The sequence below is a fragment of the Chenopodium album genome, chromosome 22, assembly GCF_948465745.1.
Source record: "Chenopodium album chromosome 22, dcCheAlbu1.1, whole genome shotgun sequence".
Lineage (NCBI taxonomy): Eukaryota > Viridiplantae > Streptophyta > Magnoliopsida > Caryophyllales > Amaranthaceae > Chenopodium > Chenopodium album.
The window spans coordinates 8,863,507-8,980,649 of record NC_137855.1 but is presented as its reverse complement, the minus strand read 5'-3'; the positions used below and the strand labels follow the sequence as shown (position 1 = coordinate 8,980,649).

The 117,143-nt window shown below is 34.0% G+C and overlaps 11 protein-coding genes across 12 annotated transcripts; 8 read left to right on the top strand and 3 right to left on the bottom strand.

Moving 5' to 3' along the window:
• The first annotated feature begins 7,258 nt into the window (after positions 1-7,258).
• LOC145605715 (acyl carrier protein 2, chloroplastic-like) lies at positions 7,259-9,746 on the top strand. Its single transcript, XM_081661788.1, has 4 exons — positions 7,259-7,450; positions 8,506-8,595; positions 8,872-8,994; positions 9,366-9,746. Exons 1-4 carry the CDS (start codon positions 7,394-7,396, stop codon positions 9,483-9,485), a joined length of 390 nt encoding a protein of 129 aa, XP_081517914.1. The 5' UTR covers positions 7,259-7,393; the 3' UTR covers positions 9,486-9,746.
• Positions 9,747-10,437: 691 nt separating this feature from the next.
• Positions 10,438-15,938, bottom strand: LOC145605118 (protein CANDIDATE G-PROTEIN COUPLED RECEPTOR 2-like). The gene is made up of 6 exons (XM_081661140.1): positions 15,431-15,938; positions 12,127-12,318; positions 11,242-11,401; positions 11,040-11,136; positions 10,862-10,943; positions 10,438-10,775 (listed from the first exon to the last, which is right to left on the bottom strand). Exons 1-6 carry the CDS (start codon positions 15,731-15,733, stop codon positions 10,698-10,700), a joined length of 912 nt encoding a protein of 303 aa, XP_081517266.1. The 5' UTR covers positions 15,734-15,938; the 3' UTR covers positions 10,438-10,697.
• A 2,264-nt stretch (positions 15,939-18,202) lies between these two features.
• Positions 18,203-29,310, top strand: LOC145603464 (uncharacterized). Its single transcript, XM_081659378.1, has 17 exons — positions 18,203-18,505; positions 18,972-19,477; positions 19,632-19,716; positions 19,973-20,014; positions 20,383-20,445; positions 21,793-21,842; positions 21,927-21,954; positions 22,073-22,147; positions 22,244-22,354; positions 22,433-22,493; positions 22,602-22,715; positions 23,384-23,502; positions 23,789-23,858; positions 25,148-25,189; positions 26,608-26,648; positions 27,238-27,364; positions 28,941-29,310. The coding sequence occupies exons 1-17, from the start codon at positions 18,203-18,205 to the stop codon at positions 29,051-29,053; spliced, it is 1,950 nt and encodes a 649-aa protein (XP_081515504.1). The 3' UTR covers positions 29,054-29,310.
• A 1,636-nt stretch (positions 29,311-30,946) lies between these two features.
• LOC145603463 (superoxide dismutase [Cu-Zn]-like) lies at positions 30,947-34,600 on the top strand. Of its 2 annotated transcripts, none has more exons than XM_081659376.1 (8): positions 30,947-31,101; positions 31,684-31,774; positions 31,863-31,964; positions 32,065-32,160; positions 32,953-32,984; positions 33,076-33,151; positions 34,178-34,231; positions 34,348-34,600. In XM_081659376.1, the coding sequence occupies exons 2-8, from the start codon at positions 31,699-31,701 to the stop codon at positions 34,368-34,370; spliced, it is 459 nt and encodes a 152-aa protein (XP_081515502.1). In that variant the 5' UTR covers positions 30,947-31,101; positions 31,684-31,698; the 3' UTR covers positions 34,371-34,600. The 2 variants fall into 2 exon arrangements, with proteins under 2 accessions (XP_081515502.1, XP_081515503.1); XM_081659377.1 differs by having other exon boundaries at positions 30,987-31,101; positions 31,669-31,774.
• A 1,729-nt stretch (positions 34,601-36,329) lies between these two features.
• On the top strand, positions 36,330-39,823 carry LOC145605286 (uncharacterized). The gene is made up of 4 exons (XM_081661331.1): positions 36,330-36,576; positions 38,544-38,661; positions 38,750-38,981; positions 39,471-39,823. Exons 1-4 carry the CDS (start codon positions 36,425-36,427, stop codon positions 39,497-39,499), a joined length of 531 nt encoding a protein of 176 aa, XP_081517457.1. The 5' UTR covers positions 36,330-36,424; the 3' UTR covers positions 39,500-39,823.
• Positions 39,824-41,379: 1,556 nt separating this feature from the next.
• Positions 41,380-48,957, top strand: LOC145603894 (uncharacterized). The gene is made up of 5 exons (XM_081659866.1): positions 41,380-44,302; positions 45,523-46,113; positions 47,102-47,271; positions 47,986-48,517; positions 48,610-48,957. Exons 1-5 carry the CDS (start codon positions 41,485-41,487, stop codon positions 48,681-48,683), a joined length of 4,185 nt encoding a protein of 1,394 aa, XP_081515992.1. The 5' UTR covers positions 41,380-41,484; the 3' UTR covers positions 48,684-48,957.
• Positions 48,958-66,185: 17,228 nt separating this feature from the next.
• On the bottom strand, positions 66,186-67,115 carry LOC145603893 (F-box/kelch-repeat protein At3g23880-like). The gene has a single exon (XM_081659865.1). The coding sequence runs from the start codon at positions 67,113-67,115 to the stop codon at positions 66,186-66,188; it is 930 nt and encodes a 309-aa protein (XP_081515991.1).
• An 8,804-nt stretch (positions 67,116-75,919) lies between these two features.
• On the bottom strand, positions 75,920-77,043 carry LOC145603892 (uncharacterized). Its single transcript, XM_081659864.1, has 2 exons — positions 76,536-77,043; positions 75,920-76,395 (listed from the first exon to the last, which is right to left on the bottom strand). Exons 1-2 carry the CDS (start codon positions 77,041-77,043, stop codon positions 75,920-75,922), a joined length of 984 nt encoding a protein of 327 aa, XP_081515990.1.
• Positions 77,044-83,695: 6,652 nt separating this feature from the next.
• Positions 83,696-85,966, top strand: LOC145604794 (uncharacterized). The gene is made up of 4 exons (XM_081660748.1): positions 83,696-84,417; positions 85,115-85,227; positions 85,585-85,615; positions 85,782-85,966. Exons 1-4 carry the CDS (start codon positions 83,913-83,915, stop codon positions 85,949-85,951), a joined length of 819 nt encoding a protein of 272 aa, XP_081516874.1. The 5' UTR covers positions 83,696-83,912; the 3' UTR covers positions 85,952-85,966.
• Positions 85,951-87,797, top strand: LOC145603891 (DEK domain-containing chromatin-associated protein 3-like). The gene is made up of 5 exons (XM_081659863.1): positions 85,951-86,011; positions 86,152-86,264; positions 86,787-86,817; positions 86,985-87,122; positions 87,335-87,797. Exons 1-5 carry the CDS (start codon positions 85,951-85,953, stop codon positions 87,484-87,486), a joined length of 495 nt encoding a protein of 164 aa, XP_081515989.1. The 3' UTR covers positions 87,487-87,797.
• A 6,609-nt stretch (positions 87,798-94,406) lies between these two features.
• LOC145603890 (uncharacterized) lies at positions 94,407-101,120 on the top strand. Its single transcript, XM_081659862.1, has 8 exons — positions 94,407-95,288; positions 96,171-96,203; positions 96,666-97,212; positions 97,705-98,295; positions 98,881-99,050; positions 99,839-100,045; positions 100,220-100,304; positions 101,026-101,120. Exons 1-8 carry the CDS (start codon positions 94,407-94,409, stop codon positions 101,118-101,120), a joined length of 2,610 nt encoding a protein of 869 aa, XP_081515988.1.
• Positions 101,121-117,143: the final 16,023 nt, after the last annotated feature.

The window sequence follows — 117,143 nt, the reverse complement described above, 5'->3', positions numbered from 1 at the left end:
TGAAATGAATATTTTATGATAGAGGAAAATTAAGGGCCTGTTCACATTTACTGAACTGAGCTGAACTGAACTGAACTGATTGGAGCTGAACTGAACTGAGCTGAACTGAATTGAGCTGAAATAAATATTTTATGAGAGAGGGAAATTAAGAGCTGAACAGAACTGAACTGAACTGATTGGAGCTGAACTGAACTGAAATTAAGTAAATGTGAACAGGCCCTAAGAGCTGAACTGAACTGAACTGATTGGAGCTGAACTGAACTGAACTGAAATTAAGTAAATGTGAACAGGCCCTAAGTCATTAATTTTTAAAAGAAGAAGACAATACTTGTATTTATATGTATCCCAAAAATAGGAGACAAGTAAACAAACCTACTCAAGCAAATTAGGTGGGTCCGGTCAGGCAACGGCCCACCCGGTCAGCCACGAGTATTCCTTGGAACATTTAATCCCCCACAATTGCGGCTTGTTAGGCCTTGTAATTATCCGATTGCATTACCATTTCCAACGCACATGACTATATATTGTATTGCCTTGCTATATCATATGATTTGACGTCTATGTCCTGGGTCCTTGGAGATCACATTGGTTGTCCATTTGAATCCAATTGTGTTGCAACGTTTTACTCCTATGATGACTATCAAGGGCGCGACGTATTTTAATTTGACATGATTGAGTGAATCACAATAAATTTGCCTAATCAAATGAAGTTTAATTTCTCAAATTATTGTTGAGCAGTATGCCAATATCAATCACTGTTTTTCGTTATGTAGCCTTACTTTCATGATGTGGTATAAATGATAAATATGTGTAGCATCTTCTTGAAGGTTCGTTCTTACAGTGATGTCATGCAAGATTTCTTAATTACTCCAAAGATTATGATTAGTTAGTTTGACCAACAAGATCTTGAATTCATGATTTATTGATTATTCTCATATGATTAATGGATGGAGTAGCTTAATAAGAGGAAATACAATGCACTGTATTATTAGAAAATGCTTGGTTTATCTTCTGTTATCATAGTTGATGATTTCTTTGATGCTTTGTTTTTTATGGGTCTCAGACTCTCAGGAGCTTAGATCCTCATGTATTTTTCAGTTGACAATTTATGGAAATTTCGTTTTATTAGGAAATAAATTATAAACTATAGAGGTAAATGGTTGACTAGGGATGTAAATGAGCCGATCCGAGCCAAGTACTACCTTGTTCATGTTCAAGTTCAATTAACTTAGGCGAGTCCAAGCACGATCCCGAACTTTCAAGCGATCGAGCTCAAAAATTTGTTCAATCTCTCATTTAGTACACTATATATGTTCGCGAACGGTTCGTGAACGGCTTGTTTATTAAACAAGTTTATAAACAAGCATTTTATATGCATGATTTTAGTAATAAACGAGATTTGTACTTTGACATGTGGAAATCTCAAAAAATAGCATAATAATTAAATCCTAATTATAAACCTAAGAATCAAATCTTATTTATTAAAAACTTAAGAATTAAATTAACAATTGTGAATAAATCTATAATTCATGAATTAAATAAACGAGTAATTAGCACACATAAATATACGAGCTGTTCATGAGCTTATCTAAACGAACATATCTATGTTCGTGTTCAAGCTCATTTATTAAACAAGCTTCAAAATTTATTCAAGCTCGGCTCATTTAATTTATCAAATAAACGAACATGAACGAGCTCCAATCGAGCTTGAACCCGAGTAGTGTATTGATAGGCTTGGTTCATTTACACCCCTATGGTTGACATGAGTGTGGAATTTTCTACAAATTAAATTTCCCATAGAATGGAGGAAGTTGCTTATCTAGTTCCCTCTTAATAAAAAGAATTTCATTTCTAACTTCCTGTATACTTAAACACCATTCCGTATGAATTTCTAAGTATAAGAATGAGTGTAAATACATAGAAATTACAAATTCATGAAAGTGTAATTTCATTCCCAGTAACTAGTTTTTTTTTTTTTTTTTTTTTTTTTTTTTTTTTGGGAAAAACAACAACTTAGTAATATTATTTGCTAAAAATACTAGCTACGGAGTACTCTTCCATCCTTTTTTTGTTTTACTCACTTTCTATTTTAGGTCGTTCTTTCTTGTTCAGCTCAGTTTGCTTAATTCTATTTATGACATACTATACCCCTTCAATCATACTATTGGGTCATACAATATACCCCTTCAATCATACTCCGTACATACTACACCTTTTCATACAATCTCTCCTACTTTATTCACACTTTTCTTATACAATTCACCTTTTTACATTCACTTTGTTACTTTATCTTACACCATTAGAATATTGGGTTGTATTAGCGTCTGTTCTAATTGACTAAACTGAGCTGAAATGAATTGAACTGAATATTTTATGAGAGAAGGAAATTAAGAACTGAACTGAAAATAATCTGAAGAGAACAGGCCCTTAGTTGCTCTAGCTAGTTATTTGTAATGTTCCATGTTTTAAATCTTAATTTTTGATTTTTTTTTTCATTTGAAAATCCCAAACTATGTATCATACAGAGTATCATTTTACCTAATATTACCAAAAATACATTAACAAAAAAACTATTATTATATGGACCATAATATACCATATTTAGTTTAATTAATGAAAATGAAATCAAACCAACCATGTTTTCGAAAGGAAAAAAAAGGCTTACTTTAATTAGTGAAAAAGAAATAAAAGTATGGGTTTAGTTGAGAAATTTAGTATACCAACCCTACTAGTGTGCCAACATTAAGTTTCTTGCTTGTTGGTTCTTTCAAGTTTCTCAATTAAGATTTGGACCACGTTCCAACTCGTTGCCGAGTCACATTTATGACTTTATCTCATTATCATATTTTACGACCTACAAAAGTTGAGAGCAACACATTGTTCAATGATTTGTAGCATCCATTTCTTGATCTTGATCATCCTTAATTTTTGGATTAATTATTGTTGACTATTAATTATCTCTTTATAAACTGTTTAAATTTTTCAGGCTAATTCTAAATTTATACAAAGTAAATATCTAATGTGACCTTGAATTCTAGTTGAGAACTAAATCTACCTAATGATATCAATAGGACAATAGGTATACTTCTTACACAATTTGGTCGGACATATTCAATAATGTATAATTTTGACCATATATACTAGTATTAATAAATTATAGAATTTTGATATTAAGAAAACATATATTCTACACTTCATATCAATATTAATATGATAATAGTATATTACATTTTAACAGTTTTATTTACAGTATAGACAAATTGAAGTATTATAACTATATGAATAGTGTAAAAAAGTCAAACATTAATTAATTAAACATGTAAAATGTGATGACCTACTTCATACAATGATTAGCTGTCTTTTTCAAGGGATGCAACATCTAAAATATTATGGTATTGTATTTGAAGCAAAACTTGGATACTTGATGGCAATTTCATTTCATATTCTTTTAAAGTATTGCTTGTATTAATAATGTAATTTGAATTGAATTCTCAACTAAACCTAGTTGAAGAAAGGGGGAATTGAAAGGCATTCTATAGCAAGAACCTCAAGTAGTGCGAACAATATTGTCATTATACTTTGGATTGGTGGAGGTAAATGGAATCGAATTACTAGTATAAGATTAAACCATTAAAATTTACATATTCTATAAACTAAAGCATTAGATATCGAAAATTTAAGATTGAATTTGGTCTATTTAAGATCAAAATTGGTTATATAATTGAAAAGTTTATAATTGTAATCCGTAAAATTTTAAGATTCGGATTGGAATTATAACAAAATTATGGTTGGAAAAATAATTATAAGCAAGATAATAACATTACACACTTTCCGAGGTATAACTCAAGTGGTTAGAGCTCTCATTCAGGTTCCAGGAGATATTGAGATCGATTCCTATCACCGCCCTTGTGGCTCTCTAAATATTGCACACTTTTCAAAGCCTTCTCAACTTTAGTTTGGGCGTAGGAGTAACCGAGTAATGGAGACTATGGAATACAGATTAATGAAATCCAATCCAACGTAACACTTAACGCTTTCAATGTCGCCTAATCGGTGAACACTAAGCCCAATGAAAGTATGGAGCCCATTTCAGCTCATTATTGGAGAGGGCCCACGTTGGTCTTAATAGCCCAACTCAAAATTAAAGTGTAAATTCAGATTCTAGATATTAGTCTCATCAATTTTTTTTTATAAGAACAGTTGTCAATATGAATTTAATCTCGTATAAGTCAATTTGACCCATACTGATTGGGCGATAATTTCCTTACAACCGTTTACAAATTACAACGTACAATTGTGTGTTTATTTATACCGAAAGATCGACTTCTTTTTAATTCATTTTTACAATGAACAATCAAATTGTTAGTAGCACTGTAACTGTCATCTTATAATTCTATGAACACTTTCATCTACTACCATATGTCCCCCTCTCAAATATCCACTGATGATGTCCTGTTGAATCACCACTAACAGAAAATTACATAGAATAATATCAAAACAATTCATCAATTTTATTTTATTTATTTATTTTTTTTGGCAGGATCAATTTTATTATTTGGCAAAGCCTGTTTTTATTAATAATGACCACTCTTGATCCAAATAATAATAATAATAAAAAAAAAAGTGCAACCAAATTTTAGAAAATGCTATAATTACATGATTTGGGTTTGCTAATTTTAGAGATACCTAGCTGAAGATATAGATTGATCTAGTCTTCTAGTGAAATTAAATAAGCTGAAAAATGTAAATTAAATTGAGGAATTAATGGTAGAAGGATATGAATACAAAAAGGGAGAAAACAAGAAGCTAGGTTAAGCTCCATAAGCTTGGAAAGCGACTAAGACTAACTAACAAGTCTGATATCACCAACATTCATGATAAAAGTGACATTGAGTTATTGATGAGTATATATAGATGCATACTTGTGATGTGTGAGTAGATAGTTGGCACGGCCTTTGAATTTTTTTTTAAACATGCTTCAAGATTCAATATTTATAAATGTAGAGATGGAGTAAACAAGTATATACAGTAGAATATAACCGAGTATTGTTTTTTTTTTTTTTTTGCATATGAGCAAATTAGGCAAACAATTTGTATATAACCGAGTATATATATTTTATATATTATTACGTATCAAAAAAATTATTGAGATATAATCATTAATTGTAAATGCTAATTTTATAAAATTAATTTTGAAGAAGAACAAACCGAATATGAAAATTTAAGCACATACATAAAAGTTAGATTTTTAATATACGAATTTAATTAAACAAATAAATAATGATTTAAAACTTGTAATATATACAGGAAAATAGAAAAAATGTATACATCAAAGTATTTTGTTCGATGAAGCATAACGGAAAGATGTATTAGATACCAATAGTTGGTGATAGAAGAAAAATAAATAAATTAAAGAGTATAGATAAATTGAGAGGAGGAGAAATTAAATTTGAAATTTGAAACCAAAGAAAATATAATGACGTCAGATTTTTATTTAGGCAGAAAATTTTTTCTTATAAAGCTGCCACGTGGACAATTGTCAACTGTTGTTTCTTTAGTTTATTTATAGATAGATTGATTATATAATAAGGTTTGATCCACAACCTTGAGTGAAGGAAGGTATGTAACATAGAATTTTTTTTAGAATATTTCATTTTGGACACACTTTCTCATTTCACATCAAAATCTCCAATACAATGTCAATAACCCGATATCTACTACCGAAGGTTATAATAACATAACCATAACAAATGGACCACAAAACAACTTTTCTAAACTTAAGGGACCATTTATTATTGTTTTTCCTTTATTTTTTTAATTTTATTATTATTTTCTTATTTTGTGTAAACTAAAACCAAATACTACTTATACAAACCACAAAAATAACAAAAGCAATTTTTATTTATTTATTTATTTATTATTTTTTTTATTTTATTTTTATTTATATTTTTATTTTTGTGGTCAATTGTACATTTTCAAAATCAGCATGATTATCAACTAGTTGTTTACTTTATATATGTTTATAATACAGCCTACAACCCTACATTATATTACATTTGAATCATGAATCCGAAACCTGCTTATATTAATAGTTATGTCAAACTAACTCTAATAAATATCAAGTGTCAGGAAATTTTTAAGTAAAAAAGCTGCAAATTTGTCACATATTTAACTTAGACAATCTTTGACCCAACCTGACAATTCGATCTACACTTAAGTAAAAAAAAAAAAAAAAACAAAATCAACTTGATTTGATTATCATTTTTTGTATTCAATTTACTAATTATGGAAATAAACATGTTGATCATAACCCGAAATCAACCCATCTATATTAGAGCGAGGCATTAAAAAAACTGACCAAACTTGACTAATCGCTGGTCTAACTCGAAAGTGATCAAGTACATAATTTGACCAGTATGAACATAATAATTTAGCATGATTCAAAGTCGGATTAGACCTGACCTAACTTAGGACCTGTTCTCTTCAGCTTAATTTCAGTTCAGTTCAACTCCAATCAATTTAGTTCAGTTCAACTCAATTCAGTAAATCAGAACAGGTCCTTAATCAGGTCAAACCTAGAGCCCTATAAGTGTCAAAACTAATTGAACGGAAAGTAACCATTTCATATTTTGACTTGTATTAACACAATGATTTAGCATTACTTAAACTAGAACTAAATCTCACTTACCTGACCCGACCTAACTCAACCAAATTGACCTAGTTTCCCAAATTTATACCTTTAGTTGAATGGCTTGAACCCCTAGTGACATGAATTATTAAGGGCCTTATCACTTCAGCTTATTTTCAGTTCAATTCAGCTCCAATCAGTTCAGTTCAGCTCCTAATTTCCTTCTCTCATAAAATATTAATTTCAGCTCTATTTAATTTAGTTCCGTTCAATTTAGCTCCAATCATTTTAATTCATCTCCAATCAGCTCAATTTAGTTCAGTAAATGTGAATAGACCATGACTCTTAAAATTTTGTTCTCCTTACAATAGTCTTGGTGTTTAGTTAGCCCACAATCTCACAATAGACCAAACAAAAACATTGGAAAAGAACCCAAACCCACCCACCAAAAAAAAAAAAAAAAAAAAAAAAAAAAAAAAAAAAAATCCGTAAAAAAAGAGGGGCAACACAAAAACACAATAGACAGCAAGTAGTAGTAGTAGTAGTAGTAGTAGGCAAAGAGAAAAGATCAGGTCAGCAAAGAGAGAGTTTGGTGTATCCGTTTATATCCCATCACTACTCTCACGCTCTTCGTATTCTCCGTCCTTCCCTACTATTTTAACCCCTTCTCTTCTTCCTCTTCAACATCTCTCTTTCTTTTTCTCTCTCCTCCTCTACTCTCCACTCTCTTTCTCTCTCTTCTCTTTCTCTCTCTAACCTTCTTCAATGGCTTCCCTTACTAGTTCCTCCGTCTCCTTCAAGTGCGCCGTTCTCCCTTCTTCGGTATATTTCTCTCTGATTTACTCCGTTTTTTGCTTGGATCTGATTTTGTTTTTGTTTGTCAATTAGGTTTTCGATCTGTTGTTGATTTAATCGATTTTTGATTCAATTGATTTGTTCTTCTTGTTGTTGTTTTGCATTGAGGTTGTGATTTTTGTTCATCTGTTTAATTTGTTGGTAGTTTGGTTTAATGATATGCACCTTTCTATTATTAATTAATTAATTTCTTCTATTAGGTAGTTGTGAAAATCACTCGTTTAATATATTATTATTTGAATGTATTTATCGAGACGAATCTAACGAGATCTCTAATACGGAGTATTTTTTAGCTAATTTTTTTTATTACTTTGACTTCAATAAGTCAATTTCAGGCGGAAATTATTGTGTTATATGTTAAAAATTTATTTCGATCATTCGAAATTTCAGTGTGAAGAATTTAGTGGACTATTTGAATTTTGATTGTTTGATTTGTTTTAGAGATATATAAATTTTTGAATAATGATAATTGGAAATTCCTAGTTTACAGCATTGTTTAATCTAGAAAACTAAGTAGCCTAATTCAGGGGAGATCTGCTCGTAGTTTATTTGTTTGTAGTGTATAATTTAATATGACTGAATTAATTTGATAAGGTCACTATGATTTTATGCCGTAAGCTGCGATCTTACTTTGTTATTGTCGAGTTCTCGAGTTTCACTTCACATTTTCTTTCAATTAGCGCACTAGTCTAATGCTGTGCTATGTTGTTCATTGCCTCATCTAGTTATTGTCGAGTTCTCGAGTTTCACTTCACATTTGTTTGTAGAGCAACTTTCATGGTTTCAAGTCCATTGAAACAAGACATGCATGGATTGTATGCACCTGTGTTGGCTGTTTGATAAGTGTTTGATCAGTCTATTTGCATGACTTTTCCCAAATGCTTATTTTCCTGTATTTTTGCTGTTGTGTTTGTATGATTTTATCATTCAGAGTATGTTCTAGGAATCAGTATTATATGGTGTTTATATCGTATTGTATGTTAGTTGTGAACTTATGCTTTGTAAATTTTATTTCTTGACAGTTTAACTCGAAGAACCATGGCCTGAAGTCATCAGTGTCATTCTGGAGGGCAAATCAAGTGAAGCCACGAGGCTTGAGCATCTCATGTGCTGTATGTTCTCTCCTTTCCCTCTTTATTTCTGTTTTTCGTTTCGTTTTACTGCTTTTTGAAGTGTGAGCAGCAATGACCGGTGCTTTTCTGTGTTTTTTTTCGTAATCATTATTAATACGATGGAAAAATTTTAAAGTATGATCGCAAAAGTTAGGGTTGTCCCAAACAATATGGACATCATTACATTTTCATGCAACAAGAATTTGCTTTGGCACGAGTAGTTGCTACTTTTAAGCTTTGTGATTGTAATATTCTACATCTGGTGTTCTTCTTTAGGCCAAGCCCGAGACACTTGAGAAGGTCAGCAGCATCGTGAGGGAGCAGCTGGCTATGACAAAGGATACTAAAGTTACCGGTGAAACAAAGTTTTCAGAAATCGGAGCTGATTCTCTCGACACAGTAAGTGTCTTTGGTTATGTTCTGTCATAAAAAAAAAGTATCTTTAGTTATGTTTTTCTACTTTTACAAGAGTCTTGAACTCATAATGAAAAATGCTGTTCTTTTATTCATCACTAGCTTGTCTGGAAAGTGTTTAGTTTGGTAGGATGTCAAGCCTTGTGATTTTTGATCAAGCGTTAGTGTTGTAAATTGTGATGCTGATCGGCAGATCAATATACATGCTTGATCAAGATTTCGAACATGCCTGCCTAATAGATGTTTGATTAATTAGGGTTAATAGTTGTGTGCACGTGGATTTCCTGCTGTTTATAAATAAGAATAAGGTTTCTATTTTTCAATTGCTAACAGTTTTTACAAACTTTTTTTTACAGGTGGAGATTGTTATGAAGCTTGAGGAAGAATTCGGTGTCACTGTCGAGGAAGAGAATGCTCAAACAATTACAACTATTCAAGAAGCAGCAGATATGATCGAGAAGCTTCAGAACAAGTAGAATATAGGATTTTCATCGATGGATGGAAATATTGGGTTTGTAGAATTGAGCACTTGAAAATTTTCTTTGCGTTTTCTCATCCTTGTTCCTAATCTATGTTCTTTAGATCTAGACAGTCTTGTTTGAACGTCTTGACCAGTACATGAATTGGTCACCTCGTGTGAGCATTGTTTGTGTTACAGTTCTGCTTTAGTTGATATTACCCTTAAGACATAAATTCAAATTTTATTTATCAATAGTAAAATTTTGATTGAATTTTAACTCTTATCATAGCCTCTTATTTTAGAGCCAATTGGACAACCTTTTGAGAATCCTGTAAATTGGCTTTCCAAGTTGATTTCTTGTACAGCTCATTTGCCAGCTTCTGTAAGCTGGACCTTTTTAACTTGTGCTTGATTTGCAAAAACATACTGGGGCGGAGAATCCTACTGAAAATTACAAATTTGTTGCATTCCAAAGATTAGATAAGGTCGAAAACTCACAATGCTAACATGTGATTGGTTTAATTCTGAAACGAGTTTGTCTTTTATTTGATTTGATAACCAAAGACATAAGTAATGTATTAGCCCGTAGGTTTCTTTTCCCCATACCTCAGGAGTTTGAGACATAAATTTAAAATTGTTGAAGGTCATCAACCAAACATTGGTATGAGCTTAAACCCTTCTAACCACTTGCTGGTATCTTGTACTAGACTTTGCGAATCAAATACCCCACCAACCAGCTCTTCACAGCATTCTTTGTACTAGGTTTCGTGAATCAAATACCCTTGCGAATCAACTACTCTGCAAAATTGCGAATCAGCTTCTTCACAAAATTTTCACCATACTCTGTATTCCATAAAAGGCATGAATTCATACTCCGTACTAACTTAACATGAGACATTTTATGTTATTATTCCAATAAAAAGAAGTCGCTTCACAAAATAGAACAAGGCACTCTTAAGAATTTCGCCTTTGTGATGAAACCAGTACGTATTTTAGGGTAATACAGACATACAGAGTACTTTTCACAGCTACACGAGTACACGGTTAAGAATTAGAGATGGCAAATGTCTTGGAGGCCTCCATTTACATGGTAGACTAGTTTGTTGAGCATTTAAACGAAAGATGTTCAACATAACAACTAATATAGTTATTTATACTAACATACACGAGCAATTCTATTTACAAACTAAAAAGTTACAAGCAGCAAACAAAAAGGTTAGAGCTGTCTTTAGTCCCAATCAGAATCAAAGAATCCAGCGTCTTTCATCTCTGAGTAGTATACATGCTCCAAATTCAAGTCTTCCTCCTGAATTCATAGTAGTAGCTAATATTATGACATCAAAAAGCAGGTCATTTAACATGGATAGTTAAAAAAAACTGCCAAGACATTACCTGAAAGAAATCTGCTAAAAAGGTAACGTATATGAGAGGAAGGTAAAATGCATGGTAGCATATATCTAGGGTGTCATACAGCCTGCGAAAGAATTAAGAACAAGGTTAATGAAAGCTGGTGGAGCCGGACTACCAGTGAAGCGGCAACTAACAACCACCAACACAGCAGAAATCTTACCAGAACCCAAAACCACTTCCACTGAGAACACAAGCAAATAGAGCCAACGCATTTACACCAAACATGATAGTAATGTACTTGTGATATGCAGGTCTTGCTGCAAAGCAATAAATACCATGTTAAAGAAAGCAAAAAATAACTGCATCTTCCAGCTTTTATAACTCTTAACTAGTAATGAATTTTCCAAATAGGCCATACTCACCAGGCAGTCTTTCTCTCCAGCTGGAATGGTACATGAAAAGTATGAAGCCATAGACCGCAGTCAGCACTAGCTTGTGCACAATCCACAAGCCCCACTTCATTCGATGCGCATCATTATTCTCAATGAACAATGGGACTCCAAGTGCAAATACATATATTCCCTAAAGAGGAAAAGGTATAAACCGGATCATCAATAAGTCCATGAAAGAAACTGCATTTTAGACCAAAAATTTGATGTTTATATGTTGAGTGTACACATCTTTTTTAGCACAGATAAACTAGTAATTTAGTATGCCATGAAAAATGAAAGCCAGATGAACACCAAAGATTATCAAAATAATGAGGCAAAGTTATGAAGCTAATAATGGAAGCCATCAACAGATTTTATAAATGCCTCAATAAGAATTAAATGAAATTCATAATAATTCAGCTCCATTTTAAGATAAAGCAAATACATATTAATATCAAACATAGCTACAAATTCACAAAACTACCAACCATACTGGTGAAAGATAAAAATACGAAGTCTATCAAATCAAGGGACATAGGTATTTAGCAGGGTAATTAAGAGAATGATTATATGGGTGATCCTGAAGCCACCAACCCCAAAGACTAGTTTTACAGCTATCTGGCCTGGCAAGAGACAAAATTCTTTGCTCCACAAGGTACTTTAACAGGGGAAAAAGAGGGGGGGGGGGGGGGGGGGGGAAAGAGAGGTCAATAGCTGCCAATGAGCCAGCATTCAAAATATCCCCATTTTCTATTCATGAATCGTCAACTCCGCTTAGTTGATTTAAGCCAAATCTCAAAAAGATATTAGAAAAAAAAAAACCCGTTTCGATCCTAATAGAAGAAGTAAGAAATGTAGAGAATAAACAAGAAATACCTTAAGAAAGACATCCAAACCAACTAAGATGGCAGAGATAGCAAAAGTACGAGTCAAAGCTTCAGTCCCACTTGCATAATTTCCTTGTAGAAGAAAAGCAATCAAACTCACTTCCAGAAAAAGTAACCCTGAAGTAGTGAATAGTGATAGAAGGTTCCATGGTAGTGTCTTTCCTGGAGTACACTCCCAAGTCTGTAAAAAAAAAAAAAAAAAAAAAAAAAAACATGAAGATTTAGACACCCGCACCATGCACAAAAGAAATTTGACTTGATCTAATTCCTACAGATTTCACTCAGTCTCTGAAAAGAAGGATAAAAAACACTAGGAATAGGAATAATTTAAAAAAAAAAATATATGTGAAGGTAAAGTAAGAATTACGTTGATAGATTTTTCACCAAAATATTGACCAGAAATAATTACTAATAGCAAGTGTTGAAACTGACTCTTCTATTTGTCAAGCTGAAAACTAATGAGATACGTAACACAAACTATCAAGTTCAAGTCAACTAGGAGAATGAATTAAGAGATAATAACTGTCAGATAGGGCTGGTAATTAGCATTCAGAAAGTAACGGAATATTTAACAGGTCTAAGAAACAAAAATATAACAGATCTAACCATAACCACATCAAGTCACTACAGCTTAAGATCAGAAGTGATAAATAGAGCATAACTGATGAGCAAAGTGATACAAAGTTCTATTATGACAGTATGACCAAACAGCACATTAGTCAGATTTTTCTCATATTAAAAATAGCATGGTAATGCAGCTGTACCAGATCAGAAATCATCAAACATAAAGTGAAAATAACACTCTTATCAATTAAGGAGTAATAAGTATGGAGACTGTACTTTAACCAAGGGCGAAAAAAAATATGTTTTAGGTGCCGATGATTATCATACAAGATTTTCTGCATATCATAAGATTCTTGTAATTGATCCATGCTTTTCCAAACCCAGAAAGCGGACAAAATTTCAGGTTTCACCCCTAGCTCAACTACTTCGATACACACCTCTTCCCATTCATCCACACCATATGACCATACTCTATTCTTATGAGTAATAAGATAAAATATACTGGCTCACAGCAACTCAGATGAAGGCATGTAGTGTGGAGATAAAATTAAGTCAAATATTTTTGATCCCCATTAACCTCATTCCTCTGGCCCCTCTCCTAGCCTTCTCCTAAATTTCTGCTATAGCCCCAAGTAAAACATACCTTACTTGAACTTTTTTCAGACCAAAAACTATTATTCTGACCAATGTGCACCCAGGTAAGATACAAAATCAGTCATTCCAATATCAAACAAGAACATAAGGAATTCCCTGAAAATCCAAGTCATGTCTTAGTTTCCTTGCCACCATATCAAAAGTCTGAAAAGAAGGCTAGGGACGAAAACAATGATGAAGGTGATCTCTAGAAATTAATTCAATCAATGTTGTACGTTCTGACCATCAGTCATTTCACAAAGCAAAATGAAAGAAGAAGGCGGAAAAAGGGAAAGGAAGTAAAAGATAATGATGAAGATATTAAAAGACCGAGAGAAGCATAAATGGTGAATACTGAATTTGTGATGGTAAGCTAATAAACATGACCTCTCTGTTTGTACTAATCTGGAGCAGAGAAGCACAAAGTAACAGCGCAATTATGAGCATATATGAGAAAGTACAATGTGAGAATGGAGGGAGAGGGTGGGACTGTGGGAGCCACTACAAGCCAAATCTGTATGAGAAGATTATAAGGGTGCAGTCTCTAGAATCTAGCAGGCTTGCAGCAGGCCATGTAAAATATTTCAAAGCTGAAGGGGAGATTGATTCCTGGATGTCAAGCCACTAGAGATGCATATGCCCTCTTGCGGGTTTCTTTTCTTCCCTAGAGCACCTAGTTCCTTAGTAACCCTTGCAATGTACAGTCATTGTTCTCATTTGACATCCCCAAATTATTCACCTTTGCTAAAGAATTCAACTTTTGACATATAGATAAGTAGACAAAAGGTTATAGTTATAACTTACAGAGGTTATACAATTTCACACAATTATTCCATCTCTCTTGAAATGATTGTATTCCCAAATGCAATTAGAATATTAGAAAGAGTAGCTACAAGATAGTACTACATTGTCTACATATGAAATGATAAGAAATTTGATATTGATGAAATCTGGAAACATGATGTAAGATATTGTACATTCAACATATTAGTGAGGATTAACTTTTATGCAAATCTTTATCATGCCTCAAAAGAAAAACTTAGCATAGATTCTACTAGCCAACTAGCTACATCGATCAAACTCGCCATGAGCTACTGCAAACTCCAGTCTTATCCCACTCCATCCCACTACAGCCAAAATCATAGGAAATACTCGGTAGAAGGCAAAGAGGGGAGGGTGAAGGAGTCAAAGAAGAGGTTTAATTGTCACACAAAAAGTTGTCACAAACTGATTAACCCTCAAAAAGGTCCAAATTTAGTACTTCATAGGCTGCCTCAATGAGCAAATTTGGAGAGTTCCCAGTTTAAGACAAGATTATTAGTTATAATTGTTATGACACTAAATCAATCGTTTCCTACAATGAGAAGTGCTAGGTTGCAGAGTAATATTTGACACACAAGCAAAACTCTAGATTTGCATAATCTTAACTTAGTACCAAATGAGTATTTAAATTCAAACCGGAAAAACGTAAGCATAACAAGTCTTTAATATTCATTGCAGCTTCTACACAAGCACAAACATGAATAATAAATTCATGCTTGGTTCCAAATCTTTTTAACACCCCATACTGATCCCACTACAAATGCCGGTTAAATCACGACATACATAATCCAGCATATCATTCCATCTAATTTGCAACATCTTTCCACGCCCTGATCCAAGCAAGCCTAAGTCCACATTTTAAACAGATTATCCTCCCATTCCCTAGAAATGCCTTCATGTTCTTATAAATCTTCCGCCCGTGACCCTTCTCAATGACACAATATTAATCTACCTAAATTAAGCTCAATACTTAACTTCTTTCTCAATTATTAACCAACAATCACGCCCCCATTCATTTCATTCAGCTAATCTTCTCATATTCACAAAAATAAAAAAAAATAAAATTAAATTAAAAAAAAAAAAAAAAAAAAAAAAACAAAACAAAACAAAAAACCCGTAAATCAAAAGACAAACATCAACAAATTTCAACAACATCAACAGAATTACTCAACTATAACACTAAATTCCAAATAACCCAGATTGACTTTTTGGTCTGTAAAAGACCCAGTTTAATAAAACAACAGAGGATCATAAATCAAAGGAAATGAGAGTACCTGAAGACAACACCAAGTGAAATTAAGGAGACTAACAAGCCAAACAATCCCATAATACGAATTAATAATGTGAGACCTTCCAACCCAAAGCTTCCTGTAGCTCTTCTTCACTTGAAATGCTAAGTACAAAAGGAACAAAGCGGAAGGTAAAATTAGCAAGAAATTGTGCCAAAATCCATGGCAATTCAACAACCAGTTGTAAACTTGATGATCATCTGGTTTGATACTGATAGTTTCGGCTGAAGAATTTGATTCCGATGAAATTGGGATTTCGAGAGATTGGGATAGTGGTAGAGATGACATTTTCTTCGGTTAACTCTAGGGTTATTAGCTGATCATTGAGATTTGAGAGGGATCAATTTGGGGATTTTGGGGGAAATTACGAACCCTAGTTTGCTTGCTACTGGAATTCTGTTTTCTGCTGCTGGAGATTTGATAATAAGTTGATTAGTGGTTGATTAGGAGAGAGAAAATGGAATTTTAATGACACGTTGGATATTCTCAGGAATTGTACCATTGTCAAGTTGTCATTACCTTCGTTAATCTCATTATATATGGAACCAAGATTAGTTTTTAGTTTTTTCTTTTTTTTTTTTTTGTTGAAAAAGGAATAAAAAATAAGAAAAATTATTACATGTATAATTTTCATAATTACAAAATATCACTAATTTGGTAAGGCAAAAGCTAACAAGTGCCCTCGAGACGATTTTTATCTAAATTCATTTATTAACCAAGATTAGTTGTTCATTTTGTTGTTCAATTTTTCTCTTAGTAAATGTGAGGAATGCTTCAATTATCAAACTAGCTATTTGTATAAATAAAGCACATGTCCATGTTGTTATGCCCAAATTGTATTGTTATGAGATCGATTGATCAAATACATCGTTAGAATGCCTTTAAGAAGGGTTTGAATATGTTTATATACGTGTTCCAAAGTAGTACTACAGAGTATTTCTAATGGTATTCCTTACAGCTACTAAATTGTTGAAAACCAAAATATTAAATTGAGTTTATGAAAATTGGTTGGTGGAGCCTCTTAGAACATGAATATTGGAGAGGATATCTATCCTCTTGAAGGTGGTTTTTGCTTACGTGGACATATCCTCTTTAATGCTAGGAATTATTGAGGATCCTTGAGGGGAGGAGGATGCTCATGAATCCTCTTTTGTTGAAGGAAAGTGAACCTTGTCTACCGCGCCAAGAGGATGACTAAATACAGCGTTTTAAGCAAAAAAAATGTAAACGGCGACGTTTTGTTAAATTAAAAAAAAAAAGGAAAAAGTTAATCTTCTGACAGAACTACAAAGTGGCGAAGACATGCAACGACAAAATATTTAAACCAACCTTCCATTGCTTGACAAGTGGCAGGTACTGATTTGTTATGTATGCTAATTATGGAATACTTATTATTATTATTATTATTATTATTATTATTATTATTAATGTTATTATTATTATTATTAGATTTTATCATTGAAGAAATCAATAACAAATAATCAATAATAATATGGTGGGGCCATATTTATAGTATAAAATATATCAAGAGGATACCCTTTAATGTGAGAAAAATACATGGAAGAGAGGAAAGAGATAGTGGAAAGTGAGGTGGATGAAAGAGAGTATGAGGTGTCAAAATAGGGTAAGGAGAGAGAATGAAAGAGAGGATAAAACCATTCTCTCCAATATTCATGCTCTTATAATTCCATGATGAAATTTGGCATGAGAAAGTAGCATATGTCTATTACTCTGTATGATATGCTCATATGACATATGCTCAATATAAAACTATAGGTCTATACTTGGCAAAAATAAGTTAAAACAAAATTAACTATTAATATTGTAATACAAGTATAAATTAAGAAAAGAGATAATTGCAACAATTTAAATGACACATATGACATATGTCAATGCACAACTTTGATCATTAATGAGCAGGGCTATAGTCTTTTCTCACAAAGCATCAAAGTTGTTATGCCAGCTGCTTTGTTTGTTAGACGGCCAAAGATTCTTCCTAGAAGAATTCAGGCAATCTAACAAACAAAGCAGCTAGCAGAGTGAGCTGACATAACAACTTTGGTGCTCTGAGAGAAAAAACCAAGATAGCAAAGTGACAACATATGTTTATTATGTTATTAATAAAAAAAAGTAGTCAAAGTAAGCATATGAATAGTGCAAAAGTCAAAATGTTACGATCATCACAAAACAAAAGAAGTATTAATAAAATTCATGTAGTCGCTTTATTTGTTACTCCGTATTCAACAAGAATGAGTTAGGTTAAGCCTTATTGAGGATTCACTCTAGCTATCTACCTATCTTCGTTTGTCCAAAAAAAGAAAAAAAGAAAAAATTAAAAAATAAATTGAATTTTATGTTTGTCCACCCAAGTTTTTACATACAGAAATGAACCATTTTAAAAAACGGTTATTGCTCTCAAAGAAACCCGCAAACAGCTCTCTGTTGCTATTACACGTACCAGGATATACCCAAAAACAATGGAGGAAAGAGAAAAAGATAATCAAAACCGCTCATGCAAACACAACCCTCATCATTCCTGGTTAGATCTCACGTACCCAACTACGTAAATCAAAATCCCAAGAAGAAGGTTACATTCTTGCGTTGAAATTCATCTTGCCTAATGTAATGCACGCCAACTGTTTGATAAAATGCCTCAATGAATTCATTGATCTTCTTTATAGCGTAATGGCATGAATAATGAAAGAATGATCGTTTTTTGTTGTTGGGTATTGCAGGTTATGATCATTTTTGGCAATTATGGATCGGTTCAGGTCAAGGTATGATAGACAAAAGAGTATAGATAGCCCAAGTGACCCTGCATCTCCAGTGACTATGTCACCGGTGCACCGTCATGCTCGTTCTTCGTCTTCTGGGGTATCTGCCTTGAAGAAGCCTCAAAATGTGGCTGCTATGGCGGCGGCTCAGAGACTTGCACAAGTAATGGCTCATTCGGGCGATGATGATGATGAAGATGATCTTCTTGTTGATTATCAACCTGTGGGCTCACTTGGTGGCCTTGGGCGTGCTGCTGGAAGGTCTGGTAGACCTCGATCTCCCAAGGTACTTTTATGAGTATATGGTTCTTATTTTGTTTCTAAAGATGCAGAGATTTTGTGTTAGGATTGGTAAGAATGATGATCATTTGCACACACATTATTTACAAAGTATTAGCTGTAGCCATAATTGATTGAGTGAAATTATCTAATACTTCCTGTTTTAATTACCTCCTAAGATTAAATCACTACTTGGTTTTGATGAAGCGATGAAGTATATGCATTGGGGGTGGGGGTGTCTGTTTAGCACGCTAAACTTTAGGCTAGTTTATGAGTATAACACTGATAATTATGACAAAGGGAGTATAAATTTAGCCATGCTGATAGAATGCATCTGCCTAATTATATATGCAGTGATGTCATCTTGTGTTTTTTATTGGGATAATAATTTAAAAAATATGGTAATGGGGTTAATGATATGGCTGCATTCTTTGAAACCCAACTTACATGGAAATCTTGTGTTGCTTTTGTAGTCAGTTCGTCCAGCTGCTACTGAGCAACCTACGTCACTGCGAACTCCAATGGGTGCTCGTCCATCTTTCTCTGCCAAGAACAATGAACATCCATTACCAAGACCATCTTCAGCAGGCCGGCTATCTCAGTCCTCCATTAACTCTCAGGAGCCAAAGCAGTCATCAACTCCTTTAGTAACTGCAGTTAAAGCATCTAGGTCTTCCATGGATTCAATAGATATGGTAGAAGAACAAAATGCCTTGAGTGGAAGGGTATCTCTATCTGTTAGAACTAACGGAGAACCTTCTGCTCATTCCCTTGTGTCTGTGAACTCTGAGGAACACAATCTACCTGAGCGATCTTCTATGGCCATCAATCCTTCTGAACAGCCTCCATCTGCTCGTTCTATCTTGACAAGTCGACCTTCAGGGATTAAATCAGTTACTATGATGCCCCCTGCGGTTAAAACATCTATGAAGCAACCAACTATATCGAGTCCAATGGCTGGTAGCGCCAGTAGTAGGAGGTAATGCAAACCCTCAGATGGTGAGACTTTAAATTGGGGAAGATATGTAGTATGTTCTAAACTATGCTGACATATTTGATTTAGTTGATAAGCTTATTTGTAGCATTACCAGTCTTATTAACACTAATTCTTATTATATTTTGACATATATTAGGTTGTCAATGGACTTTGGAAGCATGATATCAAGAGAGCCAAAAGAAACTAATGATCAGCTTTCTTCAACAGCCCTTCAAGATGAGGTAAATCCTGTATTTTCTAACCTATACAAAATGCATTTAGATTCCTGCTTTATTATTGGAGAGAACCTTTCATTGTGGTACGCCAAACACTTCAGAGTTGTGTGCATGATAATTTTCATTTCTATCCATTCACTTATATCTGATGTTTTTAGTTATATTTCTTCTGTTTCTCTCATTTGGTTTCTTTACCAGTTTTCACCTCTATGTTGTAATTTCTCTCCATACTTAATTATCTTATTATAAATATTTTTTGCAGCTTGATATGCTGCAGGAGGAAAATGACAGTCTTCTTGACAAGGTGCAGTACATTGCTGGATTATTTTTTCCTTCTCTTTATATTCTTGACTCTCAATTATGGTCTTATGTTTGATAATTTGGAGGTTTACTGCATTGTTGATAATGGTTGGTATATTTGGTACTTATTCTTGGTTGTATATAAAAATAGTTTCAATAGGCATCCAACAACTGTTTTGCTATTAAACTAGAAGATCTTGACTTTTAGATGGTAGTCTAAGGGACCATCACTATCCCTATGTGTCACAACACCACATTATTCTTGCATAAGCGTATAAAATGCATTGAATCTGGGTTGGTTTAAGAGGGATTCTTAGTTATGGTATATACTTTCTCTTTTTTTTCTTTCACTTATGATGCATGTTTATTCAGCTCCGAATTGCAGAGGAACGGTTTCAAGATTCTGAAGCAAGAGCTAAGCAACTTGAGAAACAGGTAAAGTTCTACTTTGGAAGCCTATTGGAGTGTAGGTTTGCATTGCTTTTGAATAAAGGGAAAGTTCTGTCTTTATGTATCTATGCCTTTTGCAGAATGTCACCATTTTGAGTTTGTTTCTTCAAGGAAATGTAATTTATTTTTAATTTATTTATAACAAGCTCCTAACATGTCTTTTAGTGAACTTGAATTTGAATCTAGTTGGATTCTAAAACATAACATGACTATTTTACAGATTCCTTAGAGAAACTCAAATGCGTTTGTTTTTTCATATTGTGAGCTACTTTGTGATAATTTCATTACTGAGCTCTGGAATTCGACCTGTTGTTAGAAGGATATAATCTTATTATAAGCTGTTGTACCAAGTGATATAAACAATGCTGACTTGTACTACCTTAGAAACTAATAATCAAGATAGCTGATTTTATCTCTACTTCTTCATTATATTGGCTGAGATATTGCTTCAAACATTTGCTCATTAAATATTTTGGCCTCTTCATGGAGGAATTACTTTTTTGTGATGATTTCTTTATTAAATTTTCTATAGTTACAGATTTTTTTTAAAATCAACAATATTTGTTCAGCGAAGTGTAGGCTAAAGTAATTAAGGGTTTTTAATCATAGCTCACTGGTTCACCCTAAAAACATAGTTCTTGAGTAACATGAATAAATTAGAAACATTTTTGAGAATAAGTTGATTAAAAGCGATACATAGTTCTTGAGTAACGTGAATATATTTGAAACATTTTAGAGAATTAGTTAATTAAAAGTGATAGTATGAATTGACTGATTTGGAAAAAGAATGCAAGTATGAGGTTTGTTCTCATCCAGTTCTTGGAGGTACATAATTGTACATTGGCAACAAGTTGATTTAACCAATTGGATAATGCTGTTAACATGCTGGCTCTACTAAAAGGGAATTATCAAAACACTTCCCATATTTGTTTTAGAGGATAAAGGTAGAAGCCGCCCCCTTTTTTTTCCTTTTCTTCTTACTCTCTGGACAAAGTGGTAGAAGGTCTTGAATGGACCCCTTCAGTCTTCTTTAATGCAAGTGTTTGAGTGGTTGTGTTTCAATTTAGATTAGAAGGGTGGGTGAGTCTCCTTAGAAAATTGATTCTTGGATGAGAAATACATTATTTATCAAAACCCCTTTTGAGAAGAGTATGCACACTAGATATTGGATTGTTAATGGGTGTTTTCCGTAAGTCTTTGGAAACCTTCAACTATAAATCCTTTGGATATTGTAATTATTGATTTAAAATCTCAATATGTTATTTTGACTAATCATACTACTTTCAGTAGTTTTCCATTTTTTCATTTAAATGCATGCTTCCTTGGTTTTAGGTTGCTAATCTCGGAGAGGGTGTGACTATGGAAGCTCGGCTTTTAAACAGGCAAGCATTATTTTAAACACCTTTATATACTTAGTTCTATTGTTTAATTATGGTAAAATGGCTGATATCTTTTTTACTCTTCAGAAAAGAGGCAGCATTACAGCAAAGGGAGGTCTGTTATCCTAACTGGGCTATTGTATTTGCCTATATTATGCCATAGTTTTTGAAACAAATGCCTTGAGTTACTTATTCTTAATAAAGCCCTCATCCACCTCTTTCTTCATGTGCAGGCTGCACTCAGAGTTGCTTCACAAAAATATGGTGGCAAAACTGGAGATGTTGTGGCACTTAGGATAGAGGCAGAGGTATTCAATTTTACCTTCTCTGGCTACCTATCTTTCAGTGGCTATATTTTCTTTTCATGCTTTTTAATAGATAAAATGACACTTTATTTTGAATAGACTGCAAGGGATGAGGCAATTTCTGCACTTGATCAACTCCAGGAGTCCGAGTCTGAATTAAGATCCCTTCGGTCCACGGTTCATAGATTAATGTTGACGCAGGAAGAGATGGTTTGAGCTCTACTCTTCTTTCATGTCTTATTATAGTTGTTTCCAATTGTATTTACATGGTTCATAATGTTGGAATAGGAAGAGGTGGTTCTTAAGAGGTGTTGGCTTGCTCGATACTGGAGTTTATGTGTACGATATGGTAATTGATTGATTTAGCAAGAGCCTGTTGACATCTAATTATTGTCTTCTTTTATTTTTTTATAATGCAAATAATGAAAGCTGATATATGGCTCTATACATTTCTAAGGTATTTATCCAGATATCGCGGAAGCCAAACTTGAATATTGGTCATCCTTTGCCCCTCTGCCTGTCGAGATTGTTATTGCTGCAGGACAGAAAGCAAAGGAAGACAATCACTCAGGTGCAGAAATATTGTTCTTTTCGTTTTTTATTACTTCAAATAGATCATTATACATTGCTTCTGAATATTACTGTAATAATAATTTTCGAAGGATTTTTTTTCTGACATATTATTCCCCAGTAAAAAGACTCACTCTTCAAAAATGTCAGACTCAATACAGGATTTTTTTTTTTTTTTTCTATCTTTCTCCTTCTAAGGTGTCATACATCTTTAGGTATTAGTAGTTTAGTACTATGATCTTTTAAAGGGCATTTTGGGATCCTCAGAGATGGATAAATCCTTCATCCTTTCCACTTTCCCTTACTTCCTTGGCTATCCCCGGGCTCTCCAAACCTGTAAATGAGCCATAGATGAGCATGGCTGATATCTGTCACTTGTCAGAGTGCCATCACTGGGCTAAGGTTGGAACACTGATGGTCAGCGATGGCTCTTGCATTCCTGGAAGGTCCAGCTGAGGGGTTTTCTGGTCTATGGTATGTGCATAGAAGAGGGTTTATGGTATAAGTTGTCCTTAAACCAAATCATGTGGAAAAAATAAAAACTTAAAAGCAATTCTGATTGTGAATGTAGACTATGTATTGGCACCAAGTGAACTACTTAATGAAAAAGACATCACATGTAAGAAAGTCCTTCGTGTTCTAATTAATCCACTGTCTACTTATGTGCAGCTAACAGTGATGAGAAAAGGGAAAAGACAATTCGTGAAGCCAGTGAACTTTCAGGAGAGGGAAGTGCTGAGAGCATGCTAATGGTAGAGAGAGGTCTGAGGGAACTATCTGTACTTAAGGTTGATGCCATATTTTTCATTAGAACTACTCCTAATTCTGAAAATCTACTAGTGCATTTTTATTTTCTGCATGTATAATTATTAGAAATTGTATAGACTTTTGATCCTTTGAATGCATATTTATTTCTATGAGATGAGGCATCCCTTGTTTTTATGCTCTCTACCTTCAAAACTAGACAACGGTCTGTTATTTGCTGAGTTTGAGCTGGTTTTTATTTTCTACTATGGGACACAGAAGATATTAGTTGTTATTGTAAGCGTAAATTTTTATTTGATTTCCTTGAAGGTGGAAGATGCCATCAGGGTTGCAATGTCTCAGCATAGACGGAGAAATATGAAGAAACCTGTTTTTACAGGTTTGCAAACTATTGCTGTTCTCCTTCTTTTCATGCATTAAGCACACTTGTGATGTAATTGCTTAGTTGTTATACACCTCAGTGACCACTTAACAAAAAGACTTATGTCATGCCTAAAGTGCTCACATGCACGTTAAAACAAGGGCATGTACACACTGGTACATGCTGGATATTTATACAAAAGCTACTCATTAAATTGTTCTGGCTCTTATTATTGTGAAGCATTTGATGGTCGTATTTCAAAGATTGTAAATAAAAAAACGTAATCAGATGGTAATATTGGTAAATCATTTGTAACTGGTCCATCATAGGGACCAAATTTGAAGGAGTAATCGCATTTTTTGTGTTATGATTTTTTTTTTCTTTGGCAAATAAAATTTCATTACTTACCAATATAAGGGCTTATGAAGTTATGATACATCACCAAACACCATCAATCTACAAAAAAAAACCTTAAATGGGCTAAAACATTATTCGTTAACATAACATCTGGAGCCTATCTTCCTCCCTCCCTATCTTATTGAAAGGGTCAAACCATCAAAGGGAAATACATTATAAGAGCCCAAAACAAACACAAGCCAGAAGTGGGTTTCTTTATGTGGGTGATTGTGTTTTTATGTAAAAATCGAAATTGTTTAGGTTGAGTTGAACTTTGACGACCATAGTACTAATACCTAACGATGTAGGCTGAGTATTAATTTATTAGCAAGGTGAGTGTTCCTCTAAGTTCCAAAAAGTATACACCAGGCACAATTTATGCGACTTTAAATAATTGGTTGAATGGAGTTGATGAATAGGGTTTGTCTTGGCACTAACTACTAAAGTATCTCTAGTAAGGCCATGTTAGGCAACATGAGATGTTATATCTAAATTTTATCCCATATCTTTGGATGATGTGTATACTGGTATTGAATAGATGTTTGGCGATCAAAAGGAGACCAGAGAGGTCTTCTCCCTTACAGTTCTTTGCTTGACCTTGAAGGGAACCAACTCTCTAATATGTTGCTTTCTGACAAATAATGGCAACTTCTACCCTGAGAGATTTCCCACAAGCACAATTGAAACTGTCACAAGTTTGTCTCTTATTAGACCCAGCTTAGCTTATGACAGAGCACATTTGAAACTATCACTAGATTGTGTCTTATTATACCAGGTTATTAGCTTATGACTCCTCTCAAGAGTTTAATTCATGTAAAGCTGGGGCTTTTTTAATATAGTTTGCCATGCAGAATATTTCATGCTTGTTCCAGATCATTTTTACTGAACAATTTTCCCACTTTTCTTTACAGATGACTCGAGATCTCCGAGTATGAAATTTGTAGAAGCGTTTGGTGAGTTGCATCTTTACAGATATTTTATTCATTGGAATTCTAATCCTTGGAGAAGTGATGAACATATTGCAAGTTTTTTCGTTCACATTTTTTACTTAACCCATGTAGCCATGAAGTAAATTTCTCCTATATATCAGACTTCCATAGTAGAAAAAAATATATATAATTTGTTGCAAACATATTTTTGACAATCAGTATGAAGGCGAAAATTATTATAGCATTGATGTTGTGATGTTATACAAACTAAGAATTCAAAGAAGTAGGAAAACTTCATAATAAGGCCACTATTCTATGATCTATTTTTATTTTTGCCTGTCACTCTGTCTGAAAAGGAAGTGTAAAGGTTTATCGCCAGTACCTCTACATTAATGCTGGTGGCTACAGGCTACCCATTGGATAGGTGTGGACATGGTTGTCTGTGGATGAGTGTTTACTATTTGCAGATGACTAGTGTTGTTTGATGAGAACAGAGCTGGAGTTAATGCTAAGTTGGAGCATGGAGCCATGGAGACAATAATTAGAATCATGAAGTTTTAGGTTTAGGGTGTGTTTGGTTTGACGTAAAATGTTTTCATGAAAAATAATTCTCCCATTTTCCTCGTTTTCCTTTTTTGATTTGTGAAGGGGTGGAAAACATTTTCCTGTACAAAAGAAGGGAAGCCACATTTTCCTCCCCCTTCCTTACCTCTTATTTACTTTCCTCTAATCCATCCTCAACTTCCCAATCCTATTTTCAATTTTGCTATAAATTTTCTTGTAAGGAGACAAACTATTAGAGAATGTCATATGTATCTAGGATTTATTTTGCAAAGGAATGGAGATACCAGCCTGGATGTAACTCTTTAAAATAACTAACTAACTAATTAAGTTTGGGTGTCTTAACTCTTTAGTGGATCGGAGTGAAGTGATTGGGTTATTATGTGATCGTTGTGTGGCTTTTAAGATCAAAGAAAAGTTCAATAGGATGGCAGTTAGATAGGCATTATTGTGTGGGTCAAAATGTTTTTGGAAGGAGCATATTAAGAAGATGAGTATAGTAGTGATGTTGTGTTGAGATTGATGTGTGGGAACCCCCTAAGGGATAAAATAAGATACTTCATATGTAAATATTTAAGGGAAAGCTGATGTACGGATATTAAGGATTGATATGGGAGAACTGGCTACATTGTTTTGGTTATGTTAGACATCCTTGAGGATGCACAAGCAAGGAATTGGGACAATGTATTTCAAAAGGATTTAAGGGAGGTAAAAAATGACTTAGATAAAGGGAGTTAATGATATGAAGAAAATGATTTGCAGGGGCATGTAGCACTAGATAGGAATCAAGTAACAAATGGAGAAAAGAGGCATGATATAAATTGTCAGTTTATTCTTAATTTACTTCTGTAATTAATTATCCAAGTCTGTGCTTATTTCAGATCTGAGTCAAGAGGAGACTGAAGAAGTGCAATTTAAGCAGGTACGATGTAACGTTCCCAAGCTTTTCTTCAAACCATATCTGTCTATATATATATAGTTAGTAACTTAGTATTTGTCTTTACTCTGATTTCTTTCTATCATCTTTGTCTTTAGTCCTTAATTTTGCGTGACTGGCTAGTTATTTAAGAAAATGGTGTATACTCTGTATACTACTTTAAAAATTTATGAAGAAAGGGATTTTCTCTCATTTTGTATCATTGAAGTCTCAACTTGATTCTCTATTTGGAAATGTGGCTTAGCATAGTTTTGAATCTTTTGATTCTCAGATTTTTTTTTTTTTTTTTTATTGAAAAGCCTTGGCCCCTCGAACTCATTCTAGTGTTGGGCACTTAGTGTTTGTTATACAGAGAAGATTGCTCTTCTTATGTTCTCGAGCTCCATTTGTCCAGACAAATATCAGAGAGCCCAATTAAGCTGGATTTCATGGAAGCTCCTACCACTTTTTCATTTTTGTAACCTTTATTTAGGGTGTTCAATCATTCCATAATTTTCAATATTATTTATTTTTTTTATTTTTTTTTACTGCTCCTTTCTAAACAATTGATGGATTTTTTTTTTGGTACTACCAGGCTTGGCTGATGTATTTCTGGAGAAGAGCTAGAAACCATGGTCTAGAACCAGACATAGCAGATGAGCGCTTGCAATTTTGGATCAACCATAGTGCACGAGCAAGTTCCTCGCATGATGCAGTTGATGGTATCTTATTTTTCTCATTGCTTCACAATGAAAAGTCATATGTATCAATTGTTTGCATCAAGAAATTCAATTGTTTGATCTAATGTTGAATTAAACTCTAAAAGAGAGCAGAAGATTTAAGCTGGTACAAGGACATTATGAAAGTTTAGTTTGATAGAAAAGCTTTGTCATTTTCATCTAAGCTTTATTGGAGAGTCTTAACTACTTTATGGACTAATACAAGTTAATGTACATGTGAACAAATGTTGGAATTGCTTTGGCAAATCATCAGATTGAAGAGGGATGGGCAACACTGCATACTATATTGCATTATTCTAAACAAAGAAAGAATAAATCAGGAAAAAAAAAAAGAAGTTAAATTTAGTATAATCATCACCAATATCTTCTTTTTAGTTTTTTCCAATTATTGGTGACGTGAGTAAAACCACAATATGTTTAACGAATCTCCTTGTTCGTTTATAATGGAAGTCATCCTTGTAAGTTTTCTAATTCATAAATTTGTGTTTATGCTATTCAACTCAACAATTATATCAACAATTGGCCTGACATTAAGAATTTTTGTTGTTATTGAAGTGCTTATCATTGACTGCAATTTTTAATCTATTGGATGATTATATGTTTGATGGAAAATAGCTTTTGAGCAGGGACTTAATGAATTTGTGAGAAACTCGAACTAACTAGCTAGCTACTCTGGAAGATGAGTAACCTGTATTGGGTGAGAACATAGGGAACACCCGAAGAAATTCCGGTTCTACTTATCTAACACATAGTAACCTAAAAAGAAATGTCCCATTTGTTTGAAATAATAAAGAAACTCACTACTCTCGTATGTAGTGGAGGATAGTACAGTCTTTGAGAAGCATTTCATGGTGTAAGTAGGATAAAATTCAAAACATGAGAAAAATGAAATTATAATTTATATTTAGTGTGTGATAAATTACCATAAATTCGTATTCTCATCTCTCTGAAGTTTTAGTCCATCTTATAACTTTGTAGAGTCCTCTTTGATGATGTCTAGTAAATGCATACTGGTTGATTTTCACGCATTATTTATATTTTATTTACCATTTTATTGCTTGCTCAACTAATTGATTGTTGCTAATTGTATTCACCATTGCTGACAGTAGCCCTTAGAAGAGGTGTATTTTGTTTATGCCATTGAACAAATCTTGTAATCATATAGCTGCAGGAGTTTACTATTTGTTCGAACTATTAATTATTCATGTTTATTTCAGAGAGTACTTTCTTTGTGACAAAGACCGCAGCCAAGCATAATTTCTGCTGCAAAACCTTTCTACTACTATACTTTATTCTAGGCCTTTGAGAATTTTTTTTGCTCTAGGTGCAAGTTTCTGCACTAGCAATCGCTACAAAGTCATACTTGTACATCAAATTAATATTTGGATTATTTGTCTTTAATGTCTAAGATTTTTTTGCATGATTTCTGTGTATAGCTATGTTTGTCCAGATATGTGAATATGTTCATCATAGTCATTTTAGGCACATTGATCAAGCGCTATATGTTATTCTGTCAGCTTCATACCCTTAATTATGTCTTTTGCCTGTTTTTTTTTAGTTGAGCGAGGGCTTATGGAGCTCCGGAAGTTAGGGTTGGAAAACCAGTTGTGGGAAGAAAGCCGAAGATGGACTGAGCAAGACTCCCAGACAAGAAGGCAAACAGACTTTTGAGTTATGAAGATCACATGAACATACATAGGCTGTGTAAATTCTATTCTTTTCATGTGATTATTTCACGTTGAAAATCTCAAATATCCTCGTTTGATGTTGTAGACAATGTCAAGTGACTAATGAGTTAGTTCAGGAAATGTCTTATTATTATAAGCAATTTGTAATATGGGTTATACGAAGTTGTATAAGAGGATTTGTATTATGTAGTCTTGTACGAAGTACTCCATAAGTGGTTAAATCACTTAAATGACCATAATCTTAAGGGAATATGTTTGTTTACATGTATCGATTGTCATAGGAAATCAATGCTCTCTGTTATTTGAAGAATTGATCTTTTCAACCACGATGCGGCAGTTTGTTAAAAGTTCTGATGGAGTTGTTTCTTATTATACAACCGCGAATTAATCATGAAAAAATTATATATTTTTTAATTTTGAGGTGCAATTTGTGGAGTAGTTAATTGGGTAAGCATTATGTTTGGAAAGTGTTTGTGATGAATTTGTCATTTACTTGATCATTTACCTCTTAATGTTCAAAATGAAATCAATAGCTAGAGCCCAATTTATCTTTTTTATAAACATAATTTGTTTATCAAATAACAAAATCGTAAATAAATCAATAATTTTGTCAAGTCAGCATGGCAATTTGGTAAATAAATAAAAAATTGTAACCCATATAAGTTGTTGAGTTATTTACATTTTTGCAAATTTAACAAGTCATCATGACTTTTTGATAAGTAAATTAAAAGTGTGGGACCCATTTATAACAAAAAGTCGTTGATTTATTTACATTTTTGTCATTTGATATACATAAGGAGATAAACTTTTATCTTCTAGTTTGATACTTGGATGCAATTCATGTGCTTGTTTGAGCTTGGGATAAACGTACGTGTATATATAGCAATGGAAACACATGGACATAAGATAATCAATCTAATTTTGGTTGTGATTGAGTAATTATATATAATTTGAAAAGTAACTTAAATACAATAATTTATTAAATTGGAGCAAGACTACTCAGTCAGGTACCCAGTACTCACTAGGACATAACCATTCATTGGGTCATTGGTAATAACTGAAATGGGACAAGGCTACTCGGTAAGATATGATTATTCAATGATAATAAAACAAACAATTGAAACACTGCAAAACTAGTAAAAAAAACACGAATATTCAATGGTAATAAAACAAACCTATGAAAGTTAAGGTTTTGTTAAATACATGTTACGTTGCAGAATGACATTTTAACAATAATTCAATCCCAACAAAAAGATTTGAAAACAATCCGATCTGAGTATCACATGCTCACACCCTTGTAGCCAAAACGCCCATTCTAGGAGAGCAACAAGGCACATAGCAGCTATTGATTTGGAATATATGTAGGAAGGTTAACCGGTAAATCCACATAATTTTTTTTTTGAGTTTTTGTCATTTCAGTGGTGCTTTTAATATACCATTATACTTACAATGGTATTTTTAATATAACTATTATACATGTAATTTATACTAATAGAGTATAGGTTATTTTAATAGTATTATTTATACCATTATAGGTGACAGTGGTACAATATGTCATGTAATAGCACTAAAAAGAAAAAAATTCATCACTTTTTATCTTATAGCTGCTATTTACATGTCATGTAATAGCAGCTATGCGCCAATACTTAACCCCCATTTTAGCATACTATGCCAAATCTATTACGAGTCGTGTCGATCAGAGTACATCGGTACATGTCTATCTATGATGAATCCATGAAGGCATGAACGAACAACCCAAATGAGGCATTCATTCCAAAATGGGTTGATGTACACCCAACCTACTAGGTGTAAATACGAGGCCATCCATTGTATGGGAGTAGGTAGATAATAGAAACTACTAGAACTTTTATTTATAGTCGTGCTACCTGTCTTTAAAAAATTCAACCCCTCTTAAAACCCACCTTCACCACTCACACCAACTCACCTCATTTCATTTCATTTCAACATTTGCTCGAATCTTCAACTCTTCTCTCACTTTCTCTCTCTTCAATTTTCCAGGGGTGTTCTGAGGTACTCATTTCTCTCTCTTCTCGTCATCATTCCCTCTCTTTTTCGATTTCAATTTAGGGTTTATGTAATTGTTTTTGACGATCGGAATCAACTCAAATTCACTTATTAAGCGATCGATTTCTTTTGATTATTTGCGCAAATCTATAACATTTACTGATTTAAATCTGTTTTGTTTTCCAGAACTATGATTTGATTATATAATATATATTGACAAGATCATTGTTTTCTGGTGTTATTGATTGCTTATTTGTCGTTTTTGTTGTTGAATTTTCTATTTATTTTTTTTAAATTTTGTATTCTTCTGATTTTGAATTTGAGGACTATTAACCTTTGCCTGGATTATTGAAATCTGAACATTTTGGGGATTTTTATATTTGGTTGTTTGTGTTTCTCTGTACTATAAGCTTGATTTTCGCCTTGCGTTAGCTGAACGCTGTCGTAATTCATTTCAAATCTGTTTATGTTTGCAATTCTTTTGTGCAAATATCATCAATGAATGTTGATCCTATTTTTGTACTGATTGTGATTATTGTTTCGCTACTCGAATAATTACGAACTTATTAGCAGTTTTTGTTTTTGTAGAATACACACATAAACATGGGCAAGGCCGTGGTTGTTCTAAGCAGCAGTGAAGGTGTTGCTGGTACTGTTTACTTCACCCAGGAAGGAGATGGTAAAATTTTATATCTATTTTCTTGTTGGTTAAAACATTGACTGAATGTTACGGGAATTCTGATTGTTTTGATTGCATTCTCTTTTAGGCCCAACAACTGTGACTGGAAATGTCTCGGGTCTCAAGCCTGGGCTCCATGGATTCCATGTTCATGCTCTTGGTGACACCACAAATGGCTGTATTTCAACTGGTATAAATCGAATTTCATCGTACAACTTTCATTATGATTTATGATTATGTGTTGTGAAGTGAAGAATATGTTTGGTAGTGTCTGATGAACTTGTTCGCAGGACCACACTTTAACCCAAATGGAAAAGAGCATGGAGCTCCTGAAGACGAAGTTCGCCATGCTGGTGATCTTGGAAACATCACAGTTGGGGATGATGGTACGTTGCTGAATTTTATCTCTTTGTGATGATGATTGTGTCTTTTAAACCTGATTCAGAGAGAGTTTTCTGTTACCCTTGTTCATCCTTTAATTTGTTGAAGTAAACTAGAATGAGGAAATAGATTTAAGAAGGATCCGTCTGGATTTAGCATCCAATAGTTGTGTCAATCTTGCGTTGTCATTGCTGGTCATGTTAATATTATTAATTTGCTGAAGTAAACTTTTTGTTGTATTTTAGTGATGATTTGTTATCCATATATACTTTGTAGAAGGGAAGTGATCTAAGATTAAATGACAAGAAACTAAAACATTGCAATGGAGTATTAATAGGGAGAGTTTTTGAATGCTCAACACTCAACAAGTTAGAGGGGATGGAGAGTCTACTCATTTGTTTGTACATTGCATGCTGGTGACATGTAAAATATACGCTTAAGAGATCGCAAGAATTGAGAATAACTTTGAAGGATGTTATGTATGTGTAATTTTGATGATAGACATTGCAATTAGATCCTTGAGCTTTAAGTTATTAAGGTTAGGGGCTGTGTTTTGTTCTCCTATTGAGTCCTATGTCCCTACTCAACATCTTTAGTATGGAGTATCTATATTTCCCTTGAAAGCAAGAAGGTTCTGGACTCTGGAGTCCATAGTTCATAGCATTCCATCTCTTGTAAAGACATGACAGTCGCCAGCAAATGTGCATTTGTTTGTGTACCAATTTTATAGGTTCCATGTTCTAAAATCTGGCTATGAATTTCTTATTTACTACACTTTTTTCATTTGTGTGTCTCAGGTACTGCTACCTTTACCATCATTGATAACCAGGTAATTTTTGTTTTCCCTATCTTGTTGACCCAGAAATTCTGCATTTTTTTATTGTGTTATCATTAAACCCAACATAATGTTTGTTTTACAGATACCTCTTTCTGGTCCCAATTCTATTGTGGGGAGGGCTGTTGTTGTCCATGCTGATCCCGATGATCTTGGAAGGGGTAATATTTTTTTACTATTAGTTAATTGCTGATCCAACATTTTGACCTGTCATTACTAGTAAAGGCATCACTCCATTCTGTTATGTGGTCAATTTGCTGTATTGAACTTTTTTTTTTTTTACTGCGGCTAATGCAATCTGGAGGAAGCTATATTGAATTTGCAATTTTCAGGCTAATCTAATCATCTAGGGTGGTGAGACAATGCAGAGTTAAATTAGTTTTGAGTGATCTTATGATATTGAGGATAGCTTCTTATTAACTAATTGTGGAAAAGCCTAGGAATACTTCATTAAGGGATAGCCTGATGAGTGCCTTTTTCATTTTTCATTACATGCTGAATGAGTAAACAAAATGGTTTCTATTAAGCTATCTATATATTTGTATCCTGTTGGATTTTCTCACTTTTTGGCATTTCTAAAAGCCAAATATTGTAAAAGATTTGAGCAAAAAGAGATGAAAAAATGGAGAAAATGAAGGATTGTGCTGGTAAGAGATCTGTTTACTCTACAAATAAACAATCTTAAGAGCTCTTTTCAAGAAGCTGTTTGTGTATAGAAGTATCTAGAAAAGGCTATAGAAGTATCAAGAAAAGGCCTTTGTTTCTTGACTGCCTAAACGAGGCTTAGCCAGTGATAGACTGAAAAGATGCATTTACAGAGAATGTATAAATAAGTAATTAAGCATGCCATCATCAAAATGCCCATATAATCGAAGTTTTGGAAGTTGAGATATGTAAGTTCAATTTGGATTTAGCCATTTAGGTCTCTTAGGATTGCACATAATTGCTGTTGTATTTATAAAATACCTTCATGACAGACATGGACATCAGATGTTACAAGACTTAAATTTACTCTTATGCATTGAGAAGAGCTTGGTGAAGTAGTTCCCTGTACGCCTTTTTAAAGATGGATTTTATTTTGAACTCTGTGTGTTACGAGACCTACTGTAGCCGCATTTTTTCTCATTCCCAGATCAGAATACAATAAGAGAATCCTGATTCATCTCCTATTTGGGTATTATGTTTAGGTGGACATGAACTCAGCAAGAGCACAGGCAATGCTGGTGGAAGAATCGCTTGTGGTAAGCTTGTAAATCCTTGAATGGTTTCCGGATTCTTATGCCCTGACTTTAGTGATAGTCAGGTTGCCAATCATCCTTCTGGATTCATAGTGACAAAATTTCTGATATTGGTGCAGGAATTATTGGTCTTCAAGGTTAAAGAGAAATAGAAGTGCAGATTGCGGTTCCTTGCTATCCCATCAAAGATTAGTGTAGAAAAAAAAAAAAAACAGGATGGGATGTCTCCTAAATAAAAATCAGAATTATTGTGACTTGAATTGGCCAAGTTAAGTAATCTATTGGAGTCTGTTATATGTTTGGATTTTGCATTGGCTGTGAACCATGTTGATGATTTAAACTGCCTGGCTATATATTAAATGGCTTTTGCAACTTCGATCTATCATATTATTCTATTTGTTTATGAATGCTAATTTTGCTTATGTTTGAACATGCACTATGCCAATACATTTGGCCATCTGCCTGCTTGTTTGCAAGTTCTGACATTGAGTAATATAGCACTGGAGGCAAAGTTTGTGTACTTTTTGCCCATTCATTTTTCAGATCAGCACAAGCAAATGAGCATTTGAGGATTGGGAGTACTTTGCTACATCTGGGTCTATGTAATAGATTGATTGCCTGATTGGTGCCTCAATATGCCATATGAATTAAAGTGAACTATAACTGATGATGAAGCAAAGAGTAACAAAGGAAAGACCGGAAGAGGAATATAGAGATAAAAGTAGGTCTAAAAACTAAGAGGAAAATGACAAAAAGGACATATTAATTTGACAAAATTTGAACTCATCCTCGAGTATAGATACAAAAGTGTTTCCTATTGTCATCCTATTACATGCTATCTTTACAAAAACAAACAATGGATATGATCATGACTTCATGAGATAATTACAATATCTTACAACATCTTGGGACAATGTCTAGGCTAAAATAACTTATTGTATATTATGTACTCCCTCCGTCTCTTAAAGATTGTCTTATTTTAGGTTTGCTTCATTTCATTTACTCCCCAAATACTACATACCTTGTAATATTAAATTATCAATTTAATACAACTCTTAATAAAGTAAAGATATAGAGATAATTAATATTGTGAAGGAAGAAGGGAATAATCATACAATAATAGTTCGTGCCAAATAAATGGTATGGAGTAATATTGGGATATATTTTAGAAAACAAGATAATTGTGAATATTGTGAGCTATTTTAGGTTATTTGGTCTTGCCCTCCAAGTATACCTAATATATAAGCATTGTATGTGGCCATTGTGATTAATGAGAATTACAGAGAATTATTCATTATAATTTGTCATGGTATCAGAGCCAGGCCCACGGTATGGGACCTCTAATGATTTGGGACCTTTGATGGTATTAAGTATTGGGCCAAATTAAATTGGATCAAGTGATCCTTGAGTTAAAAGGACCTTACATGTGAGGGGGAGTGTTAAAGAATAAACCTCTCAAGTGTCACCATATGTAAGTGTCCCACATTGGTTGAAAAAAAGAGAATTAAACACTTTATAAGGCTAAGGGGCTACTCCTCCTATTGCCATATGGTTTTGAGGTGGAACATCCATGGTCGTATAAAGTGGACAGTTGTGTCGGATGTGGTCCAGGCTCGTTTATCAAGTAACTTAAGTGTTTGTTTGGTTCAGTATGGGGAATAAATTCCCACATGAAATCATATACCATGGGAATTACTCCATAGTAACTTCTTATGCATTGTAGTAATTCACTCACCTAGGGTGAGCTCGGCGAGTTCTTTCCCATGCTAGATTATGTGGGAATTTACATTCCCTTTCCTAAGAAATTTCTAACCAAAAATTTACAACATTACTGGTTTCTTAAATAGTCCGTATATAATTAAAACGGATCAAGTTACTCCAATTTGTTTCTCAATCTTTGCGGATACTTGAAATTTGGTATGGATCAAACAGATCAATTATTTTTACAGCCCAAAATGAATTCATGTCATGAATTTTAAAATTGATATGTTCTTTATACTCATTTTTTACGAGTACTTTTAACAGTTATACTCCATAGTTTTGGTATACTAGTAATTTTTTGGGTCAGGAAACTCAAATTTGCTTCTCAACTTTCCCTTCTTTTCTTCTGCTAAATTTCAACTTCATTTTCTGGGTTGTAAACTCAACATCATCAAAATTCACAAAAACCTTTGAAATTCAGAGAAGAGAGAGAAAATGGGGAGGGAAGTAGCGGAGAGTTGTGTAGATAGTTTATTGATCGAAATGGTTTCTTCTTACGCCGATCGTTTCTACGCCACCAAACCTGAGCTCGCCGCTCGTCGTATCGAATCCATTGGCTACCAAGTCGGCCACCAACTTTCCGAGAGGTATTCGATTTTTTCTTACTCTTTTCAAACCCTAATTTCATTTCTTTTTGAATCGTGAGTTGTTGTGAATTGTGATGATGCGATCTGGTTGGAATTTTAGAAATTTGAGGGAATTTTGATTGTTTTTGATGAAATTCTGACAAATTCGTGATTTTTGTAGTGGTAATTTTGGATTTTATCGAATTTGGGTTAGAAATTGGTGGGAAATTGGTGGGAAATTGGGGATTTAGCTTGTTAGGGATTGGTTTTGTGAAATTGGTGGGAAATTTCTCACAATGTAGGAGATTTTTGATTAGTATTGGTAAATTTCTCACAATGTGGCAGATATTGTTTTGTACTATAGTTTTATTGTCTTGAAAAGTGGTGTAAATTGTGTTATGGCCACCATTTTCTCGGCTGCCAAACGAGTAAGATCCGTCACGCTAGAAGCTTGATTAGATGATTTGTGATTATTGAGTAGCTTATCGTAGTAGTATTCATGGCTGTTTTTATGTACTCGAATGAATTTAAATACGAGCATTATGATCATTTACAAGAACTTCTCTGCCTGTATTGCACTTATGTGAAGGGCCTATACTGATTGCAAAATGTAATTTTTGGATGGTTTATATATTTGATCATAATCAACTTCTATTGAGAATATTGTGAAATTTTTTGTTGTATTTTAGTGATGATTTATCATCCAACTATACTCCATTATAGAAGGGATATCTACGGTTAGATACCGAGAGGCTTAACCACTGTAATGAGGTATGACCTATGAAAAGAGAGAGTTGTTAAATGCTCAGCAGGTTTTAGGGGTGGGGTGTTTACACATCTGTTTGTACATTGCATGCTGTAAATGTAGACTTAAGAGATCGCAAGGATTGAGATAACTGTGAATGATATTTGAAAATTGTGGTGGGGTAGTTATTGGGAAAGATTATGTGAGTGTTATGCTTTGGCAAGTCTATTTCTTGATCTCATCTTATAAGCCTTGTTAATAAACCCTTGTAAGATCTATTAAAAGTCTTCATGCAAGTAAGGGTGCTTATTCCATTCCAAGCCAGAAAAAAACCCCTGAACCTTTACTTCCGAAGTCTGTTTCAAACTACTGGTTCTACTTAATGTTTTAACATATGGACTATGTTGCTCATACGAGACTGAAATGTAAGACAAGTTTAAGGTTAAAGTAAAAATTTCCAGCTTTACTTGAAGCGAAATACCAAGAGGTGAAATAACTGCTACTTCCAAATGTTTTACCAGTTTACCACAATGTAGTTTGTTCCACACCTCTGTCTTAATTAGCAAATTAGCCCTAAATTCAACTTTAGCACTTTGTTTGGACAGGAAGAAATGGAAGGAAAAGAAGAGAAGAGAAATAAGGGGGACAAAATCTCTTATTTGGGTAAAAGATTGGGGGAAGGAAGGGGAAGGAGAGGGAGGGATCCATTTTCCCTCTCTCTTTAATAACCATAATCTCTTCAAAATTGGAGAGATTTGGAGGGAAAATGGAGCTCACCTCCCCCTCCCTTTCTTTTCCCTTCCCTTCCTCCATTTTCCCTCCCCTTCTTTTCTTTCCTTCTTTGCTATTCAAACAAAGCGTAAAAGTTCATCTAGTTGGTTGGGGGAGGAGTGCTGCTCATCGTGATTCAGGTAGATAAATGCTGGAGTGACGGAAGGTGAGGGAGCAAGTAGGATCATTTTTTGAGAAAAGGGAAAGGGTTGGAAATTCATTCTATTTGTTTCCTTTATTTGATTCCATCCCATTTTTGATGTGTTTATAGGCTTATAGCCAAATAGCCTCCTTAGTGAAGTGCACATTCTCAATAAAACAAGGTTCAAGATTGATGTTTCATGTTAATTTGCTGTTACTTACTTTTTGTTTTTTCAAGTTTTGAGTTCAAATGTTTGTTTGCATTTAGTTACTGCTGTAGGAAGTAGAAACTAGGAAGTTTCAGCTTGTTACATGAAGTTGTTTTTGTTAGGTATACCATGGATAGACCACGATTTGGTGACCATCTTGACGCAATCAAGTTCATCTGTAAGGATTTCTGGTCTGAAATTTTCAAGAAACAGATCGACAATTTGAAGACAAATCATAGAGTGAGTTCCTGCCAACTACTAAATGGTTTGATATTAATTAATTGAAGATTTATTGTCTCACAAGATTAGTTATGTTATGTTTCGTTAGGGTACTTTTGTGCTGCAAGATAATCGATTCCGTTGGCTATCACACATATCTGTTGATCCGTCACCTGATAGTTCTGTTACGTCCCAAGATACGTCTGAGGCTTCGGTGGAGAACAAAGCTGCACAGGCAGCAAGTATGCATCTCTACTTTCCTTGTGGAATCATAAGGGGGGCACTTACAAACTTGGGAATACCTTGTGCTGTTTCAGCAGATATTTCTAACCTTCCTGCATGTGAGTGATCATTTAAAAGTTTGTGTGGCTTTTATTTTAGTTCCTACTGTCATCTGAAAAGAGATGCTTTGTGGCTATTTTCAGTTTTTAGTATTTATATGACTTTTTGGCAGTCAAGCTGCTATAAATGGCCCATTATCATAAATAATGCCTTAGTTGGATTTAGACTTTTTGTGTGTTGGGTCTATTTTAAAGTGTGTTATATGGTCACTAGTCTTTGTTAGTATTATTCAATATGAGATCTTGAAATCCCTACAGTCAGAAATCAGACTCTGAATCGACTCTTCTCCTCCCGGTTTGACACTTTGACTGCAGCTGGTCTAATTGTTTACTTCTAGAGATATCTATTTACAATCAATCACATCATGTTTTTCAGCAGATACCCTTTTTTTGTTGTTTTGAATGTGTTTTGGTTTTATGTTTCAAGTTTTCATTTTCATTTCTGTACCTCACAATCTAAGCACCGGTCATATGTTGCTTCCTGAACAGGTTCATTTGTGATTCGGATTAAGGTTTAGAATGAAGTTTACAGTCAGTGCTTTGTGGTGATGTTTCAAGAATCTCAGTCATGCAAATGAGCTACTTTGTCTTGGTTTCTTCTGAATGTGTGCAGCTTTGAAATCACGGAGGATGCCCTGGTAGTTATTGCTTGAGGAGCCCCTGAGACCTTGACCGGTTACAGTGTTCCTCAGAAAATATGCATGCAACAGATGTGACAAACTGGTTCTTTAGTTTGATTTTGATTGTAAAAATGTCCATCAATCTGGATAAACAATGTAGAACAGTGTTGACATTGGAAACAACTGTGCTTGTAATTTCAATTGTGAAAGATATAATGATCATCTTCTTGTCTGTTTTTTATTTTATTTATTTATTTATTTTTTAAATTTAGGTGCTTCAACAATCATTAAGTTTGAAGAGAACAAAGTTTCATTCATTAGTTTAAATTTTAACTACAATCATGTAAAGTATATGCAATTCTGTTTTTTTATGTAAACTTTGTTTAGAGCCTTCATTCTGCTTTTGACGATATCTGTGCGTTTATTTTTCTTTATTGTTTTTGTAAGTTTTTTTTAGTTGGAAGAATGGAGGTTGTTAATCATAAGCCAAAAATAGGTGTTTGTATGCCTTGTTCTTTACATATCTTGTTCCCATGCTGCACGGCACGCCCCCTTGCATCATCCTACAGTCCTAAACCCCCAACCCTTGGTCATTTTGCTTTGTCCCAATCTCATACTTACCATTGTTTTAGCAAATGAGATGCATCGCTTAGCTTGTTTTGGTGTTTTTAGGGAATAAGCGATTGTTTAGGTGTTTTTAGGGAATAGGGTGGGGGAAAACTCCAGAAAAGGCTTGTTTGCACTATTGTATCTTTTATCGCTTTAAATTTAGATTTCTTGTTTAGGCTTGTTTATTTGGTTGGGTGGAGTTGTTGGAGCTGAGCTTATTTTTTGACAAATTGAAATTTAGATTTTTTGTTTAGGCTCATTTTGTGCTTGTTTGGTTGACCGTAGAAAGTGCAAATTCTTAGAAATTATATTCTTATGTAATTGTATTGTATTTCCTAGAAAATGCTATGGGAAGTTTTATTTATCTTGGTCAGTAATTAAGCTCCATTTTGTGGGAAGTTAAATTTCCTAGGAATTTTCACCTCCAGTGAATTTGTCAAGCAATCACCATAAAAAGTTCCAATTCTTAGAAATTTCAATTTTCTTTACTTTTTTATGTCAACCAAACAACACCTTATTTAGTGAATAAACTTTTACCAAACTTTTTTTTTATTTTGACAGGATTTTGACCGAGCTTTCATCAAGCTTATTTGCAAGATGTTTACGAGAGTATTGGCTCATTGGCATTCATAAGGTTGAGTATTATACTCTCTATTTCTATATACGTGTTAAAATTTATTTGACACAAATGCTTACTCACAAGTTTGACCATAAAATATGCTATTTACTATATTTATAAAAAATATGGGAAAAAAAAAATCTGAAACTATACAATAAATTACATTAGGAGTATAACATTTGAATTTAATACTAATGTCAATTCAAAAAAAAAAGTACTTGTGTCAAATTCAAATTATTGCGAGCATTTAAAAATAATACAGTAACATGTATAAGAACGAAGTCGGTTCAGATTGATAAATCAAATTTCGTCTACAGTAATGATACGGAATACTAATCTTAAATTCAATCCGACCCAATCAAACCCAACCTATTGCAAGCTCACACCTCAGGTAAATAAAAGAAGTACGGAAAATACAAAAGAAATATTGACACGATATACTAGTAAACGACGCTACGTTGTCAATTTTCAACAAATGCAACAACTGTGTCTGTGTTATTCCTTTCTCCACTATTCCACTCTACCCCTGTTCTTCACATTTATTTTTCTTTCCAGAAACTGCAAATTTCTTCATCATTTTCCCCCAATTATCTTGCCATTTTTGGTTAAAAATTCTCTCTCCTAGGGTTTCCATTTCTGCAGAATTTCTTCATCAATGGAGGATCAAACACCCACAATTTCAACCGCTATAAAGGTCGCCAATGCCAGGTTAGTGATGAAAAATATCGTCGAAACTTTTGATAATTCGAACTCAAATGTGTTTTCAATTCCTTCTCTTTCCGAACAATGGAGTGCTTTGCAGAGTTCCTTCTCCATTGTAGAAGCTTCAATGGTGAGTCGTGAGAAGGAACTTGAGTCAAAGGAGAGGGAAATTTTTGATGTTTTTGAGAGAGTTGAGATGTTGAAGGAGAAGGCTGAGGTGAAGAAGAGTGAGCTGGAATTAAGGGAGAAATCAGTGAAAGAGAAGGTGGAAGAGGTGGAGATGAGAGAGAAAGAGGTGAAACAGAGATATGAAGTGATTGAGTTGAAGAATAGGCAGATTCTTGAGAATCGGAAGAAGTTGGAAGGGTTGGGGAAGGAGATTGAGGAGCGTAACAGGGTGTTGGAGGTGAGAGAGGAGCAGTTGGCTCAACGGTGTAATGTTGATGAAGGGTTTCAGTTGAGGGAGAAGGAGATGATGGTGCGGGAACAAGGGTTGGATTCGAGGGAAAGGCGAATTCGAGAGCGAATGAAGGAATTGGAGTTGAAGGAGAAGGAGGTGAATGAGGGGATGATGAGGCGTGAAGAGGGGTTGGATTCGAGGGAAAGGCGAATTCGAGAGCAAATGGTGGAGTTGGAGTTGAAGGAGAAGGAGGTGAATGAGGGGATGATGAGGCGTGAAGAGGGGCTGGTTTTGAGGGAAAGGCGAATTAGAGAGCAAATGGAGGAGTTGGAGTTGAGGGAGAAGGAGGTGAAGGAGGGGGTTCAATTGAGGGAGAAGGGGATGATGGATTCGAGGGAAAGGCGAATTCGAGAACGAATGGAGGAGTTGGAGTTGAAGGAGAAGGAGGTGAATGAGGGGTTTTTGGTTTGTAGGAATGAATTAGAGGTTAAGAAGAAGGAATTGATTGAGGGTCGTCGAGGATTGGTGTTGCAACAGAAGAAGTTGAATGAGCAGTGTGATGAGTTGGAGATGAGATCTAAGAGAATGGTGGAGGAGCGTAAGGTGTTTGAGTTGAAGGAGAGAGAATTGATTGAGAGTTGTGAAAGGGTGGATCTGATGAAGAGGGAAGTTCAGGAAAGGTGTGGAGCATTGGAAGTGAAGGAGAAGGAACTCGAGGTGCGCCGAGGAAAGCTAGAGTTGAGAGAGAAGGATCTTGGTGAGTGTATTTTGGCAGTGAACAGGAAAGAGAGGTTAGTGAATATGGATGCTCGAGCATTGAAGTTGAAAGAAAAGGAAATGAGTGAGAGTGCTCGGGCATTGGAGTTGAAGGAGAAGGAAATTGATGAGAGATGTAAAGGGATGGAGTTGATGAAGAAGGAAGTTGATGAAAGGTGTAGAGCAGTAGAGTTGAAAGAAAAGGAAATGAATGACAGGTTTCGAGAATTGGAGCTGCAAGAAAAACGAGTTACTGAGAGTCGAAAAGGGTTGGGTTTGATAGAGAAGGAAGTTGATGAACGTTTCCGAGCAGTAGAGTTGAAAGAAAAGGAACTGAGTGAAGGTGTTCGAGTGCTGGAAATGAAAGGGAAGCAGACAGATGAGAGCCATAAAGGCCTGGAGTTGGTAGAGCAGGAGCTTGATGAGCGGATTCGAGCTTTAGAATTGAAGGAAAAGACTTTGAGTGAAGGTTTACTAGCTCTGGAGTTGAGTAAGCAGCAATTGAATGAACGTCGTGTAAGTCTGGAATTAAAAGCGAAAGAAGTTAATGAATACTTGAGGGTGGTGAAATTGGGAGAGAAGCAACTGAATGATAGTGTTGAAGCTCTAGAACAGAAAGTAAAGCAAATAGAGGATTGTTGCAAGGGGATTGAGCTGAAACATCGCCAAGCAGCAAAAGTCAGAGAGAAGCAGTTGAATGAAAATCTTGAAGTTCTAGAAATGAAAGCAAAGGAAGTAGAGGAATGCTTTAGAGTGATGAAGCTGGAGGAAAAGAAAATGAAAGAGTATTCACAAGGGGTGGATGCAAAAGAGAAGCAAATAAATGAGCAGTGTCAGGATTTGGAGTTGAAAGCGAAATTCATTGATGAGCGTTGCTTAAGTTTGGAGTTGCAAGAGAAGCACATAGATGAGCGCTTCCAAAGTTTAGAGTTGAAAGAGAAACAGATCAATGATCTTTGCAGGACAATTGAGCTGAAAGAGAAGCAACTGAATGAGGGCCTTCAAGCTCTTGAACCAAGAGAGAAGCAACTGAATGAGGGCCTTCAAGCTCTTGAATCGAGAGAGAAGCACATAGATGAGTGTTACCAAAAATTAGAGCTGAAGGTAACACAGATCAGTGAGCACAGTAAGGTAGTTTTGCTGAGAGAGAAGCAACTAAATGAGCGCCTTCAAGCTCTTGAACCAAAAGAAAAACACATTGATAAGCGTTGTGAAAATTTAGAGTTGAAAGAAAAACAGATTAGTGAACAGTGTAGCGTGGCTGAGCTGAAAGAGAAGCAATTGAATGAGGCTCTTCAGGCTTTTAAAATATTAGAGAGGCAAATAGATGAGAAATGCAGGGAAATGGAGCTAAAAGAAAAGGAGATCAATGACCGTTATGAAGCAATGAAGTTGAAAGAGAAGCAGATAAAGCGCTACATAGCACTGGATTTGAGAGAAAAGCAAATCAATGAGTTTTGCCAAGTGCAGAATTCTGAACATAAACAATTCAGTGAGAATTTTGCTTCTCCAGAGTTAAAAGAAGAGGAGCAAATGAATCGGACTAGGGATGGGTTAGAGTTTAAAGAGATGCAATCAAGTGACACTAGTAATGAGCTTGCCAAAGCGAAGAATGGTGAGCTTCTTTGCTCTTCTCCCTTTATTTTTATATCCGCTACTAGTATACACGGAGTCACACCCAGTATTTGATGGTTGATCAGCTTGTGTATGGTTGCATATAAGCTGAATTATATATAGTTTTCCCTTGTTTCATCCTTTGATTTGTATATAGTATAACCCACATAATTTGGAAATTTTGTTTGAGGTGGTTTTCTTGATTGTAAATATGTAACTGAGCTCAACCACCCCATTCCATGGATCCTGGTCAAGAACTCTCTTTTAATTTAGCATGTATGTAATAATCTATTATACTATACATGAAATAGTTGTAAATTTAAAAAATATGTCATCATGGATAAATTGTAACTCTTGTGAAGTGGCAGTGGCACTGCCACAAAGGGTGAAAGTAGTCAAAGCGCCATATTTTGATGCTGATGCTATCTTTCAAATGGGTGGAGCCATAAGTGAAACTTACTTGTTTTATGTTTGGCCTGTCTAATAATATTTCTTGGAATATGATAGTTCAAAGAAAGAAAACTAATTTTGTAACAGCAACAAATTAAATTTGAAACCATTGAACATACCATATTCATAAGAGTTTGATATCAAAGATAGCCCAACTAATCTGTCAAGGGTAGTTAAGCCAATGTTGGCTCTCTGCATGTGTTAAATCACCCCCCCCCCCCCCACTCCCTAACCATATAAAGAATTATGCATCATAGTGTGGATGTCCATTTAATTTTTTCTTCCCTCTTACTTGATCTGTTAAACTGAAAAGGAGTCTCTAAGTTGTTTTCCAACTTCCAATGCATTCTAGACATCAATTTATTATGCTTAGCTCATGGGCAGTACTTTTATTAGATATACTTGGTACAGAATATTGAGGAATCCATTCCTTCATCTTAATAGATTTCTATGTAAAAGCTAGTTAGCTACTAGTACCATTCCGAGCATATTTCTGTACGGTAGTACCCTTGGATATATTCAATTTTAAGATTGTATTTTTTTCTCTGTTCTGCATTCTTGCTTCCATAAATATTTTGTGCTACTGAAAATGTATGAATGATATAGTATTTTGTACTTAGACTGCAGTTGTTGCCGTGGTTTCTTGTTGATCTCCTCTAATCTTAGTTTGCTCACATTATCTTTTGAATTTCAGTTTTCTATCTGATTTTTCTGAGAATCTAAAATAATCTCAGACCAAATCTTAATTGTTTCTTCATGTTTACTTTTTAGGAAGCTCCACTTCAGTACAAGTTGAAACTAAAGAGCCTTTGCCAGGGACTTTGACAAGTTCTGTTGCTTCATCCTCCATTAGGTTGTCTGATGACATTAAATTGCTATGCAAAAATATGGACATGAAAGGTGTAAGATCTTACATTATTCAGCATGTCAAGGAGTATGATATGTTGGAGGATAAGCTTTTAGATTCTCTTTGTTTGGCATCAGATCCAGCAAAGCTTGTGCTAGATGTGATTCAAAGTTTTTATGAGTTGGAGTTGGAAGAGGTTCCGGCGAAAGATTTTACAAAAGGCTGCATATTTCTGTTAGTTCAGTTAATGAAACTAAGGGCTGATATATCCTCTCATGTGAAAGACGAAGCTAGAGAATTTGCTGACATTTGGAAGATGATGCTGAAGCAGGATGATATTTCTTTGGAGAATTTTGGCTTTTTGCAGTACGTAGCCTCATACAAGCTAGCAGAGTTCTACCAGGTGGATGATCTTCTTTCACTTTTTGTAACCTTTTATGATCAGAGGGAGGTTTATCAACCCGAGAAGAATACATATTTATGCGATGCATTGGGACTAACAGTAAAGATTCCAGGTAATTGAAACTCTTAATTCTCTTAATACCCGTGTTTATTTTATTCATTAGTACCGTACTTCGTATATACCTTTTCTACTGGTAAAAGATTCATGCATGAAAATCAATTTATTTACGAGTTTTGATATTGCTACTCAATAAATATGTTGAAGTGGGTCAATAGAATGGTTACATATATTATTTACTGACATGTCTCCAGTCTCCACCATAGTAAACCAAATTGTAATTCTAGTCTAGTGGATTAATCTACTTTCTAGGGGCTTGAGTATAAAGGACTTGCATAGTATATATGTCAATAAGTGGTATTTGCTATGACCTTCATATCCAAAAAAGAATAGATTGGTTCAGTGTCTTATATACTGCAAAAACTTACAACACATAGACTAAATTGTATGTCTAATGTCTACTCTCTTGAATTAATCAAATTTGTTTGAGGCTTGAGAAATAGTGATCAAAAAGAAAATGGGCTTTGTACATAATAGCTGTTGAAAATTTTTCCCAGACAATTGCTGTATAAGTGTATATTCATCATTTTAGGATCTGGCGATCTGCTTTAGTGAATTATTCTCTTCTATGGAATAATATACTGGTTCATCAACCTTCTCTCTTTATTATCATGCTATCTTCTGTACCATGGGAGTAGCATGGGAGTACTTTCAAATCTTCAATTAAATTTGTAGTCAAGACAAGTATATCTGACTAGTGAACTGTAGCTGAAGGGGCTAGTGCAGAGGAATTTATAGCTCTAGGATCTTTGGCTCTCTATGATTCCTTGTCTTTCTTAACTTTAGTGTGTTTGATATGAGCTGCTTTCCTTTTTGTGCTCTGGCCCTGGCTGGTTGATTAGTTTTTTTTTTTTTCCTTCTCATATGTAATAAATTATATTGGTAATTTTGTCATTGTCTTGTGAACGTGTCCTAGGTTATCTCATATTGACTTTGTCTTAGGCTATTTGACTAGAGATCAAATTCTTTTGTTCATTATACAGACCTTGTCCAATCTCTTATTTTGAGAGATGAACAGCTGCAAGGAGTGAGGTATGTATGTACACATAATATGGAAGATGCTTTTCCAATAGCTCCACTATTGAGAACCCATTTAGCGAACATCCACAAGAGCGTTAAGAAGATACTCAACAGTGGCAGCAGAACAGCTCAGGTACATTAATCGTTATTTATTTTTTTTTAAAAAAAAACTATAGGTAATCTTTTTTATTTACTCATGCAAAACTTGGAACAACTCACTAATTGATTTACGCAATAACTGTATATACATGTTGTGTGTCTAGTACTTCATAGGTTCTCTTTATTGAAATCCAGCAGGTTTGGTATAGTATCTTTCGTAATCCTGTTGGTTAGACATGATTTAGGTATGTTTCCTCAACATGTTAGGTATAATTGGGTAAAATATTTTAATTAAGCGTTTTTTTTGGAGCTTGTACTATGTCGTTTGTTCCTGATTCAAATTTCCTTTTGTACTGCATTTGTGCCACAATGGGTTGCTTAAATCCAGCCATAAGTTTTTTATACTTTTTTCTAATTTGTTTTTATGCGAAGTATATACATAATTTTATGATACCCTGGATTGCATGGCTTACTCTTCAATTGAATACTACCCTATTAGTTTGAACATATGTACAGCTATAGTCATTTTGCTAATTTTTCTGAGGCGGCCTGCCTATCTAAATGTCTGGAGACTTACCACTTATGTCTGTTACACATGAACATGTACTCAAGTACACAACCCTGCAAAACCTCAAAACCAGAACTTTGTCTGAAGGAGTGTAAAAAATTGATAAATCAAATTTCTTTCCTTTATCTAGTTTGCAATTCCCTTGGTGCTTCTCTTTACATGAATTGAACTCTCTTGCAGGATGATGCTTCTGATACAGAATTAACTGCCCTCAAAGAAGTTGTCAACTGTATTTCCTACTTCAAGCTTGATTCCCATTATTCCCCGGATTCTCTTGAATTGCGCATTAAGCAGTTGGAAGAGGAAAGGGTAAAACGAAAGACCAATGCACGTTCGTTTAAAATAAAGAAGTGTTCAGACTTGGAAAAGACAGGAGAAGAGGGGATGGAAACAAATAATCCAACTCTTCCCCCTGACTCCCATACCGAGAAGAAACGCCCTGCAGTCTCTGTAGAGTCTGCTGAACAAGAAAAGCGTCCTAGGGTAGTTGCTCATCATGGGTTAACTCCTCATAATCCTAGACCTTTTAGACAGCCTGCCAATATCTGGCCCTATGGATATCCTTTTTGGCAACATCAATATCTGCCTGTTACTTGGCATAGCTATCATCATCATCCCTTAGGTACCATGTCTAATGTTCCATATAATACAAGAACAGGTGAGTTAGTTTCTGGAAGTTACCCTGTTGGCATGCCTACATTGGTTTATAACGGTAAGGCAATTATCTATATTACATCTCTCACCCGCAATTTTGTTTCACTGCTAGACCTCTTATCATTTCTTTGATTTACTATATATTCACAGCTAGGAGTCAAACTCAGAGAACAGCACGAGACAGTGATTCCATTGCAGTGCAAACAAATTTTTATAGGAGATAAGTTGAGCAGATGATTATTTTGTGCATAGAAACCTGATCTTGCTAACCATCAGCTTACTAGTTCCACTTGCAAATGGTACGATGTTTTAAGCACTTCGAATGTCTAATCATGCCAGATTATTGAACTTTCAAAGATACCAGATGTGTACAAATTTAGGTTAAGTAACAACTCGTGAATGTTAAGTGTGAATATCAAGATCATACGTAGGCAGGTACTTAAAATTTCTAAAATTTCTACTACGTACTTGAAATTTCTCTAGTCTGATGAATTTGGTATCTGTATATATTCCTTCGTGAACAGAAGGCAACATGTGGTGTAAATCCTTCTTTAATTTATGTTTCTTGCTCGGAATGAACATTATTTATTATAAAAGGCCAGGGATGAAGGATTATCAATAGATTGATGAGCATTCTCCTGGTAAGTGGTAAAATTTGTTGGAAGTTCCCTCCATTCCTAAATAGTAAGTGTTTACATGCGGCTTTCGGGAGCTCTCTCCATTCACCTGGAAATGCAACCTTCCCCCCTAGTGAAAGAAAATGTACTAGCCTTCTAGGTTTAGCTGTCCTGTTCAACAACCATGTTCTGGGTTACACTACTATGTTAAAACATGAGCTGATGAGCATGTGTGTGTCCTTCGTCGATATTCTTGATGCAGTAATATGACTTTACTGGACTGCCAAATTTGAGATACATTTTTGCTTTGTTCTAAATTTTGATGAGTCGTGTTTATATTTTGGCCCTGTTTGGTAGTAAGTTTATTGGGGGTATATTAGCTTATTTGACTCATTTTAGCTGACTGACTAGTCAAACAAGCTAATACAAGTGTTTGGTAGTAAGCTTATTTCACTAAATAAGCTCTTTTTGAAAAAGCTCATTTTAGGAGCTTTTTCAATTAGCTTATTCATTAATTATTGTGAAATGACACTTATAACCTCATTTAATTTAAAATCCTATCTAAACTACCTACCCCACAAACTCCGCGCATGGAGAAATGGAGCAAGTATTTAAAACGGAGGGAGTAAAAATTTCTCTAAAACACACCTTGTTTATTTATCTCCTATTAATTCAGGTCATAACATATACAAGTATAGCTTACAATATCTAACACGACACGACCGAACACGAAATTAATCTGAACACGACCCATTTTGATAAATAGGTCAAATTATGGAATTATCTTAACATGAACACAATACAACACTAATTTGTACAAGCTCTATATGCGAGTAAACATTTATGTGCCTTTGTGTTCATTGTTCATATGTGCATACTTCATCCGTTTCTTTTTAGTTCCTACACTTTTCTATTTAGGAGATTGTTAATCAGTTGCATCACTTTTCATTTTTGACATTTTTTTTTCTCTATCTCTCCTACCCACTGGGTCCAAGTCACTTCGATTTTTGTCCAATTTTTTTTGTTTGGTGTTCCACCTGTTTTACCCTCTGAGCTAAGTCGGATTCGAGATCAATTCTGGGTAGTTAAGTTCCGGTTTCCTTCCAATTATTGTTGCGGGATCGAATACGAGTTATTCCTACTCAGTATATTCTCAATCACCACTACACCAACAGTCAATTAATTGATTTTTGTCCACTTGCGAATTTGCGATCAATTAATTTTTGACAGCTCCAATCTGGGAATCAATAAAGTGTCCAAAATACGTACTTCGTAGTATATTGGAAGTTGGAACCGTAAAATGAATTTTGGAATCGTAAAAAAAAAAGAAGAAAAAAAAACAGCAACTGTTAGACAGACAGAAGTCCTCACTACTCACTCCTCGTCCTCGGTGCTCTACTGCGTCTCATCGTCTTCCTTCCTACCCACTCTCTATGTCTGTATATTTTTCTCTAAATATTCCATGAATTCATCATCAATGAAGAATTCTTCTCACTTTCAAGCGACCTCCATTTCTCTTCTCTCCGAACAATGGAGTACCTTGCAGAGCTCCTTCTCTTTGCTCAAAACATCAATGGCGGACCAAGTCAAAGCAACCGAGTCAAAGGAGAGAGAAATCCTTGTAGCTGCAAAAACTGTCGAAAATTCCCTTAAAGAGGTCGAATTGCTGGAGAATTCCATCAACCAGAGGCTAAAAGAGGTGCAGATTAAAGAAGAACAAATTAATGCAAAAATCGACGCATTTGAAGTAAAAGTGACGGAAATTGATGAACTTAGCAAGGAATTGGAGGCAAAACGTTGCGAAATGGCGGAAATGAAAGCGACGATAATGGAGGAGAAAAGGGTGATGGAGGGAGAAATTGAAGAGCGTCGAAAAGTGGTGGAGGAGAGAGAAACTGAGATGGATGAACGATGTCGAGTGTTGGATTGCAAAGAGAAAGTTTTGAATGAACGAAGCCAAGAATTGGTGATGAAATTCAACGAATTTGATGAGCGACGAAAAATTCTGGAGATGGAGGAGAGAGAATTGAAGGCTAACCAAAGCAAATGTATTGAAAAATTGGCATTTTATATAATTTAGTTACCTTTTTTATGCTAATTTATTAATCTTTTGAATTATTCATGCAGTTAATGGATGAAGATTTGTTTACATTTTTACTAAATAGGGTTTTAGATTATTTATGCATACATTCAAATATGGATTATGGGTTGCTGTTGACTTGTTGATGATGGTGGTGTTTTTGACCTTTCTGTGATGAAGTTGATTAAAAAAAAAATAATCAATTTTGTTCATATCTTTTGTTTTTGTTTTTTTTCCTTTTTGATTTATATATATTGTAGAGTTACAAATGACAATGATGTTCACGGGATTTGATCCCGGATTAGAGTTAACCATATTTTGGTGATTGGTATCCTCGATTGCTCATATGATCATATGTATTCGAGTTAAATTGGATTTGATCCTCTTGGGTTGGATTTATGGCAAAACTGCCAATGTTAATGCCTTAATGGTTGTGGCAAAGGGCTAAGATCATACTCTATATGTCTGTGAAAGTTGACATGTCTGAGATTAGATTTACTTGCCAGTTTGAACTAGCTATGCAAACTGATCTTAATACTGTAATCCTGTTTGATTAATGCGGCCTCCCCCCCTTCGTTTTCTCCCGGTGAAAGATAATGAAGAAATTGTACTAGCTGTCCTGCTCAACAAGCCTGTTCTAAAATTTTCTTGTCTTGCTGTGTGTCTTGGGGAGTTTGTGTTTTAGCCTCCTAATTATTTCACTAATGGGCCTAATGGCTTAGCACATAGAGCAACGACAATGTAAGAAACTACTAACACAACCTATGACATTGAGCATTGTGTGTGTGTGTGTGTGTGTCATTTGTTAATACCCTAGCTAAACTAGTATGACTTTGCTGGACTGCCAAAAATTTACACACTTTTCGCTTTGTTCTTGATTTTGATGGGTAATGTTCTTGTGAATTTATACAGGACCCTAGATGCATTTTTTAACATTGACATTATCTTTACATTTGATTTCTTAGTTTGGTAGTTGTCATGGTCTCTTTTGGAGTTCTTTTGATTTAAATTTGCTCTTTTTGCCTTGAGTGTATGATGACCCTTAGACATGGTTTCTATACCTTTGTTCCTTGGCACTTTTAATAGAACTTGAAGAGCTTACTGCTACTTTGTCATTACTAATGCCCCTCGAACCCATAGCTAGCTGGTATACAGCTTCTCACTTATCTTTCTTTCTTGGCATGACAGTGATGACACCCTTTGTTTAACTTTTAATGCTTACTATTGTTCTATTACTTGCATAGAGCTTACAACTTCTGCACAAGCAAAAACCAGAGAACTTCAGCCAGTGGCGTGGAGTGAGCTTCAATTGTTGTGCAGAAATATGGACACAAATGGCATGATATCTTACCTAATTAAGCACTACAAGGACATACATATGATGCTTAGCAAGATTTCTGATTCTCTTCAGTTGGCACCAGATCCAGCAAAGCTTGTTCTTAATGTGATTCAAAGTTTATATGAGCTGGTTAAGTCAGAGAATATGACTAGGCAAGTTTACTTTGCTAGTTGCATAGCTTTGTCAGGAGCATTGATGAAACTAAACACTAGTATCACACTGCATATAAAAGATGATGCGTTGAAGTTCAGTATCATGTGGAGAGATTTTAGTGCTAAGCAGGGTTATACTCAGTCTCAGCTTATGGAGATCTTTGCCTTCCTGCAGTTTTTAGCTACATACAAGTTAGCAGATTCTTATGATGAAGATGAACTTTTTTCACTTCTTGGGAACTTCTATACTGAGAGTGAGGTTCGTTGGCCTGAGAAAGACTCATATTTGTGCCGGATATTGGGATTGAAGAAGAAAATTCCAGGTATCTTGAATCTCTACCTCTGCCCTCAACCTGAAAATTAATAGAATTGCAGTTTTATTCCTGTTAAAAGTTTCAGAACCCATCTATTGGAAGAGGGGTAAGAAATACTCATATTGACCCGAATGTCATTTACCTTTGAAAGATTGATATGCATGTACAGTAATTTCTGTACCCCCCCCCCCCCCCCCCCCCTCTCTCTCTCTCTCTTTTGTAAGCTGTATGAGTTGGAGATGGCCTTTTCTTTAGAGTAAAAGAAGCTTCGTCTGATCTAATAAGGATAATAATCATGCTTGCATATTGGACGAGGCTCACGTATCTTATGTAAATGACTAATGACTAGCTTGCTTCTACCCTTGTTATCATATCATCCTTTGTATATATACTTAAATACTTGTGTGTATCTTTATACACTTGTAAGCCTATTTAAAGCAATTATAATAATTGAATTACCATTCAAGCTTTCTCCAAATCTATTACAAGCATCCTCGATGTCTTCATCTAGTTCAGATAGCAACTGCTAATAGCCTAGCCTTGTAATATGTGTCATTTTATCCAGAATATCCATGCAGTTGCCTAGAAGCATCGTGTTGTGTAAATGTAGAAGTCCGATCCATAGCTCCATGCTCAACTCAGCGTATACAAAAACATCATATCATCATAGAATTTGCTTTAACGAATATATGAATTAATTTAAGCCAAGTTGTTCAATTAGTTTTTTTTTTTTTTTTTTTTTTTTTTTTTGAAACCAAGTTGTTCAATTAGTTGGATAAGCAGGTTTTAGTACTTGTCTCTCATCTGCCTAATAAGCATGTATTTCGTCAATGATATTTTTAACTGCAGCTGAACATTTCTGGATGTAATTTGTTTCAAGTCTGTGATTTTTCTTTCACAGATTTGATTAATATTATCATAGCAAACATCACTTAACCCTCCTTGTTTCCCGTTCACAGTTCACTCGGACTAAACTTACTGAAGTTTAGCACTTCATGATACCTTTATTTTGTAAGCCTGTGGTTATTCGAGTCACTGAGTCCACACCTAATTTTATCTACTTCAGGTTTTATCCGATCTCTTATCAAGAGGGACGAGCAACTTCGAGCAGTTGTGTATATATGTGCATTCAAGTTGGAAGATGCTTTCCCACCAGTTCCTTTACTGAAAGCCCATTTGGAGTGCATCCAGAAGAGAGTGCAGGAAATGGTCAAGAAAGACAGTGACAGAGCTCAGGCATTGTTGCTTAAATCATTCTATTTTTATGTTTTTCGGCTCCTTCCTTGATTATTCCTTTTATTAGTAAATATTAGGTTTCCAAATATTACAGAATACAAAGCTGAAGTTCTACCTTATCTTTGATTGATCCTATTATTTAAACTTGCTGCAGAATGACGCTGTCAACATGGAAATATCTGCCCTCAGAGTCTTAATCAACTGCATTTCCAATTTCAAGCTTGAGTGCAGTTTTTCACCTGCTCCTCTGGAATTACGCATAAAGCAACTAGAGAAGAAGTTAGAAGAAAGGACAAGTGCTGAAAGCTAATGACAGTAAAGAAGAATCAAAGTAGCAATTCATCCGCTGAATTCAGTAATAGGATTATCCAAGAAGCTGGGGAGTCTATAAGATTGCTTATTTAAGGGGTTTGATACTCAATACTATTTAACGACGGAGTATGTCCTCCACAAGTCAAGAGTAAATTATTAGATACACACAATAGCATATTCATATGACATTGTTGATTGAGGAAATTAAAGAATATAAAGGGGTGGTTCGTAGATAACGCACTAACGCTTGGACCTCAAATTTTGTATTAGAGGGATTAATATTGATACAGTTGACAAATTGTAGATGATGATTATCTTGATGTTTTGATGCATTATTATAGTGTCAACGACAGCAACGGACAAAGTAAGGACTAGAAATCAAGGCGAGCCAATGCTTCGAGACGAGCTTGCATGGATGGGCTGATTTAACCGGTACTCGAACAAGAATCTCCATTGGTCTCATGACTGTCACTTTTTATTTCTGTTTCTCTCTTCATTATTGCCATAATTTAACCATGTAATTTTGTTGGTTTAAACTTTATAATATGGAGTATAGGTTTTGTTGAAGGAGGGAGGGGTATAAATATCAATAAATATCATCTCATTTTTTATTTTTTATTTTTTATTTTTTATTTTTTTTTGACAGGTCATCTCATTTTTTACTTATCTAATTAGAATTTTTTATTTATTTAAAAATCTAATTATTAGAACTTTGACGTAAAAATTTTAATAAATATATCTTTAATATAAAGTTTCATTAATCGTTTAAAAATTACACCTTAAACAATAAAGTAATTTTTTTTTTTCTAAGTATGGTCTGAATTTTATATTTCCCAAAGATTCCTGTTATGTGTGGACTCTTCTGAGTTTTGATTTTAGAGATCAGGTCGAGCAAACTAGTTAACTAGATACTCCCTCCGTCCCCTTTTGATAGTACCTTATGGGCATTTTTCACGGGAATTAATAAACACGAATAGTTAAAGTACATTGAAAAAGCAAATTGACATTGGGTATGTAAAAAAGTAGAGAGAGAAAGTAATAAAAGTACATGGGAAAACATAATTTACATGGGAAATATAACTTTGCATAAGTATTGTTGCAAATTGGAGGTAATTTTAGTAAAAAATTAATATTAATGGTTGTTGAAAAAAGCAAATAGGGTGAACATTTTGGGACTAAAATTTACCCAGGACTATCAAAAGGGGACGGAGGTAGTAATAAAGTCCAAATTCATTGTACTCCCTCCATCTCCTTTTGATAGTCTTTTATGGACAAATTTTTGTCTCATTTGCTTTTTTCAATAACCATTAATATTTATTTTTTAAATAAAATTTTCTCGAATTTGCAACAATATTTGTGCAAATTTAACTTTCCTTTGTAATTATTGTTTTACCATGTACTTTTATTATTTTCTCTCTCTACTTTTTTTCATACCCAATGTTAATTTACTTTCTCAATGTACTTTTACTATTCTTATTTGTGTTTATTAATTCCTGTGAAAAATTCCCATAAGGGACTATTAAAAGGGACGGAGGGAGTAATTTGTATCCATATCTTTCATTTATTTTGCGTTTCTAAGAGGAACCTAATACGTCTATTTATTAGGCCCCGTTCTCCTCACCTTATTTTTTCGGAACTGAAATTATTTTTACTGAAATAAAATTATATTTGTTGAACACAAATTAATTTTACTGAACTGAAATTATTTTTGCTGAACTTAAATTTATTTTACTGATTTTCTATTATAATTCTTCTTTAAGAAAACTAAATGTTACTGAACTGAACTTATTTTTACTGAACTGAAATTAATTTTAATGAACCGAACTTATTTTTACTGAACTGAAATTATTTTTACTTAATATTATTTTTTTAAAGTGAAGAGAATAGGGCCTTAATTATTACAAATTGATCTTTTAAAGGTAAGTATCAATTGAGGAGGGATCCTAGATCAATAAGTTCCCTATCAGGTGCCATATTTTGTCACATTATTTCATTTTTTTTTTTTTTTTTTTTTTTGAATAAATATTTATGCCCAATAAGTTCAAACAACTTTTTTTTTTTTTTTTTTTTTTTTTTACGGGAAGTTCAAACAACTTTTATTTAAGGAAAAGATCAAACAAATTTAGATAAAATTAAGATAAGATAAATGTAAGAAAATAAAATTAATTAATTAATTTCATATTAATATGGATTATCTAGTTCTTGTCAAAAAAAATATGGATTATTTAATTTACAATATAAAATTCCTCAAAAATATTACAACCAGATAGAATTATTAAATAAGATAATTTCATTTATAATCTTATACCAATCAAACTTATCCTAAATTTATACTTGTCAGTTGATTTTTCTTTTTTATTACTACCTCCGAACGATCCATTTAGCCTAATTTTAGTCCAAAAAAAAATGACTCATTTGCATTAAAACACCTAATAAATTTACAACAATATTTGTGCAAAATTAGCTTCCTTTATAAAAATTTGATTTTCCATATAATTTTAGTACTTTCTCTCTCTATTTTTTAGAGACCCCATGTAAATTTATCTTTTCAATATATATTTTTACTTCTTTTTATTTAACTTTCTTAATACCCGCATAATCAACTCAAATGGATCGTTTTTTCGGGGACAGATAAAGTACTCAGAAACTTTGTTTTTTTAAGGGTAATTAATTTGTGCTTGTAACCTTTTCTTTTAGGGGTATTTAATTGTAATTTTTTTTTTTTTAATCAATAATTGTACAGTAACTTTTTATCCTACTACATGGTCTACCTCTAGCTCACCGCCATATCCACTAATTTAAAAAATAAAAAATAAAATAAAACAGCTGTAATAAAATCTTTACATTAAAACCCCAATTGATACTCCGAGTAAAATTAAGAAACTTGATCTTCACTTTCCAATTTCCATAAATCAAACACAAAAACAATCTTAAAAATGGAAACTTGATTTTCACGCATATCTCTTCCTTCCTTCCTTATAAATATCACTACATCTCTCACCTTCCATCTGAAAATCCTCACTTAAAACAAAAATATACGATCAAATTAGAAGTCCTCGTTTAATTGCAGAAAATTAGCGTTTTTAATTCTTGGTGAATTTTGGGGTTTTTTATTCTTGTTAATTTTAGGGTGTTAAATTTCAAGAACAACAACAACAACAATGTCTGTTACGAATCAAACAACGAACGATCTTCGAGTTGCGAAGCTGTTAATGCTGAAACTCGGCGAAACGTTTCAGGATTTCCAGGCGAAATCTTTCTCAATGCTTGCTCTAACAGAACAATGGCGAACATTGCAGGCATCTTTTGCAAAGGTGAACAAGTCAATCGTGGAGCGAGTCAAGCAGGTGGAGTCAAAGGAGAGAGAAAATCAGTTTGCTCGAACATCGCTTCAGAATTTCAAAAAGGGGATTGAAATTAGGGTTAAGAAATTGGAGTTTGATGAGAGTTGGTTGAAAAGAAGAACTGAAGGGGTTGAATTGAGGGAAAAGCAGATTAAGGATTGGTATGAGTCGATTGAGTTGGAGAAGAGAATAATTCAAGATCGGGTTAAGGCGGTTGAGATTTTGGAGTGGAGGTTTAAGGATGGGTTCGAGAAGGTTAAGTGTGTCGAGGAGAGGATAAAGAAGGTGGAGGAGCGAGAGCGGGAGGTGGTCGTACGCGAAGAGGCTTGTAGTGTGAGGGAGAAGGAAGAGATGGAGGATATTGATGAGTTGTATAGTGTGTTGTTGGTTAAGGAGAAGGAGATTAATGAGACGACGAGGGTGTTGGGGTTGAAACGGAAGGAAATCGAGGCGGGTTGGGAGGTGTTTAAGGAGAAAGAGAAGGAGTTTAAGGAGGAATGCTTGTCGATGAAGTCGGAATCGAAGCGATTGAGGGTGGAAAGTGAGGTGTTGGAGTTAAAAGAGAAGGAGATTAAGGAGCGATTCTTGTCGATGGAGTCGGAATTGGAGAGATTGAGGGAAAAGAGCGAGGCGTTAGAGTTGAAAGAGAAGGAGGTTAAGGAGAAGTGTTTGTCGATGGAGTTGGAATCGAAGCGATTGAAGGAGCAAAGCGAGGCGTTAGAGTTTAAAGAGAAGGAGATTAAGGAGCGATGTTTCTCGATGGAGTTGGAATCGAACCGATTGAGGGTACAAAGTGAGGTGTTGGAGTTAAAAGAGAAGGAGGTTAAGGAGCGATGCTTGTCGATGGAGTTGGAGTCGAAGCGATTAAAGGAGCAAAGCGAGGAGTTGGAGTTGAAGGAGAAGGAAATTAACCAACGAGTGGAATCGAAAGTGAACAAGCGTGTTGAATTGAAAGAGAAGGAACTCGAGTTGAAGGAGAAGCAAGTGAATAGGCGACTCGAAACGAAAGAGAAGCAAGTGAACAAGCGACTAGAATCGAAAGAGAAGCAAGTGAATAGGCGACTCGAATCGAAGGAGAAGCGACTTGAAGAGCGTTATAGGCAGATTGAAATCAAGGAGAAGGAAATCAATGAGAAATTGGTAGCAATGCAAGCGAAACAGAAGCAAAGAAAGAGAAGACGTTCTTCATACTAGTAGATAATACAGAGTATTAAGCTAATTATGGTCATTTAATTAGCGTCAAAATTAGCTTGAAGTCATTGTATTTGTGTTCTGTTTGGTTTGGAGCACTTCTTGTCTATTATTTTCAACTACTGTATGCTAATTAGTACTGTTCGTTATTATATCAACTATAATAAGTGTCTATTATCTATATATTACTACTCTATTCTTTTCAACTATTAATGAGTGTGGATTAATCGATTATCAAAGTATTCTGCCTGGTAGGCTGGTAGTGGTAGTCGCTAACATGTGAAAAACTAGCGAAAATATAAATTTGGGAAAATTCAAGTTTATCAATTTGATAAACAAAATTTGTTAACAAATGGTACAATTGTAAATAAATCAACAACTTTTTATTAAATATGGGTCCCAATATTGTTGATATATTTACGAAAATGCCATGATGATTGTGCATTTATGTTGTTTTATTTACCATTTTGCCATTTGATAAACAAATTTTGTTTATCAAATTGATTAACTTGAACTTCCTCAATTTGTTTCAAGAGTTTTCAATTATCATTAAATTAACTGATTAATGGGAAAATTGAAAAACTGATCAAAATTTAAAGTGAAAATTGATACGGAGTAATTTGTGTAAAACCTGGAAATATGGATCAAAATCAACTTGTAAACAGAAATAACCTTGGCTTCAATATCTCATATCTTGTGATTGAGAATACTTCCACGGAGTGATGAAGATATACTTCCTAGTTCCTATAAATTAAATGGATCATTTGGTTGAATAATTTGGAATGGGTAAGAATCCAATCCACATAGTTTAAGGGCTTGTCCGCTTGTTTGGCATCATTTTTGGTTTTCAGTTCCCTGTTTTATTTAAAACTAAAAACCAAAAACAAGAAACAAGAAAAAGGTGTTTCCACTTTTCTATTGTCAGTTTTAAAAATTATCAGATTCTAATAAGTTTAAATATTTTTTGACTCATTATGTGACATATATAATATATATTTAAAAACCAAAAAACTGAAAACCACAGCGATGTCAAACGAACCCTTATTTTTTGGTTGAGTTTTTCCACCTCCTCCCCGGCCTAAAATTCACAATCCATAGATAGATTGTGAATTTGATATTCAATTAAACAAATTTGATAAAGCACGGTAGGCGCTAGGCGCTTCAGTTATGGAGAACTAATAGTTTGCTTCACTGCAGAAACTACTTCGATGGAGTTGTTTCAGTCAAGGCGGAGAGAGAATAGAGAGGTAGAGGAAGGAGGGAAAGGGTTGCAGGAAAAAATTAAAGAGGAAAAGCATTAGTCAATCACATCGGGGTTGAGTCAGGTAACGCATAGAAAGACAACAGTCAACATTAATGGGGGTATAATGGTAAATAAACATTTTAAGAGTTATATATGTCATGAGCTCGTGAAATTGTTCATAAGAGTATTTTCCCACTTTTTAAAAGGTCAATGCATGGTTCATGCAGGCGGATGCACGATCCACATGTTGCATCTCTTCAAAAAAAAAAAAAAAAAAAACGAAAAGAACATTGCATAGAAATTTAAAGAACATTTAGTTTAAGTGAAAAGATTATATCATAGAATTGTATAGAAATGTAAAGAACATTTAGTTAAAGTGCAAAGAACATGTTATAAAATTGTAAAAAACATAATGTGTAGTTAAATAATGTTCTTTATCTTCATGTTCTTTTATTGTCAGAATAATGTACTTTTATTTGTGACATATGTTAATTGTTTATTTTGAAATATTTTTTGAATTTTGTCTTTAGATTATGGTGGTTGAATAAAAATAATGTTATTACATTATGTTATCATTAGAGGTGATAAAAAATTCGGGTCGGGCTGGGCCTTAACATAATATCTTGTGACCATAAAACCCGGAAAATGTACTGGGCTTTTCGGGTTTTTTTCGGGCCGAGTTTGGATTTTTTTTAACTAAAAATGCATTTTTAGGCTTGTCTAAACCCGCCCTATTTTCGGGCTGAATCGGGCCGGGCTGGGTCGAGTCGGGCCAAAGTTGATCACCTCTAATTATCATATTTTTAATTAATATTACGGATGTTCTTTAGATATATATAAAGAACATGAAGTTATTAGATGTTTTTTTTTATATAATATAGGTATTGTTCTTTAGAAAACAATTATATGTTCATTACAATACAGGCATACATCTATATGTGATGTTTTTTATGAAATAGCTATGTGTTTTTTACAAAAGAGATGTATGAACGGAATGTTCATTCTGCGATTTTAAAGAGAAAACGGATGCACGGAGCATCATGCATCCGCCTCCATAGAAAAAATTTCATTAAAAGGTAGGGATATTTTGAAAACAATTTTAATAAGTATAATATATTTTATAAAGTTCTCTTCTTATTAAATAATATCTTTTATATAAAAAGAAAATAAAAAAGTTAGACTGCAAGTCTATGCACTTTAAACCTAGTACGAAGTATATTGTATATTTGTATGAGTAGTTTTCACCAATTATTCCTTTTATTTTAAGAAAATTTAAATATCTAAACTCACACCTCAAACCCACAATATTTGGGTGTAGAATTCAACGGCCAAGTGCATTCTTCAACAATGATTGTGGGATCAATCCCCATTAAAGGGAAATTGATGGTGGGGATTTCGTTACCCTTCTCCCCGCTCTCAAGGGGCCTTGTCCCGGGTCAAATATGTCTGTGAAAGGCTTTGGTCCGAATAAAAGGGCGTCTTCTCCTTATTCAACAAAAGTAAACCAATCACATGGTACTGGTATAAAGAATCAACTTAAATTTCGACTCCATGCCATCTTGATGTCATTTCAAATTCCTAACTCAAATCACTCTACAAGCGTAACGTGGGTTCTCTTAGATGATAATATACATCAACTAAAATAATTTGATGTTCATATAATATTAAAATAGTTCATATAATTATGTAAAACATCTTAATATACTACGGGCCTGTTCTCATTGACTGAACTCAGCTGAACTGAACTGAACTGAACTCAGCTGAACTGAACTGAACTGAATTGAAATGAATATTTTATAAGAGAAGGAAATTAGGAGCTGAACTGAACTGAATTTCAACGTAAGAGAACAAGTCCTACGTATATAATATGATTTAAATCACTCTTACAAAGATTTAAGGGCATATACGTACCTGAATTTTAAAATAAATATTTCACTTAAAATCACAATCATGAACAATCCTTGTATTATGTTTTTGTTAGATCTGTGTGTAAACCATAAAAAATTAAACCAAAGAGGTAAATGATTTTATATATGCAAACAATGATTTTATTGATAATATTTGGGCTACAACTCTCAAAAGAGGGATGCGGTCTTTGTAATTTATTCTACCTAATAAGCCTCTAAGGAAAACTAGAAACAGTCTTATTTATATATAGAGCCATTTGATTAGAGAACAAGTTAATTATCAAATAATCTACGAGATCTTAAAGATATTATCATATATATTTTATAATTATCTCTTTATTTACACGGTGGAACCTCTTTAGTCAAATATATAGTCAGATAAGAAAAAAAAATTGAGCCTTTGAAAATTGTGAATTGAAAGACTCCTAGAAAAACCTAAGTTGTGATTCCATGATGAATTTGAAAAGACTCCTTGGTTAGTTGGGTCGTTTGACTCGTTTATATATATATATATATATATATATATATATATATATATGGTACAATAGAAAAAATATACTCCGTATATATATTAACTATAGTGAAAAAAAAAAAATCTATAACAATAATATAATAATTGCACAATATAATATTATATCTATCTTAAACCTTTGAATTTTTGATAAGAAGGTAATAATACTCTATTATTATTTAAAAAGTTTTCCAAATAAAGAAATGGATCAAGTATTTAAAAACGGCCGCAAAAGAAAAGTGGAGCAAATATTTAAAAACGGAGGGATTAGCATCCATTTTTTGCAAAAGTTGCAAAAAATATGAAACGAGGAGGTAGTATATACAAAGTTGTATGCCATGAGTATAATTGTGCACACTTAATTGTATTCTTTTTGACAACTTGTGTACACTTGGGGATAAGAATTTACAATTTCTCATGTCTAATTATTCTTTTTTTTTTTTAAGGGTAATTTAAGTAAGTTTACTGCTCTTGATCCTTCTTTTTTTTTTAATTTTTATTTGCATCATTTGAGAATGCACAAAGTTGTAGGAGATTAATAAAATATTGTGAGTGAGTAACTAAATTATTATAGTAAAAGTAAGATGGTTAAGCTATGTGAGAGAAGATAAATATTTTTATTATTTAAGTGGGGACCATGGAATAGAGAAATGATAATATAATTTGAGTGGGGTTTAAAGTAAGAGAGAGAAAAACGATAAAATATAGTATAAAGTTAAAAATACTCATTTATAAAAAATAAAAATAAAAATAAAAAAATAAAAAAAAAACATAAAAGAAAAGTGATGCAAATAAAAAAAAACAGAGGGAGTATTTAATTCTCAACTTATACGAAATAAAGTAAACCATTTGCTTCAAAAAAAAATAAATAAAGTTAACCATCATTTGTATCTCTTAAAATTCACCATTATATTTTGGACAATGCTATATATTACTCGTAAGTGATACATATAAGTATTAAATACATACTAGAAAATCGTATAAAGTTAATAAATCATAAAATATAAACACTAATTACACTAATTTACGCATGTTTTTTTCGTGAATTTCTAATTTTATATAATTTTTAAGAGTGTATTTAATTCTTAGACGACATATAGCATTACTCTTATACTCGTATTTTTTGGGGTAAAAAAAACACCTAATTTGGGCTTCTGGCTAATCTATAGTAAGAAATAAATCAATAATCTAACACAAAATACGGAGTACTTTTGCGTCTCTAAATTACATTTCTACTTTCCTCTATTATGTGAAAAATAAATGTTAGAAATAGGAATGTAATTTAGGGATGTATATTACTTGTTAGATCTACTCATTCACACAAGAATATCAAAGATTATGTTAATATCTTAATACGATTGAAAGAATTTGTTTTACTCATTTAAGTAAAACTAGGTTAGATCCCGTGCCATGCACGGTAATTTCAATATTTATCATTAGTTTAATATAATTATTTTACTATAAAAAATAATATCAAATTGCAAAATAGGATAAAGTTCTGTAATTACAATTTTTTTGAATCTTTAAAGAAAACAGAGGAAAAAAAATGCATGCACGACTAATAAAAATAATCATGGATTACATTACAAAGTTATAGATAATATTACATTATTGTATTGTATGACTTTGTTCCCGTCATAAAATAAATAAATATATAAATCTTTGTTGAATGTGTAAAAATGAATGTACTTGCCAAATAGAAAAGAAATATTATTGTAAAGTAAGTATTAAATTAAATACTTCTCTAAGAAGCTTTGAAAAAAAAAAAAGACCTTTTGGAGGGAAAATTTTTAACTAGGCTATGACAAGTGTCATATCTGATTTCGCCTTTAGTATAGGTATATTGATTGATACGGAGTATAAAACAATTTTTTTTGCTTACAAATATTTTAGAAAAGTATTGAATGAAAATGGTCAAACGGACTCAAAGTCATAAGTCACAAGTCAGAAATGAATACGAGTAAAATATAGAACAAACCGCATTAATCAACCAATAAGGTGTTGAAGCTTGTTCATCACGCTTGACTCTTTACCTTCATTACCATATTTACCACGGTCAATAATCCACCAACAGTCCAACACACACTATATCATTTCCTCCATTTTCTCTCTCTTTCATTTTCTTATTACACTGTTCTTCCTTCAAAATTATCACTTTTTTTTTAAAAAAAAACCTTTAAAATTATCACTTCAAAATTATATTTACAATTGTGTTTTTACTTGAAAATATTTTTCGTGGAGAATCATATTCTCAAAAAATTATTTTCCATTAAAACAAACATAGTCTAAGTACAAATATTATTCACAATTATTACTCCAAAATCTTCTTTAAAGTGTGTAAAAAATAAAAAATAAAAATAAAAAAAAAGAAAAAAGAAAAGCACAATCCAATGTTTATAAAACATTCCATGCTTTTACACTAGTAGTCCAACTTTTCCCTAATTTAATTTAATTAATTAATCCAACCTTTTAATTATTTTTGTTTAACTCAACCTGTCCCCAAGCTTTATATCATCAAGTAAACACTACAGCTCATAGAATACTAGAATCCTACTAGTAATCTTTTTTTTTTTTTTTTTTATTAGAGAGCCACAAGGGCGGGGGTGAGAATCGATCCTGGTAGCGGGAGGGAAGCTCTAACCACTTGAGCTATCTCTCACTCTTTCCTACTAGTAAAACTTACCTAAATAAATGTAATTAATTTTCACCACTGTCTATAAAAAAATGTAATTAATTGTGGCTTGGTGGGTAACTTTACACAATAAGCTTCCTACAATTAAAGCTTACCTATTGTCAAAAAAAAAAAAAAAATGTACTCGCAAAGCTTACCTAAATAAATGTAATTAATTCCTCAAAAACAATAACCCAAAAAAATGTACTCCTTCCGTCCCTTTTTTATAGTCCCTTATGGGCAAATTTTAGTTCCAAAATGTTCACCCTATTTGTTTTTTCCAACAACCATAAATATTAATTTTTTACCAAAATTCCCTCCAATTTGCATTAATATTTGTGCAAATTTAAATTTTCCATGTAATTTTGTACTTATTACTTTTTCTTTCTACCTTTTTGCATACCCAATGTCAATTTACTTTTTCAACGTACTTTTACTATTCTTATTGGCGTTTATTAATTCTCGTGAAAAATGTCTATAAGGGACTATCAAAATGGGACGGAATGAGTAATTAGTTCATTGCACATGACAGGGAACTTTGAGACTACGGACCTCTTGCTTTTTTCTTGTTAGTTTTCACAAAGAATTTAAAACAAAATGCTTGCAGAAATAAAGAGAGGTACAAAGTAAAAACCTGAGTCCTTAGAATGACTTTCATGAAGAAGATAGAGGGTAATATATTAGAAATGGGTTTCCAATTTAGAGACGGAGGGAGTACAAATACATTTTTCGATACATAACTAAATCTTAGCTAGCACATATGCTAGGGCACTTTACTGTATTCTAATTCTTTAATTTCAAAGTGATCTTCATTCATTCCCATCAGATAGGGTTGTTCCAAAAGGAGAAATAAGACTCTCGACATATCCCCAAGCCTCTACAATATATTTTTCGGCGTAAATAGATCGAATACCAGTACTTTCTTCTTCTTGATCCAGAGCTACATGACTAGGATCGTGCAGCATAAGCAGCTTGAGCCTCTTTTCACCCACCAAACAATTACCCGTCTCAAATAACCAAAGGAGCTCCACATTCTCAATAAGATTAAAAGGCGATACTTTTACCCAAGATTTCCAATCATGTTGATGTTTCAACATCCAAACATCAGTAACGCGACTGGAATTGTAACAGCACATCGACAAACACCCATTCAACCGAAATACACTAACAACTTCATTATACCCAAGAAGCAAATTCATCAATGGGAAATTTTTCATTTCCCCATTAACTAAATTCAACCCAGCTATGTGAGCTTCCTCGCCCTCCCGAAGGCGAAGTTGGCTGATGGGAGTCCAATATAGAGTATCATCAACCACTACCCCTCGGTCCCCGTCAGAGCCAATCCTGAAGCTGTAAGTCTCATTACTCGCATCAATGCTAGGCATCTCTATCCATTTCCGAGCCCTCAAGGAAGAACCGATGACATAAGATTCTAGAAGCCGTTGAGAAGGATAAGAAGGATAACATGAGATGAGATTGGAATCTAATTCAATAATTCCTTTGAAATTGTTGCATTCATCAAAAGATAAAACACTGGATCCTTCATAAAGATAGCGGCCATGAGTTATGAGAGCTTGAAGGTGGGATGAGGAGAATTTAAGGTGGGTTTGTACGAATTTGTGACTTGAAATAGTGGAAAGCCATAATTTGGAAACGGATTTGAAGCGAAGTAAGGATTTAACAGGGAGTTTTGGGAGGATTTTTTCGAAAATCAGATGGTCAGGAAGAGTATTGTTCATTTTGGCAAGCGTGTTTAGGCGATGGAGGCTATGATTTAAGAAGAAGGGTTATTGAAGCTACTAAACTGGTTTGAATGTAAAGAGTCAAAAATGTGTTATAAAGAGTTAGTACACGCCTACTCGGAAACTGGTAGGAGCTTGTAATTTAATTTTTCTTTTTTTTGTGGGTCAAAATTTATTGTGGCTTTTGGAGTGACTTAGGGTCTATTCACATTTCCTTAATTTCAGTTCAACTCTAATTAGTTCAGTTCAGCTTCAAGCAGTTTAGTTTAGTTCAGTTCAGCTCTTAATTTACCTCTCTCATAAAATATTCATTTTAGCTCAGTTCAGTTCAGTTCAGCTCCAATCAATTCAGTTCACTTCATCTCAGTTTAGTAAATGTAAATAGGCCCAAAAGGAGATAGAAAATCAAGAATAAAATTTTATTTACTGCAATACATTATTTCGTAGAATTTGTTATATACATCCGAATGTACTGTACTACCGTTCACCCAACTAACTAAAGGTTAATATTTACTCATCATTTGAACATTAAATGAAAAATAATCATCCAATTGAGAACAAATTATTTATAGCTGTACAATGCACCCAAATATATAACAATTTTTACTTTTTTCATATTTTATTGGAAAATTTAGAAATAATAATCCCAACTTTGCTCATTTTTCTTTTAATAATCCCAATTTTGGATTATTCTACAATAATCCCAACTTTGGGGGCTGTTTACATTCTTCAATCCCAAACCAGTCAACAAAAGTCAATGACCTTCTATCACAAGTTACGTGACACGTGTCACATTGTGGTTGGTCCAAAAAAGAAAAAAATAATATTAAATCCCCACCCAGCGTCCCAGCCCATCCACCACCGCGGCACCACCCACCCTATTCCCAAACCCTAGCCGCCCCTATCCCCCTTAACCCACCAAAAATCTTACCCAACCCCCTTTACCCCACCGGCAAACCCAACCCAACCCTTCCGTCGGCCAGCCGCCACCTCCTATCTTCCCGTAAACCCCTTCTCTCTCCTCGAAACAACCATTAAAACCTCCCTCGTGACTTCAAAAGCCCACGAAACCCTTCCCCCACCCACGAAACATCTGTCCTAAGTACGTGATTCGAGGGTAGGGGAGGGGTTTCGTGTGTTTCTGGAGCGGCGGGGAGGTTTCTAGTGCTTCTATCGAGGAGAGAGCGAGGTTTACGGGAATGTGATTCAAGGGGAAGGAAGGGGAGAGGACCACGGAACAAGAGGAGTTACGGGAATGGGGGTTATGGTTCAAGGGGAAGGACAGGGAGTGCAGCGATGAACGAAAAGAGGGGGTGGTTGGCCAGCGGGTGGATTTAGGTGGATTTTCCAGTGGGTAAAGGTGGATTAGTGGGGCTAGGTTGAGTTTCCGGTGGGCGGTGGGGCTGGGTGGTTAGGGAAGGGGTCGGGGCTGGGGTTTTCTGATATAATTTTTATTGTTTTTTTTTATTCTTTTGGAATTGGCTAGTTAGAAATCAACACGTGGCATTTATGGAAAAAAATAAAAGAAAATAATTATATATGTGCAAACAATGATTTTATTGATAATTTGTAGGCTACAACTTTCAAAGAGGGGATGAGGTCTTTGTGGCTTATTTTATTTATCTAAGCCTCTACGAAAACCTAAAAACAGTCTTATTTATATACTTCCTCCGTTTCTTTTTAGTTGACACGTTTCTTTAGTCACGTTTGCCAATGCACAACTTCAACCATTCATATCTTTAATTGTCGATACTCAAAAATTATGAAAAGTTGATATTTTGAAACTATATATCGTGACGAATCTAACAAGATCCCACATGACTATATTTTTCATTACGTATAATGTACAAAACACGGTCAAAGGGGAGTGTGTGAATAGTGCTAAAGTCAAAACGTGTCAACTAAAAAGAAACGGAGGTAGTATATAGAGACATTGATTAGAGAACAAGATAATTATCAAATTATCTACGAGATCTCGAAGATATTATCATTTAATTTTCAAAATTATTTCTTTATTTACAATGTGGAACCTCTTAGTCGGATAAGAAACAAAGTTGAGCCTCTTAAAAATTGTGAAAGACTCGTAGAAAAACTTAAGTTGTGATTCAATTCCATGATAGATTTGAAAAGACTCCTTGGTTAGCTGGGCCGCTTGACTCGTTTATATGATACAAATTTACAATAGAAAAATAATATTATCTTTGTTTCCGAATGTTCTACTCACTTACTATTCATGTGGTTAAAATTAAATAATTTTGACTATATTTTATGACTTATACAATCAAAAGTAATTAACATCAAATTTGATTTTATTAGATTCTCCTTATGACAAAGTATTTTTCAAATATCAACTTTTTTTACTTATACATAGCTGAAGTTAGGAATGGTTTAAGATGCTAATTGGAGACCATATAAACTTTCAAGAACGGAGCAAATATATATTATAATATAAACTGTAGTAGAAAATCTATAATAATAAGATAAAAATTGAACAATATTATATCTATCTTAAATCTTTGAATATTTGATAATAAGGTATAATACTCAATTAGTTTTTAGATAAAATTTTAAATAAATACGTAACTATTAAAAAAAATAACAACTTTAACATACATTGTTAAAATATTTTGAAACTTTCTCAAATTTTTTATTTTTTTTTTTATAAAATAATATGTTTAAGCTAAGTCGACAAGGGTGAACAGAGGTGGTGCATAAAAGGAAGAAAAGAAGTCACAGGTAAACAATTTTTTTTTGCATACAAATATTGTTCAAATGGAGTCAAAAGTCACAAGTCACACAAATGAATACTCGTAGAATGTACTCGTACTGTAGAAACAAAAAGTAACCGCATTAATCAACCAATAAGATGTTGAACCTTGTTCATCACGTTTTACTCTTTTACCTTCATTACCATATTTACCACGGTCAATACTCCACCAACAGTCCTAGTGTCCTACACACACTATATCATTTCCTCCATTTTCCTCTCTCCTTCATTTTCTCACTACACTGTTCTTCCTTCAAATATTATCAATGCACTGTTTATGACTTCATACTACAGTACAAATCTAAGCTGGAAACTTTGTGATAAATTATTGTAAAAATCCGAACTTTTTAAAGTTCCACTTTTTGATTTTCATTCCAAAATTGGAATTAATCATGTCTAATTCGGATAATACTACAAATGATATAAGAGTTGCAACAATGTTACTGCAGAAAGTCGGTGAAACGTTTCAGGATTTACAATCTCACTCTTACTCAATCATTACACTCGGGGAGCAATGGAAACGTTTGCAGAGCTCAATCGGAAAGATTCACAGCTCGATCGAGGAGAAAGTCAAGGCAGTTGAGTCAAAGGACAGAGAAATTCATATGAACAGAATTAGGCTTCAGAATTTCAAGAAGGATGTTGAGAATCGGCAGAAGAATCTGGAAATTCAAGAGAATTCTCTGAAACAGAGGATTGAAGATGTGGAAATGAGGGAGAAGCAGGTTAAGGAGTGGTGTGAGTTTTTCGAGTTGCAGAAGAGAGAGATTGCGGAACAAATTAAGGCGGTTAAGGTGTGTGAGAAGCGAAATTCCGAGGGTTTAGAGCGTGTTAAGGCGGTTGATGTTGCGGAAATTAGGGTTTCGGAGCGAAAGAAGGCGGTGGAGGAGAGAGAAAATGAGGTGGAGGAGCGGCGGAAGGCGGTGGAGGAGAGAGAAAATGTGGTGGAGGAGCGGCGGAAGGCGGTGGAGGAGAGGGAAAATGAGGTTTTGGCTAGGGAGGCGAAGGCGAAGGCGGCGGCGGAGAAGGTAGGATTGAGGGAAGGTATGATGAATGAGAGAAGGGATGAATTGGAAGCTAAGGAGGTAAAATTGAAGGAATTTGAGGAAGAAGTGAATAGGAGGTTTGTTGTGTTGGAAAAAAAGGAGGATGAATTGGGATTGACTGAGAAGGAGATTGATGAATTGTATAGTGCTGTTAGATTGAAGGAGGAGGAGAATGATGAGAGGAGCAAAATGTTGGAGAAAAAAGAGAAGGAGATTGATGAGCGTTATCAAGTGTTGGAGGGTAAAGAGTTGGAGTTGGAATTGATAGAGAAGGAAAAGGATGAATTGTTTAATGATGTTAGGTTCAAGGAGAAGGAGATTAATGAAATGAGGGAAAAGTATTTGAAAGAGTTTCGATTGCGGGAGAATGGTTTGAATGAGAGGATTAAGGAGGTGGAGATGAGGGAGGAGGAAGTGAATGTGAAGATTGATGCATTTGAAGTGAAAGTGGCGCAGATTGATGGGGTTTGTAAAGGGGTGGAGGTGAAATGTCGCGAAATGAAAGCGACTATGATGGATGATCGATGTGGAGAGTTGGATTGTAGAGAGAAAATGTTGAATGAACGAGGCAAAGGTATTGATTTTTTATGAAAGTTGGCATTTATATATATCATAAAGTTATTCTTTTTATGCTAATATTTTATTCATAGAATTAATTGCAGATTATTTGTTAAAAAAATTGCTGAATTGGGTTTGAATATTTGTGATACATCCAGGTGTTTGTTGATGACATTGATAATGATGGTGTTTTTGTGAATTGTGATACTATTAATGAATGATTTTGTTCATATCTTTCTTCTTCCTCTTTTTCAAGATTTTTCAATAATTGGTGTATCTAGATTGTAGAGCTACAAAGGGTTTGATCCCGAATCTAAACATCACCGTATTTAGCTAGTTGCCATCGATTTAGATTGACTTTTGCCACCTTGTTTTGGAATTTATGTAAGAATCACCAATGGTAATGGTTGCGGAGAAGGTCTTAGACCATAAGGAGATAGAGAAATGTATGCTAAATTCCTAAAGGGTAAGGTAAGGAAGAGATTTGCATTGGTATTGTGTCATGAATCCAGAGTTTGAGGTATTATTGGTGGCTCATGGAGTTCAAAAGTGTGGTTTGAGCAAAAACCTCACTCTTTTTTCTCTTGCAAGTAGCCAAGTATGCAGCATAATCATGAAAAGCATAGCAGAGATACCAGACCAAGTTGACTGATCTTAATACCGTGACAATGTTTGGCAAGATCAGAAGATCCTAATGCAACATTACTCCCCTCTCCCAATGAAAGATGAAGCATAGAAACCATACTAGGTTAGTTGTCCTGCTCAACAAGCCTGTTAGTAGTATATAGTCTTACTGTGTGTCTTCAAGAGTTTGTGTTTTAGCATTCTAATTATTTCACTATTGGGCCTAATGTCTTAGCACATAGACAAATGACATTGTAACAAGCTACAAACACAACCTTGAAGCAAAGTCTTGGGTTAAACCAGTGTTACCAGATCACCAATCACCCTGAGAACTGCAAAAAGCAAAACGTGAATTATAACAAATTACTCTTTTGGAATTCTTCTGATGTTAATTTGCTCTTCCTGTCTTGAGTGTCTGATAAACAAATTAACACATGGAATCCTTGAGATGTATCTTCAAACATAGACATTATCTTTATTTTTGGTTTCTCAAGTCTGGTTGTTGTCAGTCTCTTTACTCTTTTGGAATTCTTTTGATGTTAATTTGCTCTTTCTGTCTTGAGTGTCTGATAAACACATTAACACATGGACATGGTTTGTACTCGTATATCTTTCTTCCTTGTCACATGTAATATAACATTATGCGCTTACTGTTACTTTGTCTTGCATAGAGCTTCCTACTTGCACATACATATCTTTCTTCTTTGGCACTTTTTGTATGATAGTGAATGCTTACTGCTGTTCTTTCAATACTTGCATAGAGCTTACTAGTTCTGCACAAGTAAAAACCACAGAACCTCCGCCAGTGGCTTGCAGTGAGATTCAACTGTTGTGCAGGAATATGGACGCAAATGGCATGAGATCTTACCTAATTAAGCTACGATACCAGGAAATATATAAGATGCGTGATAAGATGTCTGATTATCTTCAGTTGTCACCAGATCCAGCAAAGCTGGTTTTAAATGTGATTCAAAGTTTATATGAGTTGCTAGAGTCTGAAAGTATGCCTATACAGGCTTATATTGCTTGTTGCATAACTTTGTCAGCAGCATTGCTGTTACTAAACACAAGTATTACACCGTGTTTAAAAGATGACGCGATGAAGTTCAGTATCATGTGGAGAGATTTTTTCGCTAAGAAGGGTTATACTCATCGTCTCGATAAATATGCCTTCTTGCAGTTTTTAGCCACATACGAGTTAGCACAGTCATATGATGCAGATGAACTTTTTTCACATCTCGGGGCCTTTTATACCGAGAGTGAGGTTCTTTGGCCCAGACAAGGCTTATATTTGTGCCGGATATTGGGATTGGAGGAGAAAATTCCGGGTATGTTCAATCTCTACCCATGTCTCCGTCTGAAATTTAGTATATCTGATGGCTTTACTCCTGACAGAACCCATTTATTGGAACAGGGTGACAAGTACTCATATTGACCTTATTGTCATATAAGTTTGAATGATTGATATTCATTTTGTAGTAATTTCTGTCTCTCCTTCCTTGATTGCTTCATTTGCTTGTATACTTCTGATGGATGTGCGATGCATTGGCAAGATGGCTATTTTACTCATAGAATGCAACTTACCTTATAAGCTGTATGAGTTATCATCCCATCCTTGTGGAATTTGACTAGCTTCATTTCCTTTCACTTGTTATTATCCCATTCTTTATACTGTATAGTATTTGTGTATTTTTACACTTGTAAGCCTATATAAAAGCAATTATAATAATGAACTATTCTAGCTTTCTCCAAATCTATATCAATCATCCTTGATATCTTGATCTTATTCAGTTCGGAACTGTCGATAGCCTGGCCTAGTTGGAATAAGCAGTTGCCTCGAGGCATTGTGCTGTGCAGAATTGTAGTTGTAGAAGACATGGCCCCATGTTCAATTCTGCCTATATATGTAATTTTATACATCATTGAAAAATATGCTTTATTGTTGTTTTAACCTATCTGTTCGATTGGTTGGAATAAGCAGGTTTATGATGCTTTCTTGTTTGTTCTAATGAACATATGTTTCCTCTATTTTATAATGTTAGTCTTTTTAACCGCAGCTGATCATTTGTGGGCGTATGAAATTTAAATTCTGTGATTTTATTTTCAAAATTGTGATTAATATTATCTCATACGTCTTCATTTGCTCTAGCAACCTCTCCTTAGCTCTTCTTGTTTTGTGTTTACCCTGGACTAAATTTTTTTTTTTCTTCTATTAATCAAGTGTACCTTTTTCTTATACTTAGTAGAGAATATGGTTATCTGAGTCACTGAGTGCATCCCTAAATTAATTATTACATTGAATAGGTTTTATCAAATCTCTAATTACGAGGGAGGAGAAACTTCAAGCAGTTGTATATATATGTGCATTCAAGTTGGAAGATGATTTCCCACCAGTTCCTCTACTGAAAGGCCATTTGGAGTGTGTAAAGAAGAGAGTGCAGGAAATGGTCAAGAAAGGCAGTGACAGCGTTCAGGTATTGTTGCTATTTGCTAACGATCATTCTACTTCCATATCTTTCCTATCCTTTCTTGATTGCTACAAGTACTATTATTAGTAATGTAAAATTTCAAGACCTTCAAGGTTTCATTATTTATGCTTCTGGATAGCCATTTTCGATGTTCTCTTTGATTGATCTTGTAGTTTAAACTTGATGCAGAATGATGCTGTCAACATGGAATTATCTGCCCTCAGAGCCTTACTTAAATGCATCTCCAATTTTAAGCTCGAGTCCAGCTTTTCGCCTGCTCCTCTGGAATTGCGCTTAAAGCAATTGGAGAAGGAGATGAAAGGAAAGGCGAATGCTGAAACCTTATTGACAGTAAAGAAGAATATTTCAGACTCAGAAATGAAGGGAGTTGCTCTTCCTGGATTTGATCAGTCACATTTGGCGATTGGGAAGAAACGAACTTTGAATTCCATGGAGTCTAGGAATCAAGGAAAGATTTTCAAGGTAAATGCTTGTCAAAGGTCAATCTCAAAGAAACCTATAAATTTACCTGCTACCAATTAGCAAGTTATTAGTTTGGTGCCACGTAGCGTGTCTGCTCATTCCTGGGCTATTTTGGAGTTGCTGTTGGACCTTTGATCTACTTTTTACACCATTACCATTTTGAGAGAAATACTGCATATGAGTGTTGGTGTGATAATCTTCTAGATTTAGACACGTGGCTCTAATTTTGGGATGAATTATTGAATTAATATGGAAACAAGGCCTACAATTAGGGATGGCAGAAGTAGAGTTGCCTCTTATAGTCTTATGCTAGTGAAGCAGCACACAGAAATGGTTTTTTCGGTTAGTGTTAGAGCATGAGCATTGGTGAGGTTACTCACCATTATCCACCTCACTTTCAACTATCTTTTTTATTTATTTTTTTTCCAAATCATCTTCCACCTCACCTTCCATTATCATAAGCTACTAGTGTGAGTCACCTTATTTATTTATCTACAATGGTGAGGTTACTCACCATTCTCTCTCCTAACTACCCCATCATTTTCTCTTTCTCACTCTTGTTTTATTTTATATTTTTTAAAACATGTATTAATCTCTATTATTTATTTGTAATTTTTGAACTTACATAATTAATTAAAAAAAGTTAGACATTCTTTAGTGCAATATTAATAGTCATTATAAATAGTACAATATTAATAATCACTTATGTATGTAAATTGAAACAATTTTTTTTTCTAATTTTTGAAATAAAAAGTACAAAAATAATACCATATATAAATAACATAGTTTATTTAGCAAAGACATCCATTAAAATTTAAAATACAATATTCATTAACAGCGACTTTTGTCATCTCTTCATTCGTTGCCGAAACGTCCCCATATATGTTCAACCAAGTCATTCTTTAGTGCAATATGGGTCTCCCTATCACGAACATTATTTCTATTTTCCATATAACCATTTAGATTGAGCCTATCCAATCGTCCACTTCTCACAGTAAATGGTTGGTTGTTGTTACTAGTTGATGATTCAGCTACATTTTGGGGTTGGTCATTGATAAATTCAGTTGCATCATAATGCAAATATCCATCTCGCTCATCTTCAACAATCATATTGTGCATGATAATACAAGCCATTACAATTTTCCATAAAATTTCGGTCGACCATGCTAGACTTGGTTGACGTATTATTGCAAATCGAGCTTGTAACACTCCAAAGGCACGTTCAACGTCCTTTCGATAACTCTCTTGCTTCTTGGTAAATAATTTGTGCTTACCAGTTTGTGGATGTTTGATTGCTGGGATAAATGTTGCCCATTTCGGATAGATACCGTCTATAAGATAGTAACCCATATTGTATGTATTTCCGTTTGGCTTCCATCACTAGAAGGTAAATCCAGGTCTATTGGCTTCCATTTGTCTAACTCTCTCAACATCTCCCAACAACCAATTAAACCAAAGCGTGAACCATTACATGTTCCTCTATATATTTCATGAGCTTCGGTTATTTCATCATGAGTGTTGGTACCACTCATATATCTTTTTTTTGCTTCACTATAGCAACCAACCCACATACTCACATTTTTATTTATTCTTGCCCACCGACTTTTAATAGATCTTAAAGTTCTAGGGCGCATGGTGGATGGATTTTCTTCTCTAGCTTGATCATAAAGGGATTTTATGTTCCTCCACATTACCGCCAAACTTTGATCAGTTGCCGTCTCTGGATCTTCAACTGCACACTCTACCCAAGCCGAAACGAGGGCATCATCTTCTTTTGCACCCCATTTTTCTGCCCTTACATTAGTGTTGCTCCCGTGGGGACCTTGAACAACATCATCATCACCAACACCATCAGCATCATCATTGGCTTGTTGTTGAACCCTAGGATCATCGGGTGGGGTTAAGTTACTGCTTCTTTCTCCCTCGGGAGTTGCTGGACTGTTTTGAATTATTTGGTTCACACCATGATGTTGCGACATTGGGAACATAAAACCAGAAGGATAATTTTGGGGAATTTGTTGCAAATTTTGGTTTAAAAATTGGTTTGAGAATTGTTGGGTGTAATTTTGGTTTGGAAATTGATTTGGGAATTGTTGTACAAATTGTTGGTTTGGATGCGTTGGTTGGTTAGGAATGTTATAAAATAACATCCTTTGAGCATTTGGATTATAAGGGTTATTTGGATCAAAATGAAAATTACTTTGAAAATTTGGAGAATTGGAAGATTGGTTATTTGGATTATTTTGAGAGGAACCACTTTCGTAATTAGGATTATTAAGATCCATAATCACAAATTATTTTTATGATGAAAAAAAGAAGAGTGAAATTTTAAGGGTAAGAAACTATATCAATATTAGGCTCTATTTATAGATAAAATTATAATTATACCGTTGGTGAAATTATTTTTTGGAAATATGTTTAAATGAAGTGAGAAACTACCGTTGGAGCATTATAGCAATTTTAACTGTTAAAAATTAATATAGCCGTTGCATTCTACAGCAAACATCAAACACAAATAGCAAACATCAAACACAACTTGCAATATTCATGACAAGTGTCATGTGATAATTGGACCTAAAAAAAAAATCAGATTCTTTGGTTTAGAAAGTCAGCAACTCACGCTCATACTCAGTGCCGCTTCAGACGTTGCTACCTCATACTGTGAGTAAGTAATGAGTCAGATATTTCAATGGTAAGCTAACTCAAAAAAAGTGAGAGATAGTTCTGAGGAGGGTACTGACTCACCGTTGTACATGCTCTTAGTTCACCGGGCTTTTTCTCTTATAATGCCTAGAACTGATACATCCATAGTCATTTCTTTTACTAAAAGTTTTGGAAGCAGCACGAAGAAATGGCTCCTTTGGGTGGTTTTGGTACTTCGGGTTTTTTCGCCTAGATAGTCAGATAGATACATCCATAGTCATCTCGTTGTGTGTTGTAAGCCGTGTATGTATTATGTATATATCTTGAACTAAGGTAAATACGAAGTATAATTTATGGTTTGAGGCGATCCTATATTGGAAATGTGCAAAAGTGTCACTTATGTCTCAGGTGACTACTCCCTCCGTTTCAAAATGATGTTCCCGTTTCGTAAATCAATGTAAACATTTATCCATTTTTGAAATATCTTTAATCTCACACTGGCATAAATTATAAAAGTTAGATATTAATAATTATTATTACTCACCAATACGAATCAAACTAGATCTTACATGATTATATTTATTCTTATAGATTAAGAGAAATTTAGAAGATTGTCTTTTTTTTTAAAAGGTCAAAGATTCCAAACATGAACATCATTATGGAATGGAGAGAGCAATTTATTTTGAGTGATTTGTTCTTTTCTTCAATTTGGTTAGAAGAATCTCAGTGTCAACCTTCTTTCTTCAAATGATTCTAGAGTTAAAAATAATTATTCAGAAAATATCCATTAATACGATTCTTACAAGTATTTACACAAAGATTGTTATGTACATTCGGGTATATTACTCAAAAGTTTGTTTTATTCATTTTTATGACAATTGCTCATTTAATTATCAAATGAGAAAAGGAAAAAAAACATGTACAACTTACATTAGGGTGCATATAAAATGTTTAAATATTTATAGGAAAATTTGCTTTTAATAATACCGGTTTGTTGTTAATAATTCCACCTTTTGATTATTAATGATAATCCCACCTTTATCCGATATCCTCTTTGATCTCTTGTGACCGGTAACCTGTACGTTGGGTTTTTTTTAAAAAAAAAAATTTACTAAATGACATGTGTCACTACAGGATTGGATTAAAAAATAATAATAATAAAAAAAATCAAGTGCACAACACTTTACCTCCTTGTTCGCCACCCTCCTCACGCACACCCACAACAACCAACACACTTGCTGAGCAGCAACCCACATAACTTCACCTCCCCGTTTGCCACTCTCCCCCTCACAACCCGTACTCCCTCAACTTCAACAGTGCATAGCAGATAACAGCAACCCAACCACCCCAATCACACATCGCATCCACCGTCGCGTTACCCACGCAACTCTTACGCACATCAATGCCAACCCAAATTTAATCACCCAAAAAGTTATGATTATTGAAGCATCGCAACCCCAATATTCGCTCCACCATGGCACCATCAAATTCGCCCATACTCCCTGCAATTAACAAAAGCAGACGGTTTTCATTGGGTGAGGGTGGGGGAGGGGGTTCTTGTAGTTGGAGGTGGGGAGGGAGGTTTTCGGAGGGTGGAGGGCGTGGGGAGGGGATCGATGCCGGAGGGTTTGGGGTTTGCTGGTGGTACGACGGGATTCACACTAATTTATTGTAGACCACTAATATTAGAGACAATATGATTGTTTTATTATTTAAAAAAAAAGGTCACTATATTAAAATAAAAGTTATTAAAAAAGGTTAATGTGACATTATAAAAGCTATAACAAGTTAATTTTTTTAATGAAACTTTTAATATAGGTCAATACGAAGAATAAAGATCACTATGTTAAAATTAGGTCACTATTCAACATAATATTGTACTTTAAGTTCATAATAACACTCAATGTCACATAAGTTTTTAAAAAGGTTACTATGTTAAAATAAGATTACCATAACAAAATTAGGGGTCACTATGTTGTATATAATGTCAGTTACATGTATATAAATCTTGGGTCCACAATAAATTGTGAACCAGGTCCATGCAAGATTATCTGCGCTGGTGGGTTTCTTTTGTTAATTTTTCTTTTAAAAAAATTCTTTAAACTTTAGTTATTATTATTATTATTATTATTATTATTATTATTATTATTATTATTATTATTATTATTATTTTTACTTGTAAATCTATCAACTAATCATAAAGTGACATGTAGCATTCTAACCTGTTTAAACCGGTTACCAACAGGTAAGGGACCAATAAAAGAGATTGCACAATAAAGGGTGTGATTATTAGATAATAACTAGTATTTGGGCTCGGGCAATGCCCCGGATTATTACATGGAACTGATCATTAATATACGTTGTAATTTATAATTCAATTTTCTTATAATAATTAAATTTGTTGTTGATATTGTCATTTAATATATATTAATATTTTGTATTCAAAATATTGCATAAAAAATCACATAGCTTAGTAGTAAGACACTTAGTAGTAGAATTGGTGGTTGTGTGTTCAAATCTTGGTGAAGAACTTTTTTTTATTATGTTGAGTGCATGACATGCAATGAAAAACAAATAGAAGGAGAGCCACGTGGCGTAATGTGTAATTAAGTGGGTGATGTGGCGTAGTGAGGGTAGTTTACGTGACACGTGGATGTCTTAGGAACGCCTTTTAATATATTGGTATAGATTAAAAGATGAGATTATTAACAGCAAATCGATCAAAGGTGGGATTATTAAAAGCAATTTTTCCATATTTATATTAGCCTAATTCTTTTGATTAATTTTATTTCAATTCAGCAAAAATAATTTCAATTCGGTAAAAATAGTTTCAGTTTAGTAAAAATAAGGTGAAGTGAACAGGGTCTTATATTTCTTCTTTAAAGTAAATTATTTTAACTGAATTTAAATTATTTTTTTAAGGTTAAAGTGAACAAAACGTAAGACTTTTTTCTTTTTATTTGAGGAATTTGCAAAAAGTTAATACTTAGTATCCAAAAATTACCATACTAGATGATTATAGTTCCTAATTAATAAAAATTAACACTCGTACAATTTGCGATTCTAATTTGTTCTCTATTTTAAGATCTTCTGGATGCACTAGAAATTGAAGCCCGAGCGATCAAGGCTTCCTCCTCATGCTCGGAGTTCATTCTTTTAAACTTTTGTTGTGTCCATTAATGACATATTCTATATAAAATAAGATGACGTGAAACAAATAAAAAACAAACAGACTTTAATATCTCATATTTACAATTCTAATCTATCTTTTTTTATCTATCTATGCAATTTCGATAAGAGTCTAGCCAGCTCGTAGCGAACCATGGTAGATTATCATCCGGCTCGACCATCAATTTCATTCCTGGATAGCCTATTCGTTCTTTTTTCTCGGGTAGATGGTCAGACATTCTTATCTTCAATACAGAAAAATTGGATAACAAAAACCCCCCATCACGTAAGAAAACAACAGGTTTCCCCAACTAAAGGCCCCAAAAGACACGATAGAAGAAAGAGGAACGTAGCAGATCGACCGGATCGATCGGTACCCTTTTAGGGGTGGAGTTCCAGTTTCTTACTTTACTATAAGCTTAAACATCCACAATGATGGGTAGTTTAACATATAACTGACCCCTAACGAAATAGAATCAAATGAGGATGTTAATTCCTATTTGCTTACTTGTCATGATCCAATATATGAGATATAAAATCAGAGGCGTGTCTATATTTAAGGTAATGATATCAATTGACTTCACTTATTTTGCATAAAAAATTATTATTACAAATATTTTAAAGATGAAGAAATAATGAGTTATTTACGAACCTAGAGTTTTTAATATGAGAAAAGTGATATAAAATAATAATGAATCTATCAATACCAATAATTATACGCATGTATCAATAAAATGTTTCATGTAATTTGTTAGTTTATAAATAATTGTAATATTATAATTTATTTAATTTTAACTTAATTAACCCATTTATATGAAATACTAAAAGATTCTATAACTAATTTTGCCAAGTTTTGCGCATAAAGTTTATTTTCTTGTTCTATAACAGCAAAGGGTATGCGAAACTTGAGATCCAATTGGAGCTGAAATGGTCCTTAGGGTACCACACCATAAGAGCTATTTGTACCTGTGACACTACCACACAATACATCTTACCCTTAAACTCACCAAAACAGACCTCAGTGTTTTCCTCAGAAATTGGGAGCGAAATCAATAAGCGAGATCCTTTTCCACATTAAACATAACAACTCTATGACTGTCCGTAAGCCAGTATAAAACTTCTTTCAAGAAAACATGTCTGTTAATGTACAAAAAATCTTCACAATAGCAAAATTCCTTTGATTTAACCCACACTTTTCTCTCCCAATCATACACTTCAAAGGTTAAGGGCATGTTCACATTTACTTAATTCCAGTTCAGTTCAGTTCAGCTCCAATCACTTCAGTTCAGCTCCAATCAGTTCAGTTCAATTCAATTCAGCTCTTAATTTCCTTCTCTCATAAAATATTCATTTCAGCTCATTCAGTTCAGTTCAGCTCCAATAAGTTCAGTTCAGTTCAGCTCAGTTCAGTAAATATGAACAGGGCCTAAGTAAAACACTTCTTTACCATGAATTAACTCATTCACTTTAAATTTCTTGAGAAGTTTGTAACCTGTCGTCGATTTACATGCGGAAGTACAAGTTGGATCGAAATAGCACTTGTAGAAAAAATTAAATGGGAAGCCCGAAATGGCAAGCGGTTTTTAAAATCCGCTTCGAAAAACCCACCTTAAAAAAACCTTAGATTTGAAATGGCAAGCGGTTTTGGGTTAAGGGTTTCCTATCATGATTGAAAAAACAAGATTTTTCTGTTTTTTGGTGATGCAACGGATATCACAAAATGGGTTCTGTTTGTGATGTGATGTAAGTGATGATTTTAGAGAACTAAAAGATGAAAGAATATTGGGTTTTTGAGTTTTGCAATGGAAGTCAAACACGAAATAGATTATTATATTTTGAACTCCCCGGCTTGAATAATCCAATAGTTGTAGCTAGGGACTTGCTTGCAATTTTCAAAAGTCTTTAGCTACTAGCTTGACCATTGGAGCTAAAAAATACAATTAGCTTGAGAAAAAGTTTTCAAAATTTTTAGAGATTAATGTATTATAATAATTAAATTTACAAGGCTAATTGATAAAGTTAAGCCTATTTAACTAGCAATCTAATAGCTAACAATTGAGGCACAAAATAGCTACAAAGAGAGTTAGCTTGAAATCATATGTGGCATGACAAACTAATTTATCCAGTGGCGGAGGGAGGGGGTACATTTAGTTTTTCAAAAAAAAAAAAAAAAAAAAAATCATTTTTTAATTATTTTTTTCTAACTTGTATTTATATTAAGGTATTTATATAGCAGTGTAAAAAATTGACTTGACCAATGCAAATAAAAAACTAATTTAAATTTCAACTCAAATAATGATATAAACACATTAATTTAGCATGAGACATAACTCAACTTCAAAATAAACATAACCAGATGAAGCCCGTGCGATGCACGAATTGATTGAATTTTTTAAAATAATTTTTTTTTTTATTTATGTGCTAAAATTTGTTACATATTTAGATAACATTCCTTATATCAAAAGATAATAATTTATATATAATTAGTTTAAACTTAAATATCTTATTCGCTAATTTTGCTTATGTATCATTTGAATTATTTAATTCTAAAATAAAATATTAATCTCTTATTTGATTGACTATGACTAAAATTTATAATCCTACATGACGCGCTAAGAAAATTAAATCCTACATGGCATTGCACCCAACTTTTGTTTATTATCTATTGCAATAGATAATAAACGAAAGTTAGATTATTTTCGGCGGACGAGGTAAAATTCAGATTAATGGGAGCAATTTTTCATATATATATTAGATTAGAACTTTTTAGACCTGACCCATATACCCGAAATGATATTTCTACATTTGGTTCTGCAACTTTTGAACTCCCTGGCTTCTAGTCTTCTCCCGCATTATTCAACCAATATTACTACACTATTCATCCCCCGAAATTACTACACTGTTCATACTTCATACTACTCCCTATTATTTATCTGAGTATATGATTATTTCTTTTAAACTTTTAGCATAATTTCTTGTGAAATTTCGAATTTTTAGGGTTTCGAATGTTTGATTTTGGTCAAAATTTGGATAAATTATGTCAATATCGGAGAATACTACGAATGATTTAAGGGTTGCAAGAATGTTGATGAAGAAAATTGGTGAAACTTTTCAGGATTTCCAGTCACATTCCTTCTCAATTCTTACACTCGGCGAGCAATGGCAAAGTTTACAGAATTCAATCGGAACGATTCACAACTCGGTGGAGGAGCGAGTCAAGGCGGTTGAGTCAAAGGAGAGAGAATTTGACATGAACAGAATTAGGTTGCAGAATTTCAAAAAGGAAGTTGAAGTGCGGCAGAAGAAGTTGGAGTTTGAGGAGAATTTTCTGCAACAGAGGATTGAAGGTGTGGAGATGAGAGAAAAGAAGGTTAAGGAGTGGTGTGAGTGTTTGGAGTTGCAGAGGAGAGAGGTTGCTGACCGTGCTAAGGCGGTGGAAGTTGCGGAGGCGAGGGTTTTGGAGCGGCGGAAGGCGGTGGAGGAGAGAGAAGCTCAGATGGATGATCAATGTCGATATTGCAGAGAGAAAATGTCGAAATTTGGTATTTTTAAATCATAAAATTACTCTGTTACATGATAATTTATTATTATAATTATTTTTTCTTGATGAATTTAATGGAGAAATTTGGTATTTGACTGTTTTTATACAATATACATCCAAGTATGTGTGTTTGTTGATGAGTATGATGACATTGATAATGGCGGTGTTTTTGTGATGATAATATTGATGATGTAGGTGATTAAGATGATTAATTTGTTTATGGAGTTCAAATTTTAATTTGTGGTCTGAGTAAAAACTTTACTCTTCGTCTCTTCCCTATTTTCACGAAAGCTTAATGTGTGTGTGTCGTTTGTTGATATTCTTGCTGGACTAGTATGATTTATTGATTTTTGCTGCATTGCCAAATACGAGATACTTGTTGCTTTGTTCTAATTTTATACATTGTTCTCCAGCAAAAGCCGCTTCTAAAATCGAGTCCATTTAGAATTGTTTGGGGGGGGGGGGGTATTAAGTGTAAGTTATAACTTGCAGAGTTCTTTTGAAAGAAATCATGATAAGTGGCAAATCTTACATCATTTATTGCTACTATACAAAGCAATGAGTTACATTCTGCTTTTATACTTAATCTGATTAATTATTCTCATGTTGAGATTTTTAATTCTCAAGTATGGTTGCTTAGGCCGTGTGTTACATCTATAAATAAAATTTTAAATTGAGTTTGCTTTGTTATCCTGTAGGTAAAAATGCTGTGAAAGGGAAGGAGAAATCCAAAGAAGACAAATCAAAGCCAAGCGATGATGAACTAAGGAATGCTATATCTGACATTCTAAAACAAGTTGACTTTAATGCGGTAAGAAATGAGTGTTACTGTTACCTGTTAGAGAAGGTTGCTGAATGTCTTATGGACTATCCATCTCTTTTTGTTGCTCTACACTAATATCATTTGGTGCTAATTGACTTTTAAATTCTAGTTCTGTCTTGGTCTTAAATGACTACATTGCCATCAGGCCCATCACCATGCTATGTGGAAACTACTAATGAATGGCAGATTGGACCAGGAAGCCTAGATTTTTAAGTCCTGGGTGCCAGACTTGTTAGACAACACGTTGATTGAAATTTGAAAATATATAAATGTGTTGTTATATATAATACGAGCATTGCAACAATTGAAGCTTATGCCAATCACTAATGTGTTTTTCATCTGCAGGCAACCGTAATTGACATTCTGAACCAACTTGGTAAGATCCCTCATGAATTCTGATTTTCTACAAAATTTTTTGAATTGGTAAATGATGATATTGAAAATATTGCCTACGAGCCTACTAGAATGATGTTCTTATCAGAGTTTTGACCACACCTGCTGTGTAAGTGTGAAACAGTCTCTTAACCTTATTTTTCCTGCAGCCAAGCAATTCAGTACTGATCTCACATCCAGAAGGTTGTTGATCAAACTTATGATACAAGACGAGCTTACAAAACTATCCAATGAAGCTGCTGCTGCCGCCGCTGCTGCTGCTGCTGCGGCTGCTGCTGTTGCTGATGATGATGATGAGGGGGATGTTAAGTGTAAGTAATGACTTGCAGAGTTCCTGTGAAACAATTCCTGTTAAGCTGCAAGTCTTGTACAAAACAAGGCAATGGGTTTGATTAGGCTTTTATACTTAATTCTCTTTAATCTTTCTTATGTTGAAATTGTAAAATCTCAAGTATAGTTGCTTAGGTCATGTGTTACATCTAGAATAATGTTTTAACTGTTTGCTTTGTTTTCCTAAAGGGAAAAATGCTGTGGAAGGGACCGAGAAATCCAAAGAAGACACATTGAAGCCAAGTGATGATGAATTAAGGAATGCAATATCTGACATTCTAAAACAAGTTGACTTTAATACAGTAAGAATTGAGTGTTTATTGTGTGTCCATGTCTGTTACTGTTACCTGTTAGAGAAGGTTGCTGAATGTCTAATTGATTATCCCTCTCTTTGTTGCTCTATACTTATTTCATTTGGTGCTAATTAAGTTTAACTTGGTCTGTCTTGGTCTTAAGTGACTACACTGCCATCACCATGTTATGTGGAATCCTACTGCTGAATAGCTTATGGGACCTAGCATGATCAGCTTATGTTAAGCATTACCTCTAAATCTGGATTGACTAGCAGATACTGATAATTCTGCCGGCATTGTACCAATTATTATTACTACGTATTGTTATTCCTGGCAGGTATTGTGTATTGAAAGTAAATGCAATTTTGGAAGTTTTCATGGCTGGTTCAATGTTGCACTGGGATTTGTTCGTTGTTTTTGTATTCTCATCTCTTCTGCTTGCATGTTTGTGGTTGTTAACTTGTTATATATAATACGAGCAATGCAACAATTGAAGCTTATGCCAATCACTAATGTGTTTTTCATCTGCAGGCAACCTTAACTGACATTTTGAACCAAGTTGGTAAGATCTCTCATGAATTCTGATTTTCTACAAAATTTTATGAATTGCTAGATGATGATATTGAAAATATTGCCTAAGGGCCTACTAGAATGATGTTTTTATCAGAATTTTGACCACACCTGCTGTGTAAGTGTGAAACAGTCTCTTAATTTCATTTTTCCCTCCAGACCAGCAATTCATTACTGATCTCACATCCAGAAGGTCGTTGATCAAACTTATGGTACAAGACGAGCTTACAAAACTACACAATGAAGCTGAAGATGATGATGATGATGATGATGATGATGATGAGGGGGATGTTAAGTGTAAGTAATGACTTGCAGAGTTCCTGTGAAACAATTCCTGTTAAGCTGCAAGTCTTGTACAAAACAAGGCAATGGTTTTGATTAGGCTTTTATACTTAATTCTCTGTAATCGTTCTCATGTTGAAATTGTAAATTCTCAAGTATAGTTGCTTAGGTCGTGTGTTACATCTAGAATAATGTTTTAAATCTGAGTTTGCTTTGTTTTCCTGAAGGTAACAATGCTGTGAAAGGGACAGAGAACTCCAAAGAAGACACATTGAAACCAAGTGATGATGAATTAAGGAATGCAATATGTGCCATTCTAAAACAAGTTGACTTTAATACAGTAAGAATTGAGTGTTTATTGTCTGTCCATGTCTGTTAATGTTACCTGTTAGAGAAGGTTGTTGAATGTCTAATGGATTATCCGTCTCTCTTTGTTGCTCTACACTTATGTCATTTGGTACTAATAAGTTTAACTTGGTCTGTCTTGGTCTTAAATGACTACACTGCCACCACCATGTGATGTGAATCAAGAGGCTAATTTTTTTGAAGGGTTTAATACACTTTTAGAAGGTCCAAACAACTCCATTGTAGGCTGCCCAAATAAGGAAATAAACAAGGAAAGGTTCAATAGCTTTAATGGGGAAGAAAGAAGCATGATTTACAAGGAAGACGAAATGACACATCTGACTTTCCGATAGGGGTGTCCGTTCGGTTTTCGGTTTGGATTAAGGCCATATCCAATCCAATCCGAAATATAATTCGGTTTTTCATTTTTCAATCCGATCCGATCCGAATTACTTTTTCAATCCAATCCGATCCAATCCGAATTAAAATTCGGTTATTTGGATCCGATCCGAAAATCCGAATTAAAATACGTTAATTATCTTCTTTAATAAATATACTAATACGGAAATATAAATGCAATTATAAAAATAATATTTTGTCCAATACAATTCTAAAAATAATCTGATTAACATAAATTGTAGTACAACTAAAAGGAAACATCATTTCCATTACAATAATTACTAAGCTACATGCACTAAATATCAATAACGTTAGCATATAAGCAGCAACTTTCAGCTATATAAGGCTTAAGGCAGTAGTAGCAACTATCAGCAAATTTAGAGAAGCCATTGGGCTAAATGTTTAAAGCCTAATTGTAAAACACAACAATCCGTAAAATATTTGCTTAATTCAAAATTTCGGTGTTCGGTTTAGTTTGGATTGGATTAGGGTCAATCCGATCCAATCCGAAAATCCGAATTTTCAAAAAATCTCAATCCGATCCGATCCGATTTAAAGTTCGGATCCGATCCGAATTGATAATTCGGTTTGGATTGGATTGGATTTCGGTTTTAATCCGAATTATGGACACCCCTACTTTCCGATGAAGATTCCGGCTGCCACACGGCGACTGAGACCCCACGCGCTGGCTCCCTAGCTCTGGCTTGGACTCTTCTTGACCGTGGTCAGGCGCGTGCACCTCCTTGGTGGCGTGCGCATTGAGCTTTGGCTCCGACTTGAAATGGAAGATTTTCCATACTTATGTTTTTTTTCTAAAGTTTTGCTTGCAAGTTTTTACCTTTCACTTGAAAGGGTTTTTCTTGGTTTAAGCACTTAGGATTAGCTTTATTTCATGTTATTTAGTTGCTATAAACATCCTAAGGTTATTAGGAATGTTTTTAGTAAACTAGAGTTTGTTTAGAAGTAGTTTTCCTATTCTAGTTAGAAGTAGTTATTCTATTCTAATTAGGATGCTTGGAGCGCAAGGTTAGGGGTTTGTCCTAGTCCTTGTAGGAGTAGAAGTACTGCCTCTTATGCCAATAAATAAGGGGAATTTCGTGGCTCTAAGGGACACACCATAATACACAAAAATTCAGTTTAATTGCTTAAGTTTTATACTTAAGTTTTGGTTGATTTGCAAATCAATTGCTGTTTTGCTGGTTTTAGTTTAAAACATTCATTTAGATTGATTAATTAGGTGGATTCTTAGTTGATTAATCTTAGTTTTGGTTTAATTCTTGGTGGATAACCTGTATAGAATTAGGCTTAAACATATCATTGTGTTATGTTGATTTTCGGATCAATAATTCACGTCACATGTTATGTGGAATCTTCTGTTGAATGGCTTATGGGACCTAGCATGATCAGCTTATGTTAAGCATTACCTCTAAAGCTGGATTGACTAGCAGACACTGATAAATTTGCCGGCATTGTACCGATTATTATTACTACTATGTATTATTATTCCTGGGCAGGTATTGTGTGTTTAAAGTCAAACGCATTTTTGGAAGTTTTGATGGCTGGTTCAATGTTGCACTGGGATTTGTTGTTTTTGTATTCTCATCTCTTCTGCTTGCATGTTTGTGGTTGTTGACTTGTTATATATATAATACGAGCATTGCAACAATTGAAGCTTATGCCAATCACTAATGTGTTTTTCATCTGCAGGCAACCTTAACTGACATTCTACATCAACTTGGTAAGATCCCTCATGAATTCTAATTTTCTACAAAATTTTATTAATTGGTAGATGATGATATTGAAATTATTGTCCACAGGCCTACTAGAATGATGTTCTTATCAGAATTTTGACCACACCTGCTGTGTAAGTGTGAAACAGTCTCTTAACCTTATTTTTCCCTGCAGCCAAGCAATTCAGTACTGATCTCACATCCAGAAGGTCGTTGATCAAACTTATGGTACAAGACGAGCTTACAAAACTATATAATGAAGCTGAAGATGATGATGATGATGATGATGAGGGGGATGTTAAGTGTAAGTAATGACTTGCAGAGTTCTTGTGAAACAATTTCTGTTAAGTTGCAAGTCTTGTACAAAAAAAGGCAATGGTTTTGATTAGGCTTTTATGCTTAATTCTCTGTAATCATTCTCATGTTGAAAGTGTAAATTCTCAAGTATAGTTGCTTAGGTTGTTTGTTACATCTTGAATTATGCTTTAAACTGAGTTTGCTTAGGTATATATAATACGAGCATTGCAACAATTGAAGCTTATGCTAGTCACTGATGTGTTTGTCCTCTGCAGGCAACCTTAAATGACATTTTGAAGCAACTTGGTAAGAGATCTCATGAATTCTTATGTTCTTCAAATTGGTGGATGTTTATATGGAAATTATTATCTACAGAATGATGCTCTTTTCAGAATTTTACAACACCTGCTGTAAACAGTCGCTGACATTTTTTTTCCCTGCAGCCAAGCAATTCATTACTGATCTCACTCCCAGAAGGTTGTTGATCAAACTTATGGTAGAGGACGAGGTTACAAAACTACTCGATGATGCTGATGATGATGACGAGGGAAATGAGGGGGATTTTGAAACAAATGAAGCCTAGCCTGCTGGCAAAGAGGTGGAGGCCTGATTAGACAGTATAAACTTAGTATCTTTTCTAGCTGTTTACTCTCTACAAGTAGCTGTAATATATTGATAATTGTTTGTAATAATCTGGCAAACAAACTATTCTTTTGCTAGATATACAGTTGATGCTTATGCTGCTGCAAAATGGAGGTGGTAGTATACACATTCATGAACTGATTGAACTCTCATCTATACGGATTACGGAGTATAGAGACTTTTGTGGACAAAGGAGGTAGATTTTTGTTAATCAATTTTTAACCTGGGTTTAGGAAGAGGCCATTCTTTGACTATTTGTTGACTTAAGTTTAGATTTTGGATTTTGTACACGTTTCATCTATTTTGTACCCATTTTTTGATAAGGAAGTTGATTTCACTTTTATATCTTTGCTATATATACATCGAGGGTTTTGGGAAATAAACTGCATATTTGATGGAGTACATTTTTATTATTTGGTATTTTACCGATTTGTTTTATTTTATTTACTCCCTCCGTCCCCGAAAGAACGACCCATTTGGGTTGATTTCGCGGGTATTAAGAAACTTAATTTGCAAGTACAAATGTATGGAAAAACACAAAACAATAATTTACAAATACAAATGTATGAGAAAACTCAAGAAAAATTAATGGTGGCAGGAGAGAGAAAGAAAGTTAAGAAATATTTAGAGGGGAGATGACAAAAAGATTTGAAAAAATACAAGGGTAAAATAGGGAGAAGGAGCTACGTGACAAAAATATTTGAGGATATATTGGTAATTTTGTGATTTTAATAGATGTTGGGAAAAAAAAATGGGTCATTCTTTTTGGGACTAAAGTTAGGCCAAATGGGTTGCGCTTTCAGGGACAGAGGGAGTGTAAGATATTACTTCCTCCTTTCTTTTTTACTTGACCCGCTTTGACTTTTACACTATTCATCACCCCTCCTTTGATCGTCTTTTGTGAATAATATGTAAGGAAAAACATATTCATGTAAGATCTTTTTGAATTCGTTTCAATAAGTACTATCATAATATGTAAATTTTATAATTTTTACTTATGGAGAAATAAAGTTATTGTTCGTTAAAGTTTTGCATTGGCAAGCGTGATAAAAGAAACAGGTCAAGTAAAAATAACAGAGGAAGTATATTTTTCCACATAGTTGTCAAAAGCCTGTACTCTATTTTAAAATAAATTTCTTAGTCCGCTAGCCTGACCGACCTGGTCCCGCTAGTCTAGCTTGATCCGAATAAAGTGCGGGTTTAGATAAGTTGAAAAACGCATTTTTAATTAAAAACTAGAACTCGGCTTGAAAGACCCACTATTTTTTTGCGGGTTTGCGTATAAAGCAATTATTAATATCTAGGCTCGAGACTAGCAATAATGTATTTTTCTATATTCCTAACACTATTAGATTGTAAATTTGTAATCCCTCTACCAAATGTTGTGTTTCGTAGTAAAGAAAATAGACTGTGTCTCGCCGGTGTTGTCTGTAGGCCGTGATGTGCCTATTTTAAAAGCAAAACCACTTTGTTAAAATACAATGCAATATTTTTGATAGTGTATAAAACACATTCTTGGGTCTTAACCATCATCTTAAGTCTTTGGTTTAGTTGGTCCTTTAACATGGTATCGGAGTCAGTCATGAGTTCAAATCTCATCCACACCTCCTTTCAAAGTGAAATATTTTGTAATGATATTAGTATAGTGGTAGTATTAGAATTTGCCTAATTCAGCCATAAAAATTTTATTAGTATTAGAAAATTATCTTACTTTCTCCATTTAGTTGAAACGTTCAATTTAAACACACATTTTAAGGAGAGGGGAGATAATGAAATAGATGTTGGATGAAAAAGTGATTGGAACAACAATAATATACAATGGATTTAGGCGTGTACGAAGAACACTTTCCTAAATACGTTATTCGCCCCACCGTACTAACAAGGCTATGATGAACACGTTTTTGGGATACAAAGATTGAAAACTCAAGAGCGTTTAGTACTAACGATCATGAGACCCTAGAGTTTTTGAGGAAAACAGAGAAAAGGGGAGAAGAACAGGATGAACGTAAATTCATCCAGTATTGATCTTAAATAGATCAAAATTGGCAGTTATTGAAAAGATAAGAATGAACAGTTATGATAATTGTAACTGTTCAATTTACATTTAATTAAATATTAAATAATATATAATTAAATAATCAGAGTTAAAAATAAACTGACAAAAATTAATTATCGTTTTAGGCTTTAATTCCTGTGCCCGTGTCTAAGTGCTAAGTCTTTGATTATAAATATATATAAGCCACTAGCCCACTTGTCCAAAAACACCACTTAGCCCATTTCATAACTCATATCTAATTGTTTACAATATAAACAATACATTCCCTTCTTACTTTTTCCATGTGGGATAACCTCTCACACATAACATTATTATTGGAAATATTCCAACAATAGAATGATAAAACAAGTGAGATACACTAGTAAATGCAAGGTATAAAACTTTCCTAAAAAGGAAACATGTCAGTTAAAGGAATAAACTTCCGGAAAAGGAATATGTGTCAACTAAATAACCGGAGTTATATAATATATTTATAGATCAGATTTATTATATTACCATTACGCCATCTAATGGTACTATTACTTCACTTTATGACATAAAGACGTTCCTAAATAAGTTTATGTACGAGATTTGAAAAAATAAAAAAAAATTATTATTTCAATTATGGAATTAATGCAATAACTCGGGACAACGTTCGCACTTTAAAAACTACTCGTAGTTTACTATATTCTAAAATGTTCACATATATTTTACGTTTCACCTGATTCACCCTTTAGGCCAAATTGAATTCGGGGACCATTTATGAGTAGTTAGGTTCTAGTTTACCCCAATTATTGCTGTCAAACACGCGTCCTCTCTATGTACCATGTGCAAAATGTCAACATTATTTATAAAAATGCCCTAATATGTGTTTTCAAACACATGCCAAATATGTACCAAGAGTTGGTACATGATTTTTTTATTTTTTATTTTTTATATTTTCTTAATTATATTGTGAGGGGGATATACATTATGGTTTAAATCATATAAGACCAATTTTTTTAAATACCGTGAAAAAAGGTGTGATGCAACTATTTCCTCTGTTTTTTATACGCATCAGTTTGACCGGCACATTTGCCAAGATGTTTTTTGACCATTACTATCTTTAATTGTGCATTTGTAAAAATTGTAATAAAACTATTTTACGAAACTAGACATTATGACAAATCTAATGATATATTATAATAACATTTGTTTATTTTTTAGAGGTAAAAAAATTAAGTCAATCATGATATGTGAATAGTGCAATTGTCAAAGTAATGCATATAAAAAAAATAGAGGGAGTATTAAAAAATAGAGGAAGACTCAACTCTAAAATAAACCTAATAAGAGTATCAAGACCATATTAGACCCGACTCTTATATCCAAATTGATATTTCCACATTTTGGTAATGCCCAATAAAAAAAAAAAGAGAAAAAATAAAATAAAAATAAAAATCTGCTACCCAATGATCATATTTGCTTCTGCAACTTTTGAACTTCCTACATAACCGCATTATTCAACCAATATTATCTTTTTTTTTTTTTTTTTTTTTTTTTTGAAAGCCAACCAATATTATCTTGAAGCTTCTTCATCACGGTTTATTGTTTTTCCTTCATTATTCTATACAACGTTACTGTATGCTACTACTGTGACTTTCTCTCTCCTCCATTCTCTCACTACAATTCATCCCACGAAATTACTACATTCTTCATACTTCATACTACTCTTTATTAATCATCAGAGTATCTGATTATTACTTTTAATCCATGTTTATTTGTACGATTAAGAAATCTTAGGATATTTTCTTGTGAAATTTCGAATTTTTTAGGGTTTCGAATCTTTGATTTTGGTCATAATTTGGATAAATCATGTCAGTATCGGAGAATACTACGAACGATTTAAGGGTTGCAAGAATGTTGATGAAGAAAATTGGTGAAACTTTTCAGGATTTCCAGTCACATTCCTTCTCAATTCTTACACTCGGCGAGCAATGGCAAAGTTTACAGAATTCAATCGGAACGATTCACAACTCGGTGGAGGAGCGAGTCAAGGCGGTTGAGTCAAAGGACAGAGAAATTGACATGAACAGAATTAGGCTTCAGAATTTCAAGAAGGAAGGTGAAGTGCGGCAGAAGAAGTTGGAGTTTGAGGAGAATTTGCTGAAACAGAGGATTGAAGGAGTGGAGTTGAGAGAGAAGCAGATTAAGGAGTGGTGTGAGTTTTTCGAGTTGCAGAAGAGAGAGATTGCTGAACAAATTAAGGCGGTGAAGGTGTGTGAGAAGCGAAATTCCGAGGGTTTAGAGCGTGTTAAGGCGGTGGATGTTGCGGAGGCTAGGGTTTCGGAGCGGCGGAAGGCGGTGGATGAGAGAGAAAATGCGGTGGATGAGCGGCGGAGAGTGGTGGAGGAGAAGGAGGGGGAAGTCGAGGAGCGGCGGCGAGAGGTGGAGGAGAGAGAGAGGGAGTGTTGTGTAAGGGAGAAGGAAGCGAAGGCGGCGGCCGAGGAGGTGGGAGTGAGGGAGGTAGTGATGAATGAGAGAGGGGATGGATTGGATGAGAGGGAGAAAAAGTTGAAGGAATTTGAGGAAGAATTGAATAGGAGGTTTGTTTTGTTGGAAGAAAAAGAGGATGAATTGGGGTTGACAGAGAAGGAAATTGATGAATTGTTCAGTGCTGTTAGATTGAAGGAGATGGAGGTTAATGAAGTGAGTAGAATGTTGGTGTCTAAAGAGAAAGGATTGGGATTGAAGGAGGTAGAAGTTGGGGAAAGATGGAAGGAGCTCGAGTCGAAGGAGAAGGAGATTGATGAGCGTTGTGAAGTGTTGGAGGGTAAAGAGGAGCGAATTCGGGGATGTGAGGAAGATATGGAGTTGAAGAAGAAGGAGATTGATGAGCGGTTTGAAGGGTTGGAGGCTAAAGAAGAGCGAATTCGGGTATGTGAGGAAGATATGGAGTTGAAAAGGAAGGAGATTGATGAGCGGTTTGAGGGGTTAGAGGCGAAAGAGGAGCGAATTCGGGTATGTGAGGAAAGTATGGAGTTGAAAAGGAAGAGGATTGATGAGCGGTTTGTAGTGTTGGAGGCTAAAGAGAAGGGAATTCAGGAGCGTGAAGAAAGTATTGAGTTGAAAGAGAAGGAGGTTGATGAGCGTGTTAAAGCAATGGAGATGAAAGAGAAGCAAATTCAGGAGCATAAAGAAGCCATGGAATTGAAAATGAAGGAGATGGGTAAGCGATATAAGGTGTTAGAGATAAAAGAGAAGCGAATTCAGGAGCATAAAGAAGCTATGAAGTTGAAAATGAAGGAGATGGATGAGAGTTGTAAGGCGTTGGAGGGGAATGAGAAGCGAATTCAGGAGAATAAAGAAGCTATGGAGTTGAAAATGAAGGAGATGGGTGAGCGTTGTGAGGTGTTAGAGATGAAAGAGAAGCAAATTCAGGAGCATGAGGAGGCTGTGAGGGTGATAGAGAAGGGGATTGATGATCGTTTTGGAGTGTTAAAGGCTAGAGAAGAGCGAGTTCAGGTGAGTGAGGAAGGTATGAAGTTGAAAGAGAAGGAGATTGGTGATCGATTTGAAGTGTTACAGGGTAAAGAAAAGGAATTTCAGGAGCTTAAAGAAGCAGTGGAGTTTAAAGAGGAGGAGATTAATGATCGTTTAGAAGTGTTAGAGGCTAAAGAAAAGCAAACTCGGGAGTGTAAAGAAGCTGTGGAGTTGAAAGAGAAGGAGGTTGTTGCGCGCTGTGAAATGTTGGAGGTTAAGGAGAAGCAAATTAGGGAGTGTGAGGAAGATATGGAGTTGAAAGAGAAGGAGATGGATTCGCGAAGGAGGTGGCTTGAGATTAGTGAAAAAGATGTAACTAAGCAATCCCAATCAGTGGATGCCAAAGAAAAGCGATTGAGTAAGCAAAGTAAGGTATTAGAGTCGAAAGAGAGGCAGATGAATGAGCAATTTGAAATGTTGAAGTTGAAGGAGAAGCAAATAAAGGAAAGCTGTGAAAAGTTGGAATTGAAAGAGAAAGAATTAAAAGAACTTTCCCAAGCTCTGGATTTGAAAGAGAAACAGCAAGATAAGATTTTCCAAGAAGCCGAGGATAAGGCGAAAGAATTTGACATTCGTTTCAAAGAAATGGAGTCGAAAGAGGAGGAGATGAATGCGCGTTGGAGGTGGCTTGAGAGCAGTGAGAAAGACTTTGAAAAGCAATGCCAATTGGTAGAAGTGAAAGAGAAGAAATTGAGTGAACAAAGTAAGGCCTTGGATTTGAAAGAGAAACAAGTTATGGAACTTTGTCAACAAGTGGAAGTGAAAGTGAATGAAGATTTGAAATTGAAGGAAAAGGAACTTAATGAGCGTTATGAACAGATGGAACTGAAGGAAAAGGAGATTAAAGAGCGTTTCCAAGCATTGGAACTGAAGGAAAAGGAGAGTAAAGAGCGTTTCCAAGCGTTGGCTTTAATGGAAACTCGAATTGATAGTCGCAGTAAGGGCCTACAGTTTGAAGAGAAATTAATCAAGGAACGTTGGCGAAAATTGGAACTCAAAGAGAAGCAAACTAACGAGTCTTGCCAACGGGAGGAGTTACTTGAGAAGGAAGGTGATGAGTCTTTAATAGAGAAGCAAAGTGATAAGCAATGTATACTTTCTCGTTGTCAATCACTAGAGCATAAACAGATGGAGATTGGTAAGCATTGCATTATTCTTCCACTGCCTTCTTTTAGCTGCTTTTAAATTTTAATTCAAGTCCTTTTATTTATTTAGTTTTCTTTTAAATTAATATTCTTTTCTTGTTATAAATTGAGATTAAAATGATATGATCCATGTGGGTTTCTTGGAGACAACCTCTTTATGCAGTAAGATTGGCTGTTCAGTTGAACAAATTTGTTTCGAGTTGAACATTTTTAAACCCGAGTTGTATAAGATTGTGGCTTGATAACTTGATACTGCATTTCGTACTGGCCTTTTCCGATTCATAACATGTTTTAATGTACTCATGGATGATTAACTGTCCCTGTATCCCCTGTTCTCTTTTATAATTTTTGATCTATGAGTTGCCGAGTTGATCAGTGTTGTTGTTAGTCTTATCAACTGTAGGTTAACGAATATATCATCATGCCTGTTACTTTGTTAGTATGTGCTAATTGATGATTTTCTTTTACATGTTCTGATTGTTCAGTAAGCAGCAGCTGCAAACTAGCTAGGCAGGAGTTACCAGATTCAGATAGCGTTAAAGTAGCAAAAGTTTTAGCTCCTTCCTCACCGGAAATTGGTGCTGATATTTCCTCATTGTGCAGAAATATGGACGTTGATGGTGTGAGATTATATCTGGTTAAGCATGTGAGGGAACTTGGTAACTTGCATTACAGTATATTGAATGCGCTTAGATGTGCACCTGATCCTGGAAAGCTTGTTTTTGATGTCTTAAAAACTTTCCACCAATACAAGCTTCAAACAGAAGCTAATAAAACTCAGTGCTCATTTTTGTTTAAACTGTTGATGGAAATGTCACCATCAATTACACCTGAATTTATTAATGAAGCAAAAAGTTTTGCTGCTCTTTTAAAGACTAAGTTGCACGGGAGTAATTCTACCAAGAATCATTTTGTGTTATTTGAATTGTTAGCTAAATTCAACCTAGCAAGATATTTCAAAGCTGAAGAGCTTCTCTCACATTTGACGATTTTTTATGATGGCAATGATGTCTACATCTATCTGCCTGAGATCCTAAATATTTGCCGTGTGTTGGGACTTTCCAAGAAAATTCCAGGTATTTTTTTTATTTTATTTTTTTCATAGACTTGCTGATATAACAATTTGTAATATTAGTGCTTACTTTGACATAATTTAGATAGTGTGATTATTACATTATGCTTACAAGATTATTCTGTTTAATTAACATATTAGGTCAGTCATTGAACCTGTATGGGTTGGATTAATTTAGAATTTTTAAGAAGCTCTGTCCGAATAGAATGTCATTTTTTCAAGACAGGTGGGAGAAGTTGTGATAAAGCAAATTATTTGAAACCTTGAAGGGGAAAAGGGATGTAGAGTAGGGTGGGGAACTAACAAAGTTTGTATGTCAATGACTACTGAATTTGTTTTAGAATGATTTTGTTAGTGAAACAATGTATTCTTTTAAGAAAAAAAAAATTAATTCTATACTACTTACCTTCCCAGTTTATGAGACTTATTTAGCTTTGAAAGTGCACTGAGAAATGTGAGTTTAGTACTTAGTGTCCTACCATAGATGCCTCTTCATCTATTACTAAGTCTGTATGTCAATGGTGCTATATGCTCTTTAGACCTACTCACATTTTTTCAACTGTTTGTATATTTATTTCACATTAAACAGATCATATCAGGTCCCTTATTAAGAGTAAGAAGTATCTTTTGGCTATCAAGTTCATCTGCCATTTTAAGCTGGAATACAATTTTCCGCCAGTACCTCTGCTGAAAGAACACTTGGAATCTCTGAAGCTAAGAGTGAACGAGATCCAAAAGGATGGAACTATTCAATCAAAGGTACTTCACTGTTTTGTAGCAAGATAATTTATTTCCTTGTTATGCATAAGAAAATCAGAGGTGGTGATAAACTTTGTATACCTTTGGCAACATAAATACAAATACTTTACAAAAGTTTGTAAACATGGTTATATATCGTTTTGTTTGTTTTATTGTTATTTTGTATGTGGTATATTTGTGGACTAGTTACTAGGCAGTCAATTGTATTGCTGTATATGCTTAATGGAACAGTCAATTGTATTGCTGTATATGCTCAATGGAACAGCTCATTTGGTGACACTCATCGTGATTATGTAATTGTAATTGGCAGGTGAAAGATCTGTAAAATTTCTGTGATGATTGATATGGATGATAAAAACTATCAGTCACGCGACTGATCCGAGTAACAAAAAGTTGTGGTACTTAGTTTTGCGAAGGATTATGCCCTGTTTAATTAAAGGTTCATATGCTTGGGACTTGGGATCAGCTGAATTTTTGTACCATTTATTTTCCCTGCCTACCTTTAACCTTAGTATCTGACTTGACATATTCTATGGCCTCATTTAGACAACATGATCAACTTCCAGACTCTCATGTATAGTTCTTTTCTTTTTTTTTTTTTTTTTTTTTTTTTTTTTTTTTTTTTTAATTTTAAATTTGGATATTGAAATCTTACCTAATTTGTCCTTTTTGTTATTGTTCTCATTTCCAGTTTTACTGTATTTGCTTGTGTATTTTCTGGTCTCTCTTATTTTGTAATGAGCTGTCAAGTTGATTATGTGTGTGTATACTTTTGACTATAATTGCAGATGGAAGCCGAATGCATGGAATTAAAGAGTCTCCAAGATGTAGTTAAATGCATTACATATTTTATGCTTGAGTCAAAATTCCCACTTGATTCCCTTTCATCACGCATCATGGAATTGGAGAAGGGGAAAGTAATTAAGAAACGCAGAGCAGGCACTTGGGCTTCAAGACGGCTACAAAAGCGAGCTCGAGCAGAGAATGATGACCAAGTAGCTCCTTAGGATATGACACCCTGTCTTAAATCTATGCAACATTCTTCTGGACACAAAACTCTTTTTACATCTAATGTACATACATCTAATGGCTCGGGCTCTGGAATGAATCCACATTGCAGCTCTAGTCATTTTGTGTCTCCTCCTAATGTGCTGCCTTCGTTTGTGTAGTCTCTGAATGTGCCTCCATTTGCACTGTCATCATATGTGTCACCTCTGGAAGTGCCTCTGAATATGCGGCCTTTGTTTGCATATGGTAAGCCTTGTATTTTTTCCCCTCTTAGTCAATGGAGGCACATTATTATATTTTAATGCCTATGATTTCAGAGATTTGTGATGAATTATTTGAGCAAATATGATTATTGAATTATATGAGCACATATGATGAATTGCTAAAATAATTCATACGATCAATTCTATGGTCGTATGATTTAAGAGTTTTAAACTTTTAATGCTCATGTGATGAATTACTGAATTGCTCATATGATGACTTCGTTTGCATATGATTGTATGTCTATTGCACTTTATTATATTTTAATGCCATGCATAAAATGGTGCCTGTTTGCTTATTGCGAGTTTGTGATATGTCAATCAATTTGAGCCTTAATAATCTGGTTATTTTAATAGATAATAATAAGGTACATGTCAATTTTGCCGCGTATGATGTCCCTTGATTGATTGTTTCCTCAATATTCATTTTTTCTGCAATCATTAGATTGTTAATATTCATTTGCTATCAATTTATCCGTGTTTTTCAATTTTATTCATTGTACTCTTTGTTCTTTTTGAAGTAGGAGGCCATCAAGCTCGTCTGGTGCCAAATCAAAAGCATGTATAACAGTTTAAGTCGCTGGAGATTGAGAAGCTATTTGCTCTATCTGAAGATATATTAGGTTTATGCTTGAGCTAGCTGTGAGGCAGTTTCTTCAAATTGCGTATTTCACTTTCATCCTAAAGCCAGATCATATAATTCACAGATGTACAGTTTTCAGAACTGTCAGTGGATAATTTTGAAGCTAGATTAGTGACATGGTTCTGGCCTGATAAGTCCTACGTTAAGTTCTGGAAATAGGCTACCGGCAATTTTGATGCTTTAGCCTTGAGGATTTCTCTAACACGGGAATGAAATTTCATCAACTACGAAGTATGATTGTATTATATATGCCACTGATTACGACATATTGTTAGGTTGAGTACTTGAATGTTTATGATGAAATTTTTATTTTGGTTAATGAAGTGGAGCAAGGATCATCTTTGCTTGCTTTGTGTTTGAAATTATAAGCTGACAGTTCTGAATGTAATATTTATAGAATAACTATACATTTTCAGATCTTAATAACTGTATAAAAACTATGCTGCACTAATTAAACACTAAATTATTTCCGCCTAATCAAACATATACAACTTCAAATCGTTATGTTAACTAAGAGAACTAACTATATTCGTGTGAAGTTCATGAACCACATATTTTGTGTTACAGAAACACAATGGTCAGATCATCTACTTCTATCAGCATTCTGCATGCACCTAAGCGAAACTTGAACCAGGTTAAGTCGCTTATATTGTGCAGTGATTGTTCCCGTTCCCCACTCTAATCGTTTTTTCAGCTGTTTTGGACTTCCTATGGAATCACAGGAACTTGAACAGCGTTTATTATTCCATTGTCTTTTAGCAGCCTTCATGTATTTTATCTCCTTTTCAATTCTTCAATGCGCGAGAAAAGGGTGCTAGGTAGGAATTTGGATTCAAGCTTAAAAGCGGTAATGCAGCTCGTAACTTCTCGAAGCATGCATAATTCCATGTCAGTTGCTTCAATCTGTATACCAAAAGAAGACCAAATTTATATGATAATTCAGGAGAAATAATAAATGATGTAGAAATTAGGTAAAATTGGTATAAACCACCTAAGAGCTTGTTTGGTAGACAAAATAAAATGGGATGGAAATTGACAAATTGGATACTTGTTTGGTTGACACAAAAAAGAAAAAATGGAGGAAGTTGGAATTTCAACTTCTCACAAAACATAGGAAATAAATTACCAAGGTTCCCCTTGGTCAATCAAAATTCATGGGAATTTCAACTTCCCATTGTTAGAACCAAACAACTTTGTGAAATTCCTAGGAATCTCATGAGGATAATAACTTCCCATGAAATACAACTTCCTACGGGAATTTATTTCCCATGTCAACCAAACGAGGCCTAAGCTGTCTCGTCTAAAGGTAGTTAAAAAGGTGGTTTTTTTCAAAAAAGTTGGTCAAATTTACCTTGTATGAAGTTCTTTCTTTTCTTTTCTCATTCACTTTTTATTGTACATGTCCAAGTGTTCTTCTAGCAAAGGCACTGGCTTGAATATATGTTCCAGCTTAAAAGCACAAATGTACTTAACTGCTGTTAGCAACTTTTTTCTTTGAATAAATGGGTTAACAAACACCTGTTACGTTCATTCGTTGTGAAAATTAAAACAGGTACAATAACAATTTTTAGTACACAATCTCGTTCATGAGCTGTATTAACAATTCAGGAATGTCGTCAATTAGCATACTTAGTTAAAATCATATAAGCCAGTTTACGTAGAGAATAATGAAATACATAATCTTTGCCAAAATGCAGTTGGTGAATGCTGTCATCATGAGTATTAGTACTTACTGGGCACAAATGTTTTTGCTTCCTTTCTCCATTGTTCACAAGATCAATCAAGTTTGCAGATCTTATTTGTTCACAAATGAGTTGTAGATTTTGCTTTGTGAGGCCCATTGGGCTGTGTTTGTTTGGCCTAGTGCCTTGGTCTTTCTCCTTTTGAGGAATATTGTACAGTTTTGAAGTGCAATTAAAAAAAAAAGAAAAGAAAAAAAAACGAAGAAAATCAAGGCGTTAAAGTAATTAAACAAGACATAATGAAGGGCTAAACTTAACAAAATCTCACTGTACAAATTAAACAAAGTAATAAGATTTCAACAGCTAGGGAAATTAAAGGAAAATTTAACATTACTTCCTTTAGGAAATTAATACATCCGTGTATTGACACGGATATATTATAGGAGGTGATAATTAAAAGGGTGAACAATATTACTTTCTATAAAAAAAAGGGTACGTAATCCTAACACATTATAATTCGCCCAATCACCGACCTCACCGTATTATATAACTCTCGTTTTAGTTGTTTCCTTTTATTTTACCAAAATCAAATCTGTTTTATAGCTACTATCTTTCTTGGTATTCCATACAAAATTTTAGGATAATAATCATTGTTCTTCAATTTAAATTTTCTGTCCTAAAGTTTGATCAACCATGTCGATTTTTGATCAAACTTCGAAAGACCTCAAGTCTTCAAGACTAGTTATGCACAAACTCGGCGAAACTTTCGCCGATTTTCAAACTCGCACCTATTCGGCTATTTCACTTTGTGAGCAATGGCGTACACTTCAGGGTTCTTTCGCTAAGATCCACAACTCGCTCGAGGAGCGAGTTAAGGAAATCGAGGCGAAAGAGAGGGAAATTGATATGACTAGAAAAAAGTTATATAATTTAGGAAAGGAGGTTGAGTTATGGAAGAAGAAGTTAGATTCGGAGGAGAAGTCGTTGCGTGAGAGAATCGATGGTGTCGGGTTGAGAGAAAAGGAAGTGAGAGAGTTGCGCGAGTCTTTGGAGTTGGAGAAAAGATTACTTAAAGAGGGTTTCGAGAGGGTTAAAGAGAAGATGAAGGCGGTGGAGGAGAGGGAGAAGGCGGTTAAGGACCGTGTTGTGGAGTTGGGGTTGATGGCGAAGGAGATGAGTGAGCGAGGCGAAGCGTTGGATGCCAAAGAGAAGGAGTTGTATATGAAGGAGAGTGTGTTGGAACAAAATAAGGTAAAGTTTGAGGAGGATATGAATGATATAAATGAATTGTACTTTGCAATTGAGCGTGAGGAAAAGGAGAATAATGAGCAAAGCTCAATGTTAAAGTCTAAAGAGAAGATGTTGGGGTTGAAAGAGAAGGAGATTGATGAGCGTTGTCAAGTGTTAGAGGCGAAAGAAAAGTTAATGTTAGGGGATGCAAAAGCTATGGAGTTGGAACGAGAGCTAATAGATCAGCGGTCTAGACAGATGGAATTGAAGGAAAAGGAAATCGAGGACCGAATTCTTGCAATGGAGGCTAAAGAGTTGGTATTCAGAGATGATAAGGAAACTAATGATTTCGACAAGGTGATCGAGTCGAAAGTGAACAAGCTCATTGATCAAGTAGAAGGTGATGGGCATCACATACTTTCTAATTGTCAAGCACAAAAGTATGAAGATAAACACACTACTGGTGAGCATCTCCAATCTTTTCTTAGTTGACATATTATGACTTTTAATACTATTTACAAACTCTATTTGTGATCTATTGTGAGCAATATTAAGCCTTAACATCTAGTCTATATATAATTAAAACTTAAAATATTAGATTTTATTAAACTCGTCTCAAATTAAAATATATTTTTATATTATTATTTTTATTAATGAAAAAAAAACCCCTTGTCAACTATAATAATGGAGGAAGTATGTTGTAAGTGAGATTTAATCACAAGCAATGAGTAGCACCCCTATGCTTCAACTTGCTCTTAATTTTATTAAAATAGTGAAGTTTCTTGTTTGATTTGTATAGGAAGCAGAAGTTTGAGGCATGATATTTCCTCATCAAGTATTGGTGGTGATCAAATCCGTTCATATTGCACTAAAATGAATGCATTGTTTTTGGGATTTTGTATAATGGACCAGGTGAAGGCGAAAACAATATCACCTAAAGAGATATTGGATGCTCTTAAATGTGCTCCTGATCCCGGAAAACTTGTTGTGGAAGTCACTCGAACATTCCACCAAAATTTCTCAGATAAGGATACTACCACAAATTATAAAGATGGTTGCATATTGCTCATGGAGCAGTTAATGAAACTATCACCTTCAATTACGAAGCATGTCAAAGAGGAAGCAAGGCATCTAGCTATGTCTTTAAAGGCCGCCAAGAACAGAACTCCAACAGATAATTTCGGGTTTTTGCAGTTTGTGGCTGCGTTCAAGTTAGCTAATTGTTTCAAAGCAGATGATCTTGTTACTCTTTTTGGCTCATTTTATTGTGGACTTAAGATTTATCGGCTTGAGCAGCAAGCATGTTTATGCAATGCATTGGGACTTTCAAATAAGATTCCAGGTATGTATATATATATATATCTTCATTATCTCAAATATAATGACAATTTGTAATTCTAATTTATTTTTGAAGTGCATATAGTGTATACGTGATTCAAACCCTAGGTATCATATTTAATGAACTAAGCTAATCTAGTTGACATCCACAGTTTGTCCAGGACAAGTACTTAAGTAGTTAAGCTAACATACCCACGAGTACTTCTTAGCTTCCTAGTTTATAAGAATGTTACTTTCATTAGTAAGTAAGTACATTTATGGTGCTAGTTCGTTGTTCTTTAGACTAATACTCGCATTAACCCCTTTTTTTTTGTGCATTGAAACAGGGCTTATCAAGTCATATATTCAAAAAAAGAAGCTATTCACAGCAGTCAAGTGCATTTGTACTTTCAAGTTGGAAAATATATTTCCACCAGAGCCTTTGCTGGGAAATTACTTGAACATGTCTTATAATAAAGTAAATAAGAAACGGAAAGCTGGAACAGAGGTACTACCCCATAAACAATGTGACTTATCACATTTTTATTTACTTCATATTTCATGTGCTTGAAATTAGAATCGGATCAAATTAAGTGAATGTTCGAATTTGTATTGTTTCGGGTTTTCATAGGACAAACTGTCATACTTCTTATAACTTTGGTATTTTGTTTACAGATCGAAGCTATTGACAAGGAAATACTCATTCTTCGAGATGTTACTAGCTGCATTGCAACATTTAAGCTTGAGTCTAGATTCCCACCTGAACCCCTATTATCGCGCATTGAAGAATTGTTAAAGGAGAAAGAAGAAAGGAAGACGGGTGCTCTAACACAATGGATTAATAATAAACGCAGCGCAAGCTCCTTTGATTCCATAGCAAGTCCAGAACAGCTACAAAAGCGTCCTAGAGTAGAGAAGTAGAGATTAGAGAACAATCACCAAGTACAAGTAGCGCCTTAATCTGGTTCGAGTTTAATTTAGGTCATGTATTTTTGTAACCCAAAAATATTTGATCCATGAATTTCTTCATAAGTCTATACTTCTTCACACGTTTGTAAGAATTGTAACACAAACAATATGAATATAAATAAGTATATCCAATATAATTTTGTTATTTTGTTATCATTTTAGAGCAATATTTATGTAATAGCAAATTCATAACAATTTTTTAAAATATTTTAAAAGTACGCGGTAGATAGAAATAGGAAGAGAGAGTGAGAGTTATGTTGGTGGACTTCACCTATTTTTTTGATCTGATTGTCATCACATGGTAATTGGGACCACATGCTAATTAATTTTATACTCCGTATGATATTTAGGAAAATTAGTAATTGTTAAGTCAACATTTTGACCATCCGCTTTTATTATGTCAACCGTGTAATACTTTAATTATTTCTAAACACGTCAACCTTGTACTACCATTAACTTATATTACGTATATTTATTGATTACCTGTTAAACCCTAAACATTGTTTGAACTGGGATGGAAAATCTGACTTTGCATTTAAACAATTAAAATTGTTATTTAATGATGCAAACTCATCAAGATTATACTCCAATTTTACTAAAATAAAAAAAAGGGACTAGTACTATACTCCAAATTTCCAAAGTCATGGTCCTCCTTTCACCATCTTCCTTTCATTCATCATCATACTACTACAGGTCTACAGTACCACTCCATTAAACACAATACTATACAATTCTTCTTTGAATTTGCCTTCATTCCTTTAATAACCTTATATTCTTCTTTTATCTTTAAACTCCATTAAAACTCAATCCATACTCCAGGTGGTGATACTGGTGAATGTTGTAGAAGATGTTTCGAGCATATATAATTGGGAAAAAATCATAGGGTTAGTTTGTGAAATTAAATCGGGGAGCACCCCGCGGCGTTAGATAAAAAATAATGAAAATTCTATAATAGTCATTTAAAATATGACTACCATAATGTTTTCATGATTATATTATAACACCCTAGAAATTCCTTTCCTTTAAAGTACACTTTACTCTTTTTAAAATACGGTTTAGGAATATCTAAGATATTACCGCCACCGTGAAAACGGCTAAGGCAATTATCAAAGACACACAGCGGAAGACTTAACTCAAAACCATTCAAAAACGAGTCAACTTAAAAGTCAACCAAACGAAAGTAAAGATTAAAACCAAAGTCAAACGAAGTCAAATAAAATCAACCTACAACTTGGAACCATTGAAGGCCCTTATCAAAACCAATTAAATTACGAAAAACCTTTGCGTTTGTCTCATAAGCACAACATAATATAATATAATATAATATTTGAATGCAATAAACCACATCTCAACTAATAGAAACTAGCATGATTCGCTCTTCACTCATGCCCCGTCATGAATATGTTTCAACACCTGAAAAGATTATCTCCACTTGCCCCCACTACTCTCCATTAAAATGGATCATCGTAGGGCCAAGATAAAGACATAGCCAGACACAAACAACACACACAATCAGCAAAGCTAAGTACATAAGCGTATTTAAACACACTAACATGCAACTCCTAGCATCACACATACTTACCTCATTGCACCTGTTTACAAGCACACACAACAAACAACAAGACTCTTTAACTGGACGCAAAATAATTTATTTAGCGTTGATTACGCATCGAACGGGTTTCCAACCAAACCTGCCTCAATAAATTGAGGACCACTGACACGGGAGCTAACCGTGCCAGCATCACCTATGCCACACATTGGTGGCGGAATTCCAGCGCATAATAATAATAATAATAAAAGGGAATATACAGCGTCCTATACTCCATTAGAACTTATGGTTAAATATAAAACCCCATAACTCCCCCCATATGTTCATACTCAAGGTATATACGTTCCAAGAGTTTTGGTGCGTAATCTCTTTCACTTTACGTTGTTTACATATTATTAGACTTGGTGATGACTCACAAAGCATAACAATTCAATCATCAATAATAATTCAAACAAACAAACATACCAATTTAATTCTTGAATGATTAGTGACCACATATAATTTAATGTTGAACCCTTTTTAAATCTACCTCAGTGTCAAAGACACCTTAAGCGCATAAAGCGCCAACAATCCTATCCCTCGGTGTTAAAAACACCATAAGTGCACAAAGGCACCGACATACAATTTATTCCTTGTGTACATAGACACTTGCATAGCTCCTTCCTCATGCTTAAAGCATCAATAAAAATTATATGAACCATAATAAAATTCCTTTTCAATAATCCAAACATAACCAAACAATTAGTTTGACTAAACATGCTCTCTATCATGCCATAAATAAATATGTAGTCCATATAATCATGCCAAAATATAATTTTTCAATCCATAGATCATCACAAATAATTCATGCTTCACAATTCAATCACCAACACTAATAATTCACAATTCAACACATGAACCTTAGCATGATACTACTTGTAATTGATTGAAACCAAACCTAACATGATTCTACATCATCAAATATGCTAAGTACGCGAACGTACCTCAATTAAGCCCATAAAGTGGCCGAAAATACTACAACAATTCCCGAATCAAGTCTCCTACAATAAGGGACAATAATACTAAATTAATTACTCTTGTATACACAATTTTCAGCAACTTAAACTCACTTTAAACTATTTAGAATAATCTGAAAATTATTTAAAAACCCCTAATTAAACTCCTTTTTAATAGGTTATCACACCCTTTTATTAAAATCACAATTATACTACTTTAAATAAAATTCCAGCATTTTAAACTAATCAAAAACCCCTTTAAAACTTCATCAATATATATTTTCATACTTAAATTATCCATAGAAAAATTAAATTATCTCTTACCCTTTAAACTCAAGGATAAAATTTTAAAAAAAACTTCGTTAAAAATCAAAAACTGCCCGAAAATCATACTTAGAGGCTGAATTTGGCCACGGGAGGGTGGTGCTCACTACCAAAGGTAGTGAGTCTTTCTTAAAACGTTGTTTCCACACGGAAAACACTACTTTTTTGTCAAAATCGGATGAGTTTAGAACCTGATCGGGATTAAAACGGGATTAATATTAACGAACGGGAAACTATAAATTAAAACACGAATTTATGTGTTCAAAATAATCTAGAATTAAGTTAAACTAATTAGTAGTTATAATCACCAAAATTTCCAAAATATCATTACTATAAAAGCCCTAAATCAATTGTTCATAAAAACCCTAAAAATCAAGTCTTTAATAATTTTAAAACCCTAACTTATAATTTTATGAAATCTGAAAATAAAACACTTTAATATTTAAAATTTACAATCTTTAATCATCAAAACATAATTATGATACTAATCAAACATACTTTGAATAATTAAAACCAAAACCCATAAATAAAATCATCAAAATAACTAGAATGAAAAGAGGAGAGAAAAAGGAAGAAAATAAGACTAACCTTTTTGTGTGGGAAATTTTGGGGATCTATTACATATATATAGTGTAGGGTAATTAGTGTAGGTTTGGGCTTCATATAGTCATGGACTTAAAATAGTTAACCCGGATACAAGAGTAGGATGAACTGGTTTATTGACCCAAAAATAAATACTCGCTTTATTAATAATTAAATAATTAAAATGGTTTGACCCAAAATATATTTTATAAATAAATAAGTAATTTATAAAATACATTAAAAATACGGGGTATTACATATATGGTTTATAATTAACATATTTTTCGCCAAAAAGATATTATATTATATTATTTTTGATATAAAATAGTTGTATCAACATTTTGTTTATTTTTTAAATTTTTAATTTCATTTATTTTATATTTATTATTATTTTATAGTTTCTCGAAAAAAAATTATTTTTTATGGGGATTAAACTTTTCAAAAATTATTTTTGCATTGTACGTATTAGGAGACTAATAATGTCCATTTTACAATTAAAAAAATAAACTGATCATATTGTTTATCATTAAAATAATATGGTAGTCATATTTCAAACGACTATTATAGAATTATCCAAAAAATAATTATATATATTGGTTGAAACAGTATTAAGTTAGGAATACATGACAAAATCACGTGTCGTTCGGTGTATTAATTTATCTTCTAACACCCCGGGGCGCTCATTAGCTTTTGCCTAATAATAATAATAATTCATTCATAATTAATGATAATAATATGTTTTTTTTTTAAAAAAATGTTAATAATACGAAAAGCAGTAAAAATTACGAGTAACACACAATTTACGGGCGGGGATAAACATCAAAATCTCGTTCAACAGAAAGAAGTAGTACATGATACATAAAACGAAATTTAACGACATTCTACTCAACCACAGCCACTATTCTACCATTCATCAACCTAATTCCTAATAGAAGAAATTAATTTTGATGATGATACATCTTTAATTCTTCAATTCACTTGTTCTCCATGACTTAATCTTGATCTTTGAATTCGTTGCCGGTGGCCGAGTACCATAATCTTGTTCTTTATCTTGACGTACCGTACCACTAGTACATTGTTTGTTCAACACCCAAGTATTTGACGAGCCATTATTATTCTTGACCTCTCTTAACTCTTTACGATTTCTTAAGCTTGTTTCTTTAAACTTGTTTTGCTTTCTTTGACTTGTAGTAGGTTGTGGAGGGAGATCGCTCGAACTAATCAAACATATTTTCTTTCTTCCATTTTCGATGTTCTTGTACCCTTGTTGCAACTTACGTTTTGTATTCTCCAACTTCTCGCAATATAACGAGTCTTCCAAGGAAGGTTTTTGTGGTGATGACAAAGGTTGCTTGAGATTTTTACGGTGAGATTTCGACTCTTTGCTTTTCACTTGGGTTGCCGGTGATGAGATCGACTCTTTGCCTTTCACTTGGGTTGCCGGTGATGAGATTGACAATGAAGATTTCGGCCATTGTAATAGCATCTCAAGAAAGTCATCAGCCATTTTATCCTTTTGTAAAATATTACTGTAATGATCGAGATGTATAATTGCTTGACATGCATGTAAGGATGAATTTGGCTAATATTTATAGTTTACAAAAGGTAACCTAAACCATGTCGTAAAACTCTACCTATGACTTTCCTAAAACTACAAAATTAAAGATAAGTCAATTTACCATAAATAATAAATCTAATCCTAAACATAATAAACCTATCTTGCGTTGTCAATAAAAGAAATTAATAAAATTGATAGTGTAGCTTGAGGGCCTGTTCACATTTACTTAAGTTCAGTTCAGCTTCAATCAGTTCAGTTCAGTTCAGTTCAGTTTCAATCAGTTCAGCTCTTAATTTCCCTCTCACATAAAATATTCATTTCAGCTCAATTCAGTTCAATTCAGTTCAGTTCAGCTCCAATCAGTTCAGCTCAGTTCAGTAAATATGAACAGGCCCTGAGTGTAATTTGATAATCATGTGTATAATATATATTGCATCAAAGCGGCAAATTAAAAAATCAATGATGTCTAACTAATGATATTGCATTAAGAAAATATCTACCTTTACTATTGAAATAATTCAAATAAATTGTAAATAAAAATTATAAGGTTCAGTAAAATAAAGAACCAATCCTATGTATCCTATGTATCCTATCTTATATATTTTCTATATATAAAGTGAAAGGGTCTTTTGGGTGATAAATTTCACTATCCCCAGTTATCCCTCTCAAATTGCAAAGTTACTTTTTTTTATTTTTATTTTTACAATTACAGTTAAAATTTAAGGATTACTTTAAAAAAAAAAAAAAAAAAAAAAACCCTATCGTAACTACCCTATAATAACCGCTCCCTTTCAACCACATATATTTACATATTCAATTTTTCTCACTCCCCATAAAAAATAAAACCACTCTTGAATTGATTATTTTTTTCATTTAATTTCTTATATTGTACACGCGTAGCTTGTATCTCTTAACTTGTAAGATTTAAGAACTCTGTATTTATACTACGGAGTATCTTTTTATATTAGGGATTGCTCTAGGCAATTAATCTTGACTTTTGATTTTAATTCATCCATGTTTGTTTGTTTTTTTGTTTTTTGTTTTGAACGGGACTCGTCCATGTTACTTCTCTACTAAAAATTTTTTTGTAAGAAATTTGGTAATTAGTATAACAAATTTGTATGTTCAAACTTTTCATAAGTGGGGCATATTATTAACTTCACAAATTTGATGGAAATTTGGGTGATCTATTTAAAGATAGTGCACTAGTATCACACAAATTAAATTATATATTATATTTTTGTAAATACAAAAAAATTACTCCTATTTCTAAATAAATTTTCCATTTGACTATTTACGGGTCTTAAGATGTGTCTTAAAATGCCTATTTTTTGTTACAAATTATCTCTTCATTTCAAGTAATAAAAATTACTCTATAAACTTAATAAGATTTCACATGAATAAATGATCTCTTACAAATTATCGAGAGTTTAAGGTTAATGTTTTCAAAGTTTGACCAAAATATTAGAAATGGGAAAATTTTTTGGGGACAGAGAGAGTATATGTTTTTTTTTTTTTTTTTTTTTTTTTTTTTTTTTGGACAAGTATAAGATATTTGCAAAACTTGTATTACGGCGTGAGTGGAAAAGCTTTAATATAATTTTTTTAAAAAAACCGTCTTTATACCCTCTGGCTTCTGCAGTCTGCACCCCAAACTTTATTATAACCGCTACCGTATTTCCGTTTCTCTGCTAATTCAATTTTAGGGTTTGGCCATAATTCCAAAAGTTTGATCAACCATGACAATTTTTGATCAAACTTCTAACGATCTCAAGTCATCACGTTTAGTGATGCACAAACTCGGCGAAACTTTCACCGATTTCAAGATTCGCTCCTTTTCAATTATCTCACTTTGCGAGCAATGGCAGACACTCCAGGGCTCTTTTACTAAAATCCACAACTCCCTCGAGGAGCGAGTCAAGGAAGTCGAGGCCAAAGAGAGGGAAATTGATATGACTAGAAACAAGCTACGTAATTTAGGAAAGGAGGTTGAGTTATGGAGGAAGAAGTTGGATTCGGAGGAGAAGTCGTTGCGTGAGAGAATCGACGGTGTTGGGTTGAGAGAAAAGCAGGTGAGAGAGTGGAGGGAGTCTTTGGAGTTGGAGAAAAGATTACTTAAGGAGGGTTTCGAGAGGGTTAAGGAGAAGATGAAGGCGGCGGAGGAGAGGGAGAAGGCGGTTAATGACCGTGTTGAGGAGTTGGAGGTGAAGGCAAAGGTGGTGAGTGAGCGAGGGGAGGTGTTGGATGTGAAGGAGAAGGAATTGGATGAGATGTACTTTGCACTCGAGTGTAAGAAAAAGGAGAATAATGAGAAAAGTGGTTTGTTGATGTCGAAAGAGAAGATGTTAGGGTTAAAAGAGAAGGATATTGATGAGCATTGTCAAGTGTTAGAAGCGAAAGAGAAGAAAATGTTGGAGGATGCAAAAGCTATGGAGTTGAAAGAGAAGGAGATTGATGAGCGAAGTGGATTGTTAGAAGGTAAAGAGAAGAAAATGTTGGAGGATGCAAAAGCTATGGAGTTGGAACGAAAGCAAATGGATGAGCGTTTAAGGCTGATGGAGTTTAAGGAAAAGGAAATTGAGGAGCAATTGCTTGCAATGCAGGCTAAAGGAAGGGATGATGGTCAAATTAATGAGATCAACAATGGCCTAGAGTCAAAAGAGAATAGGCTCGATGATCAAGTAGACGGGTTATTGGAAGAGCAACCAAATGAGCATCGCGTACTTTCTGATTGTCAAGTACAAGAGTTCGACGAGAAGCATAGTGGTGAGCAATTTAGCTTTACCATTTACAACATTACTTTGTTTGTTTTTCTTAAACAATTATTTACAAACTTTACTTTGACTAGCATTTGTGAATTATAAATATAATTAAGAATGTTGGATCTTGTTAATGGCTTAGAGCGGTCTAAAATTAAATTTTTTAGGATAGCAACTTTTTATAAATTTGCAATTGTGAAAATAGGAACATGAAGAACAGAGGAAATGTCTTCACTTCTTTGTTGCTATTAGAGTATCGATTTCTATTTATAGGACATTCAATTAATACTGAAATTTCGTGTTTGATTTGTGTAGAAAGTAGCAGTTTGACTAACGTGAGGCAGGAATTACCTGATTCAGAAAACCAACAAGAAGTAACATGTTCAAAAGATACCTCCTTATCCAGTATTGTTAGTGATCGAACTCATTCATACTATAGTGATCCATTATTTGCGAAATTTTATTCAATGGATGATATGAAAGCGAATGGTGTATCACCTGAGGAGATATTGGATGCTCTTAGATGTTCTCCTGATCCCGGAGAGCTTGTTATTGGAATCACTCGACTGTTTTATCGATATTTCTCAGATAAAGATACCACCACTATTTATAAAGATAGTTGCATTTTGCTGTCAGAGCAGTTAATGAAGCTATCTCCTCCAATTATGGATAATGTCAAAGAGGAAGCGAGGGATTTAGCTATTACTCTTAAGGTTGCTAAGGGCAGAACTCCAACAGATAATTTCGGGTTTTTGCAGTTTGTAGCTGCGTTTAAGCTAGCAGATTGCTTTGATGCAAATGATCTTTTATCCATGTTTGGTTTATTGTATGGTGAACCTAAGGTTTATCGGCATGAGCAGCAAGCGGGTTTATGCAGTGCACTGGGACTTTCGGATAAGATTCCAGGTATCTTCATAATTTCTATGCTAATGTGCTATTAAACTGACTATTTAATACTCGTATTTACCCATTAGCTTAATTGGGAATTCTGTTTTTGAAGTGAAATAGTATAAACAAGATTTGATTGCTGACATTTAACCAACCAAGCTAATCTAGTTGACATTCACACTTTGTTGATCGCTTTGAAATATTGTTATTGCTTTGAAAAAAGAACAGAACTTAATTGTGAGAACTTTCTTATACTTTTCACTAATTGAACTAAAATAGTAACAGGGGAATATTTTAGCAATAAGCCTTTGTAAGATTATTAATATTGGATGGTTTCATGTATGTTGTTACAATAAACTGTTTGTATACACATGCACTTCTGCAAAGGCAGCATACATTGATCTATGTTTTCTATGCTGTCTTTTTGTGTAGCATTTTTGTGTCTTTAATTGGTTAGTTTTGTGAAGAAGGGAGACAATACAAAGCATGGCAAAAGAATATCATGTTTGTGTATCAGAATATCAGATTATATAGGGTAGGATATCGAACAGACTATTAAATTCCAGTGATAGATTTCTCCAGAGAAGGCCTCCCTGAAGCTGTAGTTCTGTCGGTTTTTTCAATTTATATTTTGAATATTTCTGTAGTACATTCCAGCTCAGTTTCAGGAAAACATGCATGTCTCGATTTCTCTTTCTTATACTAATAAGGAAGGTTGGCCTTGGTCTCGATCCATTTGTAAATGTGAGGTAGTATAACCGTTTAAATGTAGATCAGATGTCCTGGAAAAGTCATTGATTGTGAGATGTATATTGTTGGCTTTAAGAATGTTGCTTCCATTTTTTGGCTGTGAATTTCATGCAAGTATGTTCCTTTCATTGTGTGGTTATAATTTCATATAGAATTACTAGTTTAATAATGTACGAATACATGTTTTTAATCTGTTTTAGCTTGGCTTCCCTTTCTATTAGCATTACTTGTACTGTTGTACATCTATATATGTTGCTTAAATTATTTGTTGTTCTATACAAGAAGTATTTACCTACATACATATTCTTACTGTACCCTTTTTTTTTTATTTAAATTGAACAGGATTAATCCATTCTTATATTGAAAGAAATAAGTTGCTAACAGCAGTCAAGTGCATCTGTGTTTTTAAGCTGGAACATCTATTTCCGCCAGTGCCTCTACTGAAATCTTACTTGGACCTGTCTCGTAAAAGAGTGAATGAGAAACGGAAAAAGGGAGCTTTTAAATTTGAGGTAATTTTTTAGCACGATTCTATATAAAGATTATGCAATATATATGTGATGAGACTAAGCTAAGTCAATAATTATTATGCCATATATCATATGCATAAAGAATAAGAGGTCAATTAGAGTTCATGGTTTTGCATAATTTGTTAGTTTTTTCGTTGCTATTTCAGTTACTGTCATAAAATCATCATAATAGCTAAGTTGCCTGATTAAGCGCCTGGGGAATGCACTTAACATCATGTATATCGGACTTCTGTACTAGTAGAACCTCATTGCGTTTAGTAACTTTTGTTTCAAACATCACTTTCTTGCAGAATTAGTCGAAATGATATTCTTAATTACTCTCTGTGTCTCCTGCATTTTTTTTTCTTTGCTACTGCTAATGTTTCAGAATGTAACATAACATAGTTGATGATTTGGATTATGTAAAATCTTGCCTTTTTTTGGCCTGCTCAGGATCTAGCTATATATGCTACGTATTTTTGGTGTGTACTCGTATTTTATTTGGTGTTTCAGGTTTTATTGGATACAAATTATCATATAAATTTTGGCCTTTTTTACAGTATGAAGCTGAAAACATGGAATTAACCATTCTTGGAGATGTTACTAGCTGCATTGCCACTTTTAAGCTGGAGTCGAAATTCCCACCTGATTTCCTTTTATCGCGCATGAAACAAGTGTTCAAGAAGAGAAAATTTAGAAAGGTTGCTATGATAAAACAGAATAATAAACGCAGTGCAAGCTCCTGTGATTCTGTAGCAAGTCCAAAACAGTTTAAAAAGTTTCGTAGAATGGGGAACAATCACAACACCAAGTAGCGCCATAAACTGGCCTGTTCGAGCTTTGTTTTGATGAACATAGATGGTAAATTTGGTGCTCTGATAATTTCTGTAAATAATTGTGTCTATGATCTTCACACATGTCTATAATTGTTTAACATGAAAACCTGAAGGCGTACATTTTAGATTAGGCATAAATTTAGTATTCTGTTGATATTGAGTACAAATTTAGTGAAATCTTATTGTTACACAACAGCATTTAAAGAAGTTTGGTTACCTAGTTTACATATGAAG

Coding starts and splice junctions, on each gene's coding strand:
- LOC145603890 (XM_081659862.1), top strand. CDS start 94,407: ATGTCAGTATCGGAGAATACTACGAACGATTTAAGGGTTGCAAGAATG. Junction 96,204..96,665: donor ATCGTTTAGAAGTGTTAGAG/GCTAAAGAAAAG, acceptor AAAGAAATGGAG/TCGAAAGAGGAGGAGATGAA. Junction 98,296..98,880: donor ACTTTCCAAGAAAATTCCAG/GTATTTTTTTTA, acceptor CACATTAAACAG/ATCATATCAGGTCCCTTATT.
- LOC145605286 (XM_081661331.1), top strand. CDS start 36,425: ATGGGGAGGGAAGTAGCGGAGAGTTGTGTAGATAGTTTATTGATCGAA. Junction 38,662..38,749: donor ATTTGAAGACAAATCATAGA/GTGAGTTCCTGC, acceptor ATGTTTCGTTAG/GGTACTTTTGTGCTGCAAGA. Junction 38,982..39,470: donor TATTTCTAACCTTCCTGCAT/GTGAGTGATCAT, acceptor CTTCCTGAACAG/GTTCATTTGTGATTCGGATT.
- LOC145603894 (XM_081659866.1), top strand. CDS start 41,485: ATGGAGGATCAAACACCCACAATTTCAACCGCTATAAAGGTCGCCAAT. Junction 46,114..47,101: donor ACTAACAGTAAAGATTCCAG/GTAATTGAAACT, acceptor TTCATTATACAG/ACCTTGTCCAATCTCTTATT. Junction 47,272..47,985: donor GTGGCAGCAGAACAGCTCAG/GTACATTAATCG, acceptor ACTCTCTTGCAG/GATGATGCTTCTGATACAGA.
- LOC145603463 (XM_081659376.1), top strand. CDS start 31,699: ATGGGCAAGGCCGTGGTTGTTCTAAGCAGCAGTGAAGGTGTTGCTGGT. Junction 31,775..31,862: donor CTTCACCCAGGAAGGAGATG/GTAAAATTTTAT, acceptor ATTCTCTTTTAG/GCCCAACAACTGTGACTGGA. Junction 32,161..32,952: donor CATCACAGTTGGGGATGATG/GTACGTTGCTGA, acceptor TGTGTGTCTCAG/GTACTGCTACCTTTACCATC.
- LOC145603892 (XM_081659864.1), bottom strand. CDS start 77,043: ATGTCGCAACATCATGGTGTGAACCAAATAATTCAAAACAGTCCAGCA. Junction 76,396..76,535: donor TGAAATATATAGAGGAACAT/GTAATGGTTCAC, acceptor ACTATCTTATAG/ACGGTATCTATCCGAAATGG.
- LOC145603891 (XM_081659863.1), top strand. CDS start 85,951: ATGACTTGCAGAGTTCCTGTGAAACAATTCCTGTTAAGCTGCAAGTCT. Junction 86,818..86,984: donor TGACATTTTGAACCAAGTTG/GTAAGATCTCTC, acceptor TTTTCCCTCCAG/ACCAGCAATTCATTACTGAT. Junction 87,123..87,334: donor TGATGAGGGGGATGTTAAGT/GTAAGTAATGAC, acceptor GTTTTCCTGAAG/GTAACAATGCTGTGAAAGGG.
- LOC145604794 (XM_081660748.1), top strand. CDS start 83,913: ATGTCAATATCGGAGAATACTACGAATGATTTAAGGGTTGCAAGAATG. Junction 84,418..85,114: donor AGAGAAAATGTCGAAATTTG/GTATTTTTAAAT, acceptor GTTATCCTGTAG/GTAAAAATGCTGTGAAAGGG. Junction 85,228..85,584: donor AACAAGTTGACTTTAATGCG/GTAAGAAATGAG, acceptor TTTCATCTGCAG/GCAACCGTAATTGACATTCT.
- LOC145603893 (XM_081659865.1), bottom strand. CDS start 67,115: ATGAACAATACTCTTCCTGACCATCTGATTTTCGAAAAAATCCTCCCA.
- LOC145605118 (XM_081661140.1), bottom strand. CDS start 15,733: ATGTCATCTCTACCACTATCCCAATCTCTCGAAATCCCAATTTCATCG. Junction 12,319..15,430: donor TCACTTGGTGTTGTCTTCAG/GTACTCTCATTT, acceptor TTTTTTTTACAG/ACTTGGGAGTGTACTCCAGG. Junction 10,776..10,861: donor TTTTAGCAGATTTCTTTCAG/GTAATGTCTTGG, acceptor CTATGAATTCAG/GAGGAAGACTTGAATTTGGA.
- LOC145605715 (XM_081661788.1), top strand. CDS start 7,394: ATGGCTTCCCTTACTAGTTCCTCCGTCTCCTTCAAGTGCGCCGTTCTC. Junction 7,451..8,505: donor GCGCCGTTCTCCCTTCTTCG/GTATATTTCTCT, acceptor ATTTCTTGACAG/TTTAACTCGAAGAACCATGG. Junction 8,995..9,365: donor GAGCTGATTCTCTCGACACA/GTAAGTGTCTTT, acceptor TTTTTTTTACAG/GTGGAGATTGTTATGAAGCT.
- LOC145603464 (XM_081659378.1), top strand. CDS start 18,203: ATGGATCGGTTCAGGTCAAGGTATGATAGACAAAAGAGTATAGATAGC. Junction 22,148..22,243: donor CACTTAGGATAGAGGCAGAG/GTATTCAATTTT, acceptor TATTTTGAATAG/ACTGCAAGGGATGAGGCAAT. Junction 27,365..28,940: donor CTCGCATGATGCAGTTGATG/GTATCTTATTTT, acceptor GTTTTTTTTTAG/TTGAGCGAGGGCTTATGGAG.